General features: G+C 36.4%; 1 protein-coding gene across 1 annotated transcript; it reads left to right on the top strand.

Moving 5' to 3' along the window:
- Positions 1-70,073: 70,073 nt before the first annotated feature.
- Positions 70,074-123,884, top strand: LOC122899136 (GTPase NRas-like). The gene is given in 4 exon segments (XM_044236773.1): positions 70,074-70,111; positions 78,482-78,550; positions 99,544-99,667; positions 123,282-123,884. Coding segments are annotated over 4 exon segments (834 nt in total).
- The last annotated feature ends 20,295 nt before the right edge of the window (positions 123,885-144,179 follow it).

Below are 144,179 nucleotides of genomic sequence, written 5' to 3'. Positions count from 1 at the left end.
GTGGCAAGTGAGGATATTAGAGCAAGACTGTTTTACAGTTGTTGCCTATTACTTACTATTGGTATTTTTCTTGCCTGAGAAAGATTTAAAATAGCACTCAAATTCACAGGTTTTGAGATATCGAACTTCTGAGTTGGTTACTAACCCAGAAGTAACAAAAATACAAATAACCCAGAAGTTGTCTAAAATCATAGGGAGGTTACATAGCCAAGAAATTGTCAAATCTGGCAAACTGAGGCTTATGTTTCTTCAATGCTTATACCATTTTCTGCTTCCAAATCCCAATCAGAAATTGTTCTGCAAAAACAGAAAAGTCTCCAAAGGGAAAATACTCTCCATTTCCCCTTTTTATGTGGCAATAGAGAGGAATAGATAAGGAAAAGCCTCTCATGGAGAAGCCAGGTCAGTTGGTCAAGGGGCTTAATTATTCTGCCAAGGCAGAGAGGTTTTGCAATCCTTGCCCTTCAGGGTATACTATTACTCAAATTTACAGCCATTTACTCAAATACATCACAATCTCTTTTTCCATCTGTGTTGTTGCATACCATATTTCCTCTCTATTTCTCTTTTCCACTTTATTTCTAAGGCAATCCAACACATACTTCAAATCCCAGCATAAGAAATATTTTCCTAAAGCCCAACCCTCCTGATACCAAGCCCCCACTGCAGCTAGTGCATTCCTGTCCTTCTGTTACTCTTTTTTCTATATGGTTCTTCTCTCCATTATAAAACTACGTATTACTTCAGGTCGGAATAAGTTGCATTTCCCTTTATTTTTCCAGGGTTTAGTCCGATATCTGTCTTCAAAATCACAAATTACAAATATTATTAAATGCTCAACAAATGTTCTCTGAATGATAAAGAAATAGATCAGTATAGACTATTCACTCAAGAAGATTGGCTGTGAAAGAAATGAGAGCTCAATAATTAATTAGTCAAGCATTAATTGTGAGCATTAAGTAAGCTCTTACCACACCCAGGTAGTCTTTTATGGGCTTTATATTTTATCAACTCATTGAATTTTCGAAGTAATTCTTCTTCAAAGTATCTGCAGTTATTATCCCCAGTTCCTCACCAGTTTGCTGATGAGGAAACGGAAAAATAGAGATTTTAAATAACTTGCCCTAAATTATACAATTCACAAGTATCATAGCAGAATTCAGTCCCAGGTAGTCTGACTTCTTAACCTACTTCTATTGACCACTACTTTATACTGCCTTTCTTGAATATGAAAAAACTTGGTGCAAAGTTCACTTATTTTTTAAAAATTTCTTTAAATGTTCATGTGCTATACAGAAACAACTCAATCCAGCAGGTTATTTGAATTTTAGACGCCTAGTCTTTTGAAGCTTTCTAGACAGATTATTTGTATTTCAGACAGCTTAAAACCTAACCTGTTGATAATATACTACAAAACTAAAAGTGTCATTTGTACTTTATCTGATATATAAGAAAATGCCAAAATAAAGCAGATTATAAGTCTAGCGAATCCCACCATAAACACTGGTATGAAGTAAATGATTTTTAAATATGTCATATGAATATTTTTAGCAGCAACTACATAGAATTTTATGTGATTTTAATACTGAGAGTTCTTCAGAATTATGTAAACTTGGTTGTGTTAACCAAGTTAACCCTTGGTTGTGTTAATAGGCTACTGGTTCTTCTGACTATACTTTTGATTAAATAATAATGATAATGAATTACTGAATTCTACATATGAGACTAAAGATATTCTGTATGTTGGGTAATTGAATTTAAATTTAAAAAATAATAAAATACCTAAATGTTCATGTTTTTTAAGTAAATCAAACTAATTAGCATAAATTAATTTGAATGTATTGTTTTGGTTAAACTAAAAATTAATTATTGTCATTTACTTTCTGACTTTATAATCCTCCAAAATATCCCCTACTCTCAACATCAATTGAACTAATCATATTTTGTGTGAAAATATTCTTAAAAGATAAAAGAAACATAAATTTTCATTGTCAAAAACTATGATATAAATAAATCAAAACCACAATGAGACACAACTACAACTCACACTGATCAGAAGGGCTGAAATTGACAACTACAGGAAACATTAGATGTTGGCAAGGATGTGGAGAAAGGGAACCCTTTTACACTGTTCATGGGAATGCAAACCCGTGCAGCCACTCTGGAAAACAGTATGAAGGTTCCTTAAAAAGTTAAAAATAGAACTACCCAGCAATTGCACTCCTAGGTATTTAGCCAAAGGATATAAAAATAGTGATTCAAAGGACACATGCACCCCAATGTTTACAGCAGCAATGTCTACAACAGCCAAAATATGGAAAGAGCCCAGATGTCCATCAACTGATGATGAATGGATAAAAAGGTGTAGTGTGTGAATATTAGCCATCATAAAAAGAATGCCTTTTGAAATGGCTTCAGTAGCTGGAACTAGAGTGCATTACGCTAAGTGGAATAAGTTAGTCAGAGAAAGACAAATATCCTAGGATTTCACTCATGTGTAGTATTTAAGAAACAAAACATATGAACATAGGGGAAGGGAAGGAAAAATAAAATAGAATAAAAACAGAGAGGAGGCAAACCATAAAGAGATGCTTATCGGCAACTGAGGGTTGCCGAAGGTCAGGGGAGTGAGGGGATAGGGTAATTGGGTGATGGACATTAAGGAGGACACCTGGTGTAATGAGCACTGGGTGTTATACATAATTGATGAATCACTAAATTCTACCTCTGAAACTAATAATACACGAAAATAATTAACTTGAATTTGAATAAAAGTAAAAACCCCCAAAACTCTGATGTACGTAATAACCAATGTTTTGAGATATTTTCTTCCGATCTTTAATTTTGTAAATTTAGGGTTACAGATACCTTGATAGCTGAATGTATTTAGATAGCCACTGACAAAGATGCAGTAGAAGTATCTATTTTTAGATACCTTCACTTTTCACTTGAATTTTTAAAAATTTCCATAGTATTAACGACTTTTAAAAAACTATTGAACAGAACATTTTATGGGTACATGTTAATTAATTACACTATTCCTCTACTGCTGTACATGCAGGTCATATTCAGATTATATTTTTATAATCAGATAATAAAATCACATAAATCTTTGTTCACATTTCTAATTGGAGATTATTTTTTATATGTAGAATTACTGGGTCAAAGAATGAAAGTTTTTTAGCTTTATTCTTGTGTATTTTAAAATTGTTCTTTTGAAAAATGGTCCAATAGAAGGATATGAGAATGTTATTTCATACTCTTGTTCAATGGGAAAAATGATAAAAAAAAAAAAGTTTGCTAATTTGGAGAGCAACATTTTAATCATATTCAGACTTTAATTTGCATCTTTTTTGTGTGATGAACTTTTTCATATATTTATTGACTATTTGCATATTTTCTGTAACATATCTTTTGTTCATGTAATTTATGGTGTTCTTCATGTTGACTTTTTTTTAAAAATTTTTTTTTTTTATTTGACAGAGATCACAAGTAGGCAGAGAGAGATGGGGAAGCAGGCTCCCCGCTGAGCAGAGAGGCTGATATGGGGGCTCGATTCCAGGACCCCGGGATCATGACCTGAGCCGAAGGCAGAGGCTTTAACTCACTGAGCCACCCAGTTGCCCCTCATGTTGACTTTTGTGGGCTCTTTAGGTAGTATGGCTATTAACACCTTGTTCATTATTTTTGTGACCATTATTTTTATGACATTATTTTAATCTCTTGTAGATATTTTGGGTTTCCTTTAATTTTCCCATGCTAAATGTTTGGATGACTGCAATTATTAATGAGATAAAATACCTGAGATAATGTCACTGAAGTTGTGCCAGTAATAAATAGGTTAGACACTAGCAAATTACTGGACAGCTGACTGAATTTTTCATTTTTCTTATTAGTAATACCAGTGTCTAGGTCTCCACTGTAATATTTATAATATAAGTGTTTAGAATGAGTAAACACTGTTTTAAAATGAAAGGAAATGAGCAAGTGTGCTCTTTACTGATTTTGTATTGCAAACATTCTGCTTAGGAGAGACGAAAATATGGTTTGACCTTCAGTTTTCTGCTCTAATCATTGGCTTTATTCAAAGAAAATTTCAAGCAATTAAAATGCTATCAGTTGCAAGATTCAACATAAGCAAATCCTGTGGTTCTGATCTATTTGCTATTCATTTAACAGTGTGATTCTGCTCTCAGAGAGGTTCATACATTGTAAAAGTCTCAGCTTCAACCTACAAAATGCTTTTCAGATATGCGCCATATAGGTGTTTTTGAATTTTGGAGAGAATTAAGTTCTGTTGAATAAACTATTAAAACCATATTCTAAGCTGGGCGGTAATTTAAGTAGCCTAATAGAGAAAGAATTTAATGAAATAAATGACAAAGCCAAATATATTATAATCCAACTAAATATTACTTAACCTTTCCCAAAATACATATTTGTTGTTCTTAGATGTTCTTATTTACATGCTGTGTATATCATGTGATTGTATAGTTATTTTTTTTAAGATTTTATTTATTTATTTGAAAGATCACAAGTAGGCAGAGAACCAGGTAGAGAGAGAGGAGGAAGCAGGCTCCCCGCTGAGCAGAGAGCCCGATGCGGGGCTCGATCCCAGGACCCTGAGATCATGACCCAAGCTGAAGGCAGAGGCTTAACCCACTGAGCCACCCAGTTGCCCCTGATTGTATAGTTATTAAGAGTTTAATCTGGTCTCATTGAAGTGACAGATATTTTTGACTAACTGCTTGTTTTTAGTGTATACAAAAGATATTTGAACCCAAACATCATAGGGTCCTTATCATCTCATCTTTCGCTTAAACCCATATTACAGTAATCCCATGAGGTTGCTTAGAGGTAAACACTGGGAAAGACTGTGGTAAGCTTATGAATACTACCAAACACTTTTTCACTGGGATATTAATTTGCTGTATCCTAACTAGTGTAATATACTGCAATATATGTGATGTGGGCCACACAAAATAATATTTCATGTGCTAACAATATAAATAATAAAAATTTTAACATGTAGAATTTATAAATTGTTTGTAATTATGCACTTAACATAACACAATAAATTTCCTGCAATTATTTTTAGAATCAAATGAACATAATCTCTAAAGCAGAAGTGCTCCAACAGGTACAATGCTATGCTCAGTGTACAGCTGGTAAACCAATAAAAGATGACACTGTGATGGCATAGGTGTTGTTGGAAAGTTTAGGGCTCTATTTGTTAATACTGGATGTTTCAGATGTGAAGACAATAAGCTTACGACCTAAAGTCAGCTTTCCTTAGCTCCTCTGGCTAGCTGAACAGATACCCCCTCTGTCCTCACACCTTCATAAGTCATATTCCTCAAGCTGCACACCTGAAGGAATCAAATGACCCTTTCTTATTCAGTAGTGTTATTCTTCCTCTATGACGTGTCTTCTCCATTCTAGTCACCACCACTAGTCTAGTTCAAGGTCTTTGTGGCTCTCTCCCAGATTATTGCAGCAGCTTCTTAAATGGTGACTTTCTTCCTAGTGTCATTTCTAATAGCTACCAGATTCATTTATTTAAAGCATAAATCCAGTCATAGCATACCTCTAATTTAAACTTATATGGAAAAAACTGGAGCTCTCATATATTGCTGGTAGGAATGTAAAATAGTGTAGCTATTTTGGGGAAAAAAATGCTTGGCAGTTTCTTAAAAAGTCAAATATACATTTACTATATGACCCAAGAATTCTACCCCTAAGTATCTACCCAAGAGAAATGAAAGCATATGTCTGTGCAAAGACTTGGATGTGAATATTTATAGCAGTATTATTTATAATAACAAATTAAACTCTTGTAGTATTGCTGGAGGTCCCTTCTAGACTATTTCTTGAGTCTATGACTTTGCTCATTCTCCTATACATGAAACACCATTCCCCACTATGCCCTCCCCTGCAACTCCTTTACGAAACATACTTCTTAACTCATCCTTTAAGCTTTAGCTCATGTCACATTTCCATAGAAACTTACCTTGGTCTCCATGTTTATCCCTCCAAACCCAAATGTGTTGTCCCAAATGCTCCCCAAATATCTCCAGATACCAAACAATATACATCTGTACAGTTGTTTATTTATGAGTCTATCTCCCTCCTTAGATTCTGACTTTATCATTATTATTACTTTTGGTACCATTAGAAACTAGCGCAGAGCTTGGCAATAAATAAATACTCAAAATGTTTGTGAAATAGTGAATTAACATATGTACAGCTGCTAGTGATACAGAATTCATGCTTATGGGGCACTCTCATCCAATCTGACATGATCTACTTCTTCAACTTTATTTCTGGCAGCTGAATTCCAGGAGAGATGACATAATGACATCTACATGAGATCCCAGGTTAAAATATTTCATTTATGGACTCACATCAGTTCATGTTTTCCAAAATGTAAAATGGCAATCTTCTGACCAAATCCATCACTTGCACATAGGATAGATCAAGTGTATGCGTGTTGTGACTGGTGACTCGTAGTAATGATAGATCACACTGCCTAACAGGCTGTCGTTTCCTGGCATGATTTACAGTTCACAGTAGAGACCACAAGAGAAGATGAACGGCCACTTGGGGACCACCTGCTACAGGTGAGGAATGCAATATCATTTTCAGCTGTTATGAAATCACCTCATCAGGAGGATTTGGAAGCTAGTCGATAGGCAGTGGGTAAACAAATATGCCAGGCAAACTAAACACCACCAAATGACAGATTTCAGACATGGGAGCTCAGATAAAGCTAGAAGTTTCACACTGCTTCATTTAGTATTACTGGAACTATGTAGGGGATTGTGGCATTACTAAATTCTGCTGTACATCAAAATGAAGCCACAAAAATGAACACTATTTCCTAGGGCAGTAATACCAAGACAATATCATTCTATACAGTATAAGTGATTTGTTTGTTTCAAGGCTCTAAGGATTATGATTGAAAACAAAATGCATAGCAAATGTCCTAATACAAACTGTGAGCAGGAACATGTTATTTATTCATAAGCCTGCAAGAAAAATATAATAAAATCTTCAAAAAAGAGTAGAAAGAACAATGTGTAACCTTCTGAATTTTTGGCGTGGACACCCAGATTTTTGAGTAAAATTCCATGCACCCATGTAAGACTATCTATTTCAGATGATGGAGAGGGAAGTGATGTCTTTCTAAAAGTGCACAGAATTTCCTAAAGATGCAAAGGGAGTCTGGCCACACAAAGAACTTACGCTTCTATTGGTTGCAACATGGAAGTTTAATTGTTCTTCCTCTGGTTTTAATTTTAAAATTTATAAAGAATACAGGAAGTAATTAAAGATGCAGAGAAAAGACATTCTGCCCTGCTCTTTGAAACCAACTTTAAACCAAAATGCAGAACAAAGAAGCAGAAATGAAAACTTGGAGGGCTGCCAAAGTGTTGTGAAATTTATATCCAGGTGAAACGAGGAAAGCAGCAGGAGGTGCGTGTCTCCATGTTGCAGGAAGCAAAAAGAATTATCCAAAGGTAAGTTGCACTTTCTGAAAGGTCAAGTCAGTGACCTCCTCTTTAGACAGCAAGGGCTCAGTGGCTTTGTATGATATTGAGCCATCACTAATTCTGTTGGGCAGAACAGAATGACAGAAAAGGTGAAACTAAGTACAGTGCCTGCATATCATCTTTTCAGGGGAAAAAAAAAGACAACCAGCCTGGGTGGATGGAAGTGGAAACATGGGTGGAATAAAGGTAGCAGGCAATCTTCTGGTTGATTATTTGGTACACAAAAATAACATAAACTCCAAATCATTACTCAAAAGCTGGTCGTGTACCTTTCTATGAGATAGGGAAAGCACATGCCTACTGAAAAATAATTAAAACTAGGATGGCCTTCTGTTGGGACACATTTCAAGACAAGGGATCTGAATTTGAGCTATCTGAATATCCAATTCAGTCCACTGTTGCCTTTTCTAACATCATCCTTTAATGCATAGTTGGCCTGGGGAAAATAGCAACACAGATAAACAGAAAGAAAGCACATGAGAGATGCATAAAACATTATGGAAGAGAAAAAGAAAAAAAGCAAAAACACATTAAAATATTGTGTCATAAAGGACATAGAGATTATGAATTCAAAGACAGAATTCAAAGATAATTCTAAAAATATAGTCTTCCAAAATATGTATAGCCAAGCTAACTGCCAGAAAATCTACAAGCAGAGAAGATTCTTTCCAAATTCAGGACTAAAAAACTAAAAAGACTAAAATGCACACACACACAAGAAACATAAGTATATAGCAAAAATAAATTAAAAAAACAAATAACATTAAACCATCAAAAGTGTAACATGGAATAAAACATCAGAACTACTTGTAGTGCCAGTAAATATAAGTGAAATGACATCACCCATTAAAAGTAAAAGACCTTGGGGGGAGGAGTCAAGATGGCAGAGAAGTAGCAGGCTGAGACTATATCAGGTAGCAGGAGATCAGCTAGATAGCTTATCTAAAGATTGCAAACACCTACAAATCCAACGGGAGATCAAAGAGAAGAAGAACAGCAATTCTAGAAACAGAAAATCAACCACTTTCTGAAAGGTAGGACTGGCAGAGAAGTGAATCCAAAGCGACAGGAAAATAGACCCCAGGGGGAGGGGCCAGTTCCTGGCAAGTGGCGGAGCAACGGAGCACTAAATCAGGACCTTTAAAAGACTGTTCTGCTGAGGGACATAGCTCCAGAGGCTAAACCCGGGTGAAGCCCACACGGGGTCAGTGTGGCCTCAGGTCCCGCAGGGTCACAGAAGGATTGGGGGTGTCTGAGTGTCACAGAGCTTACAGGTATTAGAACGGGGAAGCTGCCTACAGAGACAGAGCAGAGTAGTGAGCTCTCAGCTCGGGGTTACCTTGAACTAGTTGTAGGGTGGGGGAGCTCGGAGAGCTGCTGGAGGCCAGGAAGACAGGAGTGATTGGGCGCTATTCTCTGAGGGTGCACTGAGGAGTGGGGCCCCGAGCTATCGGCTCCTCTGGGCCGGAGACTGGGAAGCCGCCATTTTCATTCCCATCCTCTGAAACTCTATGGAAAGCGTTCAGGGAACAAAAGCTACCGAAAGGGAACCGGAGTGGATTACTCAGCCCAGCCCCTGGTAAGGGCGGTGCAATTCCACCTGGGGCAAAGACAATTGAGAAGCACTACAACAGGCCCCTCCCCACAGAAGATCAACAAGAAATCCAGCCAGGACCAAGTTCACCTACCAAGGAGTGCAGGTTCAATACCAAGGAGAGCAGTGGAAATCCAGAGGAAGAGAAAGCAAAGCATGGAACTCATGGCTTTCTTCCCATGATTCTTAAGTCTTGCAGTTAATTTAATTTTTTTTCAATTTTTTTCTTCTTCTAATTTATTTTAACTTTTACCCTTTTTTTAATGTATTTAAATAGTTTATCTAATATATATATATATTTTTAATTTTTCTTTATTTTTTTTCTTTTTTTAATGGTTTCTTTTTTTTTTTTTTTCTGAACCTCTTTTTATCCCCTTTCTCGCCCCAACGATTTGGGGTCTCTTCCCTTCAGGGTAACTTTTACTTGCTCCTTCATATACTCTTATCTGGACAAAATGACAAGGTGGAAAAATTCACCACAAAAAAAAAAGAACAAGAGGCAATACCAAAGGCTAGGGACCTAATCAATAGAGGCATTGACAATATGTCAGATCTAGAATTCAGAATGATGATTCTCAAGGTTCTAGCTGGGCTTGAAAAAGGCATGGAAGATATTAGAGAAACCCTCTCGGGAGATATAAAAAGCCCTTTCTGGGGAAATAAAAGAACTAAAATCTAACCAAGTTGAAATCAAAAAAGCTATTAATGAGGTGCAATTAAAAATAGAGGCTCTCACCGCTAGGATAAATGAGGCAGAAGAAAGAATTAGCAATATAGAAGACCAAATGACAGAGAATAAAGAAGCTGAGCAAAAGAGGAACAAACCGCTACTGGACCAGGAGGGGAGAATTTGAGAGATAAGTGACACCATAAGCTGAAACAACATTAGCATAATTGGGATTCCAGAAGAAGAAGAAAGAGAGAGGGGAGCAGAAGGTATATTGGAGAAAATTATTGGAGAGAATTTCCCTAATATGGCAAAGGGAACAAGCATCAAAATCCAGGAGGTGCAGAGAACTCCCCTCAAAATCAACAAGAATAGATCCACACCCCATCACCTAATAGTAAAATTTACAAGTCTTATAGACAAAAAGAAAATCCAGAAAGCAGCACGGGAAAAGAAGCCTGTAACATACAATGGTAAAAATATTATATTGGCAGCAGACTTATCCACAGAGACCTGAAAGGCCAGAAAGAGCTGGCATGATATATTCAGAGCACTAAATGAGAAAAACATGCAGCCAAGAATACTATATCCAGCTAGGCTATCATTGAAAATAGGAGAGATTAAAAGCTTCCAGGACAAACAAAAACTGAAAGAATTTGCAAACACCAAACCAGCTCTACAGGAAATAATTGAAAGGAGTCCTCTAAGCAAAGAGAGAGCCTAAAAGTAGTAGATCAGAAAGCAACAGAGACAATATACAGTAACAGTCACCTTACAGGCAATACAATGGCACTAAATTCATATCTCTCAATAGTTATTCTGAATGTTAATGAGCTAAATGCCCCAATCAAAAGATACAGGGTATCAGAATGGATAAAAAAAAAAAAAACAGGTATACGTTGCCTACAAGAAACTCATTTTAGACTGGAAGAGACCTCCAGATTTAAAGTGAGGGGGACAAATTAATAAGAGAAGAGAGAAGAACCACATAGTCCTCTCAATTGATGCAGAAAAAGCATTTGACAAAATCCAGCATCCGTTCCTGATTAAAACGCTTCAAAGTATAGGGATAGACTGAACATTCCTGAACTTCATCAAATTTATCTATGAAAGACCCACAGCAAATATCATCCTCAATGGGAAAAAGCTGTGTCCTTCCCGTTGAGATCAGGAACACAACCAGGATGCCCACTCTCACCACTCTTGTTCAACATAGTTTTAGAAGTCCTAGCAACAGCAATCAGACAACAAAGGGAAATAAAAGGTATCCAAATTGGTAATGAAGAAATCAAACACTCTCTCTTTGCAGATGACGTGATTCTTTATATGGAAAATCCAAAAGACTCCACCCCCAAACTACTACAACTCATACAGCAATTCAGCAACGTGGCAGGATACAAAGTCAATGTACAGAAATCAGTGGCTTTCTTATACACTAACAATGAAAATACAGAAAGGGAAATTAGAGAATCGATTCCATTTACTATAGCACCAAGAACCATAAGATACCTGGGAATAAACCTAACTAAAGAGGTAAAGGATCTATACTCAAGGAACTACAGAACACTCATGAAAGAAATTGAAGAAGACACAAAAAGATGGAAGACCATTCCATGCTCTTGGTTCGGAAGAATAAACATTGTTAAAATGTCTATACTGCCTAGAGCAATCTGTACTTTTAATGCTATTCCGATCAAAATTCCACCGGTATTCTTCAAAGAGCTGGAGCAAATAATCCTAAAATTTGTATGGAATCAGAAGAGACCCTGAATCACTAAGGAAATGTTGAAAAACAAAAATAAAACTGGGGCATCACGTTACCTGATTTCAAGCTTTACTACAAAGCTGTGATCACCAAGACAGCATGGTACTGGCATAAAAACAGACACATAGACCAGTGGAACAGAGTAGAGAGCCCAGATATGGACCCTCAACTCTATGGTCTAATTATCTTCGACAAAACAGGAAAAAATATACAGTGGAAAAAAGACAGTCTCTTCAATAAATGGTGCTGGGAAAACTGGGCAGCTATATGTAGAAGAATGAAACTCGACCATTCTCTTACACCGTACACAAAGATAAACTCAAAATGGACAAAAGACCTCAATGTGAGACAGGAATCCATCAGAATCCTAGAGAAGAACATAGGCAGTAATCTCTTTGATATCAGCCACAGCAACTTCTTTCAAGATATGTCTCCAAAGGCAAAGGAAACAAAAGCAAAGATGAACTTTTGGAACTTCATCAAAATCAAAAGCTTCTGCACAGCCAAGGGAACAGTCAAGAAAACAAAGAGGCAACCCACGGAATGGGAGAAGATATTTGCAAATGACAGTACAGACAAAAGGTTGATATCCAGGATCTATAATGAACTCCTCAAACTCAACACACACAAAACAGATAATCATATCAAAAAATGGTGGGTATTATAGAGGGCACAGATTGCATGGAGCACTGGGTGTGGTGAAAAAATAATGAATACTGTTTTTCTGAAAATAAATAAATTGAAAAAAATTTTAAACAAAGAATAACTTGCAAAAAAAATGGGCAGAAGATATGGACAGACACTTCTCCAATCAAGACATACAAATCGCTATCAGACACATGAAAAAATGTTCATCATCACTAGCCATCAGGGAGATTCAAATTAAAACTACATTGAGATATCACCTTGCACCAGTTAGAATGGCCAAAATTAGCAAGACAGGAAACATGTGTTAGAGAGGATGTGGAGAAAGGGGAAACCTCTTCCACTGTTGGTGGGAATCCAAGTTGGTACAGCCTCTTTGGAGAACAGTGTGGAGATTCCTCAAGAAATTAAAAATAGAACTACTTTGACCCTGCCATTGCACTCCTGGGTATTTACCCCAAAGATACAGATGTAGTGAAAAGAAGGGCCACCTGTACCCCAATGTTTATAGCAGCAATGGCCACGGTCGCCAAACTGTGGAAAGAACCAAGATGCCCTTCAACGGATGAATGGACAAGGAAGATGTGGTCCATATACACTATGGAGTGTCCATATACATTATGCCTCCATCAGAAAGGATGAATACCCAACTTTTGTAGCAACATGGACGGGACTGGAAGAGATTATGCTGAGTGGAATCAGTCAAGCAGAGAGAGTCAATTATCATATGGTTTCACTTATTTGTGGAGCATACCAAAAAGCATGGAGGACATGGGAAGTTAGAGAGAATGGGGTTAGGGTAAATTGGAAGGGGAGGTGAATCATGAGAGACTATGAACTCTGAAAAACAATCTGAGGGGTTTGAAGTGGCGGGGGTGGGGGTGGGAGGTTGGGGTACCAGGTGGTGGGTATTATAGATGGCACGGATTGCATGGAGCACTGGGTGTGGTGAAAAAATAATGATACTGTTATGCTGAAAATAAATAAATAAATAAATAAATAAAAATAAAGTGAGGGGGTGAAAAACAATTTATCATGCTAATGGACATGAGAAGAAAGCACGGGTGGCAATCCTTATATCAGATAAAATAGATTTTAGGCCAAAGACTATAATAAGAGATGAGGAAGGACACTATATCATACTCAAAGGGTCTGTCCAACAAGAAGATCTAACAATTTTCAGTATCTATGCTCCTAACATGGGAGAAGCCAACTATATAAACCAATTAATAACAAAATCAGAGAAACACATCAACAATAATACAATAATAGTAGGGAACTTTAACACTCCCCTCACTGAAATGGACAGATCATCCAAGCAAAAGATAAACAAGGAAATAAAGGCCTTAAATGACACACTGGACCAGATGGACACCACAGATATATTCAGAACATTTCATCCCAAAGCAACAGAATACACATTTTCTAGTGCACATGAAACATTCTCCAGAATAAATCCCATCCTGGGTCCTAAATCAGGTCTCAACCAGTATCAAAAGACTGGGATCATTCCCTGCATATTTTCAGACCACAACGCTCTGAAGCTAAAACTCAATCACAAGAGGAAATTTGGACAGAACTCAAATACATGGAGACTAAACAACATCCTTCTAAAGAATGAATGGGTTAACCAGGAAATGAAAGAAGAACTGAAAAAATTCATGGAAACAAATGATAATGAAAACACAACAGTCAAAATCTGTGGGACACAACAAAAGCAGTCCTGAGAGGAAAATATATAGTGGTACAACCCTTTCTCAAGAAACAAGAAAGGTCTCAAGTACACAACCTAACCCTACACCTAAAGGAGCTATAGAAAGAACAAGAAAGAAACTCTAAACCCAGCAGGAGAAGAGAAATCATAAAGATCAGAGCAGAAATCAATGAAATAGAAATTAAAAAAAAAAAAAAAGAGAAAGGACCCAAATAAATAAAATCATGAATGGTAGAGGAAAGATCACAACTAACACGAAAGAAATACAGACAATTATAAGAACATACTATGAGCAACTCTATGCCAAAAAATTTGACAATCTGGAAGAAATGGATGCATTCCTAGAGACATATAAACTACCACAACTGAACCGGGAAGAAATAGAAAACCTGAACAGACCCATAACCAGTAAGGAGATTGAAACAGTCATCAAAAATTTCCAAACAAACAAAAGCCCAGGGCCAGATGGCTTCCCAGGGGAATTTAACCAAACATTTAAAGAAGTAATTCCTATTCTCCTGAAACTGTTCCAAAAAACAGAAATGGAAGGAAAACTTCTAAACTCATTTTATGATGCCAGCATCACCTTGATCTTAAAACCAGACAAGGATCCCATCAAAAAGAGAACTACAGACCAATATCCTTGATGAACACAGATGCGAAAATTCTCACCAAAATATTAGCCAATAGGATTCAACAGTACATTAAAAGGATTATTCAACACGACCAGTGGGATTTATTCCAGGGCTGCAAGGTTGGTTCAACATCTGCAAATCAATCAATGTAATACAACACATTAATAAAAGAAAGAACAAGAACCATATGATACTCACAATAGATGCTGAAAAAGCATTTGACAAAGTACAGCATCCCTTCCTGATCAAAACTCTTCAAAGTGTAGGGATAGATACCTCAATATTATCAAAGCCAGCTATGAAAAACCCACCACAAATATCATTCTCAATGGAGAAAAACTGAAGGCTTTTCCGTTAAGGTCAGGAACATGGCAGGGATGTCCATTATCACCACTGCTATTCAACATGGTACTAGAAGTCCTAGCCTCAGCAATCAGACAACAAAAGGAAAATAAGGCATCCAAATCAGCAAAGAATAAGTCAAACTATCACTCTTCACAGATGATATGACACTATACATGGAAAACCCAAAAGATTCCACTCCAAAACTGCTAGAACTTGTACAGGAATTCAGTAAAGTGTCAGGATATAAAATCAATACACAGAAATCAGTTGCATTTCTCTACACCAACAACAAGATAGAAGAAAGAGAAATTAAGGAGTCAATCCAGTTACAATTGCACCCAAATATATAAGAGTCCTAGGAATAAACCTAACCAAAGATGCTAAGAATCTATACTCAGAAAACTAAAAAGTGCTCATGAAAGAAACTGAGGAAGACACAAAGAAATGGAAAAATGTTCCATGCTCCTAGATTGGAAGAACAAATATTGTGAAAATGTCTATGCTACCTAAAGCAATCTACACATATAATGAAATTCCTATCAAAATACCATCCATTTTTTTCAAAGAAATGGAACAAATAATTCTAAAATTTATATGGAACCAGAAAAGACCTCGAATAGCCAAAGGGATATTGAAAAAGAAAGCCAAAGTTCGTGGCATCACAATTCTGTACTTGAAGCTCTATTACGAAGCTGTCATCATCAAGATAGCATGGTATAGGCACAAAAACAGACACATAGTTCAATGGAACAGAATAGAGAGCCTGGAAATAGACACTCAACTCTATGGTCAACCAATCTTCGACAAAGCAGGAATGAATGTCCAATGGAAAAAAGACAGCCTCTTCAATAAATGGTATTGGGAAAATTGGACAGCCACATGCAGAAAAATGAAATTGGACCATTTCCTTACACCACACACAAAAATAGACTCAAAATGGATGAAGGACCTCAATGTGAGAAAGGAATCCATCAAAATCCTTGAGGAGAACACAGGCAGCAACCTCTTTGACCTCAGCCGCAGCAACATCTTCCTAGGAATATCGCGGGAAGCAAGGGCAAAAATGAACTATTGGTATTTTATCAAGATCAAAAGCTTCTGCACAGCAAAGGAAACAATTAACAAAACCAAAAGACAACTGAAAGAATGGGAGAAGATATTTGCAAATGACATATCAGATAAAGGGCTAGTGTCCAAAATTTATAAAGAACTTAGCAAACTCAACACCCAAAGAACAAATAATCCAATCAAGAAATGGACAGAAGACATGAACAGACATTTCTGCAAAGAAGACAGCCAGATGGCCAACAGACACATGAAAAAGTGCTCCACATCACTCAGCATCAGGGAAATACAGATCAAAACCACAATGAGATATCCCCTCATGCGGGTCAGAATGGCTAAAATTAACAAGTCAGGAAATGACAGATGCTGGCGAGGATGTGGAGAAAGGGGGACCCTCATGCATTCTTGGTGGGAATGCAAGCTGGTGTAACCACTCTGGAAAACAGCATGGAGGTTCCTCAAAATGTTGAAAATAGAGCTACCCTATGAGCCAGCAATTGCACTACTGGGTATTTACCCTAAAGATAAAAACATAGTGATCCGAAGGGGCATGTGCACTGGAATGTTTATAGCAGCAATGTCTACAATAGCCAAACTATGGAAAAAACCTAGATGTCCATCAACAGATGAATGGATAAAGAAGAGGTGGTATATATACACAATGGAATACTAAGCAGTCATCAAAAGAAATGAAATCTTGCCATTTGTGATGATGTGGATAGAACTAGAGTGTTATCATGCTTAACAAAATAAGTCAATCAGAGAAAGACAACTATCATATGATCTCCCTGATATGAGGAAGTGGAGATGAAACATGGTGGGGGTTAAGGGGGTAGGAAAAGAATAAATGAAACAAGATGGGATTGGGAGGGAGACAAACCATAAGTGACTCTTAAGCTCACAAAATAAACTGAGGGGTGCTGGGGGAGGGGGTTTGGGAGGGGGGTTTATGGACATTGGGGAGGGTGTGTGCTATGGTGAGTGCTCTGAAGTGTATAAACCTTGTGATTCACAGACCTCTACCCCTGGAGATAAAAATACATTATGTGTTTATTAAATAAATAAATAAATAGAAATGTATTCTCTTTCCAAAAAAAAAAAAAATAGTAAAATCCCTTTAGTTAGGATCAAAAAGCAACATAGGTGTGATATATATGATATTCATCTAAAATTAAAATAAGGACTGGATGTAAAAAAGAGGTTAAAAAATGCAAACTAAAAGCAAGTCAGGGTCATTTAATTAAAATTATACAAGGTCTAATGTTAGGAAAAGCACATTAAACTACCAAATGAATGACATTTAATAATGAAAAGCTTGGAGTCCTCAATCATCTGTTGTGAATCTTCATAAACTAAGTAGTACAGCATCAAAATTCAAAATGCTAAAATTTCAGTAAATATAATCAAAAGACAGAAACTCAATAATAGAAGGAGACTTCAATTAACCTCTCTCAGGTCTTGGCAGATACATTAAATAAATATTAAGTAATGTTTAGGGGAAATCAATAATATAGTCAAAATAATTATTCTTGATAAACAACACAATTTATACCTACAAATAGACTTCAGCCTTTTTAAAATTGTATTGAAAATTTATGTATTGATCATGTTTCAAGCCACAAAGAAAACCTCAATAAATTCCACTAGGTAGATAATATACACACCACATTCTTAAATTAATATCAGAAACCAATAAGAAACACAGAAAGCAAACCCTAAACTGCAGATAGAAATTAAATTATATATAAAAACAACACTTAGATAGAGAAATAAAAAATTATAGTGTAGTACAAATGGGAATATTAATTATAAAACTTTACCAAATGTTTTAAGATGGTTATATTTCAAGTGTTCAAAGTAAACTTTATCACACTAAATATTTGTGTTACTAAAGTAGTAAATAAATGAATTAAAGTTTAATATGAGTGAGATAAAGTCCAATAAAAGCATTAAATAAGCAGAAAGAATAAGTAAATGAAGGCATATAAGACAGTAAGTTGGTACTACTGTAAATTGGTATTTATTATGTAAATATAATAAAATAAAAAGAACTAAGAACTAAATAGAACTAAAATAAAAGAACTAAGAACTCAGAAAATGAAAATATAAGTAATAAAAAATAGACTCATCTGTTAGATAAGTTAATTTTGGAAGAAAAGGAAGAAAGCCAGATACTCAAAATACAAACTGAAAATGGGTATATAATCACAGATACAGAAGTATAAAATAACAAGTTTCTAACTCTCTATAGATACTTTAAAAACCTGAATAAAATAAATGATATTCTGGGAAAACATAAATTACCAAATCTGATGCCAGAGGATTTAGAAATTCTAAAAAGGCTGATTATTCCCGGAAGGAGCACCAAACCAGACAGCCTCACAGGCAAATTCTATAAAAGCACTAAAGTGAAGGAAGTGAGGAGAGAGAGGGAAGGGAGAGGAATAAAAGAGAGAGCAAGAGCAGCAAGGACAGGGGGAGAAAGGAAGACAAGTTTCTAAATTCTTTTTGTGAAACCACCACAATCTCGATTCCAGGACCTGGCAAACAGAGCACAAATAAAGACTAACAAATAGCATATATGAATAATGGCTCAAAATTCCTAAAAATTACACTGGCAAATAGAATCCAAAAGTACTTTAGAAACATCATATATCATATCCAAGAAATGGCTTTCCCTAGGAATACAAGAAGGTTCCATAACGGAAAATGTTTACATCTAATTTAGAGTAAAAAAGAAAAAAAAACCTACTTACTTCCATATATTCTTAAAACATATATTATAAAATTAATTTTCTATTAAAAGTTTTTTTCAAAGAATCTATTATAAAATATTAGTTGATACATGGAAATTTCCTTAACATACACACAGGCACAGACACAAGTCAACATCATCATCCTTACTGGTGAAACACTAGAATTTTTTTAAAAAGAGGGAAGGGGGAGGGGTAAAGGAAGAGGGAGAGAGAATTTTAAGCAGTCTCCACACTTAGGATTGAACCCTATGTGGGGTTTGATCTCAAAACCCTGAGATCATGATGTAAGCCAAAATCAAGAGTCAGATACTTAATCAACTGAGCCAACAAGGAGCCCCCCTAATTTCTCATTAAATTCAGGACAAACACAAGACAAACATGTTACAAAATCTTTTAAAAAAGTTAATAAAAATAAGTATTCAAATAATATTTGGTCATATCATCTTATGCAGCAAAAGTATTTGAAAAAAATTCAACATCCATTTATGATCAAAACTCTCAGCAAGTTAAGAATAGAAGTGAACTACCTCAACTTAAAGAACATCTACAAATACCTTACAACTAACATTATATTTAATAGTGAAAGACTGAGTGATTTCTCTCTAAGATTAGAGGAATAAGGTAGGGCTATCCAATCTTACCACTTTTTTAACATAGTGCTAGATATTCTAGCTACTGCACTAAGGCAAGATAAATAAATAAAAGGGATATAGATGGGAAGGAAAAGAATAAAACTGTTCTTATTTGCATGAATGTCTGTGGAAAATCATGAAGAACCTAAAAAAATGAAATACTTCTAGAACTAACATTAGTTCATCAAGGTCTCAAGATACAAGATAAACATATAGCAATCTATTTCATGTTTATATATTAACAATGGTTATGTGAAAATAAAAAATAAAAAAGACTAATATCACTCCAAAGAAAATAAAATACTTATATATAAACTTAAAAATGCATGTACAGGATCTATGCTGAAAAAAACGCTGATGAAAGAAATTAGGTAAGACCGAGAGAGATATACTGTGTCCAAGGAAGGTAGGATCATCATATTCAAATGGATACACAGTTTCAACATTATTCTTATAAAAATTCTAGCAAAGTTTTTATAAATGTAGATAAAATCATCCCAAAATTTCTATGAAAATGCAAAAGAACTAAGATAGCTAAAATCATTTTCAAAAAGAATATCATTGAAGAAATTAGTTTTATTAAATAGCTATAGTAGTAGTGTGATATTGGCAAAGGAATAGATAAAAAGATTAGCAGAACAATTTAGATAGCCGAGAATAAGTACACACAAATACGTCCAACTGATTTTTGGCATAAGTGCAAAAGCGATTCAAGGGAGGAAGGATAAGTTTTCAATGCAGCAATTGGACCTCTATAGGCAAAAATTGAACCTCAACCTAAATATCACAAAATTTAACTTTAAATGGATCAGCCTTAAATGTAGAACATAAAACTAATAAAACTTGTAGAAAAAAAAATCATAGGGGAAAAGTCTTCAACATCCATGGCTTGACAGTCTTCTTAGACGGGACACCAAAAACATGATTAAAAATAGATAAACTGGATTATCAAAGTTAAAAGTGATCTGTGAAAGACCCTGTAAAGGGTATGAAAAGCTATATATTAGAAGAAAATATTTGACAATCACATATTCAACAAAGGATTCAACCTGGAACATAAAATTACTATTAAAATACAGTTGTAAGTACAAGATTAGAAACAATTAGAAAATGGTCTAAAGATATAAAGAGGGTTTCACTGAAGAGGATGTAAAGATGACAAAAGGCACATTCAGACATCCATGCCATGGAATACTACTCAGCGATAGAAAGGAATGGACCATTGACACATACTTGGTTGCATCTCCAGGAAATTACACTGAGTGAAGGAAGCTGGTCTCGAAAGATTTCATACTGCTTCCATTTATAAAACATTTTTTAATGGCAAAATTACAGAAATGGAGAACAAATTTATGGTTATTAGGAGGGAGGGAGGGGCAGAGGGAAGAGGCGGCTGTGAATATTAAAGGGCAAAAGGAGGAGCCTCGTGAGGGAATTGTTCTGTATCTTGGCTGTAATGGTGTTCATACAAATCTACACACGTGATAAAATGCTTAAATTAAACACACACATGCTGGTGAAATCTGAATATGGTTGATGTATTATACCTATGTCAGTTTCCTACCTGTAATATGATTATACTATAGCTATGTGAAATGTCATTAGTAAGTGAAACTCAATGATGAATGTATGGGATGTCTGTAATTATTTCATATAACTGCATATGTACCTACAAAATAAAACGTCTAAAATACGTTCAAAGTACGTTCAAAATAAAACGTCTAAAAAATAAAACCACGGTTAAAAATTCAATTTGACAGGGGCAGCTGGGTGGCTTAGTGGGTTAAAGCCTCTGTCTTCAGCTCAGATCATGATCCCAAGGTCCTGGGATAGAGCCCCATGTCGGGCTCTCTGCTCTGCAAGGACCCTGCTTCCCTTCTCTCTTTCTCTCTAACTGCCTCTCTGCCTGCTTATGATCTCTGTCTGTCAAATAAATAGTCTTTAAAAAAATTCAATTTGACCGAAAAATAACAAACTAAAAAATCTGACAAGATGTATGACAACAGGCTCATGACTTCTAACATACTAATTTTGAGAAGAGTAGAAAGCCCAAGATTATGAACAAAAATTCAGATAAAAAGGGAAACACAAAAAAAACTTTTAAATATGTGAAAATATACTCATGTTTTTTCATAATAAGACCAACAAAATTTAAGCTGTAATAAAATATCTTTTGGAAAGATCAAAAAGTTTGGAAGGCAGCTATGCTCACCACTATACCACCAATGCCGGCTAAGAAAGATCAAAAAGTTTGATGGTAAATGTCATTGGCAAGTGGTCCGAGGACATTTTAGGGTGAGGTAGGTCACAATACAAAGGGATGTAATCACTTTGAAGGATATTTGATAATATCAAAATTAAAAATTTACTTGCTATTTAATGGAAATTTCATTTCCATAAATTTGTATATCAAGTATACTAATCTGTGTATAAAGTGCATTATATATAAGCCCTGTATGTAATAAGGAAGAACTGGAAACTGCATAAATGTACATTAAAGGCCATTGATTCATTACATTATGACACAATCACACAATATGTTAAGAAAAATGAGGTAGCTCTGTATATTCTGACATAGAATCATATTCAAATTATTGTGTTTAGAGAAAATCACAAGGACATGAATAGTATATATAACTTATCCTCAATTGTATAAATTTAAAAGATACATATACATGAATATGTCTATAAATAAATATATATATGTGCATATATGCAGTTGCATATACATGTGTTTCTGGAGAGTTCACAAGATAACAAATAGTGGCTGGCTCTAGGAAGGCAGCAAAAGTCTTCATTTAGAGAGCTGTATCCATTTTCTTTTAAGCCTGTTGTCTGGCTTGGAATAGTTACTATGTCTGTCTTCATTATTGATGTGTCCCCCAGAGTCTAACATTTGCTTAGTACATTGTAGTGGCTAAATAAACACTTGTTGAACTGAACAATATTTCTATGTTATTTACCCTTGAGGAGTAACTCTTAACATTGCAACCATTAATTACTTTTATGTGTAGAAAGCTCTATACTTTCCACAAATCTTTTCTAACACATGATTTTACTTGATCCCCAATGTTTTTTCAGTTTATACAAAGTATTTGTAAGTTTTACCTATGTGTATATTCCAATTATTTCCTGCAATGCAGTCATAGATGCTTATACCATTGCACACCTTATATAAACTCTGTTTTCACATTTTTTTTTTTTTTTGCCTTTTCTATTTGCTTTGTTGTGTTTCACCCTTCTGGCCAGTTCTTCTCTTTACTCTTTCTTGAAGGATTTTTTAAAAAATTTATTTATTTGAGAGAGAGGTGGGGGAGTGCACAAGGAGGGGAAGGGGCAAAGGGAAAGGGAGAAGCAGACTCCCTGCTGAGCAGGGAACCTGACACTGGGCTCAACCTTAGGATCATGACCTGAGCCGAAGGCAGATGCTTAAGGGACTGAGACACCCAGGCACCTCTCTTCTCTTTACTCTTATGCACAAGTGGCCTACCATCTTCTGCATTATCACATTTAAAATACATTACTCTTTTTCTTCCTGCTTTCTTTTTGTTTATAAAACAAGTTGTTTTTCTTTTTCTTTTCTTTCTTTTTTTTTTTTTTAAAGATATTGTAGCTAGTTCTCTCTGTGTCCTTCAGGGATTCCTTTGAAATCTATCTAAAAACTATGTTGCAGTTTCTCTTCTTTACCCCACATCCACCAGCTTCCTATAGAGCGACAATTCCTTCTCCAGCCCAAGAATTATTGGCTCAGGCCAGCAGTTTGTCATAAAATATTCTACATGACATCCATGCTTTGTCCTAGCTCTTCTATTTCCTGCAGCCCCTTAAAGATCTTTTTTAATATCCTTACTCTCAAATCCATCAATTTCCGTGTTAAAAGGAGAAACGGCCTTTGCAATTATTCTATGTAATACTTTCCTAACTTCTTTTTTAAGGACCTCATCCTGTATTCCTCTTTCTGTTTCATTTAAACTATTCTGTTGGAAAGTTAGCCTTTTCTGTTTAGCCCCATTTAATAGTTTTATTTACACTTCTGTTTGCATATTCTGGGCCTTTCACTTTTCTCCTAAAATATTTAAAAACCAGGTACTCCAATCCTCAAAAACATAAACATATTGTGTCCATTTCCAGATTTTTCCCCCCTGATTGTGATCAGTTGTTTATGGTGCATTAACAACTTTGTGCTTTTAGTTGTTTAATTTTTAACTTTGAAATAGTTCCATTAAACACACACACACACACACACACACACACACGGCAAAACCGAAAAGCTCTTTGATCATATGCTCTTTATTTTTACACATAATCTTGATCTGATTGTCCATTTTTATCTTTTACGATCAGTGTTAATCCAGTCTTCCTGACCACTTTAGGAAGTTTCTAGAAAGTTCTCAGTCTTTCGTCGCTTATTTGTGCTTGGGGTGTTCAAGAGTTTGTTTGAGTTTAGAGTTTGTTTGTTTAGAATTTTAGAGTTTGTTTAGAGTTTTCTCAGTTTGATTTCTATTTCTTTATTTAAAGTTTTCTCAGTTTGGTTTCTATTTCTTTAGCAATCATGTCTGTTGATGGGATCTCCAAAAGTTCTATTTTATCTATGTTAAGATAGATCTGGTTGCTTTATTGGCCATGATGCTGCATAACAAAACACCTTGAAATGCAATAGTTTCTTAAAACAAGTGTTTGTTTTTCTCAGCCATGTGCTTATAGGTCAGTGGGGACATTTCTGCTTACGCTGAGTGTTGGCTGACCTTGGGCCCAGCCTTTGGAATTGGCTCTGTGTCTGCTCCACATCTTCTCATTGTTCTTGAACCGAACAGTTCCTGGTCAAGTTCTTCTCATGGTGAGGCACCAAAGGCCCATGCAGGTCTTTAAAATCTCGGCTCATGTCCCCTCCCTCCCACTTCGTATTAGCCAAAGCAAGCAGGGGTAGACTCTGTTTCCTCTGCTACACTGTACAGGGGGGAGTGAGGAACTGAGAACAAGCCTGCAGTCTACCACAGGGGTATATACTCTCCTTTGGATACCCTATGGCTATGTACCCCCTTCTTCCTCTTGAAGCAGAAAACCCTGATGTCTCTACTACAGTCCCTGCATCCTATTCAAGAGTTCAATCTCTCGGGATGGTGTAGAGGCTCTTCTATCAGATTTTGATTTGGTGCCTCATGGTTCCATCAACTAGATATTTTTATTAATGTAAAGACAGGAAAAGCCTCTCTGGGGCATAATAATCATCAAAAATTTTGCTGAACAAAAATGCCATAGGCTCCCTGCTCTGGCTGTGGAGTGAGCTCTTCAGTTTGTCCATCTGGTAGCCCCAGGTTTGATCTTCAGTAAGAATCCTTTGCCCATTTTGCTTGGTGGTCTCTGGCTTTGCCTTCTAAAAGAGTTTTCCTTCTCCATTATCCTGCAGCCACATCTGAGGTGGACATTCAGGAGCACATCTTTCCTAAGGATCACACTTATAGAGCAAACCAGTTCCTGTTAGTATGGTTTCAGAATCCAGTGGATTATTTTTGGACAATTAGTTACCCTCAAAAATGTGGTGGTCTTGCAGTGCAACTGGCTTTTTGGGGATTTCCAAGTGTGAGTGAACACAAAGTTCTTGGATAAATGGAATTTTTAAGCTCAAGGACACAAGTCTTTTTATTTATAGACCTTTGTGCTCTGCCCATCCAAATAATTCTCAGCTTGTTGTCTGCTGCAATGACGACATCTAAAATAATGTACTATCTTTGCCAGCAGCCTAACCATTTTTGAATGGTGGGACACTAGTCATATTTATTGCTAAGATTAGAATTTGCAGATACTTCTTTTAACTGCTTCAATTTAGAATATAAACAGTTGGCCTTTCCTACCCTGAAAGTTTTCAAATTATCAGTCTCTCAGTCGGCTGAGGATGCAGGTTATAGGCAAAGAGTTCCCTTTAATCTTAGAGAAGAGGGAAGTACTTTCTCTTACAACTCTCATACTGGCCAGCTGGTTTCACCATAAATTCATCATTCTTTTAGGATTTTGCTGCCAACCCATGCCAACATTTTACACGTATTTTGCCATTTCCCCTAATACCGTATTAGAGCCTTTATAGCATATGGTTGGCCTTCCAGTATGTGGCAGGTGATGATTTAACTAAATACTTTACTAGTATATAATAATAGTCTTGAGATTTTCAGTTTTCATTATCTGTGTAATGAATTTGCACCTACCTAGTTCTGCCTTCATCTAGTACCACATCTTAGCTTCTGTTATTTGAAGCACCTCACTTTTGTGTACTATATCAATCAGTTGGACTAAGTGTTAAATCCACATAACCAAGAAAAGAAATACTGTTGGAAATGATAGTGGTTTAATTGAAAAAGAAGTTTATTTCTCTCTCATGTAAAAGAGAATTTTGAAGATAAATCATCCAAGGCCACCTTACTGGCATCAGGATATTATCAGAAACCAGTCTATCAACAAAGAGAAATAAAAGGTATCCAAATTGGCAATGAAGAAGTCAAACTCTCTCCCTTCGCAGATGACATGATTCTTTATATGGAAAACCCAAAAGACTCCACCCCCAAACTATTAGAACTCATGCAACAATTCAGAAATGTGGCAGGATACAAAGTCAATGTACAGAAATCAGTTGCTTTCTATACACTAACAATGAAAATACAGAAAGGGAAATTAGAGAATTGATTCCATTTACTATAGCACCAAGACTCATAAGATACCTGGGAATAAACCTAACCAAAGAGTAAAGGATCTGTACTCAAGGAACTATAGAACACTCATGAAAGAAAATGAAGAAAACACAAAAATATGGAAGACCATTCCATGCTCTTGGTTCGGAAGAATAAACATTGTTAAAATGTCTATACTGCCTAGAGCAATCTATACTTTTAATGCTATTCCAATCAAAATTTCACCAGTATTCTTCAAAGAGCTGGAGCAAATAATCCTAAAATTTGTATGGAATCAGAAGAGACCCCAAATTGCTAAGGAAATGTTGAAAAAGAAAAACAAAACTGGGGGCATCACGTTATCTGATTTCAAGCTTTACTACAAAGCTGTGATCACCAAGACACCATGGTACTGGCATAAAAACAGACACATAGACCAGTGGAACAGAGTAGAGAGCCCAGATATGGACCCTTAACTCTATGGTGAAATAATCTTCGACAAAGCAGGAACAAATATACAGTGGAAAAAAGACAGTCTCTTCAACAAATGATGCTGGGAAAAGTGGACAGCTATATGTAGAAGAATGAAACTCGACCATTCTCTTACACCGTACATAAAGATAAACTCGAAATGGATAAAAGACCTCAACGTGAGACAGGAATCCATTAGAATCCTAGAGGAGAACATAGGTAGTAACTTCTTCGATATCAACCACTGCAACTTCTTTCAAGATACATCTCCAAACGCAAAGGAAACAAAAGAGAAAATGATCTTTTGGGACTTCATCAAGATCAAAAGCTTCTGCACAGCAAAGGAAACAGTCAACAAAACAAAGAGGCAACCCACAGAATGGGAGAAGATATTCACAAATGACAGTACAGACAAAAGGTTGATATCCAAGATCTATAAAGAACTCCTCAAACTCAACACACAAAAAACAGATAATAATGTCAAAAAATGGGCAGAAGATATGAACAGACACTTCTCCATGAAGACATACAAATGGCCATCAGACACATGAAAAAATGTTCATCATCACTAGCCACCAGGGAAATTCAAATTAAAACCACATTGAGATATCACCTTACACCAGTTAGAATGGCCAAAATTAGCAAGACAGGAAACAATGTGTTTTGGAGAGAATGTGGAGAAAGGGGAATCCTCTTACACTGTTGGTGGGAATGCAAGTTGGTGCAGCCACTTTGGAAAACAGTGTGGAGATTCCTTAAGAAATTAAAAACAGAGCTTCTCTATGACCCTGCAAATGCACTACTGGGTATTTACACCAAAGATACAGATGTAGTGAAAAGAAGGGCCATCTGTACCCCAATGTTTACAGCAGCAATGGCCACAGTTGCCAAACTGTGGAAAGAACCAAGATGCCCTTCAACGGAAGAATGGATAAGGAAGATGTGGTCCATACACACTATGGAATATTATGCCTCCATCAGAAAGGATGAATACCCAACTTTTGTATCAACATGGATGGGACTGGAAGAGATTATGCTGAGTGAAATAAGTCAAGCAGAGAGAGTCAATTATCATACGGTTTCGCTTATTTGTGGAGCATAACAAATAACATGGAGGACATGGGGAGATGGAGAGGAGAAGAGAGCTGAGGGAAATTGGAAGGGGAGATGAACCATGAGAGACTATGGACTCTGAAAAACAACCTGAGGGTTTTGAAGGCGTGGGAGGTGGGAGGATGGGGGAGCCAGGTGGTGGGTATTAAGGAGGGCACATATTGCATGGAGCACTGGGTGTGGTGCATAAACAATGAATTCTGTTACACTGAAAAGAAATAATTAAAATAATAATAATAATTAAAAAAAAAAAGAAAAGAAACCAGTCTATATTCTTTCTACTACTCCACTTTGAACATAAGGCTTCCTTCTCTGAGGATACCTCATAGTATAAAATGGCTGTTCTATGTCCATTCATCACTTCTGTGACAGCAGGAGAGGTGGGAAGGATAAAAGAGTCTCTCTCTCTCTTGAATAAGTGGGCTCTCTTTCTTTACACAGTGTTCCCAGAAGGCCGCTGCAAAATCATAAGCTTACATCTCATTGTCTACGACTTAGACATATAATTTCATCTTGCTACAAGGGATGATGGGAAATGTAGTAATTTATTTGTTAACTGAATACAAATGAAATTTGGTTATTAAGGAAGAAGAGCAGTATAGGTATCAGGATTCTGCAATTAATAGTCTCTACCAAAGACTCTGCTTTGAGACTTTTAATTTGTTAAACACATGTTCAGTTAAGCTTTGACATCTTGAAAGGACAGAAAATATTTTCTCTTCTTTATCATCCTCATATCATAATTTAAGTCATCCCTATTATAATGGCAATTTACTCGTCCTTCACATACATATGCCACATTTCCAACCTTTATAGAAATTAATTTCTGTCATTACTCTAGCCTTATTTAAAAAGACAGAGTATGTTACTGTATATAGTACAACAATAATTCTTTTATATAGATCTTTTCAACGTGACTAGTTCATTTCTTTTTTTTTAAGTACATTTCAGACTGCTCCTCTGTTTACCTAAATAGTTTTTTTAAATTGAAAATGATCTTAGTGACTATCTACTTAGTTTGCTCATTTTGTAGATGAGGATTCTAAGACCTAGAAGAAGTACCTTAGGCCACTCACGTTACACAGGCAGGAATTAATAGACAATCTTTATGCCTATATCCTTGGATTTGTTTGCAATTAAGTATGTCCATATAGTACTTTTTCTTTTCCCCAATCAAATTTCCTTCTACCTTTTTTAGGTTATTGAGTTTAAGACTACTTCCAACCATTCCTACTATATGAAGGAGATAAGTCATGACCCAGAATAATATTTCCTTTCAAATTTCTCTTATGGATGAGGATGGAACATAGTATATTCATAAATCTGATATTTCCTCTCACTGAGGAAATCACACATATGATCATATATCTTCCACTTCAAAGCTCATCTATCTTTGAACATTTACATTTGTGGGATTGGCAAACTTTCTCCTTTTATGAATTATTTTTCCCCTTTTGGCCAGTGTAAAGAGCCCTGAACCAAGTTCTTATCTACATGAAAGTAAGTTCTCCTTTAGGTCCTTGTTCTAAAATGATTCCATTACCCACCCACCCCATTCATTTTATTTGTAGACTAAGTTAACAATATTTATAGAGTACCTTTACATGCAAAGTTCCAAGAAATCTGACTTAAGCTGGAAGCATGCAACACAAGTAACATGAAAACATCTATTTTGCTTGATCCCAGGAAATTTCCTTTCAACTCCCAGATCTCTTTCCCTATTGCGATGTTCTTCCTACCGCTTCTCTTTATCGCCAGAACACAGCATGTCGTAAGCAGCCATACATGTTTTTTGCATTATGTTGAACCTCAGATTCTGGTTAAAACATCCCTTTCTGCTTTCTTCTTTTTCCTCCAACGTCTCATTTGCAGCAGATAAACAACCTGTAGTGGTTGCTTGGGAGACTGGAAGTTTGGGTGTGGTGCTCCACAGGGCAAATTCAGGATTTAGCAAGTATGTGCACACTTCCGGGCTATGCTTTTCATACTGTTGCTATTGCAGTGTTGTTTTTTTTTTTTTTTTCCATATTAAATTTCACTTGGTCTTGCTCACAACATGCTGTCATCTTTTTATCCATATCTTGGAAGGCAGGCTTGACCTTGAGCCACCCCTTTCATTTTCACTTTCCTAATTCTTTCCCCTTTCCAAACTGCACCCATTTCCCTTTTTCCCCGGGTAGCTTCACTGAATTCCTTTCAACCTATCCTATTGCTTTTTGCAATATTGATAATCATGAATATTGAATCTAATATAGTGGCTGGCACTCAACAAATGAAAATCATTTTTCTTATCTTTATTAAATGATCTTTACCATAATTCCATATGGTGGCTTTGACTGACCTAGGATGAACTAACCACAGCATAAGATATTGACATGGTAGTGAAATACTATCCTGCAAATTATTACTACATTCGCAATAAGACACACCTGAGTTTAAGGCTAGGCTGTATCAGTCACCATCGTGTGAAACCGGCAAGTTATATGAACACCTTGGAGCTCAGTTTCTTCTGGGTGCAAATACCTACTTCACTGGGATGGTGTAACATTAAATTGGAATAATAATATCACACTTGCCTGGTGCACAGCAGAAGTGCCAGAAAAGTCTGTCCTCTTTTATACGGAGCTTACTGGAACCTAAACCAGTGGCATTTATATGATACTCCTCTTAGAGTTCTTATATGTGTCTTCTATTTTCTTTTCCATATCCATTTATAGAAGTCTTACTAATTATCTTTTATTGATATTCTTAAGAATTTATAAATGTAAGAATGTTCAGTCTCATTTATAAGAAAAAAAAAAGGACATCAAGGAAGGAGAAAATTAACAGTTGGAATGCGAAAACAACTTTTAGCCTGCATTCAACCTATTGCTGAGTATACTTGTTTCCCTGAAAGTTGAGATAAATTATGCCACTTCCTGGTGGTAAGGAATTGATTTGATTTTGTTTTGAATAAACTTTGAGAGGGAAAAGCCACATTTCTTCAGCATTTTCTCATCTTATCTATATAAAATGGCAACTGATTTTTTTTTAAAGATTTTATTTATTTATTTGACAGAGAGAGATCACAAGTAGGCAGAGACGCAGGCAGAGAGAGAGAGGAGGAAGCAGGCTCCCTGCTGAGCAGAGAGCCCGATGCGGGACTCGATCCCAGGACCCTGAGATCATGACCTGAGCCGAAGGCAGCGGCTTAACCCACTGAGCCACCCAGGCGCCCCAAAATGGCAACTGATTTAAGTCAAAGCTCTTCTGGAACTGGTCTTGTAAACTTAGCTCTAATAAACTAAATGTCAATGTGATAAAAAAAAAAATCCTTACTAAAGAAAAAAATATCTAACTTCATTCCAATTCTGAAAAAAAATGTGCTCTGCTGCAGCTCTGAGAGGTTCTTTTTGGTATCCTACTGGGGTCCATTCATTTACATTTTGTTCAGCATAAGCTTCCAGGTAGAGTTTGGGCAAAGTAGCCACCCAAGTTCTTTTAGTAGACGGTAGCAATGAAGTGCAAGAAATATCTGTGTTCATGTCATTTCTTGATGAGCCCTTTTCCTCCAGTGACCTCCAGTATACCATGGCATTTAACTGGATAAATGGTCAATCAAGTTAGACTGTGGCCTCTTTTATTCCAGAAACTGAGTTTCCAGTTTTAGATATCAACTTTTTTGATGCTGCTTAATGTTGTTAAATGCAATTAATATTCAGTTTACTAGTTTAAAGTTCTATAGATGAAGGGTTTTTATGTCTCAAGCTTGCACAACTGTGAGGAAGAAGAGCTCCTGCTCATCACACTCACAGGGGATAAGAAACTAGGATCTAAGTTTGGCAAAGGGACAGTGATGTGCTAATTCCAACAAAAGGACATTTTACAGAGAATACTGGAACATCATTTAATTAAAGGTCTAAAATGGACTCTACTGGAACAGGGTAGTAAAGATGTGTCTTAGTAGTAACAACCTCTGGGAAAAAACCAAACCAAACCAAAACAAAACACTTTTTTATTTTGCACTACTTCAGCTCCCTCTCAAGCCTTTCCATTGATTAACAGAGTTGCTGATCCCCTCCCTGACTGTGACTGGCCTTTCTGTCCACCAGTTTGTGCTCACGGTCCCCTTCCATCCTACTCAACTTCTCTTGGTTCTTGGAGTTTGTCTACTCTCTGATGTGACTTGGGCCCTCACATGTTATTTCCTCCCCCTGAAGCCTTCTTCATTCCCTTTTTTTGCATGGATAACTGTTATTTATCATCAAAGTCTCAAATTAAAGGACTGAGATAACTACTAGGTTTCCACACCCACCCTGGGTTAGGGGCTTAGGGAGTATCCCCAACTTCAGCTACTTTATAACCAGGACCTGCTACATCATCGACAGGTCCCATGGCACAATGAAAATGGAGGATCCTACTGGTAGAAGGCGAACTCAATCTCCCCTTCTCATGGGCTGTCATCTCTCTCAACACATGTTGGACAAGTACCCCCCAGACAATGCAGTCTCCACCCTGGGATATGCTTGATGGAGGATGGATGTGAAGAATTCAACAAATCACCAGCTAAACTTGCTACGGCTCTGCCAACCAGGGCAGGGAAGAAAGCTGCTTACCCTTACACATACGCCTTTCCCTCCGCAAAGGTGCCTTGAAGGTGTGCCTCTCTCTGACTTTCTTTGTGCTTACACATGGGTAACCCCTGGCTATAACGGCAGAACACATGTTTTCATTGGCCACTGAGACATGTTACCCCAGTGATCAGCAGTGGTTCGGGTGCCAAAGGGAAGAAGCTGGAAGCCAAGAACGCTCCTGATGAAGGGGGTGATCAGTGAGAGGCCAGGCTTCATGAGCTGACACAAGCTCCACTGTTCCACTGGATTTTATTTATAAAACACAAATTCAAAAATAAAAGTATTAAACATTTTAAGACAGCCACTTCAGAGTTTCAACTTCAAGAGGGTAGCCCTGTTGAGCATACAGCCCAGGGTGACTGTTCCAGCAGTGAGCCTATGAAGCTGGCTCTGTTTATAAGCAGTCACACTTTATTTTTATTGCCATTAAATTGTATCTTCTCATAAGACATTTATAATATGGTCCCAATGTATTTTATAGAATTAATTTCTTTCTACTTCTGCTTTATATGGAAGCATACTTGCCCTTCCAATTCCAGGTTAAATAACCAATGACTTGTCCCTTCTTTGGTGATATCTCTTTGGGCTCTACCCTCAGTTTTGGAGGGCAATGTCTCTGTGTACTCTGCATAGCAAGAGTCCTTTGTTGTACCACAGCATTTAGCTGAATAAATGGTGAATCAAGTTGAACTGTAGCCTCTTTTATTCCAGAAGCTGAGTTTCCAGGATTAGATATCAACATTTTTGATGCTGCTTAACATTGTTAAATTCAATTAATATTCAGTTTACTAATTTAACATGCCATAGATTAAGGGTTTTTATGTATCGAGATCTGTGTATGTTTCCTCAGGGAAACAAACAAAAATGGTTGATTATAAATATTCTTCTCTTCCTCCCTATACACATAGAGAAGTGCATAACCTAATAGGAGAGATAGAAAAGTAAATATAAAGTCAAATTCAATACTTTAAGTACTGTACTAGACACAAGAAAAAAGGTGTTTTTGACAGCATATTCATAGAGTTAGGAAAATAATAATGATGAGGAGACTAGAAACTGAAAACTCTTGAGTTATTTGGAAAGAATTAGTTTCTGGAAAACAGAAAAGTCTATATAGTAACTTGAAAGTCATTCAATTGAAGAAGAATTTTTTTTTTCCTCATTAAACATTTGTTTTAATGGGCCTCAAAATTCTGTCACATATTTTTGGTCAAGTAGTTTCCATTAAAAGGTACTGAAAAATCTTAAAAACTACTAACCTAAAATTGCCACACACACACACACACACACACACACACAGAAAAACAAATGGTCCACAGAACATTCTCCTTTCCTTCTGAAAGTTTTACAATGCTTTGTAATCATTAACCAGTCTTGTCCAATTGACACAAACAGTTCTGAGACCGTTTTCCACAACCAAGTAAGACCGAGGTGGCAAGTATTAGGGATAATACTCATTTAGCTTTCTGAGCTTTCTGGGCAGACTTGGTGACCTTGCAAGCTCCAGCTGCTTTTTTTCCACTGCTTTGATGACACTCACAGCAGTCATCTGTCTCATGTCACAAACAGCAGAACAGCCCAGAGGAGGACAGTCAGAGAGCTCTCAACACATGTAGGCTTGCCAGGAACCAGAGCAAAGATGGCAGCATCACCAGATTTCAAGAACTTGGGACTGTCTTCCAGCTTCTTTCCAGAACACAATCTACTCTTTCAGCTCAGCAAACTTGCAAGCGATATGAGGTATGTGACCATCCAGCACAGGTGCATATCCAGCACTGATGTGGCCTGGATGTTTCAGGATTATCACCTGAGTCACGAAGCCATCTGCTTCCACGGGTAGGTCATTTTGACCATCATCAGTCACACTGCCACAATGAACATCTTTGACAGATATATTCTTGACATTGAAGCCTACATTGTCCCCAGGAAAAGCCTCACTCAAAACTTGATGGTTCATTTCAACAGACTTTATTTCAGTTGTAACGCTGACTAGAGCAAAGGTGACCACTATGCCAGGTTTAAAAACACCAGTCTCCACTCGGCCCACAGGGACAGTACCAATAGCACAAATTCTGCTGACATCCTGGAGAGAAAGACGCGAGTATTTGCCAGTTGGACAAGTTGGTGGCAGAATGCAATCCAGAGCTTCGAGCAATGTTGTTCCACTGGCATTCCCATCTTTATCGGTGACTTTCCATCCCTTGAACCACAGCATGTTAGCACTTGGCTCCAGCATATTGTCACCATTCCAACCAGAAATTGGCACAAATGCTACTGTGTTGTGTTGTAGCTAATTTTCTTAATGTAGGTGCTGACTTCCTTAATGAGTTCCTTGTATCTCTTCTGGCTATAGGATGGCTCAGTGGAATCCATTTTGTTAACACCAACAATGAGTTGTGTTACATCTACTGTGTAAGCCAGAAGGGCTTGCTCACGGGTCTGCCCATTCTTGGAGATATCTGCTTCAAATTCAACAATACCAGCAACAAAATCAGGACAGCACAGTCAGACTGAGAGGCGTGTGTGTTCATGTTTTTGAAAGTCTCTGTGTCCTGGAGCATCAATGATGGTCTCATAATACTTGCTGATTTTAAATTCCCACAGGAAGATATCAATGGTGATACCATATTCATGTTCGGCTTTCAGGTTTATGCAAGACCCTGCCTGAAGGAACTCTTTCCCATCTCAGCAGCCTCCTTCTCAAATTTTTCAGTAGTTCTTTTGTGGATCCCACACATTTGTAGATCAGTTGACCAGTAGTGGTAGACTTGTCCAAATATGGGTGTCCAATGATGACAATGCTGATATGGGTCTTTTCCTTTCCCACTTTGGTTTAGGTTTAGCTATGGTTTTCATGACACTTGTGTTCTGGCAACAAACCCATTGTGAGGTGGGGGGGAAAGCCAGCTGAAGAATTTAACTTATTTTGCACATTTTTAGAGGGTAGAAATAAAGTAATAATAAGTGGAAGTCATGAAGAGGTGGGTTTTGATCAAGGCTAAGACCTTTCTAAAAGTGAGAGTATTGAACAATGGAATGGATTTCCTCAGAAGGTGAGGGTTTCCTCATTGCTAGAGTTACACAAGTACATGTGGAATGGCCAACATCACATCTGTAAAGTAGAATGAAATGGGAAGATTTACAATGAAATGATTTAGTGTAGCAGATAATGGTGCAAAGTATCAGAAAATTAGAACTTTAATCCTGGCACTTCATTATCTTGATCCCATGACATATATGCTGACCTCTTTAACTTCATTTCCTCAACTGAAAAATGGAGACAAAAGAATCTGCTTCAGATGATTGATTGCTGTAAGCACTGAATGGGATCAAGTATTTGAAGGTGCTTTTCAAGTGCTATGAAATAGGAGTTATTATTATTTATGTTGTTAGTAAGAAAAATAAAAAGTCATAGGCATTATTTCAGTCTCTGTGGTCCTAGAAGATAGACAGAATAATTATCTTCTTACACCCAAAAAAAGTTTCAGATTACAAATGACCTTACCATAGAGACATAGCTGGTCAATGAGTGGCAGAACTGGGAGTCAAGACTTCTCCTGTAGAGCTAGGAATTACTTCCCCTGCAGCACACTGCCTTTTTGATGAAGGAATGTGTGACATTTTATAGTTCCCAAAGTACTTCGGACTGAAGTCACTCAAGTAATAATAGACTCTATTTAGACATCATTCTTTCTTTTTTTTTTTTTTTTAAAGATTTTATTTATTTATTTGACAGAGAGAAATCACAAGTAGATGGGGAGGCAGGCAGAGAGAGAGAGAGGGAAGCAGGCTCCCTGCTGAGCAGAGAGCCCGATGCGGGACTTGATCCCAGGACCCTGAGATCATGACCTGAGCCGAAGGCAGCGGCTTAACCCACTGAGCCACCCAGGCGCCCCGAGACATCATTCTTGAAGTGATACGCTTATGTGATTTTTCACACAAGGTGCCAGGATAAAAATACACATGTTGGCTAGATCTACCCTTTCTTTAGTAAACAGCACCTTTTCTTTAATAAACTTTGATAGAACTTTCATCAAATAGGAGCTTTTAAAAGACATGCCAAGGGATTACTCAAGGTGAGCTGAATATCCACTATGGAATATCACACATATATATGAAATTATAAATAATATGTCCAACAACTACTATTACTTTTGATATTGATTTTAATGCTGATTTAATGTTGATTACCATCCTTCATTATTCTGGTGACTGACTGGATCATATTTCTCTTCTTGTCTTTTTCATCCACTATCTTTCTCTGTATGTTCTCTTATTTAAATGTTCTAGTTCTTGATCCCATGGTGGGACATGATGGACCAATCATTTCTTTGTGACAAGGGAGATATAATCTCTACAGAATGTTCTTAGCAATGGTTCGCTGTTCAGTCACATAAATGCAGATAGGTTCTGCCTAAACTATTCACAACTTAGAAACTATTTTGATGTCTATTCCTAATTGCTGCTAAATAAACGTTTCACAGAGGGGAATTTAGGAGATGTGACTATCTTTGTTCTCTGTAAAAACTCAATATTCTTTGTGAAAATTTTCTGGGCTTCAAAGGCAGAAACTTTTATGGTTTTCCTTGCATTTAAGGGTAGAAAATGAATGTCTTTTAGTCTGAGTGCTACTTTGTACCTCCTCTGCTACTACTTAAATTTTCTTTCTTCTGTCTTTTCCCATCAAAGCTCACCCCCCACATGCACACATCCCCACCCATTTATAAAGTTTAGGATTAAAAGCTATTTTGCTACAACAAAGTGTTTTATCAACAGGAGTGTGCTGTTTAACTGTTTGAAGACCACCACACCTCACTGCTCTTCAATACATTTAATCTCATAAATATACACCAGAAAAATTGAAAGAAAGTGGTTAGATACAACCAATCCTTTGAAAAGATGATGCCTTTGATTTTCTTTTCCTGTTAAAAGCTCACAATTCACTAGCTAACTAGTTTGTGAATATTTCTATTTCTTTTTATCTGTCAATATGTATAATTTTAAAGGACTTGTGAATTTTTTAATCACATGGAGTTTTAATGCCAATTCTCTGCACTCGTAATAGCATAAGAGGAGGGTCAGTCATGAAGCTTTAGCCCCACTGATAATTCAAAGTCTCAATAAACTGGAAAAATGCCCCTCCCTAGGAAGTCCCAGCAGGATACTTCATTCCTTCTAAATCAGTTATATATTTTTGATATTAACATAATGGAATTTATAAATCCATTGAAAAGGAAACATACACAGATTTCCTAGCAGTAGACCTAGTCATTGCCTTTGACTTTAGAATGGAGAAGAGGAAAATCCAAAATTTTTCTATTTTAAATAACTTAGAAGGGGAGGAATAACAATGGCACTAACCCCAGGCGGGTTCTCTTTTCTCTGAAAGCATCTGGACTGGCAGCAAAGGGCCCACTTTCCCCTAGGTGGCAGTGCTGTGCACGTGCCATGGTTTTCACTTTCATTCTCAGGGACCATTACAAGTACTATCCACTTATATTCCATTACAATCGATTGAATATTATACATCAAAAAGTAGAGAGAAAATGTTTAAGATTTTATGAATGCAAGCGAAATGATTAGAGCTCACAAAAGCTTTGAATTTTGAAGCTTGGCTTCTATCTTGTCCTTACATAAGCATCTTTGATCTTCTCTTCACCCAGCTTTTTAGATGACTTTTATGTGGTCTTATAATTGTTTTATTATTTTAGGAGAATTAGTCATGTAGACTTCTTTTTAAAATTTTTTTATAGAGGTTATTTTTAAAAGGAAGTTTCCATTCCATTACAAGTCAGGGAGATTTCTTAAACCAGAAGGAATTCGTGTTTACTCTTCTATGTGTTGTAAGGAATAAAAGATGGAAAAGTTAGGTTCTAATCTTAGATCTTCCATAAAATAATGTTGTGACCTTGGGCAAATCATTCATCTGGTCCACTTTAATTTCTCTCTTCCTATGATGGGCTACTTGTCACTTTTTTTTTTCAGGATTAAGAGTCAATTTTTAAGAGATTTGTAAACTATTTTACAAATGTGAGGTGTTGTTTATGAAAAAAAATCCAAGTTTTAAGGTTAGGTTTATAATAAACATTAGAAACTGCACAAAGGACAGTCAGCCTCCCTTTAAATTGTATTGTTTTCCTATTAATAGCTACCCTTGATTGTGCCTTCATGTGCTGTGGCAAGCTGCCAAGGTTTTGCAAACTTTTCCTGTGGGGAACCCCTTAAGCATAATCTCTCAGAATAGAGACAGGATTAGGAAACACCTGGAACTCTTGGTTTCTGCACGTGGGTCAACCATTGGAAAGTTTCCATATAATGGAATTTTCACTATTCTTATGATTCTACCGTTACTAATTTACTATTTGCTCTATTTGATAAATGTTTTGGGGGCACTTTTTCTGTGACAGACACTGTTCTACACGTTAGAGATACAGTGGCCAACAAGACACCATGTCCTTCTACTTTGAAAAGGAAGCAGACTCCAAGGGAAATTTTGGTGAAGCAAGTAGCAAATGTCCAGTAAGCCAGAGGTAGGCCCTATTTGTCATGCAGAAAAATTTACCTTCACCTCCCTTTTTCTTTCTTTCCAGGTGTATACCTGAGCAAGGGTTTTCATTCTGTTCCTGCTTTTATTTTTCCTGAACTGAGTAATGTAGTCAGTCCCTACCCATGGCACTCTCTGTCACAATCATGTTGATCTCTGCTATGTTCTTTCTGTCATTTGTCTCTTTTGGACTTTTGATCAGTGTGTGTAAAGTGATTTTTTCCTAAAGGATTTGCCATGAAAACAAACCCTGTTTGAAGGCTCTGAGAAGTCCTGCAGTAAAGAACTCTCTTTAACATAATTTAACAAAGAGTTTTCCAAACTTCTGTTGACCACAAATTGTGTTTCATCCCAACTCTCCAATGATACTATCCTTTGGTGCTTATTATCTGAGTATCACATTCTAGGAACTGCTGCATTAAGCAATCTTCAAAACCCCTACTACCCTCTTTCCCATAATTCTCTCTCACAGGCAACGTCTTGATAAAAAGGTTGAAACAAGAACATTTTTTCCCTTAGCAATACGTTTCCAAATTACACATATGTGTATGTGTGTATACATATTATACATATATATACACATACAGCTATTAGATGATTTGTTTTAATTACTGAAAGATAAGAAATACAATGCATCTGTTTTAAAGATTAACATATTTATTCCAAATAAGTTGAGAATAGTTATTAAACAGATCAGCAATCACTATGGTATTAGAAAATGTTGATGGTTTGAAAGAAAAAAAAGGTTAACTGTATGAGAAAGGTGCTAAAATGATAACAGCTCTTGAATTATATATCTAGATGAATCTAGTAATATTTATAAAACTTTTGAAGATATTACCTTGACCTAAAACACCACTATTTAACATATAAACTAAGGCTCCTGTGGAACATTAATACATGAGTTGGGGTCTGGAGTTCATGGGTTTATTCCATTATTTCCTTTTTTTTAACTTTGTTGAGAAATAATTGACAAATACAGTTGTATATATTTTATGTGTACAATGTGATGATTTGATATATATGCATGTGGAATGATTACCAAGATCAAGCTAATCAGCATAGCCATCTTCTCACATAGTTCTCTCTCTCTCTCTCTTTTTTGTGTGACAACAGTGCTTTCTCAGCCACTTTTCAAGTCTACAATATCATGCTATTCATCGTGCTGGACATTAGGTCTTCAGAATTTATTCTTATAACCGAAAATCTATACGCTTACACTTACAGCTCCTCATTTGTCCCTCCCCTTAGCCCATGGCAACCACTATGGTATTCTCTGTTTCTATGAATTCAGCATTTTGCTTGTTTGTTTTAAAGATTTTATTTATTTATTTATTTATTTATACACAGCCAGAGAGGGAACACAAGCAGGGGGAGTGGGAGAGGGAGAGGGAGAGGCAGAGGGAGTGGGAGAGGAGAAGCAGGCTTCTTGCTAAGCAGGGAGCCCAAGGCAGGGCTTGATCCCAGAACCCTGAGATCATGACCTGAGCTGAAGGCAGACACTCAACGACTGAGCCACCGAGACCCCCCTGTTTGTTTGTTTTTTATGTTTTTGGTTTTGTTTAGATTCCACCATCATAGAAGTGAAAGTATACAGTATTTGTCTTTCTCTGTCTTATTTCACTTAATATAATGCCCTCCAGCTTCATCAATGTTGTCACAAATTGCCGGATTTCCCTCTTTTTAAGGGCTGAGTAATACTCCTGTGTATATACACCACATTCTCTTTTATTCATCTTTCAAGGGACATTTCTTTCTCACTCATCTGTTTTTTTAATTTTTAATTTATTATTGCTCTATTTAAAAATCTATAAAAATGTCCTGATTAGGATGTGAATTCAGTTTTCTTGACAGTATTGTGAACATATTTTATTCAAGACTTTTCTGGCATGTAGTTACGTTGTATTGCTACTTGCAAGGATCTCAGGAATGATGAAGTCTTATCTCCCAATTATAGGTGAGGATGTCTTTTGCAAGGACATCCTTGTTTACCTATGTCCTTGTTTACCCCTTCTTGTTCCTTAAGTCTGCTGATCCTCCAAGTTCTTTCATATTTTAGATCTTCTCTCCTTTCATTCTAAACATTCTCTCTGGGGTCATCCAGCTTTCATGGCTTCATGTGATATTTGTATGTATTTGACTCCGAAGAGATGTATCTTTAAGCAAAATGTTTCCCCTAAGCTAAAGGTCTAAACACATCCTTCTGTGCATGGCCCTTCCTTGTGCCACAACCCACTCATTTACAACACACTGAAACTGAACTCTTCATCTTTCATTTTAACTCACCCTGATACCAAGCACACAATGTAGACCATGCTTTATCTGCATTTCACTGCTGTCTTTTGCAGACCTCTATCCTAGAATCTACAGTACTTTACTCTTTTCTGTTCAATGGCGGTCTTTCCTTACTATAGTCTAACCTTCTCAAAAGCAGCAATTAAAAATATATTTTTATTCTCTTTTATCCTTATGAAAATATTTTATCCTCAGCATATAGCATAAGGTCTGGCACATAGAAAGTTCTCGATGTCTCTTTACATTGAGTGGATCAGTCCAAGGAAAGAGGCAAAATCATGTGATGGGCTCTAGTGAAAGTGTGGCACTGTGTTTTGGGGACATATATTATCCTGGGAAGATAAATCTCTAACTGTGGGGTGAGTTCCAGCAGGGGAAAAACATAGGATCCCAGTTATACTATAAAAGTGGATGAAGGTGAGATTAACTTCCCATTACTGAAACTAAGAGTCAGGATGCTGTAGTCAAAGAACCAGAAGGCTTTGCCTCTACTGCCTTGGCAACGAGTAGAGTGTATCAATGTTGTGTGTTGCCTTTTGCTTTTCTCTCTTCCAAACTGGAAATTCATGGAGGGCAGAACCCTATACAATCATTTTTGTGTCTGGGGTTCTTAGCTTAATGCCTAGAACACAGTAAACACTCCACAAATACTGTTAGATAAATAAATGGCCTAGTTAGTAAAACTGGTGGAGTCTTACTCTTATGATATATAACTTAGAAAAAGTAATAACTACTTTAGTGGTTATTTTAATAATTAAATGGGAAACTGTAAGTAAAGCAACACTCAGAATGATTGGACAGAGAGTACTATAAAAATATGTCACTCTCCTTTTTTTTTTTCCGATATTCTTTTTTTTTTTCCAATTTATTTATTTTCAGAAAAACAGTATTCATTATTTTTTCACCAAACCCAGTGCTCCATGCAAGCCGTGCCCTCTATAATACCCACCACCTGGTACCCCAACCTCCCACCCCCCCGCCACTTCAAACCCCTCAGACTGTTTTTCAGAGTCCATAGTCTCTCATGGTTCACCTCCCCTTCCAATTTACCCAAATTCCCTACTCCTCTCTAACGCCCCTTGTCCTCCATGCTATTTGTTATGCTCCACAAATAAGTGAAACCATATGATAATTGACTCTCTCTGCTTGACTTATTTCACTCAGCATAATCTCTTCCAGTCCCGTCCATGTTGCTACAAAAGTTGGGTATTCATCCTTTCTGATGGAGGCATAATACTCCATAGTGTATATGGACCACATCTTCCTTATCCATTCATCCGTTGAAGGGCATCTTGGTTCTTTCCATAGTTTGGCGACTGTGGCCATTGCTGCTATAAACATTGTGGTACAGATGGCCCTTCTTTTCACAACATCTGTATCTTTGGGGTAAATACCCAGGAGTGCAATTGCAGGGTCATAGGGAAGCTCTATTTTTAATTTCTTGAGGAATCTCCACACTGTTCTCCAAAGAGGCTGCACCAACTTGCATTCCCACCAACAGTGTAAGAGGGTTCCCCTTTCTCCACATCCTCTCCAACACATGTTGTTTCCTGTTTTGTTAATTTTGGCCATTCTAACTGGTGTAAGGTGATATCTCAATGTGGTTTTAGTTTGAATCACCCTGAGGGCTAATGATGATGAGCATTTTTTCATGTGTCTGATAGCCATTTGTATTTCTTGATTGGAGAAGTGTCTGTTCATATCTTCTGCCCATTTTTTGATGTGTTTGTCTGTTTCGTGTGGGTTGAGTTTGAGGAGTTCATTATAGATCCTGGATATCAACCTTTTGCCTGTACTGTCATTTGCAAATATCTTCTCCCATTCCGTGGGTTGCCTCTTTGTTTTTTTGACTGTTTCCTTTGCTGTGCAGAAGCTTTTGATTTTGATGAAGTCCCAGAAGTTTATTTTCGCTTTTGTTTCCTTTGCCTTTGGAGACGTATCTTGAAAGAAGTTGCTGTGGCTGATATCAAAGAGATTACTGCCTATGTTCTCCTCTAAGATTCTGATAGATTCCTGTCTCACGTTGAGGTCTTTTATCCATTTTGAGTTGATCTTTGTGTACGGTGTAAGAGAATGGTCGAGTTTCATTCTTCTACATATAGCTGCCCAGTTTTCCCAGCACCATTTATTGAAGAGACTGTCTTTTTTCCACTGTATATTTTTTCCTGTTTTGTCAAACATTAATTGACCACAGAGTTGAGGGTCCATATCAGGGCTCTCTACTCTGTTCCACTGGTCTATGTGTCTGTTTTTATGCCAGTACCATGCTGTCTTGGTGATCACAGCTTTGTAATAAAGCTTGAAATCAGATAAGGTGATGCCGCCAGCTTTATTTTTGTTTTTCAACATTTCCTTAGCGATTCGGGGTCTCTTCTGATTCCATACAAATTTTAGGATTATTTGCTCCAGCTCTTTGAAGAATGCCGGTGGAATTTTGATCGGAATGGCATTAAAAGTATAGATTGCTCTAGGCAGTATAGACATTTTAACAATGTTTATTCTTCTGATCCAAGAGCATGGAATGGTCTTCCATCTTTTTGTGTCTTCTTCAATTTCTTTCATGAGTGTTCTATAGTTCCTCAAGTATAGATCCTTTACCTCTTTAGTTAGGTTTATTCCCAGGTATCTTATGGTTCTTGGTGCTATAGTAAATGGAATCGATTCTCTAATTTCCCTTTCTGTATTTTCATTGTTAGTGTATAAGAAAGCCACTGATTTCTGCACATTGACTTTGTATCCTGCCACGCTGCTGAATTGCTGTATGAGTTCTAATAGTTTTGGGGTGGAGTCTTTTGGGTTTTCCATATAAAGAATCATGTCATCTGCGAAGAGAGAGAGTTTGACTTCTTCGTTACCAATTTGGATACCTTTTATTTCTCTCTGTTGTCTGATTGCTGTTGCTAGGACTTCTAATACTATGTTGAACAAGAGTGGTGAAAGTGGGCATCCTTGTCTTGTTCATGATCTCAATGGGAAGGCTGCAAGCTTTTTCCCATTGAGGATGATATTTGCTGTGGGTCTTTCATAGATAGATTTGATGAGGTTCAGGAATGTTCCCTCTATCCCTATATTTTGAAGCGTTTTAATCAGGAACGGATGTTGGATTTTGTCAAATGCTTTTTCTGCATCAATTGAGAGGACCATGTGGTTCTTCTCTCTTCTCATATTAATTTGTTGTATTACATTGATTGATTTGCGAATGTTGAACCATCCTTGTAGCCCAGGGATGAATCCCACCTGATCATGGTGGATAATCTTTTTAATGTGCTGTTGGATCCTGTTGGCTAGGATCTTGTTGAGAATCTTAGCATCCATATTCATCAGTGATATTGGTCTGAAATTCTCCTTTTTGGTAGGGTCCTTGCCTGATTTGGGGATCAGGGTAATGCTGGCTTCATAGAAAGAGTCTGGAAGTTTTCCTTCTGCTTCAATTTTTTGAAACAGCTTCAGGAGAATAGGTGTTATTTCTTCTTTGAAGGTTTGGTAGAATTCCCCAGGGAATCCGTCAGGTCCTGGGCTCTTGTTTTTTGGGAGGTTTTTGATCACTGCTTCAATCTCATTATTAGATATCGGTCTATTCAGGTTGTCGATTTCTTCCTGGTTCAATTTTGGTAGTTTATATTTTTCCAGGAATGCATCCATTTCATCTAGGTTGCTAAGCTTATTGGCATATAATTGTTCGTAATAACTTCTGATGATTGTTTCTACTTCCTTGGCATTAGTTGTGATCTCTCCCTTTTCATTCATAATTTTATGAATTTGGGATTTCTCTCTTTTCTTTCGGATTAGTGTAGCCAGTGGCTTATCGATCTTATTGATTCTTTCAAAAAACCAGCTTCTAGTTTCATTGATACGTTCTACTGTATCTCTGGTTTCTCCCTCATTGATCTCAGCTCTAATCTTGATGATTTCCCTTCTTAAGTGTGGAGTTGGTTTGATTTGTTGTTGATCCTCCAGTTCTTTAAGCTGTAGAGACAGCTGGTGTGTTCTGGATTTTTCAATTTTTTTGAGCAAGGCTTGGATGGCTATATATTTTCCCCTTAGGACCGCCTTTGCTGTATCCCATAGGTTTTGGACCGAAGTGTCTTCATTCTCATTGGTTTCCATGAATTGTTTCAGTTCTTCTTTGATCTCCTGGTTGATCCAAGCATTCTTAAGCAAGGTGGTCTTTAGCTTCCAGGTGTTTGAGTTCCTTCGGAACTTTTCCTTGTGATTGAGCTCCAGTTTCAAAGCATTGTGATCTGAGAATATGCAGGGAATAATCTCAGTCTTTTGGTATCGGCTGAGTCCTGATTTGTGACCCAGTATGTGGTCTATTCTGGAGAAGGTTCCGTGTGCACTTGAGAAGAATGAGTATTCTGCTGTTTTAGGGTGGAATGTTCTGTATATATCTATGAGGTCCATCTGGTCCAATGTGTCATTCAATGCTCTTGTTTCTTTATTGATTTTCTGCTTCGATGATCTAATTCTGAAAGAGGCGTGTTAAGATCTCCTACGATTAGTGTATTCATATCAATATGACTCTTTATCTTGATTAACAGTTTTCTTAAGTAATTGGCTGCTCCCATATTGGGAGCATAGATATTTACAATTGTTAGATCATCTTGGTGGATAGTCCCTTTAAGGATTATGTAGTGTCCTTCTGTATCTCTGACTACAGTCTTTAGTTTGAAGTCTAATTTATCTGATATGAGAATCGCTACCCCAGCCTTCTTTTGAGTCCCATTGGCATGAAAGATGCTTCTCCACCCCTTCACTTTCAGTCTGCGTGTATCTTTAGGTTCAAAATGGGTCTCTTGTAGACAGCATATGGATGGGTCCTGTCATTTTATCCAATCTGCAACACTGTGCCGTTTTATGGGTGCATTTAGGCCATTCACATTGAGAGTGATTATTGATAGATACGTTTTTATTGACATCGAGTTACCTTTGAAGTCTTTCTTTCTGTAGACTGTCTCTATATTTCTGTTCAATGCTATTCTTGGGATTTTTCCTCTTTTATAGAACCCCCCTTAATATTTCCTGCAGTATCGGCTTGGTGGTTGCATAGTCTTTTAAGCCTTGCCGGTCTTGGAAACTCTTTATCTCTCCATCCATTTTGAATGTCAGTCTTGCTGGATAAAGTATTCTTGGCTGCATGTTCTTCTCATTTACTGCCCTGAATATATCTTGCCAGCCTCTTCTGGCTTGCCAGGTCTCTATGGACAGGTCTGACGTTATTCTGATGGGCTTCCCTCTGTAAGTAAGGAGCCTCTTTGCCCTGGCGGCTTTCAAGAGATTATACCTACAATTATAATTTCTCAATTTGACTATCAGGTGTCGTGATGTTTTTTTGGAGTGTATAATCTTGGGTGGAGACCGTTCAGCCTCTAGTACATGAACGCTGGTTTCATTCGCGAGATTCGGAAAATTTTCATGAAGGACTTGTTCCACGATATCTTCTAGACTTCTTTCTTTCTCCTCCCCTTCAGGAATTCCAATAATTCTGACGTTGGAACGCTTCATGGCATCATTTATTTCCCTGATTCTGCTTTCGTGGGATCTAAGCTGTTTGTTCCAGGCTTCCTCCTGATCCTTTCTCTCTATCTGTTTGTCTTCCAGATCACTAATTCTATCTTCTATCTCAGTTACCCTAGCTTTGAGAGAGTTTAGATTGGATTGGAACTCATTGAGAGCATTGTGGACCTCCTCCCTTGTAGCTTTAAGCTCCGCCCTAACATTGTGAACATCCTGTCTGGTCGCTTTCAGTTCGGCCCTAATCAATTCTGTTTGGTCATCCATGGCTTTCTCCAACCTAGCTGTTGCCTGGATAATTGTTAGCCTGAATTCTCTTTCCGACATATTGTCTATGTTGATAGCCGTTAGCTCTGTTGCAGAAGGTCCATCCTCTGTATTTTTCTTCTGTTGGGCATTCCTCCTCCTAGTCATTTTGGTGGGAGAAGACTGAACAGATGTAGCTGGATGTATCAACTCTGGTGCAGTCAAGGTGCACCCTGGAACACTTCCTGATCTCCGTCTCAGAGGAAGCCTCAGTCTGTGTGCAGAAGCTGAATAAATTCCCCCTTGGACGCTGGCAGTGCAGGTTCCAAGTTAAAGACCCTGGGGGCGCAGGATCTTTTGCTCGTCCCCAAAGCCAAGGCAGTGGCGGCTGTCTGGGAGCTCCTGACCGCCAGAGAGGTTCCAAGCAGCGATCGCACACTGAGATTTTGCCGCCAGCCCGGGCTGCGGGTGCCCGGCTTACGCGCACCTCTTTTCAGAGGCGGCTGTGGGTCGGGCGCACGTCTGGGGCACTGAGAACGGGGCGCTGGTCCGTAAGCCGCAGGCTGGGCTTTTGCGCGCCTCTGTCCGGGGAAGAGTTTCGCGCCTGCGCGGCTTAGACTTTGAAACAATGGCGCAGGTCAAGAAGCGCCCCCGGGCCTTAGAAACCCAGGAGATCTGGAGGGACGTGCGCGCGCATCTCAAGCTTTGTGGTAGGGCTAGCGCACGTTCTGCAGACCCGCACAGCTCCCATCCCCTCACAGGAGCCGGAACCCACGCGCGCTCTGGGGCGCCCTGGCGGCTTAGGGACCAGGAGCTGGTTTCTCGGCCGCACTCTCTCTGCCTCCGCGCTGGGGAGGCTGTCTGGGACCGGGGACTTAAGCCCCTGTCCCTAGCCACCCCGATTCCCACAATTTCCCCCCGCAATCCTTTGCTCTTTTGGAGTGCTTTCAACCAGTCTCCAAGTTAATGCTGGTCCCCAGACACAGGGCACTCTCGCTCGTATCGGGGTATTACTTTCGCACCGGTCGCCTCTGGTGGCTCCCTCCCCCTTTTGTTTATCTTCCGATATCAGTCCGCTGTTCCCACTCCATTTTACCTGCCCACTGGCGTCTTCTGCCCCTGTAGAGATCCAGACGTGTATAATTCTGATCTCAGGCTGATTTCATGGGTGATCGGAGTTCTTTGGTAGGTAATCAGCTCACTTTGGGGTACCAGCTGAAAAGACGCCTCTTCCTAGTACCCCGCCATCTTGTCTCCCCCCCCCCCCGTCACTCTCCTTAATGTTTACTACTCTAAGACCAGAATTGTTTCCAAGGTTTGGAAGCAAAAAAGGAAGAAAGAAATGGTAGCATGTTTTGCGGGCCTACCAAATGTCTGTGCTTTCACATATTTCAGAGTCTCTTCTGCGAAAGAAGTAGGCCATTTTCCAAGTAAGGAAATGGATGCTTCATGAAATTAAGTGCTCAGCTCAAATCAAACCGTTAAAAGGAGCAGCGCTGGGATTGAAAACTACAGCTTCTGAGTCTGACTCATGAGCTCTCTTCACTGTAAGGGATAAGATTTAAATTTCCGCAGTAGCAGTTGGTAGGTGGGGTCAGATATGGAGAATCATATAGGAGGTTATTATGTTATTAATAAAATAAACTGATCATGTTAATTGGGCAGGAAGACTGGTACAGCCACAACCAAGACTTTTCAAAGAAACTGATATTAATTAATCCTTAATGTCCTCTTCGCCAATCACAACTTGTCTTTAAATGTCTCTGTATTCCCAAGAACCTCTCTGAGCTTTAAAAATACATTTTCTAATATTAATCACTGGAAGAAAGGGGTGGTATTGTGAAGAAGCAGTGTCAATATGTAAAATCTCTTCTCTTGGGATCTATGCATAATGAGTAGCATTTTTCCCAATTTAAGGAACATTTCCATTCTATTTCCTTGTATGGGAAGACTCCAGTTTTGTGGATGATGATAAATGGATCTTTAATCACTCTCATTCTTACTCCTGTCTTATCTCCTCCATCTCAGACTTGCTCCCAGGTCTTTTAAGTTTTTCTTCTTGACTTCATTTTTCTACATTAACAGATTTGACAGAGCAGCTTGGAAAACCTCTGGGAGCAGAAAACCAACATATTTAAATGTTTACTGCAGCTGGGGAATTATAGTTACATCCACTCTAACAGATGACAGGGATGCCATATTTAAATGTCTGAAGGGAAGCTTGCAGAGGTTTTAATGCATTGTCTTTCTTTACGTAGGTCCAAAAGACTTAAACCTATCTAATGTTCTCAGTTAAATTGCAGAATGGACTAGTCCTGTTATCCTGTGAAATAGAGTCATATTTGTTATTTTACAGTCTATATGCTCATACTGTCACATGTAAGGTTTTCCTGAATGACTTTATGAATAATAATTTAGCCATGCATTATGTAGAACCAGGAAACAATCTCTTCCTTACTGATTCTTAGAGGAGACTTGGGTTCTCATGTGGTAAAAACTGCTTCATAGGTCTTTGGAATAATGAAATACAATGATTTTTTCTCCTGATAATTAAAACCTTAAATGAAACATATATTATCCTCTTATAGGATTAAATTAAGGATGAAAGTATTAAATTCTGTAGAATGCTTATTGTGGTATATGTTCTTCATTATTTTAATGTAGTTTGAAAATAAGAAGTGGTCTTGGTATCGTAAATGTAAAATTATATTAAATATGTAATCAATAAGAAATTACCAAAAGCCATAAAAGTAGTATTGAATGTGTGACATAATATAGACATAGTCTCCACTGTATTTAAAAATGGAAGCAAATATTCTTGTTGCTGGGCTTAAAGAGAACACAACAAACTATAAGCTCCATGAAAACAAAATCAATTTTTCATTATCTCCTTCTGTTTATAGTCCTGCGATAACTTGTAGTTTGGGGTAGTACTTAAAAGCCCCAGCTTCTAGAGCCCAAGTGTCAGATTAAAAACAGGCTCTTCCACTTCAGCGCAAGATGGTCTTCAACAAGTCACTTAAAGCTTCCTGTGCCTTGGTTTCCAAGTCAGCAATAGGAGACTAATACCTACTTCATATGCACATTGAAGGAGATAATATGCTAAGAGAGCTTACTTACAATAGTACTCAACTCATATAAGACCTATATAAATGTTTGCTATTGTTATTGGTGTTTCTATTGTTATTAAAATGATCACTAGTATTATTGATGGAATGTCTTACAGTTAACTGATGATGAGGAATAAATTAGTGAATGTACCCTAAACTACATGTTTTTCCTTTTTTGTCACCAAACAAAACTTCCATTGCAAGTTGAGTGAGTGCATTTTAGCTGTAAGTACAGCCTTAAACAAGAGAGCACACAAACACACACGCATGTTGTGATGAGCTCTAGGAAGGGAAAGAATAGAATAAAATGATAGAGACTAGAAGAGGATGGGTGAGAACCTAATGCAGATGTGATTGTCAAGAACAGCCCCTCTGGGGAACTGGCATTGCAGATGGCATGTGGAGGATGAGAAGAAGCTGAAAGTGAAGAGTTTAGGGGAGAAGCTTCCAGCTGGAGGAAACAGCCCATATGAAGAATGGCAAGTGAGTCTGCTGGGCTGAGGTCAGGGGGGCAGGATCCCTCAGGAACCTGGAGGTGAGTTAAGAACAGTGGATTTTATTGCAAGTGCAGTAGGAGACTTCTGAAGGATTATGAACCAGATAGTGACATCCTCAGGGCTTAAAATGTAAAAGCTCATTATAGCTTTTATAAATATAAATATAAATGTTTATATATATAAATATAAAATATAGATATATATATTATGTATAATATAGAAATATATAAAAATATGATAAATATAAATATAGCTTTTATAAATATAAATATATAAATATTATATAAATAACAAAATGGAAAGGGTAAGAATGGCAGAGACAACGTAGGAAACTGTTGCCATCTTCTAATCCAGAGAAAATAGTGTATCCACTGGAGTGGTAACTGCAAACAATGGGGAGAAAAAGTGATATGTGATGTACCTAGGAGGCAATAGTGACTTACTGCTGAAGTTTTCACATAGGGATTGAAGGAAAATGAATCAAGAAGGACTTTTATGTTTTTGATATTTCCCCCAAAATAAGAAAACTGAGCAAGGAAAGGATGTTGGGGTTGTTTGAGTTTGGTTTTATTCACATTAAAACCACATGGAGCTGTCAAGAAAGCAATCTGATAGAAAAGTCTGGTGCTCAAAAACAGGAATCTTAGCTAGACATGGAATTTGGGGAATTGTAAGCCAATAGATGGTATTTAAAGATGTGGTGCTGGTTGAGCTCAGAGACAGGTGTAACTAGAGAAGATTTCAGTGATGGAGATGCTCTGGGAAATGAAATTGGAGGCAATGACGCTGCTGTGGAAAGAGATGAGAAGGGCTGGTCACAGAGTGGGCTGTGGGGTGGGGGTGGGGGGGGGCAGTAGAATCCAGGAGTGTGAAGTCGTGAGTGCCATGGGATGGATATTTCATGAAAGACTGAATGCTTCTGAATGACTTGAATGCTACTGAGGAATCAAGTAAGATGAGAATTGAAAAATACTCTTTAGAGTTGTCATTTGTGGGATTTAGGCAAGAAGAGTTTTATTAGGGTAGTGGGGGAAGATGCCTGATTGAATTGCTTCACGTTGACAGGTAAGGAAGAATTTAGAGACATTGGTCATAGACAACATTTGTATTTATGGAAATCAGTCTTCCTTGTTTAGGAAGAAAATGTTTAATCGTAATGTGATTAAAATCATGCTGAAGAAAGCAGCACTTATTAAACTATACACTCCTCTGATAAGTGTTCTAAATCTCCCCCCCCTTTTTTTTTCCATTAGGGACTTCTTTTCTCCTGTTGTCTCACATTCCTCCTCCAAGAAGAAAGATATATATCAGAATTGCCATATGGTGAGAAGGAGCAGGCAGATAGAAAGATGTTTATAAAAACAAAATAAAACCCTGGAGAGACAATGTAAGCCAAAAGAAAAGGGGCAGATGGATAAGCTTACCCAGAAGAATTAGCCCTTAGCCTCTGCACAATCAATAAATGTTGACTGGCTATTGACAAGAAAGGGGACAGGAGAGCAAGAGAAGCACATTGGGGGGAAAGGCATTTCTTCGTAACAGCTGCTGTTGCCACCACCAAGCAGCTGTTCAGGTCCACAGCTCACAACTTTTTGCTCTCCTTACAACTCTCCTCCGAGGCCCAAACTCACACCCTGATACTGCAGTCTTAGAAGAGATGTCATGTGTGAATTATAATGTATTGAGCTAGAAATTGTTAAACACCGAGTGGGCCAGGAGAAAACTGTGTCTGTGCAATGAGTAGATGGAGTTTACACTCCGCTTTCTCTACACCCTGAGCTTTGGTGATCCTCAAAGCCAAGTGGGAACATGCAGTCAAAGGGAGGTACAGCCTTCCCGTCACAAGGAGGAAGCCATATTTTAGAGATTTAGAAAGGGAAAATTCTCTCATTTTCTCAGTAGGATTGGGTTTAAAATGGTTAAGATGAGGTTAGTATTAGATGCTCATACCCTAAATTCACCCGTCCCTGTCTATGGGGAATACTGTTGGAATATGCAGAGTCTGAGAAGGTCGTACTAGAGCATTTCAATGTACCAGATGAAAAACTTCTCCATTGTCGTTACATAGTTCATGTGATAAGTTTTCTCCTCACCCACCAGAGCTGAACTATCAAATTCCCTTTATTTTAAAAAGAAAATGATAATTTTTTCATTACTTAGGGAAGTCCTAACCACGGCAAGATATTTCCATCACTATAAAACATATATCTCAATATTTAAAATCCAATCTACTGCAATAGTAACCAGGTATCTGTTTGGTAAGTGGGATATTCGTTTCTGGCTGTAGGAAAGAATGAGAGGCTACTCAGTCCCACTACAGAATACAACTATGTAGCCATAACAACGCCTGTCCCTTGGATAGGGCTGTTGATTTTAATACCAAAGAAAAAATGACACTAAATATTTCCCTATTCTTTTCATGCAGTACTAAAATATCACGAGCAATACTGGTATTTTTGTAACAAACAGGTTCAAGATTGATACATTTAAAAATACGTGAAAGTAACGATGTATTACATTTCCGCACAAACATTTCACCACATCAATCTCCTTTTATTCAGTGCAGGAGGGGCAAAGAGGGATAGCAGGAGGTGCCTGGCTTGTAGAAGGTGACTGGGAAAGAGAGGCTACGAGAGGGTGACTGAGGAGAACAGAGCGGGGAACAGGTCATTAGAAAGCAGAGAAGGACAAGGATGAGAACGTAGAAGAGGGAGTCAACAAAAGCGAACAAAACCACTGATGAATATCTGAGACAGTATTATTACACATACAAAAATACTACCAGTTCGATTTTTAAAAGCTGCACAGAATATAAGGTCACTATTACATTTAATAAAGAAGTCAGGAGAAATTCTAGTGAACATTTGCCTTTTGCTTTCCTTTCTTCAAGATTTATAGAAGACCACCCGGAAAACTCCTTTTATTCACAGTCTATAATTACTAGGTTTCATCTTTACTTATTGCTTCTGACAAATAAAAACATATGTTAACGTGCTCTAGTCTAAATACTAGTGTTCAGCACTAATGATTTAATTACCACGGCATGCAATCTATGTACACATTTATTCTATTCATTTCCTGCATTAAGTAAATCTTCCATGACCCAGACTTATTTGGAAAGTGACAGTAAAATGCAAGAAACTAATCCAAAACATTGACTGTTTCATCTGGGAGAATCGGACCATGCAGAGAACAAAAGCTGAGAAGAGATGGGATTAATTTGCTCCTTGTATATTTACTGAGCACTATACTAAACACAAGGAAAACACACGTAAATTTTGCCATCAAGGAACTTACCAAGTACTAGGAGGTGGGGAGGAGTGACTATAATATACAACTACATCAGGTGTGACTGGTACTAGGAAAAGGGTACGATAAGGTGCTAGGGAAGGGATTTTATGAAGGGATTTTATTCCAGAATAGAGGGTGAGAAGGGAGAAGTGACAGAAATGACAAAAGGAATGAGCCCTAAGCTGAAGTTTGGAAAGGTGGAGGTATATTAATCTTCTAGGCAGAGATCCATGAACAGTGGCCTGAAATTGAAGATAGCAAGACAGGTTCAGGGAGATGAGATTAGTTGTTCATGTGAGAAGGTCAGACACAGAATCTGTGTGAGGGAAACAGTGAGGGATGCATGGGTAGGAAAGCAGGAGAGAGCCCATTAAAGACCTGCTTTTGCTATTTGGACTTGAACTAAAAACCCATGCAGAATACTGGAAAAAAATCAAGACAGGAGGGCCATGCACATTTTTGTACTCTAGAAAGAAGCCTCTGGATGTTATTAAGGAGAATAGCCCAGAGAAAGTGATGTGCTAAAAGATGGTGTGTTCCAGGGTCGTTTACTGAAAAATTAGAGGATGCGTGTGTATTGATTAGATACCTGTGTATTGAGCAGGGTAATGGGCCATGGGAGTTAAGCTAAAAGGGCAAAGAAGAGAATAGAGTGACTGAATGATAAGAAGAGAATCCAATCCTGTATCCAGGAGCTCAAAGAACAAATGTAGAATAAGGGAGGAGATGGGTGCGTGTGTCATGGGGAAAGATGGCCTAGTTATGGGAAGAGTGAAGTAGGATCAAGGTAAGAAGGTGAAGGGGGAAAACCTGTGAATACTGATAATATGAGAGAATTTATCTGCTTTAGAATAAGGATCTCAATAGAACAACATACTGAGAGCTGAGAGAGCTGAGATGGGAGGTTCAAAGAGAGGAAGCTCAGAGCAGTGTGGGTGTATGGGTGTTACGCTCGAGGATGAGCACCAAGGGTCGGAAGAGTATGATTCTCGCTATGACAAAAGATGACAGGGATGGGAAGCATCTTGGGTTCTCTAATAACTCTAATGTGGTCGTGCAGATGGTGAACAAGAGAGCTGGCCGTAAATCTTTGCTTTCTTTATTGCCAATGCTGGTCTATTTACAGTTTTGTCCTTATAAGGTGTATATATATGTGTGTGTGTGTGTGTGTGTGTGTGTGTGTGTACACATATATATAAATTTAATTTCAGGATTTATCATAATAAGGCAAACATGTATCCTTTGGAAAAGATAAATGTGAGACTAGTGAAAAAATTTTACTCTAGTTTTCTAAGTAGACATTTTTTTTTACAAATGTAACTTCCTTTCTCCCAAATCTGAACCCTTTTAAGAGAACTAATTATACATTAAAGAAACTAAAAAGGAAAGAATTTCCTTCACATATGTATATCAAAATAGCTGACAAGCTTCTAAAGGCTTTTATTTTAAAAGTACAATTGGTTTTATTAATTGAGTTGTTTTATAAAAGTGTATGGGAAAATGTTTTGTAAGCTTCCAGGTAAGGGTGGGAGTATGGGCTGAAATTCAATTTATAATGACAAATAGTACTGAAGGAGAGAAAAGCTAGCATCTCTACTGGAAACTAGAGAAGGTTGCCTCCCTCATAGCAGACCCTTTAGGGAACATCTAAGGGTATGCAGGTGGGGACAACTGAATGCTGGAGCATCCCACTGCAAAACAACTCCTTCATCAATAGTTGATCCTGTCTGTATTCCCTGCATATTCATCTTTTGTATTTACTTCACCAGAGGTAATTCCCCATGCTTTTACTTCTTTAAGATTTTATTTATTTACTTGTAAGAAAGAGAGGGAACACAAGCAGGGGGAACAACAGGCAAAGGGAGAAGGAGAAGCAGTCTCCCTGCTGAGCAAGGAGCCTGATGTGGGACTTGATCCTAGGACCCTGAGACCATGACCTTAGCTGAAGGCAGATGCTTAACTGACTGAGCCACCCAAGTAACCCAGTTTCCTATACTTTTAGAATGAATTTAGCAGTTCTAGTTTTGGGTTTTTTGTTTTTGTTTTTGTTTTTGTTTTTTTCCCAGTGAACCACTTATATCCTTTGTTAGTTCATGTGGTTAGAATGGTGCTGACGTATCTGTATTAAAAAGGACTTGGGGCGCCTGGGTGCCTCAGTTGGTTAGGCCGCTGCCTTCGGCTCAGGTCATGATCCCGGGGTGCTAGGATCGAGTCCCGCATCCGGCTCCTTGTCCAGTGGGGAGCCTGCTTCTCTCTCTGCTTCTGCCTGCCACTCTGCCTGCTTGTGCTCTCTCTGTGACAAATAAATAATATCTTTAAAAAAAAAAAAGGACTGGATTTAGCTGCAAATGATGAAAACCCAAGATAACAGTTAAAATAAGGTTGAAATTTATTTTTTCATGCCAAGTAAGACCAACAAAAATAATCAGTACTGGCAATGTGTCCTTTAATGTTATAGCTCTAAGCTCCAACATTTCTGTTGATCTACCATCCTGTCCCATTAAGTTTACTTTTCTGAAAGGGCGTGTACCACTGCTTACCCGCTGTTGATCAGAACACAGCCATAAGCATACATCTAGCTATAACAGAGGCTGGATAATTAAGCCATGAGGGTAACTAAAATCCAAGGGTTTCTTTATAAGGTAAGAAATGGAAAATGTATTTTCAGTGAAACTAGCAATCTGCCACACCACTCTTGGTTCTAGAGTGGGCAATCAGAGTACTGTATCCCCTTGGCTGCTCCGACTGGTTCAGAGATAGGTTCATGTCCAAAACCTATACAAACTGTGCCAGCGATTTTAAGAGAAATGGTAGATAAACCAAGCCAAACAGATATGACTAAATTCTGGGAAAGTCTCTTCTAGACTTAATGGTGGGTCAACATAAGCCTGGAGCTGCTGGACGCCACCATAAGAGGAAAAGCCAAAAAAGAAAACTGATCCAACAGATGGAGAAATGAGGACTGACAACATCTAACCCTGGAATAGAGCCATGCCTACATTTTGACTAACTGAGATATTTCAATTAAGCGAGTCAACCTTTTGTTGGGTTTTTAATACACAGAATGAAAAGTTTATTGATGAAAAGAGAAGTCTGGAGATAAGGGAAATACAAAGGGAACATACAATCTGTATTCTATTTTACCACCATGAATCAGCTCCATTTAAAAACTGAATCTGAAAAAACAAACAAAAAATTGCATCTGGTTCAGGATGGTGCACTTCTATCCACAAAAATAATGGAACGAAAGATCAAACAAGCTCACATCCAGACACATTCTTGTAAAGTCTTAGAATATTAAGAAAAACTAAAGCATTCTAAAATTTTTCAGAAAGAAAAAAGAAATGCCTACAATGCTCTCAACATTAAAGAAATATGTTTTATCCTTGAACTCCAGAGTCACAAAAATCACAACCAAGTATGATAAAACTAAGATATTTAGAGATATTTAAGAGCCTAGAAATCTTACCATGATTTTCAATACATGTTGTATTCAGTAATTAGCAACTGAGATCAGAAATAACAGTTGCTCAAATGGAATATGTTTTTCTGTCCGTCAAATGTATTTGTAGCCAGTATCCATCTTTGTAAGTATAATATATTGTAACATGCCTAGTATAGCAGTTCTATGATGTCAATGAGGACACAGATTCCCTGCTTTTTGTTGTGTTATTCTTGGTGCCTGGCTTCAATTCCCAGTATTGCCTCATGTTTCAGATGACTGCTGGAGCGCCTCCCATCACTTCTGCATTCCAGTTAGAAGTAGGTGCATGTGTGTCTGTGGAGTGCTTACTAGCAATTCCATCCATCTAAGGGGTGTTCCAGGAAGTTGCACTCAATGCCCCCTCAAATTATTAGAATTACCTAGCTGCAAGGTAGAATCTTTCATTTGTGTACTTTGCAGCCTACAAAATAAATTGGGACTTGGCTCTTAAGTAAGAAAAAGAGGATGGATGATGAGGTTCACTAGGTCCCACACAATCTAATGAGCAGCCACACCTCCCAAATCTCATTCTGCAAAGTTAGCTGAGTTTGTATTCTCGATAAATGAGCAAATAGATTAAGAAAGAAAAAAGACCGAAGAACAAGGAAACAGCAATAAAGAAAAAAGCCTCAGGATGACAGGGGTTTATCCAGTCTAACAGTGGCTGTTTTGGAATGCAGAAGGATGATGGGCTCTATGAGAGTGTCTCTGAAGATAAAAACCTTAAAATGAATTCTGTGATTAAGGGCATGGAACAAACTTGAGAACAAGATAAAGCATGTTATTCAAGACAAAAGGAAAAACAATGCAAAATTCCGGGAAAAAATTAAATTGTATATAAACAATTGATTCCAAGCAATTATTGGAATGTAAGAGATTCATCTTTGTCTTGATGTTCCTCATATCCTCTTCTAAGTGGCTCAGGAGTTATGGCATTGTTTACATAGGAAAAGGAATGTAATCTTAGTGCTTATTCATAATAATATGATAATGTCTGAATGTTTCTCAGTTTTAGTCAGCCCATGGATAAATTGTGTAAGACATAGTTGTAAATGCAGAACTTAGAATGTAAATACTAACAAAATTCCAGTATAAATGTAAAATAATAGCACACAGACAAGGAGAAATGGAAGGGCAGAGGATTTATGAAAAGGAATAGAAGAGCACTAATATTTAAAATACTAAATAAGGGGATGCCTGAGTGGCTCAGTTGTTAAACATCTGCTTTCAGCTCCGGTCATGATCTCAGGGTCCTGGGATCAAGCCTTGCCTTGGGCTCCCTGCTCAGCGGGAAGCCTGCTTCTCCTTCTCCCACTCCCTCTGCTTGTGTTCCCTCTCTCACTGTATTCTCTCTGTCAAATAAATAAACAAAATCTTTTAAAAAAATAAATAAAATACTAAATAAAATCCAATAGCCAATAGAAGAATCTCTCTCTCTCTCTTTCTCTCTCTCTCTCTCTCTCTCTCTCACACACACACACACACACACACACACACACGTTACTGATAGTTTTGAGAAGGTAAGGAGGGGAGGTTAAATATTTAACTAAGGAAGACTATTTTTACTTTTATGAAATCAATACTTGTTTGGAATATTTAAATTGAAACAGTGATAGAAGTATATTATTTAGTGTCTTGAAGGTAACAGTAAAACAGCTTGCTCCTGGGGAGTGGGACTAAGAGTTTGAACAGGTATGGGATGAGGAGGTATAGAAATTATGATAGGCTAACCTTATTATTTGATTTTTTCATAGACATCTGTAAAAATATGACAAAAATTAAAGCAGCAACACCCAAAGGTTTCAATTTTGCCTGGGATTCTTACAAAGCAGAAATCTCAGCAGAGAAGTAAGGGCTTATCACTGAGGTAACATGGGCTTCTTTCTTCTGTCGTGGGTGACAGGTAAGAACTGGGTACAGAGTCAGTGTGAACCTACTCCAGCCAAAGAGAAACTGGATACCAAAAATTGACCACTGGTGAAGCAGATTTACTAAACACAGGAAACGGGCAGAGAAAATGTTCCTCTGCTGGAACTGTATTCAACTTGGACTCTCTCTTCTCAGGTTGTTACATAATTATAAATTGAATTTATATCTACCAAGTTTGTTAGCATGTTTGGAAATTCTAAGTAGAACCAGAAATATGGTGAAGGGGGACAAAGATAGTCTCTATTTAGAGATGTCTACCTCTTAGCTAGACATCATGCAGAACCAATGAAGAGATTCACAATATAAGAAAATAGATAATTGCAGTTACTATGAAGAAACAATGACAATTTTAGAATGATTATGACAATAGAATTAAACTATACAAATTACTTGCTGAAATGTTAGGAAAAAGGATGTTTATATAGTATGTTAGTCAGGATAGGCAGGGTTTTGCTGTAGTAACAAACTACCTAAAATCTCAGTGACTTAAAGCAGGATGATTTTACTTTTTTGTTTATTCAACAGATTTAACATGGGTTGTAAATGGGCTCTGTTCCAAGTTGTCATAAACAGCTCAGTGAATTACCCCATGAGAACATAACTGTGTTCCCATGCAGGCTAAGAAATGGAACATTCCCTGTACCCTTAAAGGTATCCCCATGCACTTTCCTCCCCAAAGGTAACCATCATCCTAACTTCTAAACTTATATCAGTTTTGCCTATTTTCAAACTTGATATAAATGGAACCACATAATGGAGGTTTTCTTAGATGACTTTTTTCTCTTATCATTTTGTTGAAGTTCCAACATGTTGTTTTATTATAATTGCAGTAAATTCAGATTCACTGTTGTATATAATTCTACCACATGAATATACTAAAAATTTTCTTTATTCTAGTGTTGATATACTCGATAGAGTTGCTTCAAATTGTTTGCTATTACAAATAATGACTCTATAAACATTCTCATACATATTTTTTGCTGCACACACATATTTCTGTTAGATATGAAATTGTGAAATTTAGTACTACATTGTTATATTTATTGGAAGCCATCTCCAATCCTCGTCAAATAAACTATGTTCTAATCATTTATTTTTCTACTCATTTTTATTGTCTATAGTTTGCTTATTGAAATATAAGTTCCATTAGGGATGAGATTTAAGTTTATTTTGTTAATAGATGTTTCCTGAAAACATAGAAGAGGTGCTCCATAACTTTTGTTGAATGAATTAATCATTTTGTATTATTATGAGTGAGGCTCAATATTGCATCACATATTTATTGCACATTTGTAATTGTTTTTCTGTACACTGACTATTTGTAGCTCTTGATTCTTCTCTAATATTTTATACATACATTTTGAGAATTTGGAAAATTTACTTTGTGTTTGTTATACATGTTGAAAAAACTGTTTACCAGTCTGCTGTTGGTCTTTTGACTTCATATAGGGTCATTTTTTAAATATATGTTTTATTTTTATGTAGCTGATGTTATCTTTTTCCTTTAAATCTTCTAGATTGTATGTCCAATTTAAAAAAGCGAAAGTTATTTCAATAATCTGAATAAATTCACAGTGCTTTCTTTCTAGGTCTTTCTTGCTTAGTTTAAATCTCCGCTCCATCAAAATTTAGTTTGTTTTAAGGAATGAGGTAAGGATCCATCTTTACTTTTATCTCACATGATTTATAGAATTATCCCTGCTTTCCCCACTAATTTGAAATAGCAATCATTACCTTAAAGTTAAGCCAATCACGTTTGAATCTATTTATTTTCCTTTTACTCTGTTTCATTGTTTGGCCTAACGTATCTCTAGTGCCATTATGATCACTCATTCATCTCTAGTGCGCAAGTTTCAAAAATTATTTTATATTTTAATATATTTTCAAATTGTATATCTATCCATCTCTATTATTTAAACTTGCTAATCTCCTTCGTTGTTAAAAGATGTCCTAGCTATCTTCACAACTTTATTTTACAAGATGAACTTAATATATTTTGTTTAGTTTCATGTGGCATGCAAAATCAAACCCCAAACTAAAAACTACAAAGAAAGAAGCAAACAACAACAAAATCCTCCTATTTGTTAATTAGGTTTGTGTTGAACATGTAGATTAGTTTAGTAAGAAGTGACATAACCAGGGTATTATATCTTCCTATCTAAAATCATGTCTTTTCAGTTATTTAAATCCTTTATTTTAAAAAATTTTTTTAAAGATTTTATTTATTTATTTGACAGACAGAGATCACTAGTAGGCAGAGAAGCAGGCAGAGAGAGTGGAGGAAGCAGGCTCCCTGCTGAGCAGAGAGCCTGATGCGGCTTGATCCCAGGACCCTGGGATCATGACCTGAGCCAAAGGCAGAGGATTTAATCCACTGAGCCACCCAGGTGTCCCTAAAATATTTTAAAATTTGGTTTAATGCAGCAGTTATAAATATATATCTAAGTATCTAACCATGTTTCCTTATTTTTTGAAACAATATACTTTTTCTAATATTCTGTTTTCTAACTGGTTATTATGGAAATATAGACAATCTAAGGATTTATATATTAACTTTCCATTCACCTTTTTAAATTCTAATATTTCCTAACAGACTTATATTCAATTCTCAAAACATACAGACGTTGTTTTCTAGAACTATGATAATGAACTGATAAAAGCAGAATTTTATTAACACTAAAGAGCAAATATGTGTAAAGCATTGATTTATAAATCTGAGATTTAAGAATATTGAAAAATCCAATGAACTTAAAGATATTGATTAAGCAGGTACATAGTAGCAAAGCTTTCAAAAGAAAAATATAGAGAGGAAATAAGCACATATACTAAGAGATTAAAAAATCACTAAATTGTTACATATAATCCTTTAATTGATTTTTTGCTTTAATTTTTGAGTCATGATCCATTCTGAGTTAATTTTTGTGTATGGTCTGAGATAAGAGTCAAGGCATATTTTTTTTCTATTGGGATATTCATTCATTCCAACACTATTCAATAAAAATACTATTTGTCCTCAGACCTCCTGAGTGGCTTGGTTGGTTAAGCTCCTGACTTGGGCTCACGCCCTGATCTCATGGTCCTGGGATGAGCCCTGAGTTGGGCTCTGCACTTAACAGGGAGTCTGCTTCTTCTTCTCCCTCTGCCCCTCCCCTGACTTGTGCTTGGGCCTGTAGGCATGTTCACTCGCTCTCTCAAATAAATAAATAAAATCTTTTAAAAAAGTACTATTTGTGAGGCAACTGGGTGACTCAGTGGGTTAAAGCCTCTGCCTTCGGCTCAGGTCATGATCCCAGGGGCCTGGGATTGAGTCCCACATGGGCTCTCTGCTCAGCAGGGAGCCTGCTTCCTCCTCTCTGTCTGCCTCTCTGCCTACTTGTGATCTCTGTCTGTCCAATAAATAAATAAAATCTTTAAAAAAATACTATTTGTTTCCATTTTAATATAATGCATCAATGGATTCTATTCTTCTAATAAAAACATAAATCCTATTGGATTATGTCGCTATGCTTATGACTTCATTTAATCTTAGTTACTCCTTTAAAGGCCCTTTCTCTAACTACTGCCACACTGGAAATTAGGTCTTCATCTTATAAATGGGGGGAGGGGGAGCATAATTGATTCCAGAACAGTGTCCAACCTAAAGGACTTTTGCTTTCTATGTTCTTCACCAGTTTTTTTCTTCCTTTCATCTCTTAAATATAGGACTAATTTAGAGCCAAGTATCAAATCCTCTCTGTTTCTCATTCTGACCTAGCTCATCTCTCACACTCTATTTCACACTCCATCTGCAAACCATTTCCAAATACCTAATTCTAGTCTACTGTGCCTCCTTAACCATGGGAGACATAATAATTTCTCTAAGTGGCAAAATCACATCAGACTGGAGAGTCACACCACACTGAGACAGGGGCAGATGTGGTACTATCTCCAAGGTGACTTTTGGGTTCAGCCTTCAACAACCAAAATTGCTCATCTGGCCTTGTGTTAGTAAGTGCTTCATTTTATATCCCATTACACAACAAGGACAACTGACATTTATTGAGTGTTTACTATCTACCAGGCACTCTTCTATGAGCTTTACACACATTAATTCATTTTTGTAATCCTCAAGAAAATTTTATCCTAACACTATTTTACAATTTTACTATTTATTTACACTATTCCAATTTTAGATTAGGAAATTTAGTCATTGGGAGATTAAATAAATTACTTAAGGTTATAGCTTGTAAGTGACTGCCATTACCTTGTAGTCTCACTCCTGGGCCCATACTACCAACTCCTGTGCAAGAACTATGATTATATACAATACATTTTATGATAAAGGTGGTATTTTAAAATGGGATAAGGAAGTTTTAGTAAAAAAAAGATAGAAAATTATTTGAAGAGAGTTAAAGTATTTTTTTATTCATGGTATATGTCAAATGAACTAAAGACTTGGATATAAAATGCAAATTTTTAAAAAGAAAACATACAGATGTCCTTTAAAATACTTGCTGAGGGAGAGAGACATTCCTATACATGGATTTATAAGCTGAAAACAAAGATGATTCTACCAGATTTGACTATGACCACTTATTTAAGAAAGTCTCATGCTATCAAATGTCACAAATGAAAAGGCACGAAACAGGGAGAAAGTAATTATGGATTAACAAGAAAATTAAATGCTATAATAGAAAAATAGTATATAACATGACAAATATATCTCATGTACATATGAAATCACCATGTAAATAAAAATTAAAACAACGTGTTTTTTCCTTTCAAATGGTAAATCTATTTTTTAATGAAAATTCCCTATGGGTGTGGATGTCAGAAATGTTATAAATCCTACATTGCTGAACTGGTGGGTATGTAACTGGTAAAGCCTTAGTAGAGAACAAATTTGTAATAGGTATTTTGTCTTAAAAATTGTTCATTTGTCTTGAAAACATTACTTCTTTTGTCCTAGCATTTCTACACCATAAAATGGATGAATGGATAAGGAAGATGTGGTCCATATACACTATGGAGTATTATGCCTCCATCAGAAAGGATGAATACCCAACTTTTGTAGCAACATGGACGGGACTGGAAGAGATTATGCTGAGTGAAATAAGTCAAGCAGAGAGAGTCAATTATCATATGGTTTCACTTATTTGTGGAGCATAACCAATAGCATGGAGGACAAGGGGCGGTAGAGAGGAGTAGGGAATTTGGGTAAATTGGAAGGGGAGGTGAACCATGAGAGACTATGGACTCTGAAAAACAGTCTGAGGGGTTTGAAGTGGCGGGGGGGGTGGGAGGTTGGGGTACCAGGTGGTGGGTATTATAGAGGGCACGGCTTGCATGGAGCACTGGGTGTGGTGAAAAAATAATGAATACTGTTTTTCTGAAAATAAATAAATTGGAAAAAAAAAAGAAAGAAAAAAAAAGTTACTCTAACGGATATTTGAAGTTCTACATGTTTATTTTGTAAGGATATTGATGCAAGTTAATTATAGCAGTGAAATATCGGTAACAATTTAAATATACTATATGAGACAATTACCGCAGTAGGTTGGAAAATAAATTTTGTTATTTTATTCTCAAATATATAACATTTCATTTCAGGGTTCAAGGTTGCTTTCAGAAGCAGAATCTCCACATTGCCAAGTCAAGACTTGAACTGAGAACCCAGATGGGGAACATTCCAGACTATGTCTGGAAATCCAATGTCTTTGACATAATGTGATTTTATTATATCACTGAGCATGAACTCTGTCACACTCTAATTTAGTCTACCATATGCTGAGTAAAGTAAAGCTTCTTTATGTCTTCCTGAACTGCTACAAAGGAGTAGCTTCCCTTGAGAAAATACCCGTATCATCCTCATCGTCATCATCATCATCATCAACATCATCATCATCATGGTGGTGGTTTTCAATTTTGTCAGTTTGGTTAAGCCAGGATGTACAGCTCTTCAAACTCGCTTCTCTTATGGTTCCGGGTTACACTTGGCCAATAAAAGATATTTGCCTGAGATGTGGAAAGTGGATATGAATTATCCTTTAAAGGTTGCTTTAGTTGGATGACATGATGAACAAATGCAGAAATGGGCTCTTGTTTTTTCTTACTCTTCTCTATTCCATGTCCAGCTCCCTTTCCTGATTGATGACCATGTTGACCAAGAGCAGCTCCAGGCCTACCACTAAATTCTAGTCTATAGTGGTAAGACCTACACAGAGAAGATAACTTCTCATAGACTTCACAAAGAACTTGCCCTTCATAGTCTAGGGTTGTCATATAAAATAAAGTTCAGATAAACAACAGATACTTTTTTTGTCTAAATATGTCCCCATACTTCAACAGTTGATTATAGCAGTGAAATATTGGTAATAATCTAATATTCCATAATAGATATTTTTTATATAACCCCAAGAAGATATTTAAAGTAATTTCTTGGAATATATTGCTTTATCAGAAGTTATTTCTTTGAGAGCGATTTTGGTGAGAAAAGTTTGGGACACAAAGATAAAAGAAAAATGGGAAATATTCAAAGAAGTAAAATGAACTTAATTGATATAAAGAAAATGAAAGAGTATTATTATCCTTTTAAAAATGATTTTATTTATTTATTTGACAGACAGAGACCACAAGTAGGCAGAGAGGAGGAAGCAGGCTCCCGGCTGAGCAGAGAGCCCTATGCAGGGCTCGATCCCAGAACCTGGGATCAATGACCTGAGCCGAAGGCAGAGGCTTTAATCCCCTGAGCCACCCAGGCACCCCAAGTATGATCCTTAACAAGTCAAACCTCAAACACTCTCATGGAGAAAATGTGATTTCAATATAATTCTAAGGATTGCTATAAACTCTTTAAGCATGATAAAGGTATTTTTCATTTGTTTTATAATTGACCAAATATGGGATTTCCAAGCAAAAAAAGTGTTCACTTTTCCTTTTTTCTGATTTGGGGGATATTTTCATATGCAAGTTTTTTCCTCCTAGAGGTCAATTTCCCACACAACTCTCCATATGGTTCATGTATATTAGAGTATTTGTTTTGTAGAAGAAATACTTACCTAGTAATACCCTACCTAATGTCCAGAGTGGAAGACATAGGAAGAAACCTTGGCACAACCTTGACTGGACTATGAGGACTGATATCAAGGAGTTTGCTTTAGCTTCATGAATTATTGTTTATTTTCATAGTATTCATAAGCACATTTCCTAGCTTAAATTAGGTAGAATAATTTATAAAATCTTAACTTCTGATTTCCATAGCTATCTTACATATTGTCCACAATATTCCGATGAAATAATCAATTACAACTGTATTGTGTGGTGACTTAGAACAGTGTTTCTTGAGCTATCTGTAATGAAAGGCTAGCTGTTATTTCTGATCCACTACAAACCAATATTTCTAAAATACAAAAAACACAAATTTCTATAACAATAATCATGAACTTGGATGTTGAGACAATATCAAATACTTAAAACAAAAGATTTCAAATACTTATGCTCAGTTTCTGTCCTTACTTTGTTATGGACATGCCCCAGAGGATGGGCCATTCTTTGAGTAACATTACTTTAAAATATAACATAGTCTTTGGTACTCAGTGGCTTAGATTCAAATTCCATCTCTACTATATTCCACTCACCTGGTAACTTTGGTCATGTTCCTTAAATGAAAAACGAAAATAACACTGACACCTTCTTCAAAGGTTGCCATGAAGATTTAATGAGATATTATATATGAAACACTGAAAAGAATGTCTAGCACACACTGCTGAGTCAATAAAGGTAAGTCATTATAACTACATGCAGTTTGACAATACAAAAAGTGTTTTCCCATATATTCATTTTTTTCTTAAAATACATAAAATACATACATTCATTTTTTTCTTAAAATAATATTTTTCTTAAAATAAGAAGTTACGATTATTCTCTACTGTACATTCGAGAAAACCAAGGTTTCTCTAAAAGTCTAGTGTTTTAGATGGTTCAAGTGTTCAAGTGGTCGTACAGCTGATAAATGATAAAGTCAGGAGATATATTTGATGCTAACTCTTATTCTATCCTCCACACTTTCCCCTTTCTTCAAGGCATGTCAAAAGCTACACAAAAGAGTTTTCTTCATATAGAATAGTCTTTCCACTGGATTCCCAAACCTCTTGGGTTTATGACATACCTTGACAAAACAACAGGACCATCCTAGCATTGTCCTTGATTGGTCTCATTGAGTAGGCTCGCTCCTCCACAAGAGAGGTTCTTGTTGACCGTGCACTTATGTTTCCTTTTCAGAGCTACTGAAAACTGTATACAGTTTATGCTTTTAGCATAGAGTGCTGTATATCTAGTGTTAATATGATGGGAGCCATATTTTAGATGTTGGAAATATTGCTTGGAATGCAATTTCCAACCCAAAGGTGAAAGATATGACCATTGCGTCAGTGGATGGTTTGGCTTACCTTTTCTACTTGAACATGTTCAGATGATATGAAGGTTTCTTTATTCAAGGTTTGGATGTTTTACTTCTTACAGGTCCAAGGCAATGTTTACTTCTTCCTGTGGTTAAATCATCCATATGAATTCTCAGAGAGTAAGGCATGTAAGAAATTTATATGGGACATTAAACATTCTAGTAATTATGGGGACGCCTGGGTGGTTCAGTGGGGTAAGTGTCTGCTTTTGGCTCAGGTCATCATTCCAGAGTCCTTGGATAGAGTCCTGCTTCTCCCCTCTGCCTCTGCCTATTGCTCCCCTTTCTTGTTCTCACTCAGTCTCTCTCTGACAAAATAAATAAGTAAGCTCTTTTTAAAAATTCTAGTAATTATGATATCTATTTGAATCAGAGACAAAGGAAGGAAACAAACTCAAGATGTGTTAAGAGAATAAAATTTCCCCGTGTTAGTAAATTAAAATGGGAGTTACAAAAAGCAAATACTGCAGATGCATTTTCTCCAATAATGCCTTCAGGGAAACTTACTTTCAGAAAAGAAAACTCCTCAATTATATAGCAGCACAAAATGAGCTTAGTGTAAACAAACCATTGTCCACTATTCTAAATTAAGGTAATGAACATCCCATTGGCTAATTTAAAAAACAAATGAAAAAATGACTTTTAAAATTGTGTAGAATAAAGAAGGATGGGTGAAGTTAAACCCAAAGCATTCAGAGTTATGCCTAAGTGCTACACTTGTGTCTATCAAACCTCTATAGAAATTAGTCCTGAAGAATGAAACATTCTCTCCCTTCTGTCAAAAGTGTCAAGTAAATGAAATAACTCAACCACACTTGTTTGGGGGCAGCCCTATACTCTCAAAATTTTGGGTTGAGGTCAGGAGTGCTATAGCAACCATGATGAAATATGAGATTCCATTGTGCCCTACACTCTTGTTTACTGCACATAAAGGACTACACTAGATTAATATAGAGAGTTCCAGGAATTTCACTGTTAGTGGCCAAAAAGCAAATATCCTTTAGTTGGAAAGTAAAGCTGCCCCAAACCTAATAGACAGGGATTGAGAACTGACTATAGTGAGCAAGGTAGAAACTTTATTTTATTATAAAGGTGAAGAAAATTTACCATGGTGGATACAACATTGCCTGCAATCTGCTTAAATATTCTCTTTGTTGTACATTCTCAATAGGTGATCCAAAATTTCGAAGCCAGAATAAAAGTGTGGACATATATGAGAAATACAAATCCTACTTAGAAATAAAAAATCCATGATTAATTTGAGTTCCCTCAGAAGTAAACCCTGAGGCTAGGGTTTGAGAAGTAGGCTATTTGGCAAGTGATCTCAGAAAATATTGTTAAGAGAGTGGAGAAAAGAGGCAGGAAAGAGAAAGCACAAAGCAAAGGGTAAATTTTCAAACAAGTACCACTGGGGCAAACCAGAACTCTGGAGTCCCTATAGGACAGATTTTCCCACAGTTAGCTTATTCCAGGAGCCTATGTTATTTGTATACTGAGTCTATCATCAGTTGGGGAGGGGAAGAGACTACAGTTTAACACTACTGATTTGTTGTGTTGGTACCTTCAGGCAATTAGGTGTCCAAAAGAGTCTTTAAATGGTGGGGCCTCAGGGTTTATAGATGGGGCATTGGCTAAAACTTGTGAAGCCAGATTTCTTTTGGATTTATAGCAACTGGTGCTATATCCTTAGGAATTTAAACACATATATTCACACAAATTTGACTTAGGAATAATCTTCATTTGCATTTAAATGTAGATGTGTGACTGGCATAAAGGCAGAGAACTGAGACAAGATGATGCACAAGATGGATAAAGTGGAAAGGATAAATACTGTGGAATTAGATGGACCAAGATTCAGATCCTAGCCTTACTTACTAGCCAAGTGAATTTGGACAAGTAATTTATTGTGCTTATCTTCTAAAGCAATTCCATTTTCTTTATTGGCAAAATGAGTAAATAATGTGCATTTTGCAGAGTTGTGACAACATAGTTCAAGCTCCTATCCTAATGCTTGTGCTATAGTAGTATGTCAGTGAAGGTTAGTTATGATCACTAACGTCTGCATGAGGAATACCGCCACCATCATAATTGGTAACAGTATCACCATCATCATCACCATCATCATCACTATCATCATCACTATCATCATCATCATCACCATCATCATCATCATCATCACCATCATCATCATCATCATCACCATCATCACCACCATCATCATCACCATCATCATCACCATCATCATCACTATTATCATCACTATCATCATCATCATCATCACCATCACCATCATCACTATCATCATCATCATCATCATCATCACTATCATATCATTTTTTTTCTTGCTCAAATGCTTGATGGTTTTCCTGCAAAAAAGCAATACACCTCTTGTGATGTAATGGGAAAAAATCAGAACAATCTTCAGTCTTAAAAAATATGTGAGAAGAACTCAAGACTTCTCTGAAATGAAATGTGTCATATTTTTTATTGCATTTAGCAATGGGTGTACAGCTGCTTATGCTGGAACACTTAGACAGGTACTAATTAACAGGCACTAACAGCTTCAAGGGAAAAGAGTTATGTAAATACTTATTTAGACAATATTTAAAGTAGTCATTACAGAGATTCTTCAAATTGCCACATATTTTATGGTAATCTATTTTCTAAAATGAATCAACAGGACTAAGCCATTCTGTTAAAACACCATTTAGTAACACCTCCATACAACTGGCTGCATCATCGTATGGATCCATATAAGGATTTAACACAGTAATTCCTTTTCCTCTCCTTTGAAAATTATAGCATTAAAGAGAAACACTAGTCACTTGCATAAAGTAACTATACTAACTGTGTTATCACTGAGTCTACATACCTGAAGAATATGGATAGTTTAGGTTCCCAAAGGCACCATGACCTAAGCATATCATTAGCTGACTGAAGAAGTCACTCTTTGATCTCTCAGTGATTCAGATGTGGAAAACCCAGGAATTGTTCTATCTTAACTGAAAAACCCAGTGATCCTGATGATGATAACTAAGGATCTTCCCTTTATTGACCATATCTAGCTCCATAATTTTAAACACCATCTTTGTGCTGATAACTCCATATTTTTACCATTAGTTCAAATTTGTTCATCTAAAGGTCTCTCTTCAAACTGCCTCCATCTCAATATCTTTATCATAATGATTAACAGGTATCTCAATATTACATAAATTAAAATAGTGGAATTTATTTCACCTCCTCCTCTATTACCTGTGGTGCTCCTCCTCAAAGCAAATCTTTGGGATTCATCTTTGATTTTTCTCTTTCCCTTCTCTCCTCCTCATTTCTAATACATCAGCAAGTTCTTTTTTTTTTTTAAGATTTTATTTATTTATTTGACAGAAAGAGAGATCACAAGTAGGCAGAGAGGCAGGCACAGGGCTGGGGGGGGGGGATGTAGGCTTCCTGCGGAGCAGAGAGCGTGATATGGGGCTCGATTCCAGGACCCTGAGACCACGACATAAGCTGAAGGCAGAGGTTTAACCCACCAAGCCACCCAGGTGCCCCTACATCAACAAGTTCTAAAGATTTGTCTCCAAACTACTTCCTGACCATGTCTACATATTGTCACTCCACTTCCTCCATCCATTCCAAACCACCGTCTTCCATTGTTTGAACTTCTTCAATGATCTACTCTTTGGACTTCCTGCTCCAAACTATATACTTTATCAGCCAGTGTAGAAAGGTATCTCTTCAAAAACTTGAATCAGATCCTATCACTTTTTAGCTTAAACCCTTCCAGTGGTTTCAGCTCATACTCCAAATAAAGTTTAAAATGCTTACCAAAACATGCACAGACCTACATGGCCCTGTGCCTCTTGGAATTCTTTTTTCCCCTTAGTACTCTCCTGCTTACTTCTCAGGCACAGTAGCTTCCTTTACTGGGGACATACTAAGTTTATTCCTTATTGTAATCTTGCCTTTCAGGCCATCCAAAATATTCTACTCCCAAATCTTTCTTTCTTTCCTTTTTTTTTTTTAATTTTATATATTTGAGAAAGGGAGAGAGACAGAGAGCATGCAGAGAGCATGAGCAGCGGGAGGGAGAGAGGGAGAAGCAGACTCCCAAACTGAGCAGGGAACCTGATGCTGGCCTAGATCCCAGGACCCTGTGACATGACCTGAGCCAAAGGCAGATGCTTAACTGACTGAGCCACTCAGGTGCCCCTCCCAAATCTTTCTAAGACTAGATCTTTATAATTCAGTCCTGAACACAAGTGTTATCTTTTAGGGGAGCTTGTTTCAGCAACCCTATTTAATAGCTCCCCCATATCCTTTTTAGTCACTCTATATACAATTCATTTTTTCTTCATATCATTCACAATTCCTTCAAATGGTCCTGTTTATTTATTAACTCCCTATTGTCTATGTCACCCACTAGAATATAAGATCCATGGGAGCTGGCAGTGACTTGAACTTCATGACTATAAATGGAGTTCTCTGGGTGGGATAATGTGCTCCTATGTAGCTAGATATTTTTACCCCATCTGCTTAAAGAGACTCTGACATGATGCCCAGAACGGATTATCCAGCCATTCTGAGTTTTCCATGAATTGTTTTCTGGTATCAAATAAGCTATCTTCCTGAAGAAGAGTGGTGATAATTGAAGTTATAATACTTCACAACCTCAGAATTTTTATTCCCATGTAGGGATGATTGATCTGACTACAACTGGAATGTATCTGTCATGCCAATCAAATGCCCAGCTGGGTGAGGACTGACACTTGGAGACACTGTTGACAGGCTTAGACTCTGGCCAGAGTTGTTTTATACAATAGAATAAGTTTGAGTGTTGGTTACCCAAGAGGGTACTACATTTTGACCAGCTTCATATTTGATATAGATTATTACCAAGTAGAAAAGTATAATGAGAAGGATGGTTATTTAAGATACCCTAATAAGAATTTTGGGACCTCTTTTCTTGGTCAGGTCAGCATTGCCACAGTTTTATATAGTGGAAGGCTTGCAGGAGTCATTGTTTGAATTTTTTTTCTCTGCTGTATCCATCCTCCAGAGTCTACTATAGCCGTATCTGTGATTAGCACCAAAACGATTTTGGGTTGAAATTGTACAAGCTGCTGATATATTAGTATATGATCTATAATGTCCTACTTTTGCGATCAGAGAGAATATACAAGGTGAGAATCAAAAGTTTGTTTGTCCAAAAATTCTTTGCAAGTTGACCTCTTAAAAAATTCTAAACCTGGCCACAACTGAATGCTTAAGGCAATCATTTTTGGTAGAGAACTGAGGGGGTAAATCAGATCATTCATTTTCCATGCTATAGAAGCTACAGCTACAAGGCTTATTTCAGCTCTCCAGTCACATTAGGTATATTAGCTATTTATTGTTGCATAACAGATTACTTCAGAACTTAGCAATTTCAAAGAACAGATATTTATTATCTCACAGTTACTGTAAGTCAGAAATCCAGGAGTGATTAAGCTGGGTGGTTACATTTCAGTGTCTTATGAGAATGTAATCAAGGAGAGGTACCAGGCTGATAATTTCAAGACTGACTAAAGGAGGATTTACTTCTAAATTTCACTTATGTGGCCTTTGTCAAGATTCAGAAGTTCTGTTTCCAAGGTCACCTGGGCTTCTCCACAGGGCTGTCCCATGACATGGCAGCTGGCTTCCTCTATAGTGAACAATCCAACAGAGAGAGAGAACCAAAGATTGAGGACACAGTGTTCTTACAGTCTAACTGAGGAGGTGACATTCTACTGCATTCTGTTCTTTACAAATGAATCAATATGTCCAGCCTACACTCAAAGGGAAAAAAATTAAACAAAGCTTTGAACACTAGCAAGTATGAATCATTAAAGGCCATCTCAGAAGCTGACCACAACACGTTAAAGGGGTAGGTCATCCCTATTCATAAACAGTGTGCAGAAAGAATAGTGTTGGTTTCCTTACCATCTTACTACTGACTGGATCCTTGCCACTGATAATGCTAGTAAGTGTTGGTGTTTCCTTAATCATGCAATTTAGAAGTCTCTCTCCTAGTTTGATTTCTTTTTTTTTTAATTTTTTTTAAAGATTTTATTTATTTATTTGACAGAGAGAGATCACAAGTAGGCAGAGAGGCAGGCAGAGAGAGAGAGGAGGAAGCAGGCTCTCCGCGGAGCAGACAGCCGAATGCGGGGCTTGATCCCAGGACCCTGGGATCATGACCTGAGCCGAAGGCAGAGGCTTTAACCCACTGAGCCACCCAGGTGCCCCCCTAGTTTGATTTCTGACTGCATTAGATGCCTGTGTGCCATCCAAGAATGCAGTGAGGAATCTGAGCTTCTGCTTCGGCTTCCATCTTCATGATTTTCTCCTTTAACTACTAGCAGCCCTGTCAAAACTGTCTTGTTGCTGTTTAAGCAGATATAGCATGGATTCTTTTCCCACACTTAGTTTTGTTGTTGTTGCCTTAGTATAATATATACTGTCAGTATTTCAAACCCAAATTTTCCCTAAATTGTGCACATTTCCTTTTACTAGATTAAATCCTATTATGTTTTAAAAGGATTTTTAATAGAATTTAGGAGAATTTTAATAGGATTTATTGGACATTTTCTTTCTAAAAAAAAAAAAAATCTCTCCTGGAGATTCCTGACGTGTTACACAGCAGTTGAATTAGATTTTCCATTACCATCACACTGGGGATTACTTTAACTTTCATCCTGCAATGGATTCTCTTTCTTGGATTACTTTTTCCCTTTTTCTTGTATTTTGATGTTGTTGCTTAAATTATTGGGTTCTGTTCTTTATTAGCTTCTTGAAAAATAGTATACAAAAGCAAAATTGTAAGCCACTGGTATGCAATTCTAGGTTAGAAATTGTTTTTTTTTTCTCAGAATTGCGCAGTCTTACTTCACTCCAAGTGAAAATATTACCCTTAAAAAGTCCATATTTTTGTATAAGTCATGTTTTTATTTTTGATTTAGCTCTCTCTCAAAGCTATTTGTCTTCAGTGCTTTGAAGCTCTCTCTCAAAGCTATTTGTCTTCAGTGCTTTGAAATTTCATCATGATGTAGGTTAATTAATCCATGTCTTTTGGTTGTTTGGTAGGCTCTTTAAATCTGGAAGGTCTTATCTTTTACTTCTGTGACATTTTCTTGACTTATTTTATTGATGATTTCCTCCCCTCTATTTTCTCTTTTCCCACTTTATGAAATATACATTTTATTTATTTATTTTTTTTAAAAAAAGATTTTATTTATTTATTTTTCAGAGACAGAGAGAGAGCACAAGCAGGTAGAGGCAGAGAGAGAAGCAGTCTCCTTGTTGAGCAAGGAGCCTGATGTGGGACTCCATCCCAGAAGCCTGGGATCATGACCCGAGCCAAAGGCAGAGGCTTAACCGACTGAGCCACCCTGGCATCCCTGGAATATATATTTCAATGCTGTTGTCACCCTTCATATTCTCTTTGATTGGACGATTAACACCTGAAACACCATTTTGGACAAAAAGGAAAAAGAAAATTTACTCCTGCTTTACTGTGTTTATATATTGTAAGTGATGAGCAGAAATTAAATGTCTGTATTTAATCCATCATCTTTATCTGGGCATACTGAATTGTTTTTTTTTTTACATTGATATATTGGCATCTCTATATAAATTTGAGTTATATTTTACTAAAAACATTTAATGTAATTATTGCGTTTATATCCCTTATCTTGCTGTATTTTTTTTTTTTTTCTATGCCCTTTGATTTTTTGTCCCTGCTTTTCTGGCTTCTATTGAGTGAGTTGGGCATTTTTTTAAGTATTCCTTTTATTGTCTTACTTGATTTTTGGCTTCTTTTCTTTGTACCATTTCATTACTGGATTATTCTAAATGTTACAATGCACAGACTTAACATTCTCTTACGAATTAACATACTATTTCTTATAAAAGTAAGAACTGTAGAGCATTACAGTTATATTAATATGTCCTCTAGTCTATTATGTTACTGTTATAGTAAATTTTACTTTAGATCTAGGATAAGCCCTATAAAAAGGGTCACTATTTTTTGTTTAAACTATGAATTAACTTCTAAAGAATTTAATAAAAGAAAAAAATGTCTTTTAAGAATCTTCTCTTTTTACCCACATACTTACCATTAAATTACTTCTTACAGACTTTTATTTCTATCTGTTATTATTATTGAGGGAGCTCTAGAATTTCTTGTAGTGTAAATCCATAGACAACACATTCTCTAGATTTTTATTTTCTGCAAGTGAATTTATTTGACTTTCATCTCTTAAGGGTGATTTTGCTTCTCTGTTATCTCAGGTTAACATATTTTTTTCTTACAGCACTTAAATGTGATGCTTCCTCATCTCTGGCCTTTACTGTTTGTGATGCGAAGTCGTTCTTAATGTTGTTCTCTTATAAGTAATCAATCCTTGTAAGTATGGACTTAAGTAAATCTTAAAACTTAATTTAAAGTTTAACTTTAAACTTAAAATTAAACTTAAAGTTAAAACTTAAAACTTAAGTAAAATGTAAGGAAGTATGACTGCAAGTAAATCAGACCTTGTAAGTAATGGGTCTCCACCTCCCTCTCAACAAATTATTTTTTTTTCTTTTTTTTGGCATATGTAAGTTGGACTCTAATCTATCTAGTTTTATTTGTTTGTTTTGTTCTGTTTTGATATTTGTCCTTCCTGGGGTTCTCTGAACTTCCTTAATCTGGATAAAAGAAATTATCTTTTCTGCCCTCTTTCCTCTATTTCCTTTCTAAAATTCCAATTACATGTATATTAGATGGCTAAATTTTGTCCCATAAGTCTTTAAGATTTTACTCATTTGTTTTAATCTTTTTTTCCCCTTGAGTATTCAACTCCACCCATTCTTTCTTCTGTTATGCAGTATGCTGTTAATCTAATCTAAGAAATTGCTGATTTCACATATTGTTTCTTTTTTTTCCCTTCAAGTTTAGAGTTTCCATTTGGTTCTTTTGTTGAATTTCCATGTCTTTCTAACTACCCCGTATCTTTGCCCATTATCATTATCTTTTCAATTTTTTAAGTTTTTATAAAGGTTTATAACTTCTGTTCTAGCATGCAGATTAACAACTGGAGGCCTAGTTTGAAGCTTTGTTAGAAGGAGTCTCCTTTGGTTTTCATTTTATCCTTCAGTATAGACTTTTGGTGTAAACTGAAAGCACAAGGTGTTTACTAAGTCCCTCTAAGTTGGCAGGACCTGAACTCTGAACCCCATCTCTTCGGTAACGGGCCACTACCGAAATCTCTCCTCAGTTCTTAAGTATTCCGGGTGTTGTTTTCTCCTAGTGTATCTGAAGTCTTGAGTTACGCGTGTTTAGGGTCATCCCAAAATCGGAGGGGAATTTGCATACTTGTGACTGCTCTTTTTGAAGTTTCATCTTTCTTTGGTGTCGCCGTCTCCATTTCCTACTATTGCGGGAGCTGTGAATTCAAACATATGATTTCCCAGTCAAATAAAATTGCTGCTTTCTGCTTGAGTTCTGTCTCTGCATGAACTACAAAACTCATAGTGTCCTGAGAGAAAACGTCAATATTGAGTGTGGATCTCATCCAGTGTGCTTCCTTTCTTTTCAAAGTATTTTTCAAAATACTTTCTCCAGGTTCTCTTACTTGCATATCAGGAGATTTATCATAAGAATTGGCTAAATGATTATGGAAGCTAAGCAGCTCCAAGATGTGTAGTTGACAAACTGGAGACCCAGAACTGCTGATGATCTAGTTCTAGGCTGAGCCCTAAGCGTCAAGAACCAGGAAAAATGGTAATGTAAGTGCCAGTCTGAAGGCCACCAAGCTCGGGGCCCAAGAAGAGCAGATGTCTCAGTTTAAGTCTAAAAGCAGGAAAAGACTGATGTCCCAGTTCAATACAGTCAGGCAGGAGGAATTCCTTTTTATTCAGCTTTTTGTTCTATTTAGGTCTTCAATTAATTGGACGAGCTATAACTCATATTGGGCAGGGCAATCTACCTTAATCTATGGCTTCAAATGTCAACCTTGATATAGAAACACCTTCAGAGATACACGCAAAAGAATGTTTGATCAAATGTCTGGGCACTCTGTAACCAAGTCAAGTTAACACAGAAAATTAACCCTAAGTAGATTTAAGTTCAGTGAAAGAAGAAAATTCTCCAAGCACTTCTTTCTTACATAGGTTGCTTTCTCTCAGTTATAACTTGTGCCACTCTTTGACGGGCTCAATATATTGTTATGTAGAAAATTATGGGTGGATTTTGGCATGGTAGGTATACACACCTGATAGATGACATTCCTTAAAATAGGATCGAAATTAAGCTAAGGCTTAAAGAGAGTGGGCAAGCATGATGCTATTTATTTATATTTTATTGTTAAGTATCATGAAAATGCAAATAATATTGACTTAAAAAATAGAAATAAAAGGATATATTGGACTTCATTTATACTTTAGTCAAGACTGTGGTATTACATCTCTGTGTTTCCCTTGGTTCTACCCTGCTTAGTGTGTCACCTTTGTTCTCAGGATAGCTTATTTTATAGGACGGCTCTATTTTATAGGATGGCTAAAGAAATTCCAGTCTCCATACCCACTATCAAAAAAAGTATAGTATTAGTGTCTCAGAATTATCTCATAAATCCTTTACAAATGTTCTAATTAAGTCATCCCTTACCTAATTTTTTAAATAAGATAATAAATGTAATGAGATTATTTTAGTGCCTGGTCTATTATCAACAAGTATTATCTGTTGGCAAAATTGTTTCTGTTCCTTCTGAGTGAAAAGGCATTTAGTGTGACTTCAGGTCACACTTCTTTCCCTGTTCCCAAAGCAGGGTAAAAGGGGGTGATCTTGATCTCTCCTATTCTGTAATGACATTTTAGTGTGAATAAAATTTGCCTATTTTCTCTGCCAGGAGTAATTTGTTGGGAATGGGACCAAATTATGATAATGATTATGGCGACGATGATGACAGTGTCAGGTGGTGAGTGAATGATTCCTTACCAAGTGCTTTCTTAGATGTGATCTTATGTAACCCCTATAACAATTATAATAAAATGATCTCTCTGGGACCTGCCTATTTATGGAAATGCAAGGATTGCAATAGTACCTCTCAAATCAGAAGTAGACAATTGCTTATTCTGCATGTCCATAAGAACTGTTCTACTTGGGACTCCAGCAAACATTAGAATCCCAAAAGCTACTACAACTGTCTGTGATCGTCTCAGAATCAGCTCACTCTCTGTTTGGGTGCTCAGGATTCAATTTTGCCCAACAATATGTGGATTTTCCTGCTCTCTATTTGACAATTCATTCCTGAGTTATCTTCCAAATTTAAGATGAATTGCAATAATTTAGTCTGAAGTAGAAGCTAATATGAGCTCATATTTTTGGACACAAAAATAGAAAAAGTAGTGATATCTGTCTTAGTTAAGTAAAGCACATTTATAGACACTGTCTCACTTGATCACCACAATTCTGTCAGATAGGAAGGGCGAGTGGAATAAATATTTGTTAACTGCGCAGTATGTGCTAGGCTTAGACTTTAATAAAAATATGCACAAATATAAACAACTCTAACTCTTGGATAGTCTCAATGCCAAATGCATGACTTATTAATTATTGATCTCAACTTTAGTAATTAGGAATTTAAGGCTCAGAGCGGTTAAGTGACTTGCCCAATAGCACACAGCTAAGAACAAGTGAAGCTGGAACTCAAACTGGGTCTTCTGATTCAAGTCCTGTGAATTTTGCCTTATCACAATTACTGCCTCTGACACTAATGATGCACATTAGAGATATATTTCCTCAGCTTTTTCTGTTGGTTGGCCTTTTAAAATAGACTCAGAGAATAATTTACTGTCTCCTTGTGTGTATGTGTGTGTGTGGAAAGCCTCTCTCCATTTACATACGCTTCTATCTGCAGATTCATAGTCTAGACGGCCACAGCTACAAGTATTCACTGGTGGGCCATTATGATGATGTTTGCTCTTTCTCACTAATATCATAAATGGGTATAAGGTTTGATAGCTCTAAGTGACAGAAAAATATTTTTATAGGTATAGCAGGCACCCATGTCTTTGTAATTAAGCTTGCCTGAAATAAGACCAAATGCATCAACATATTTATGCCTTGGATTGTGCAGTTTCTTTCTGTGTTATTTTATTAACATAAAGGGTGCCTTTAATTATGCAGAGCTACAAACTGCATTATTGATATTCTATAAACAGTAACTATACATGACTCTAATGAAGCAAAAACAACAGGCAGTCTCTTGTTTTTTAAGATTCTTAAGAGTCTATATTATGAAATAAAAGTAGTTGGAGGCATTAGCCTCCTTGAGTTGTTACTATGTATGGATATGGATGTAGTCATTTTCATTATCGGGATTTCCCAACTCCATACCTTTTGTTCAAATTTGCTTGAATTACAGTAACATTTAAAAAATGATATTGGAGTTTTGTCACCTGACTCTACTTGACACACTTTTATTTTTTAACTTATCTTATTCCACATAGTCTACAGAGACGTTTGTGAGACTATCTCAAAGGTGTTGACTTCTACTTGGCATTTTATTTGGGACTATCAGTCAAGCTAAATTCTTAACGGATTTAAAGGAAATAGCTATTTTCTAGGATCAAGTACACTAAATGCCTTTCTACTCAGATTTGTGATGTTTTACCAGTTGATTTAGGTTTTGAGAGATAGAGTGAGAAATATGGATGGCTGGAGGGAGGGAACTGAAGAAGGAGGGAAGGAGGGAGGGAGGGAGGCAAAGAAAGAGAATAACTGCTCACTTGCAGTTGCATGATCTTAACCTTAATGGTCTATTTGTATGTAAGTCATATGGGATTTATTGCTATTAGAAAATATTATGGAAGATCATGAAAAAGGAATCATAAAAATAATGACTATTGTCTTCCAAGCTTAAGGAAATTATAAGAATTGACAAATCAGGAGGTTTTGTGTTTATTCATTCTATTATATCTATGATACTTCCAGCCAGAAACCCTTTTTATACCAGAATAACTGAACTTTAGTAATTAGGAATTATACCAGGATAAACTGAAAAATTAAAAAGTTTGAACAAAATGACTCCCAGTATTTTATCGTTCTGGAGGTGAAATATATATATGCCTTTGGAACCATCTTTATATTTTGTTCTTGGTTCAAAATTTTGCTACAAGTGTATTTATGAGCTTTTTAAAATGGCATTGCTCTCGCAAAACTGTGCTACTAGGTGGTCTGATCTTTTATTCATTCCCTCTCTCAATAAATACATAATAGGTATTTTCTCTCTGGATAAAAAAGAGAATCAACCAGCCATGATTTCTAAAGTTTATGGTCTTGTTGGGTAGAAAGACATTATAGAAAAAGTCACAAAAACAATTGCAGATTTTGGCGTTGGTGGTATAGTGGTGAGCATAGCTGCCTTCCAGTTGCAGATTTTGTGATTAGCAGACAAGAACATTAAAATAACTATTAAAGGGACACCTGGGTGGTTCATTCAGTTAAGCATCTGCCTGTGTCTCAGATCATGATTCTGTGGTCCTGAGATCGAGTCCCACATCAGGCTCCTCGCTTGGCCTGCTGCTCCCACTGCTTGTGCTCTCTCTCTCTCAAATAAATAAATCTTTAAAAAATAAAATAAAATAACTACTAAAAATATTATAAACTATAGGTAAAGATATATATGATGGTTGGATATGGGGAATTCTAGAATGATATGAAAAATAAAAGGAACTAAAGAAAGAAGGAAGGAGAGAAGGAGGGAGGAAGGGAAGAAGGAAGGAAGGAAGGAAGGATGGAAGGAAATCAAATGGAAATTCTGGAAATAAAAAATACAGTGTCTAAAATGAAGATAATCCATTCAAAAAGATTAAAAGCATGTTGGGATACTGCAGAGAATCAATGGACTTAAAGATTCATCAACAGATATTAATAAACTGGTGCCAGAGAGCATGATAAAAAAGAAATAATGAATCAATCTTCAATTACCTGATGAAGTCATTTCAAGCCATTTAAAAAAATATGCAATTGGAGTCCCAGAAAGAGAAGGGAGACATAATGGGGCAGAAAATACTAAATACAGAAAAATAATGCCTGGGAAGGTGGTTCAAGGTGGTAGCATAACAAAATCCTGAACTCACCTCCTTCCATGGATACAAAAAATATATAGCTACAAATTAAACAATCCCCTGTGAAAAAATCTTGAGAACTAACTGAACACCTGCTCCACAGCAAAGGGTAAAAGGACCACACCAAGAAGAGTAAGAGAGGAAGAGACATGCTCTTGCCAAAAAACCTACCCCCAGTGCAGCAACCCACAATCAGGAGAAATTTAAGCAAAACAAAACAAACTATCAATGGAGCTTCTCCCTAAGGAGCAAGAGGTTTGTACCCCATACTAGACACCCCAGCCCTTAGGTCCTGCACTAGACAAACAAGTCCCAAAATATCTGGTTTTGAAAACCAACAGTAATTATGTTCAGGAGAACAGTGGGCTATAGAGAAAAGATTTTGCTCTTAAGGTTCTCCCACATAGATCCACTTGCCACAGGATCCAATACAAAAAGCAGCTATTTGAGAAAAGCCTAGATCATAGGTTAAGTCCATTGCTCCCACCCCCACCCCACCATGCTCCAGTCCTGTTTGCACAACAGGACAGGTGAGCCATTCCAATTCCCAGCCCTATAGGCATAGAACTGCCAGACACAGCAGTCAAGCTGTTGCATCCCCCCAGCACTCATAGCCCCCATACACATAGTGGGTGAGCAGCCCTGCACCTTCTTATATATTATGCATGATTTTATGAATACCAATGAGCATGTACAACTCACACAGTTTGCCCCTGAAGGCCAGGCTCAAGTCACTTGGGGGAATTGTCTTTCTGGACCCCACTGGTCAAAAATAATCAGAGAGACAGCTCAATTAAGAGAAAGGGCAAGGCTAAATGATAAGGCTCATTTCCTATACAGATCAACTCCTTCAAGACAGGGAGAATAGCTGTTTTGCATCATAAACAGAAACAAACACAGGGAGTCAGCAAAACGAGAAAACAGAGGAAAATGTTCCGAATGAAAGAGCAAAATAAAACCCCAGCAAAATAACCTTCATGAAACAGAGATAAGTGAGTTACCTGGTAAAGAGTTCAAAGAAATGGTCATAAGATGCTCACTGAACTCAGGGAAGAAATGGAGGAATCACCAAGAACTTCAACAAAGATAGAAAGTGTAAAAAAGTACCAAACAGAATTCACAGAGCTGAAGAATACAATAACAGAACTGAACAATGCACTGAGGAGAACCAATAGCAGACTAGATGACACGGAAGAATGGATCAGTGACCTGGACGACAGGGTTGTGGAAGCCACCCAAAGAGAACAGCAAAAAGAAAAGAACAATTTTAAATGATGATAGCTTACGGGAACTGTGAAATGAGTACACTAACACTCACAATATAGTCACAATATGGATATCCCAAAAGGAGAAGAGAGAGCAAAAGTGCTGAAAACTTATTTGAAAAAATTAATGGCTGAAAATTTCTCTAACATGGATAAAGAAACAAATATCTAGGTCCAGGAGGCATGGATATTTACAAACAAGATGAACCCAAAGAGATCTAAATGAAGACATATTATAATTAAAAAGTTAGTAAAGAACGAATCTTGAAAGCAGCAAGAGAAAAACAACTGGTTACATACAAAGGGAGCTCCTCTAAGACTATGAGCTGACTTTCAGCGTAAACTTTGCAAACTGGAAAGGAGTGGCATAATATAGCCAAAGTGTTAAAGGGACAGAAAGTTTGAACTAAAGATACTCTACCCGGCAAGGCTGTCATTAAGATGGAAAGATAAAGACTTTCAGAGAATCAAAAAGTGAAAGTGTTCGTTACCACTGAATCAACTTACAAGAATTATTAAAAGGATTTCTTTAATTTAAAAGGAAAAGGTCATAACTAGAAATTTAAATACATATAATATATAAATATCTGATATATATAATTATATATTATATACAAACATAAATGTAAATGAAAGCTATAAATCTCACTGGTAAATGCAGATAAATAGTAAAAATAGGCATCAGCCTCTTAACAAGCTAGTAGGAAGATTAAAAGGCAAAAGTAGTAAAACGAACTATAACTCTAATAATTAGCTAAAGAATACACACACACAAAAATGGAAAATATGATGTCAAAACATAAAACACAGGGAGGAGTAAGAATGTAGTGCTTCTAGAATACGGCTGAACTTAAGTGACCATCAACCTAAAAAGGATACCTATACATATAGAAGTTATTACATACAAACCTCATGGTAACCAGAAACCAGAAGCATATAATAGAACACAAAAATAATGAAGAAGGATTTCAAACACAACACTAAAGAAAGTCATTAAACCATAGGGAAGAGGAAGAGAAGAAAAAAAGGAACAGAGAAGAATACCAAGATGACCAGAAAACAATCAACAAAGTGTCAATAGGTACATGCCTACTAATAACTACTCTAAATGTAAATTGGACTAAATGCTCCAATCAAAAGACACAGAGTGGCTGAACTGATTAAACAACAACAACAACACCAACAACAACAACAAGACCCATCCTTATGCTGCTTAAAGGAGACTCACTTCAGCACTAAAGACACACACAGACCAAAAGTAAAGAGATGGGAAAGGACACTCCGTGTAATAAACAAGTAAATACAAGGGGAAAAAGTTGGGGTGGTAATATAAAACACAAAATAGATGTTAAAACAAAGACTATAACAAAAGATGAAGACAGACATTACATAATGAAATAGAGGTCAGTATAACAAGAGGATATAATAATTGTAAATATTTATTCACCCAATACAGGAGCATCTAAATATATAAAACAAATACAAAGAGTACAGAGGGAGAAACAGGCATCAACACAGTAATAGTAGGGGACTTTAATACTCCACTTACATCAATAGATAGATCTTCAAGACAAAAAGATCAATAAGGAGACATCTTTTTTTTTTTAAGATTTATTTATTTATTTAAGAGAGGGAGAGAGAGAGGGAGAGAGAGCACAGGCACATAGAGGAAGAGGGAGAAGGAGAAGCAGACTCCCTGCTGAGCAGGGAGCCGATGCAAGGCTCCATCCGAGAACCCCAGGATCATGACCTGAGCTGAACGGAGATACTTAACCGACTGAGCCACCCAGGTGCCCCAGGAGACATTAGTCTTAACATACTAGAATACATAGACTTAATAGATACATAGAGAATATTCCATTTCAAAATAACATAACACACATTTTCTCAGGTGGATACAGAACATTCTCCAGGATAGATCACAGGTTAGGCCACACACAAAACAAACAAAAAAACCACCTCTTTAAGACTGAAATTATCAAGCATCATTTCTGACCACAGTGGTATGAAACTAGGAATCAATTACAAAAAGAAAATTGGGGGAAAAACCCACAAATATGTGAAGATTAAACAATACGCTACTAAACAACTAATGGGTCAACAAAGAGATTTAAAAGGAAATAAAAAAACACCTTGAGACAAATGAAAGTAGAAACACAATATTTTAAAATCTATGTGATGTAGCAACAGCAGTTCTAAGAAGGAAGTTCCTAGTGACACAGGCTTATCTTAAGAACCAAGAAAAATCCCAAATAAACAATCTAACTTTACACCTAAAAGAACTAGAAATAAAGAAAAGAAAGAAAAAAAAAGTCTAAAGTTAGTAGAAGGAAAAGGATAATAAAGATCAGAACAGAAATATATGAAATAGACTAAAAAACATTAGAAAAAATCAACGGAACTAAAAGCAAATTCTTTGAAAAGAGAAACAAAATTGGCCAGACACATCAAAAGAAAAAGAGCCCAAATAAATCAGATCAGAAATGAAAGAGAAGTTACAATTGATACCACAGAAATACAAAGAATTACAAGACTAAATTGTATAATAATATACCAACAAATGGGACAACCTGGAAGAAACAGATAATTCCTATAAACACACAATCTTCTGAGACTGAATAATGAAGAAATAGAAAATCTGAATAGACCTTTAGTCAGTAATGAGATTGAATCAGTAAAAGGAAAAACAAAAACAGAAAACAGAACAAACCCACAACTTTCAACAAACAGAAGTCCAGGACCAGATAGCTTCACTGGTGAATTCTATCAAACATTCAACGTTAATACCTATTCTCAAATTATTCCCAAAAAATTGATGAGTAGGGACTACTTCCAAATTCATTTTACAAAGCCATCATTACCCTGATACCAAAACCAAAGACACCACAAAAAAAGCAAATTACAGGCCATTATCCCTGATGAACACAGGTACAAAATTCAACAATATATTAGCAAACCAAATTTAAAAAAAAATTAAAAGGTTCATACACCATGATGAAGTGAAATTTATTCCAGGGACATAAGGATAGTTCAACATTTGCAAGTCAATTGTGATTCATTATATTAACAGAATGAAATATAAAAATCACATGGTCATTTCAACAGATATTAAAAAAAAAAAAAGGCATCTGGAAAAATTTAACACCTATTTATGACCAAAACTGTCAACAAAGTTGGTACAGATACAGAGGAAATGTACCTCAACATAATAAAGGTCATATACAATGAACTCACAGTTAACATTACACTCAGCGATGAAAAGCTGAAAGCTTTTCCTCTAAGATCAGGAACAAGACAAGGATGCTCACTCTCACAACTTATATTCAACATGACATTGGAAGTCCTAGCCACAGCAGTCAGGAAAGAAAAAGAAATAAAAGGCATCCAAATTAGAAAGGAAAAAGTAAAACTATTATTATTTGCAGATGACATAATACCATAAATAAAAAAACCCCTAAAAACTCCACACAAAAACCCTGTTAGAACTAATAAAGGAATTCAGTAAAGTTGCAATATGCAAAATTAATATGCATTGGTTTTTAGTAATAATGAATCCTCAGAAAGAGACAGTAAGAAAACTCCTATTCAGAATTGCATCAAAAAGAACAAAATACTGCATTGGCCCCAGAGATAACTTCTATTCCTGTCTCTATTTTATGCTTATCACTAACTACCTTCTACGTGGGTTGTTTAGTTTTGCTTTGTTTTTTACTGGGGTTTGGGCTTGTTCTGTTTGTTCCCCCCCAGGAATCAGGTCGCATATCTAGGTTTTATCTGCCAACTTCCTACAGGTTGGGAGGCCTGTGAGCCACAGAGCAGTAAATAGATAGATGCAGCCTGATATGCTTGGTTCTATCTGTCCTGTAACAGGAGTTTCTCAGCTGTGAAGTTGGAATTAAGGCTTCTTAAAAAATACTGACCCTATGCTTTTCTGAGAAAGAGTAATGTACATTCTCACAAGGCTGTTGTGTAACTGGAGGACTGTCTGGAGGCCTGTTCTCATTGTGAAGAACCAAGGATTATTGCTAAATTTTGGAAAATTTCTAATATGTATCCTTCCTATCAGGAGAAAGAAAACAAAAATCTTTAAAAAATTATATATATATATATATATATATATTTTTTTTTTTTAAAAAAGCTTAGAAATAAATTTGTCAAGGAAGTGAAAGACCTGTACTCTGAGAACTACAAAGTACTGATAAAAGAAATTGAAGAAAACACAAATAAATGTAAAGATATAGCATGCTCATGGACAGAAAGAATTAATATTATTAAGAAGTCCGTACTACCCAAGGCAATTTACAGATTGAATAAAATCCTTATCAATATAACAATGGTATTTTTCAAATAACTAGAACAAAAAAATCCTGAAATGTGTAGGGAACCATAAAAGACCCTGAATAGCCAAAGCAGTCTTGAGAAGAACAAAAATGGAGGTCTGATTTTAAACTATACTACAAAGCTGTAGGAATCAAAACAGTATGGTACTGGCACAAAAACAGATATGTGACTCAATGGAAAAGAATAGAGAGCCCAGAGATAACCCGTGCATATATGGTCATTTAATCTATGAGGAAGCAGGCAAGAATGTGCATTGGGAAAAAGAAACCTCTTCGATAAACAGTGTAGGGAAAACTAGACAGCTACATACAAAAGAATGAAATTGGACCACTATCTTACACCATATATAAAAAGTAACTCCAAATGAATTAAAGACTTAAATGTAAGACCTAAAGCCATAAAACTCCTAGCAGAAAGCATAGGTATAAGCTCCTTGACATCAGTTTTAGCACTATGTTTTTGAACTTGATCCCACATGCAAGGGCAAGAACTTTAACAATGTAGTACAAAGAGCAGGAGCTATGGTTTCAATATATCTCCACTTTAATCTCAGTTATGTGATTTGTAAGCACAGTAACCTTGGACCCGTTTTGTAACCCAAGCCTCAATTCCCTCAACTGCAAATGGGAAAAATAGTGTCAATCACAAAGCTTGACATGAAAAGTAAATTAGCTTCTTTATTCAAAAATAATAGATGTGGGCATTCAAGAACTCTTAGACTCTTCCCTTGCCCCCAACATCCCCCTAAACACAAAATTACAAATGGTCCCTGACTTACAAAGGTTCAATTTACGATTTTTCAACTACACAATGGTGCAAAAGTGATTATGCATTCAGTAGAAATTGCATTTCAGATTTTGAATTCTGATCTTTTCCCAGGCTAGTGATATGAGGTATGATACCCTCATGCCCGTGCGATGATAGACAGTGGTAGGGAGCCCAAGCTCCTGGCCAACCATGTGATCAAAAGGGTAAAACATAAACACTTAACAACCATTCTCTACCTACACAATCATTCTGTTTTTCACTTTCAGTACAGTATTCAATAAATTACATGCGAGATTCTACACTTTATTTTAAAATATGTGTTAGATGATGTTGCCCAACTATAGGCTATGAAAGTATTCTTTTTTTTTTTTAAGATTTTATTTATTTATTTGACAGAGAGAGATCACAAGTAGTCGGAGAGGCAGGCAGAGAGAGAGATAGAAGGAAGCAGGCTCCCTGCTGAGCAGACAGCCCGATGCGGGACTCGATCCCAGGACCCTGAGATCATGACCTGAGCCGAAGGCAGTGGCTTAACCCACTGAGTCACCCAGGCACCCTCTTCTTTTTTTTTTTTTAAGACTGTATTTATTTATTTGAAAAAGAGTGACAGAAAGCACAGCAGAAGAGAGAGAGGGAGAAGGAGGTTTGCACCGAGCCGAGAGCCCAATGCAAGGCTCAATCTTAGGACCCTGAGATCATGACCAGATCTGAAGGCAGATGCTTGATGACTGAGCCACCCAGGTGCCCCCAGTGAAAATATTCTATACATTTAAGGTAGGGTAGTCTAAAGCTATGGTGTTCAGTAGGTTAGGCATATTAAATCCATTTTCGGCTTACAGTATTTTCAATTTAGGATTTATCAGGTTTACCACAATTTATCAGAACATAATCTGTAAACCAGGGAAGATGTGTATATAATTTAGCCTACTCATCTATTCATGCTGGCCTTTGAGACCACATAGTCTAGTTCTATGTAAACTCTTACAACTCATGTTATAGCATTCCTGTAAATGCATCTTAATATCATTCCACTTACTCCTTTCTATGAAGCCAATGTTCTACCCTCATTCAGTTTCAGATACCTCATCAATTTTTTTGATGATTCTTTGCATACGCTTTTGGTTCTACTAGGAATATTCTTCCTTATCCTTAACTACAAAATAAGCCCTTTAAATCCTTTAAAATCTGATTCAGTCTTAAGGATGTTTTTCTTGTCTCAGATAAACAAGTTTCATCCTTCCTCTATTCTTTCATATCCGGGACACTTCTAGAACACACATTGTGTTGTAATCTATTGATCTAAACACATAAATCATGAGCTACATTCTAAGTTAGAACAGTGACTGAATTTTCATGTCTCTGAATCTCAAATTTTCCTTATGATCTTGACATATAACATGTGCTCAATAAATATTCTCTGAACACATCAATACATGGATAAATAGTGTTAGTGAGACAAAGCACAAATGAAGGGACCAGCTGGAATTTCAGTCTGAAAGACCTAATTTCCAGGCTGAGACTTGCAAATTTCTAGCTGCATGAGGTCTTTGCCAAGTCACCTCATTTCTCTGTTTTAGTTTCCTCAACTGAAGGAAATCATGTCTTCCTGCCTGAATTGTTGGAATTAAATGACACTAAATACATGGAAGTAGTCTGTTAACTTTAAAATAGTCTGTACATTTACATTATATTACTTCTTTTGTTAAGGATTAGTAAAAGAAATTTTTATTTGAATAATTTGTTAAAATGATTTCCCAAAGCAAGCAGTGTCCATTTTGCAATACGCATTGAATGTATAAGAAGTTTTACCCGTGGACTCTGATCATGGGAGAGTGGGTAAGTGGGTTAGGAACAGCCTTGAAGGGAGGATAATTTTTGACCTTTCTGTAAAACACCTTTAATAAAGTGAATAAAGATTTGGGACCATAAAAGGCAAAACAGAAGAAGGGATATTCAAAGATGAGGAAAAGTGTTTTGTTTTGTCTTCCTGGCAAAGATTTCAAGTGAATGCTTCTTTACAAATATATTTTGTTTTTAATTATGTGACACACACACACAATTTTATAGATATTATTTTATTATATTCCTAGGTAGAAAAACTTTTAGTTATATATTCTTTTTTCCATTTCCCTAAGTCTCCAGGCCTCAATTCTCTCACCTCTAAAATGAAAGAAATAATATCAATCTCATATCACTTTGAGATTAAATGAAATAACACATAAATGTGCCTAGCATACGATAAAGACTACAGCAAACATTTTGTTATTTCCGGAAAAAATATTTTTTGATACTCAATCTACTCATTAAGTGGGGGTATTTCTCTGTATCAGAACTAAATGCAATCTTTCATTCTTAGCCATCTTTGTTTTTCTCACTGGGAGTGAAAAATAAAACTTAAGAGAAAACAATTCCAAAGTCTCTCATACGCAAGAAAGCAAGTCTTTGAAGTTACCTCACGGGACTCTAGAGATCTGAAATGAAAGTGGAGATAAACAAAGGAAGCTCAAAAAGAATGAGAGACAGAAAGCTATGGACAATACTGACAGACCATGGAAATTGGGGGGAAAAAGAGACAGAATTTATGATTGAAGCACACTGAATAATTCTGGTTTTGTTTTTGTCCCGAGGCTATAGATAGTTTGTCCTAAAGGAATAATGCATGATTTTCATTGTTCAAATGGTTAAGAATGTTTGGGTGACAGAGGAATGGGTTATTAGTTGAAGTAGAGACTTCATACGGTCCCAAGTGGGTTTTAGGTGTGAAATGGTTTAATTAGAAGTAATCTGGTTACAGAAATAATTCAGTTTGACTTTTTTGCAATAAAATAGCCCATTGGGGGAAAAAAGTCACTTCTTAAAATTGTTTAATTTTTTAAGGCAAAAGCAATTACAAATGACAAAAAACATATAATAAAAGATTTCACCTTACTAGCTATCAAACAATAAATAAATAAGATGGTGTTTAATTCTTTTTCACCTATGAGGGTGACAAAAATTACAATAAGTGGCTATACCTAATATTAGTAAAGAACAGGGAAGGTAAATACTTTTATTAAACACAGCTGTTAAGACTATACATGGAGATCAAGGAAAGAAGCATCAAAATCTGGATGGAGTGAGGCAGAATTCCGCAGTTGCTATCTAGGTATATTCTATTCTTTTTTAAGGAATTTATCTTAAGAAAATAAATTATGTCATAATCACTCAATAGCATAAAAACAATATTGCATAAGAATATCTAGCATAATGAATAGAGAAATGTTTATAATTCCATGTTTTAAAAACAGTTTTTCAATGCATGTAAAACATTTATGTACATGCACTCCTATCAACATTGTCTGGTTATGGATAGAAATGAACCAGTTGATAAGAACCTATTTTTGAGTGATGGGAATACCCATGATTTTTCTCCACTTTGCTTGCTCCCTTTCTCTGCCAACAATTCCTACTATGAAAATGAGTAACTTCTGTAATCATGAAAACACTGTTTTTCATAATGAAAGTATGTTTTCTTTTTCAACCTAGTCTTTACATCCTACTTCAAAATCAGCTTTTATTACTTTTACTTTAACATGATCATGTAGCTTATTTCTGTAGATTTCAGATCCCTATTCTAGATCCGAAAACAGGGTTGGGTTGAGAGCATCCCAAGTAAATTTTTTTCATAAACTAAGAACCAAAGCCCGTTTTTAGTCATTCAAATAAGGAAGGGATTGTACACTGGGGCGGCGGGGGGGGAGGGGAGCTATCAATTTTTGCAGAAGTTGTTGGGTTTTGAAGATTTTAATGGGGACCGTAGAAAGAAGCACAAAAAAAAAAAATAGTAAGAACAAGAGTCTGCAGTGTGTCAATGAAAGGACAAGGGATGCAAAGCGACAACATAATGAAATGTGACGTGTCTCTGCAATGACATGTCAAGCTTGTACAATTCAAAGGCCAGGGTTTGTCTAAACCCTTGGCAAAAGCATGGTTTCAGTTAGTTGCTTGTAAGGGACCTACAACATTAAAAATAATGTTTATTAACAAAATGGTTTCACTATGGGAAAATCTTCCTGTGACATATATTACCAATGGAAAAGAATGGTTTGAATTGCAATTCTATAAATGAAGTAGACCCCCCAAGGACTGCATTCCAATAAGGAAGCTTCAAAGTAAAAGAAGACACCATCATTTCTGTCTTTTCAGCGCCTATATTCAAATGTTCTTTCAGTCTGATAACTACATCTGTTTACTGTCCTATCTGTTTTACTTGGAGGGCAAGAAATCCTGGAAGCTTTGCTTTTCTGATTATTTGCCTTCCATCGCGTTACTCTAAAATCAAACACTATTGTGCCAATTTTAGTATTGGTTCTTCAGGTTTTTGTTTGTTTTTGCTTTAACATTTAAAAAAACTATATGAGAGATGAAGCGATGCTTTCTTTTTTCACTTGTACATTAATGTTACAGCTTTTTTTTATAGTTGCTTTATAAGAAAATGCCAGAACTCCATCAAATGATAAATAGATACACATTTTTCCCATTCTCCTTACCATCGATATTCACAGAAGTTTCATTGTTTCCCAAAATATAACACTTTGTTGAAACCACTAAAGTTAGTGACTTTTTCATTCACTTTTTGTTTTCTACAGATATCTTGTAATACGGGCTCTGGATATTAAAGCAAATACTGCACATTTTCAAAAATCCATATGAGAATTATCCGTGTTTAAGTTCTTGGAAACATCCTTCCCACTTTTTATTTGTTTAATGTGGTCTTAAAAGTATATGTAACAGACCACAAGGAACATGTTTCTTAAGAGTACCTACATTAAATACTCAGAAGTGAGTAGGTAATGCTATGCAGATGTTGTCATGGTAAATACTCATGATAACATACTTGAAAATGGCCAGAACTCAAGTTTCGATCTAGGCCAGTCGGACTTAAATTACTGGCTGTTATTTTTCAAAACATTTTCCTTTATTTTAGTCTTAATGAATAAATGTTTTCAGATCTGATACAATAATGTTTGAATTCTGTTGAAACCACAATTTTCTTCTATTCCACACCCACCACAAATGGTATGAAGGCAGAACGAGGCTGTTGTGCTTCTCTACCGATCTCCCTTCAGTACACTGACATGGTTTAGGTTATTTTTCTCACAGCTTCAAGTTGGTCTGCTAGAGAAATCTCATAAAAGTAGTCTGGAACTGTTTCCTAAAAGAGAAGGTCTTTTCTCTTTAAATGGTTTTGGAACCAGTTATTTATTGGGAAAACAGAATGGAATACTAACTAAATGCAGAGTTGCATTTAATTCATGACAGACTTCCTCTTTCACAGAAAAAAAAAAAAACATATTTTTTTAAAATCACTGGACAATAAAGCCACCAACATTCTACCTTCCTGAATCTTTTATAGCTGAAATGGAATTACTAGACTCACGTTTGTGCTTCTTTAACACTGTCAAGCAAAAGGAGATGGAAAAAAATCTCAAGACGTCTGTTGCTTAAATACTGACATTCTATTATAGCTTGAAACTCATATTTGCAGTTATCAGCTAAAGGGTTCCTTGGGGATCTTAAATGCAGCTAATACTCATCCCCGAAGTATAAAACTAGAAGTTCTTATGGTCAGGCTCTAAGGTATCTGCTGGATGGAAAATCTCAAAGCTCCTGGGTTATTCTCCTAGCCTTTGCTCGGTCTCAAGATAGAGTAAATAGCCTTGCTTAAACTTACTACAGACTTTGTATCCTCGATTAAGCCTCATAATGGGCAAGGACCTCAGCTGTTTTTTTTTGCTTTGTTTTTTTTTTAAAGATTTTATTTATTTGTCAGAGAGAGAGAGGGCGAGAGAGCAAGCACAGGCAGACAGAATGGCGGGCAGAGGCAGGAGGAGAAGCAGGCTCCCCGCCAAACAAGGAGCCCGATGCAGAACTTGATCCCAGAACGCTGGGATCATGACCTGAGCCGAAGGCAGCTGCTTAACCAACTGAGCCACCCAGGCGTCCCAGGACCTCAGCTGTTTTGACTCTTAAATAGGATTCATGTGTCTTTATACATGTCAAGGCATATAGATTATTGATTTACTGCTTTGAATTGCTTGCTGTTTTACATTGCTTATGAAATATAATATGGCATGATACATATTTCTTCTTCTTACCTGATATAGTGCTCAGCACACAGCAAGTACTCAGTAAATGTTTGCTATTGTTGATGGTGTTCTGTACCTTACTCTTACCTTCATTTCAGGGTGTATGTTAGAGTTGACACACATTAACCTGCCTTATCTAAAATGAATGCTTTTCTCTTGCCTTTAGTGATAGCGTGCTGTTAACAGCATGCTCTGTTACCTAATATAATATGTGAAGTTTAATCACCAAAAGTAGCTACTTCAGAATACACCTAGAGGAATGACCTGATTAATGGGACTTATTCCCAAAGCGAAAGTTATACCATCAACAAATTCTAAAATGCAGAATATGAGTTTACGTGAGCAACAAGCTTCAGAATACAAGTCCTCATTCTGTTACTTATTTTGTTCAATCACCTGTGAAGAGAGCCTTAATCTGTGATTGTTTATGACAAAACATATTATAGTATGTTTAGGTCCTTCAACTTTAGCACGTGTAGCAGTCAGTCACTTTGTCCTGGGCAATCAGTGCTTGTGAAAAGCAGCTGAAATATTTCCTTTCACATGAATGCAAAAGTCCTCCCAAAGAATCCCCTCTGGGAATGTGCACAATAATATCAGAACATGGGCTAGCTTGAAGTCACAAATGCTGACAGTTCCTGCCTTTGGGGACAAAGAGACAGTGGAGACTTCCTGACAAATGCTGTACTTGACTTACTTCCCCCTTATCTGTTCACAGAACAAGTGTCACACAAGGGATTAGGAAGTCAATGTCGATTTCCCTATTCAAATACTCTAGGTATTAGGCTGAGTTCCAAGACGGAAAGAACCAATCACCTACTAATGCTTCTTGGCCTGTCAGGCCCAGAGTAGCTCAACCCTGTAGTTAAAAGTGGTATATAACATCAAGGCATTGGTTTCTAGCACAAAATAAAATTGATGTATTCAGAAAACAACCAGTAGGCAAGATTGCTGAATTGACGCAGGAAGAAGAAATTTCTACAGATATGTTACTTAGTGATCATTTTTAGAATGCATCGTAGAAAGTTGCTTTGCTTCGTTTGGTTTTCTATAGAAAAACTAAAACAGACATAATAAAGTAGAATGTAGGACTCCACAGACTCCTCTAAGCAGCCTGGTAGCCCAGACATCCAAGGTAGTCAATTCCATTCTCCTGGCCCATTGCTACTAAAAATGTGCACCAGAAACTGCAGAAACCTACATCAGGACGGGAATTGTTGTTGTTGACGGAATGCCAGCAAATAATACCATGGTTTCTTTCTGATGGCCAGTAATTTCACAGGGTTTTACGTATTGCAGGGATAAAGGCTTTTCTTTTTGATGAAACTCATCCATTCTGTAAGACTTACGTTGTACAAATTTCCCTGAGAAAAATTAGATGGAAGTATGGTAACTTACACTTCTTTCCCAAGTGTATTTGGAAATGCAACAGATTTAGAAACCGAGGAAATACTTACCATATGTTGGGCAGGATGGGGAGGGATGAAATGAAATTGGATGTTTTTCATATGGGAATCTAGTTTTGCTTGAGTTAGTGTAAAAAACATGGAAAAGCCAGTACATTTGTCTATTTCATTTAAAATATCTTTTTATTTTACATAAACCTGCTCTTAAACTTGTACTGAGCAGTCCTATAAATTTTCACATTTTATTATATCAAACCAACACATATAAAAATTCCTCTATGGGAATGAGCATCTGAAAAACAGTGTATATGGGCCTGCCCTTCCAATATGTGTTACTAATTAGAACCAAACAAATAATGGCTTCAGAATTTTTTTAAACACAGGTGTAATGCAAAATCAAAAGCACTCCAGGCAGAAGATTACTCTAATCAGAAGATTACTACATTTCTTTGATTTCTGCCCATGTGAGAACTCCTGCAGTGGTGAAGGTCTTGATAATATGAATGCCCACATAGCTAATTCACAGAACCTTGGTGTGGAACTCCCTAATTCAAGAACCCCAAGGAAATACTGGCTTCCCCGGTGAAAAAGCCATAAAATGACTGTTTATTTAAATGAGTTAATCTCCACCTCTTTAAAAGTATCTATGGGATTCTCATTGTGAAGCCTGTGCTTTCTTCAAGGTATTGGCTCTTTCACAAAACAAAAATCCACTCGTTTTGAGTAGGTGCCTAATAGTTCCAGAGCATTACACTTTTAATTACCTTTATTTAAATAACAAGCAATTTTATTAAATAGTTAAAGGCACAGCTTCTCAAATGCTTTCCCATTTCTAAACCTTTTCTTATTCCAATGAATTGGCTTGAGACATGTAACTTGGATGAAAATATTTCAGTCTGTAAACTCCTTACTAATGGTTAACACACTGCCCATTTGATGCCTCGCCTGACACTCAGATAAGACATTATCTGACTTCATTACCACTACACTCACCTATTTTATCAGATAAGTTGAGCTTCAGTAATTCAGACAATGATTAGATGAAGAGCAAAACAGCCCCCAGCAATTAAGAAGCATATTTAAAAGCACTTTAGACCAAATGTACCTCTTGCAGGACCTTTTTTTTCTTCATTCTCTTTAGAGCATTTTCAAGACTCGGTCTATAATTGAAAGAAAATTTAATCCTGCATTAACCATATAATCATTTTGCAAACTAGGTTCTGGAACTCCTCTTTATTAAAGTGGGTTAGTCCAGAATTTGTGGATTAATGATTTCAGACCCTATTTAAAATCTTGTAGACTTAGCATACTGCACAAAGTCTCTATTTTCCTTATGGTTAAATCACCGGAATACTAATTCTCGGCATTTAGCAGCTTCCTTTTAAAAGCACAAAGTGTTACAAGAACTCTAGCAAAAGAGAGTGAAAACTGTATTGCAAAGCGAAGGAAGTATATTCCTGTTTCCTATTCAGCCATCAGATAATATAGAAACAAACCCATAGCTATTAGGCAGGCTTCTTGACCATGAGGTAAATCAAGCAAGCTCTCCTAAAGCTGCAAGGATAAGGGTGCAAGGAATTAGGTGCTGTATTTAAGATAGTGTTTATTTGAGTAATAATGCCAACATAGTATTTTATTCTTAATTAAAAGAATTGTTCTATATTTTGTTGTTGTAGAAAAACGAGTAAAAAATAATAGTAGCAGTAACATATTTGCATAGTTATTTGTATTTTTAAAAAGCTCCTTTGCATGCTTTCTCTCATTAAAAATTTCTAATAAGTTTCCAAAGTGTTATGTCAGTAGATGTTTTGCATATATACAGTGATAAATATCCAAGGAAAATTGCTGTCTTAAAGAAAAGAAAAAAATATATCGGCTCACGAAACATACTAAAAAAAGAAATTGGCTTCAAGCATTTGAATTCAGGGATTGGAGATGAAGTGTCACCAATGCCCCTTCCTGCCAACTCTTTTCCTCTCAAGGATCTCTTCCTTCTCAAAAGGGATCACTCCAAACAGGGGCAAGATGGCCATGGCAACTGAAATCAAAATGTTCCCCTTGCTCAGAGTCTCAGAAAAAGGGAATTTTCTTGATGGTTAGATTCAGCAAAAGTCCTAGGATGGCATTAATTGGTTTAGCCTGCTACAAATGTCTGTTCTTGTACCAGTTGCTGGTGCCATCCCTGATTGCTCAACCCATGTGTCTACTTTGAGAGAATCCCATCAACTTCTCTCAAACCATCTGAACTAAAACAAATAAACAAAGCAAGCAAACAAACAAGCACCTGAACTGATGAATTTACTGTGGGACAGGTGATGACAGGTGTGGGGCAGAAGTTGGAAGGAAGCAGGTGTGGTTCTCTAAGAAAGGGGGTCCAGGGCAGACAGGCTTATACCCACTGCTGGTATTTTACGCTTCTCTTTTACAGACGAGAGAGCTGAGAGCAAAAGAGATTAGGTATTTTCACTGTGTTTTCAAACTCCTTAAAATAATTTAAAACTGTGAGTTATCTTACTGAAAGAATACTCCGTTGCTTCATTTTATCAGTGAGAAAAGTAAGGCCTTCATGGAGAGGTAGTTTGAAAGTTATAAAATAAAAACATGAGCTCAGGTTTCTTGATGTCTACTTGTGTGCTCTTCCCATCATTCCAGACTATTACTTATATTTCTCTTTTTCAGAATTAATAACCCACAATTGTATAGGTACTGAGCCCATATTTGCCAATACTCTCTACTTTCACTGTGCTATAGTTCTGGGCTTTATAAGAGATTATAGAACTTTCCCAAAGTGTAAGACTGTTTGTCCCTGAGCTGATATTTTGAGTGTGAATATTTTTTTTTTCATGATCAGTAATTAAAGGATAAGATCTTTATGTGCTGAATAACATATGATAGCTTTAACTGTTCTTGTGAGATTTTTCATATCTAGAACAGAAGTGAATTATGTCAAAAGAGAAACTGAAGATTTTCTTTTGCAGCCAAAATCATCTAATAGCAGTATCTATTAACACTGTGAGATTTTTTCAGGTCTTTCTCCTCTGGGCGGAGCACCAACTCTGCTATCCTGCCATCTACCAGGAATCTGTATCAAGAGGGTGCTTAACAACAAGATGATATCCTCTTGTGGGATTTACAGCATAGTTCTTGAAAGGAACCTCTTCCTATATTTCAGATCCAAAGATGCTTCTGATCCTAAAACCATTCATTTCCACCTCTCTTCAATCATGAATCATGGCCTTACTCACATGAAAACATCCCGCTGCCTCAGGAACACTTCGTGCTTGCAGAGGGGCTGGGCTGAACCTAATCTGCATTCTCCATTGACAGCTCTACTGATTCAGAAGGAAGCTCCTGGTCATATTTGGAGATATTATTTTGTTGAAGCATTACCCTAAGAATATATCCTTGATAACTAAACCAAGTTCATGACACACTGGAAAAGAAAAGAACAACTTTTAACTTTTAACTTTCTTGTAGCTAGGAGTCCTTGTAGGAGAGGATCTGACTTTGTTGGGAAAATTCTTTGGTGTGTCTTTGGGAGCAGATGGGTAAAAGGAGATAAGAGAAGAGATGGCGTGGTATGTGCAGCCATTCATGAAGGGGAGAATTCATTCCTTTTTTGAGATTCCCCAAATCACCTAGAAAATCAGCATTACGGAATGCTCTGTGATGTCATGTGTGTATATTTATGTGTGTGTCTGTGTATGCATATATGCACAGTGAGGTGGATGTGCTGTGATGGAAAATAGCATACACAAAATCAAGAGGAAGAATGTAAAGAAAAAATTGTTGAGGATGTAAACTCTTTGAAAACCACAGAAATTCTGAGAAGGCCAGAGGCCCCTCACAAGTGGGAGAGCTGGGACTCTGACCAGGTGTAGCCAGAGAGGATCCTAACCTTCCTACCTCATAATTTTCTGATTGTCTAAAGGGACTATGTATTTGGCCCACACATCTACAGTCTGAACATCTGCAACCCCCTATCCTATAAGGTCCACGCTCTATTAGAAAGAAACTTTTGTAAAGCTCTTGAAACTGTTGGGCTATCTCTCATGGTAAGTAACAAAACCTGAAACAATGATGTTTAAAGAACAGATCATTTTCATGTAAGAGGAAATCAGATTCATGGGGTTAGTGCTGACTGATTCAGCAGCATAGCAATCTTCCCACTGGCTTCATTCTGACTCTCATTTTTTTCAAAGATTTATAATATATGGCAAAAGAAATAGAGGCTGCATGTTTCCTCATTCACAACCATGGGGGAGAGAAAAACCTTTCAAATTCACTCTGAAAAGAAAGAAAGAAAGAACTTTCCCAGGGGCCTTTCATAAACTGTACTACATGGCTTATTGGCCAGAAATGGTCATGTACCCATTACTAAACCAATTTTCTAGACCTACTCACTTCTAGATCGGGGGTCAATTCCCCCAACTACAGTCAAGCTACTTAATGGGGATATTAACACAACCACACCATCTCCAATACTGAGTATTATACTAGATAGCAGAGAAAACAGTCATACCCATAGCTTTCTGCCCAAGAAATTTCCAAATAACTGCAGGACAGGATTTCAACTGCTAAGACAAATAAGGAAACCTAACCACAAACCTGATTATTTTTTCAGTTCCAAATACTCTAAAGAATCCTACTCATAGTGAGTAGGACTGAGAAAGTGATTCTGAAATACTCCTTAAAAAAAAAAATTCATTTATTTATTTGAGAGGAGAAAGAGAGAGAGAGAGCATGAGATGGGGAAGGGCCAAGGGAGAAGCAGACTCCCTGCTGAGCAGGGAGACTGATGTGGGCCTTGATCCTGGGACTCTGGGATCATGACCTGAGTCAAAGGCAGATGCTTCGCTGACTGACCCTGAAATATTATTAGAAATCCTCTATGAATTAGCAATTTTTTGAGTTTTATAAATATATCTTTTAGGTATGCCAAATTGTTCAGTTTCTTTGCACCTTGATAAAACAAAGGGCTTCTCTGAATTGTTCACCTATAAAAATGACAGAGCTTAAACTTGAAACTTTGATATAAACAAGGAAATCAGGAATGTTCTTGTATATACCATCTTTCCTGCAGAAAAATGGTCCACAATGTAAAGGGAAGTCAAGATGAGCATTTTCCCTCTCACACATTTAGACTGCAATGCTTTTACAAGAGACCTCATCAGGAAGGATTATATAAATTTCTCTGAATATTTTCACAGACCAAAGAGGGAGTCTACTCAGTGAAAGTGCTGGGTAATGGTATGATCTCCAACAGAGAACACCTTCTCTGATGACCGTTGGCTGCACCCATGCGTTATGAGTTTGTTTATTTTTTAATTGCTCCACAGTTGTTCCAGAGTGTGAGAAGTCGAGTTCCATTGAGCTGGCACTTCTAGTTTTAATTTATGCATGAGTATGTACATTGTTTTTCTCCTGCAGTTCTCAAAGAATTTTATGGGCCATTACTGAGTGACTAAAATGGGTGCAGATTTTGCAAGCCTCTGCCAGAAGATGTTTATTACTGTCATCATTCTTAGGAAAATCATGTTCCAGCAGGTTCAGGCAGTGTGCAAAACGTGGCACATGTGTGAATTGGCCATTTCACACCGCTCTTACAATATTGTCAGTAATAATAAAACCAAGGGAAAGACCTTGGGGAGGGGGATAAGCTACACATTAATTTGGTCATGAAGCTTTGATATGTGATCTTTGTTAGACCCAGAGATGCAAAGTACAGCTTGTTTTGTAACCTTCTTACCAAGGGCTAAGGCAGTCGCTTTCTTTTAAAGGTTCCCACTTCTGAGGTTCCTATCTCATGAAACCTACATCTAGATTGTGATATCCTTGGAAGCTTCTGGATGATTCTCTCTCTCCATTTGTTTTGTTAATTTTGAAACACAACTTTCATGTGGCATCTAACACTGTAGTGATAAGAAAAGCAAAATTCATTGAAGATATTTCAAGTTATAGCATATCACTAGCTGCTAAATCTTGCCACAAATTCTTTCATGTTCACCTGCTCTCCTGGAATCCCTACCTTTTGAGAGATATGTTTTACCTTCTCTTGGGATGACTGTTTTGGGGGGTTGTGGACAGGGCTCATTTGAGAATTTGGGAAAAAATTCAGCTGAATATCTTCAGAAACAATATTTTTAGGAGATTATACTATATTGCTCCTATTTCTTCTCATGTTTAATCTTTCAGTGTCATTTCCTTTTTGATTTCTCAGAATGGTTCACATGATAAAGCCATTTTTATATATCTTCAGAAACACTTTCCATTTTTATATTCAATTATTTTATATAATGTATTTATTGTAATAATTAAGAATGGGGGGGCGCCTGGGTGGCTCAGTGGGTTGAGCCGCTGCCTTCGGCTCAGGTCATGATCTCGGGGTCCTGGGATCGAGTCCCACATCGGGCTCTCTGCTCGGCAGGGAGCCTGCTTCCTCCTCTCTCTCCCTCTGCCTGCCTCTCTGCCTACTTGTGATCTCTCTCTGTCAAACAAATAAAATCTTTAAAAAAAAAAAAAAAGAATGGGGGATACATGTTTAATATTACCCCACAAAGTTTGAGTCTTATTTCAAAAGGTCTAAATTTAAAACTCTCCTTGAAGTTCATGCCATTCATATAAGCATGAAGCATATACTGTTTTTGTTTTTTTTTATAACTATTTTTTTTCAATTTATTTATTTTCAGAAAAACATTATTCACTATTTTTTCACTACACCCAGTGCTCCATGCAAGCCGTGCCCTCTATAATACCCACCACCTGGTACCCCAACCTCCCACCCCCCCCCGCCACTTCAAACCCCTCAGATTGTTGGAAGGGGAAGTGAACCATGAGAGACTATGGACTCTGAAAAACAATCTGAGGGGTTTGAAGCATATACTGTTAACCTCAGTACCATGATTTGGGTTGAGGTTCCTAAGGAGGCCATATAAACAGTTCTTCTCCCTTCTCAGTTCTACAAATCAAGGTGGAGTGGGGGGAAGAGTGGTAGATGGGGCTTAAATATAACCTTTATTATTAGTAAAAGCTAAGTAAAAGAGAAATCCTTAAAATGAAAGTCAAATGGACTTGCTAAGTTTTTAGTTGAGTTAGAGACTTTATCCATGCAGTCAGACAGCTTGGACCAAGAGACCCCCTGCCTGCCCTTGGAGGTGCAAGAGGCAGCTTCTTCCAAAAAAAACCAAAACAACAACAACAACAACAAAAACCCATCCCCACAAACACACCAAAACCCCCCCCAATAGTATGGAATTGATTAAACTCTTTCCAAATTCAGTAAGAAAATCAGTAAAGAGGCAGAAAGAGACCTGCAAGACTTCAGGATAGGTCTTCCTCTTTAAAACCAGCAGTGTTAAACTGATTTTCCTCCCTAGTACTTTCACATAATCTTGGAGGCATGCATCTGAAAACTACAGCCAGTCTTCGTCTTATCTTTATTTATTTGTTTCCCATAGAAGCTATTGTCTTCATTTTCTGTGTGTGTACATTTTTTAAAAATCAGTCAGGTATTGAAGTTAACACAGGATTTCAAGTACTGTGTTTTAGAGAACATATTATATTGAAAACGACTCGTTATTTATCTGAAATTCAATTTTAACTGGGTGTCATGTATTTTTACTTGGTAAAATTGGCAATTCTAATTTCAAGGGATTTTATTTTGGTTGAAAAATATTAGAATTCATCATTTTTTGCTATCCTCATAAATTTCAACATGTTTTATCCTCAAAATTAATTGTTTTCCCCAGCTGCTTAAAAGCCATGATTATAGGACCTAAAACCATAAACCTCCTAGAAGAAAACATAGGCAGTAAGCTCTTTGACATAGGTCTTAAAAATTTTTTTGGACCAGTCTCCTCAGCCAAAGGCAACAAAAGCTAAAATAAACAAATGGAATTACCTCAAAACTAAAAAGCTTTTGCACAACAAAGGAAAATATCAACAGAACAAAAAGACAGTGGGAAAAGATATTTACAAATCATATATCCAAAAAGAGGTTAAAATACAAAATATATAAAGAACTCACATTACTTAATATCAAAAAAAAATCTGACTGAAATTGGGTAAAGAATCTGAATGGACATTTTTCCAAAGAAGACCTCCAGATGGCCAACATGCACATAACAATATGCTCAGCATCACTAATCATCAGAGAAATGCAAATCAAAACCATAATGAGATGTCACCTCACACCTGTCACACTGGTTATTATAAAAAAGTCAAGGAATAAGAAATATTGGTGAGGATGTGGAGAAAAGGGAATCCTCAAGCACTATTATTGGGAATATAAATTGGTGCAGCCACTAAGGAAAACAGTGTGGTGTTTGCTTAAAAAATTAAAAATAGAACTATCATACAATCTACCAATTCCACTTCTGGCCAGTTATCCAAAGAAAACAAAAACACCAGCTCAAAGAGATACATGCACCCCAATGTTCACTGCAGAATTATTTAATATAGTTAAGATATGGAAGCAACCTAAGTACTTATCAATAGATCAATAGATAAGGATGTGGTATACATATACAATGGAATATTACTTAGCCATAAGAAAGAATGGAATCTTCCCAGTTTAGACGAAGTAGATGTACCTTGAAATTATAATGCTAAGTGAAAAAAGTCACACAGAGAAAGACAAATACCACATGACTTCACTTATATGTGAACTCTAAAACCCAAAACAAATGAATGAAGAAAACAATTCACAGGTCCAGAAAATAAACCATTTGTTACCAGAGCAGGGGAGTTGGGGAGATAGGAAAAATAGGTGAAGGGAATCAATGGGTACAAAATTCCAGTTATAAAACAAATAAGTCATGAAGATATAATGTACAGCATATGGAACACAGTCATTAATATTGTAATAACTTTGTATGGTGGCAAAAGGTAACTAGACTTATGGGTATCATTTCATAAGTTATAAAATATCAAATCACTATGAAGTATACTTGAAACTAATAGGATATTGCATATCAATTATACTTCAGTTCTAAAAGGGCCACAGATTTGGAAGTTAGAGGTCATTACTATACTCTAAGCTCTAGGGGTGATTCCTGACAAGTCTAATTCTGTTGAGGTAACCCCATGTCACTTAAGATAGTGCTTGATTCCCATACCTAAAATTTTGCTCCAATCAGCATATAGCATTTCTTGGTTCACCAGGAATTTTTCTGGATGAACTTATGATCAATTTCAGGGGTCAGATTGATTCAAGATTCAAGAATTATGACATAAACACCTAGGAAAGAAGATTTTTAAATTTTTCAGAGAATTACTTATAGTCAGCTTTTTTGTCTTTTTTAAAAAAAGATTTTATTATTATTTTCAAGAGAGAGAGCAAACACAAGCACAAGCAGGGAGAGGGGCAGGGAAAAAACAGACTTGTCGTTGAAAAGGGAGCCTGATGTGAGACTTGGTCCCAGGACATCAGGATCATGACCTGAGCTGAAGGCAGACACCTAACTGACTGAGCCATCCAAGTGTCCCACTTTCTAAAAGATGTAATATAAAGGTGTGAAGCCTGGAATTGTCAGTCATTTTGACACCTTGGATATATGCATCCCCAGGTTTATTGCAGAATTATTACAACAACCAAGACATGGAAGCAACCTAAGTCCATTGATATATATAAAATGTTATTTAGCCAGGAAAAGAAGAAAATCTTGCCATTTGTAGCAACATGGATGGACCTTGACGGTATTATGCTAAGAGGAATCAGATAAAGAAAGACAAATACTGTATGCTTTCATTTATATGTGGAATCAAAAGAAAAAAAAACAACCCCCAAAAGCTGAACTCACAGATACAGAGTATAGATAATTGGTTGCCAGAGGCAGGGAATGGAGGTTGGGTGAAAGTGGCAAAGGAGGTCAAAAGGTATAAACTTTCACTTGTAAGATAAATAAATCATGGGGATATAGTATACAGCATAGTGACTATAGTTCATAATTATTATGTATTTGAAAATTGCTAAAAGACTTGATCTTAAAATTTCTCATCCAAGAAAAAAATTTTCTCTGTATGGTTATGGGACAGATTTATTGTGGTAATTATTTCATAACACATAAAATATAAAATTACCAAGTTGTACACCTGAAACTAACATAATGTTAATATCAATTATATCTCAGTAAAAATTTGTAAAAATACAAGTCCTGATCAAGTTTAGGAAACAGCAAAATTACTAATAACAGGGATGAAAGAGTGAACCTCACTACAGATCCTGTAGACATTGGAAAGATAACAAGGGATTATAATTAATAAATATCTCCATAAATCTCCATGCTAACTTTGATGAAACACACAAAGTCATTAACAGATACAAATTTTTAAAATTTGAGACAAAAGGAAATAAAGCCCTCAATCAATACGAACAAATGCATACAGTCTTTCCCATAAGCAATGGTATAAGACTCACTGGCTTAAGAATTGATTTCAACCAATGATAATTATATGCAATCTCTTCCTGAAAATAGAAGGGACAATTCCAATTTATTTTATGGAGCAAGTACATGCTGATACTAAAACCAGGCAAAGGCATTATAAGAAAACTGCAGATGAGCATTCCTCATGAACACAGACACAAAAATCCTTAACAAAATATTGAATTTGAATTTGGAAATATATAAGATGATAATTACATTGATGTATGTGTGTGTATGTATGTATGTATGAATGATGTATATATCAGGAATTAAACAGTTGATTTAATATTTTAAAAATAATCAATGCTGGGACACGTGGGTGGCTCTTTGTTGAGCATCAGACTCTTGATTTCAGCCCAGGTCATGATCTCATGGGTCATGAGACCCAGGCCTACATTGGGCTCCGGACTTAGCGGGGAGCCTACTTGAAATTCTCTCCTTCTGCCCCTCCCCCAACTTGTGCATTCATGCTCTTTCACTCAAATGAATAAATCAATCTTTAAAAATATATAAATAAATAATCAATGGTATTTGACCATATTAATAGAATGAAGACAAAATTCAACATTCATTTAAGTTCAAATTTATCAGCACATGAGACTTAGAAAAGACTTTATCCAATTTGGTAAAAGACATGTGTGAAAAACCTGCAGTAAGCATCCCATATAACAGTGAAAATCTGAATGCTTTCCCGAAAGACTGAAAACAAGGCAAGATAACCGTTTTCTTTACTTGTATTCAACATTGTACCGGAGGTTCTACACAGTGTAAGAAGTGAAGAAAAAAGTAATATAAAGATTTGAAAAAAATTAATAAAATTGTCCTCAGATGACATGATTATGTATGTAAGATATTCTAAGGAATCAAGAACAACAAAATTGCTATAAAAAAATAGTGAGTTTAACAAAGTCATAGGATATAAAATCAATATTAAATAATCAAGTGAAGGGGCGCCTGGGTGGTTTAGTGGGTTAAGCCTCTGCCTTCAGCTCAGGTCATGATCTCAGGGTCCTGGGATCGAGCCCCGCATCAGGCTCTCTGTTCAGTGGACAACCTGCTTCTCCCTCTCTCTCTACCTGCCTCTCTGTTTACTTGTGATTTCTCTCTCTGTCAAATAAATAAATAAAATCTTTAAAAAAAAATTCAAGTGTATTTTTATCCTACAAAAGAACACTTAGAAAATAAAATTTCAAATAAAACATACTATTTGTAATGGCATATAAAAATACAAAATATTTAGAGATAAATTTAACAAAATATGTTCAAAATATATAGTGAATAATTTAAACATTACTAGGACAAGTAAAAGGAACCTAGTTATGGAAGACTCATCATGGTTAAAATGTAAATTCTCCCCAAATTAGTTTACAGATTTCAATACACACCCAATAAAATCCATCAGTCTTCTTTTTTCTAAACATTGACAAACTAATTCTAAAATTTGTATGAAAATGCAAAGAACTAATTACAGAACAATTTTCCAAAAGTGGATTATAAGCCCGATTTTGATACTTAAAAGCTGCAGTAATCAAGATGTTATAGTATTAATGGTGTAAAGAGAAATGTATATATCAGTGGAACAGAATGGGGAGAGCAGAAATACACAAACATGCTCATAGTCAGTAGATTTTTTTTCCAATTTATTTATTTTCAGAAAAACAGTATTCATTATTTTTTCACCACACCCAGTGCTCCATGCAAGCCGTGCCCTCTATAATACCCACCACCTGGTACCCCAACCTCCCACCCCCCCCGCCACTTCAAACCCCTCAGACTGTTTTTCAGAGTCCATAGTCTCTCATGGTTCACCTCCCCTTTCAATTTACCCAAATTCCCTACTCCTCTCTACCGCCCCTTGTCCTCCATGCTATTTGTTATGCTCCACAAATAAGTGAAACCATATGATAATTGACTCTCTCTGAAGAGATTATGCTGAGTGAAATAGTCAGTTGATTTTTAAAAAATGTTTGAAAAACTGAAATTGTGAGAAGATAACATTTTCAACAAATAGATATCTCTATGGGAAAAAAAAATGAACCATAAACCTTACCTCATAACATATATGGAAATTTTTTTTTCCCACAATTTTTTTTCCAATTTATTTATTTTCAGAAAAACAGTATTCATTTTTTTTTCACCACACCCAGTGCTCCATGCAAGCCGTGCCGTCCATAATACCCACCACCTGGTACCCCAACCTCCCAACCCCCCGACACTTCAAACCCCTCAGATTGTTTTTCAGAGTCCATAGTCTCTCATGGTTCATCTCCCCTTCCAATTTACCCAAAAGCACATATCCTCCACAATGTCCATAACCCTACCCCCCTTCTCCCAACCCCCCTCCCCCCAGCAACCCACAGTTTGTTTCGTGAGATTAAGAGTCACTTATGGTTTGTCTCCCTCCCTATCCCATCTTGTTTCATGGATTCTTCTCCTACCCACTTAAGCCCCCATGTTGCATCACCACTTCCTCATATCAGGGAGATCATATGATATTTGTCTTTCTCCGCTTGACTTATTTCGCTAAGCATGATACGCTCTAGTTCCATCCATGTTGTCGCAAATGGCAAGATTTCGTTTCTTTTGATGGCTGCATAGTATTCCATTGTGTATATATACCACCTCTTCTTGATCCATTCATCTGTTGATGGACATCTAGGTTCTTTCCATAGTTTGGCTATTGTGGACATTGCTGCTATAAACATTCGGGTGCACGTGCCCCTTTGGATCACTACATTTGTATCTTTAGGGTAAATTCCCAGTAGTGCAATTGCTGGGTCATAGGGCAGTTCTATTTTCAACATTTTGAGGAACCTCCATGCTGTTTTCCAGAGTGGTTGCACCAGCTTGCATTCCCACCAACAGTGTAGGAGGGTTCCCCTTTCTCCACATCCTCGCCAGCATCTGTCATTTCCTGACTTGTTGATTTTAGCCATTCTGACTGGTGTGAGGTGATATCTCATTGTAGTTTTGATTTGTATTTCCCTGATGCCGAGTGATATGGAGCACTTTTTCATGTGTCTGTTGGCCATCTGGATGTCTTCTTTGCAGAAACGTCTGTTCATGTCCTCTGCCCATTTGTTGAGTGGATTATTTGTTCTTTGGGTGTTGAGTTTGCTAAGTTCTTTATAGATTTTGGACACTAGTCCTTTATCTGATATGTCCTTTGCAAAATCTTCTCCCATTCTGTCAGTTGTCTTTTGGTTTTGTTAACTGTTTCCTTTGCTGTGCAAAAGCTTTTGATTTTGATGAAATCCCAAAAGTTCATTTTTGCCTTTGCTTCCCTTGCCTTTGGCGATGTTCCTAGGAAGATGTTGCTGCGGCTGAGGTCGAAGAGGTTGCTGCCTGTGTTCTCCTCAAGGATTTTGATGGATTCCTTTCTCACATTGAGGTCCTTAATCCATTTTGAATCTATTTTTGTGTGTGGTGTAAGGAAATGGTCCAATTTCATTTTTCTGCACGTGGCTGTCCAATTTTCCCAACACCATTTATTGAAGAGGCTGTCTTTTTTCCATTGGACATTCTTTCCTGCTTTGTCGAAGATTAGTTGACCATAGAGTTGAGGGTCTATTTCTGGGCTCTCTATTCTGTTCCATTGGTCTATGTGTCTGTTTTTGTGCCAGTACCATGCTGTCTTGATGATGACAGCTTTGTAATAAAGCTTGAAGTCCGGAATTATGATGCCACCAACTTTGGCTTTGTTTTTCAATATCCCTTTGGCTATTCGAGGTCTTTTCTGGTTCCATATAAATTTTAAAATTATTTGTTCCATTTCTTTGAAAAAGATGGATGGTACTTTGATAGGAATTGCATTAAATGTGTAGATTGCTTTAGGTAGCATAGACATTTTCACAATATTTATTCTTCCAATCCAGGAGCATGGAACATTTTTCCATTTCTTTGTGTCTTCCTCAATTTCTTTCATGAGTACTTTATAGTTTTCTGAGTATAGATTCTGTGCCTCTTTGGTTAGGTTTATTCCTAGGTATCTTATGGTTTGGGATGCAATTGTAAATGGGATTGACTCCTTAATTTCTCTTTCTTCTGTCTTGTTGTTGGTGTAGAGAAATGCAACTGATTTCTGTGCATTGATCTTATATCCTGACACTTTACTGAATTCCTGTATGAGTTCTAGCAGTTTTGGAGTGGAGTCTTTTGGGTTTTCCACATAGAGTATCATATCATCTGCGAAGAGTGATAATTTGACTTCTTCTTTGCTGATTTGGATGCCTTTAATTTCCTTTTGTTGTCTGATTGCTGAGGCTAGGACTTCTAGTACTATGTTGAATAGCAGTGGTGATAATGGACATCCCTGCCGTGTTCCTGACCTTAGTGGAAAAGCTTTCAGTTTTTCTCCATTGAGAATGATATTTGCAGTGGGTTTTTCATAGATGGCTTTGATGATATTGAGGTATGTGCCCTCTATCCCTACACTTTGAAGGGTTTTGATCAGGAAGGGATGCTGTACTTTGTCAAATGCTTTTTCAGCATCTATTGAGAGTATCATATGGTTCTTGTTCTTTCTTTTATTGATGTGTTGTATCACATTGACTGATTTGCGGATGTTGAACCAACCTTGCAGCCCTGGGATAAATCCCACTTGGTCGTGGTGAATAATCCTTTTAATGTACTGTTGAATCCTACTGGCTAGTATTTTGGTGAGAATTTTTGCATCTGTGTTCATCAAGGATATTGGTCTATAGCTCTCTTTTTTGATGGGATCCTTGTCTGGTTTTGGGATCAAGGTGATGCTGGCCTCATAAAATGAGTTTGGAAGTTTTCCTTCCATTTCTATTTTTTGGAACAGTTTCAGGAGAATAGGAATTAGTTCTTCTTTAAATGTTTGGTAGAATTCCCCTGGGAAGCCATCTGGCCCTGGGCTTTTGTTTGTTTGGAGATTTTTAATGACTGTTTCAATCTCCTTACTGGTTATGGGTCTGTTCAGGCTTTCTATTTCTTCCTGGTTCAATTTTGGTAGTTTATATGTTTCTAGGAATGCATCCATTTCTTCCAGATTGTCAAATTTGTTGGCGTAGAGTTGCTCATAGTATGTTCTTATAACAGTTTGTATTTCTTTGGTATTAGTTGTGATCTCTCCTCTTTCATTCATGATTTTATTTATTTGGGTCCTTTCTCTTTTCTTTTTGATAAGTCTGGCCAAGGGTTTATCAATTTTATTAATTCTTTCAAAGAACAAGCTCCTAGTTTCGTTGATTTGTTCTATTGTTTTTTTGGTTTCTATTTCACTGATTTCTGCTCTGATCTTTATGATTTCTCTTCTCCTGCTGGGCTTAGGGTTTCTTTCTTGTTCTTTCTCCAGCTCCTTTAGGTGTAGGGTTAGGTTGTGTACCTGAGACCTTTCTTGTTTCTTGAGAAAAGCTTGTACCGCTATATATTTTCCTCTCAGGACTGCCTTTGTTGTGTCCCACAGATTTTGAACTGTTGTATTTTCATTATCATTTGTTTCCATGATTTTTTTCAATTCTTCTTTAATTTCCCAGTTGACCCATTCATTCTTTAGAAGGATGCTGTTTAGTCTCCATGTATTTGTGTTCTTTCCAAACTTCCTCTTGTGGTTGAGTTCTAGCTTCAGAGCATTGTGGTCTGAAAATATGCAGGGAATGATCCCAATCTTTTGATACTGGTTGAGTCCTGATTTAGGACCGAGGATGTGATCTATTCTGGAGAATGTTCCATGTGCACTAGAGAAGAATGTGTATTCTGTTGCTTTGGGATGAAATGTTCTGAATATATCTGTGATGTCCATCTCATCTAGTGTATCATTTAAGGCTTTTATTTCCCTGTTGATCTTTTGCTTGGATGATCTGTCCATTTCAGTGAGGGGAGTGTTAAGGTCCCCTACTATTATTGTATTATTGTTGATGTGTTTCTTTGATTTTGTTATTAATTGGTTTATATAGTTTGCTGCACCCACATTGGGGGCATAGATATTTAAAATTGTTAGATCTTCTTGTTGGACAGACCTTTTGAGTATGATATAGTGTCCTTCCTCATCTCTTATTATAGTCTTTGGCTTAAAATCTAATTGATCTGATATAAGGATTGCCACTCCTGCTTTCTTCTGATGTCCATTAGCATGGTAAATTCTTTTCCACCCCCTCACTTTAAGTCTGGAGGTGTCTTCAGGTTTAAAATGAGTTTCTTGGAGGCAACATATAGATGGGTTTTGTTTTTTTATCCATTCTGATACCCTGTGTCTTTTGATTGGGGCATTTAGCCCATTAACATTCAGGGTAACTATTGAGAGATATGATTTTAGTGCCATTGTATTGCCTGTAAGGTGACTGTTACTGTATATTGTCTCTGTTCCTTTCTGATCTACCACTTGTAGGCTCTCTCTTTGCTTAGAGGACCCCTTTCAGTATTTCCTGTAGAGCTGGTTTGGTGTTTGCAAATTCTTTCAGTTTTTGTTTGTCCTGGAAGCTTTTAATCTCTCCTTCTATTTTCAATGATAGCCTAGCTGGATATAGTATTCTTGGCTGCATGTTTTTCTCGTTTAGTGCTCTGAAAATATCATGCCAGCTCTTTCTGGCCTGCCAGGTCTCTGTGGATAAGTCAGCTGCCAATCTAATACTTTTACCATTGTATGTTACAGACTTCTTTTCCCGGGCTGCTTTCAGGATTTGCTCTTTGTCACTGAGGCTTGTAAATTTTACTATTAGGTGATGGGGTGTGGGCCTATTCTTATTGATTTTGAGGGGCATTCTCTGAACCTCCTGAATTTTGATGCTCGTTCCCTTTGCCATATTGGGGAAATTCTCCCCAATAATTCTCTCCAGTATACCTTCTGCTCCCCTCTCTCTTTCTTCTTCTTCTGGAATCCCAATTATTCTAATGTTGTTTCGTCTTATGGTGTCACTTATCTCTCGAATTCTCCCCTCATGGTCCAGTAGCTGTTTGTCCCTCTTTTGCTCAGCTTCTTTATTCTCTGTCATTTGGTCTTCTATATCGCTAATTCTTTCTTCTGCCTCATTTATCCTAGCAGTGAGAGCCTCCATTTTTGATTGAACTTCATTAATTGCTTTTTTGATTTCAACTTGGTTAGATTTTAGTTCTTTTATTTCTCCAGAAAGGGCTTTTATATCTCTGGAGAGGGTTTCTCTAATATCTTCCATGCTTTTTTCCAGCCCGGCTATAACCTTGAGAATTGTCATTTTGAACTCTAGATCTGACATATTACCAATGTCTGTATTGATTAGGTCCCTAGCCTTGGGTACTGCCTCTTGTTCTTTTTTTTGTTGTGAATTTTTCCGCCTTGTCATTTTGTCCAGCTAAGAGTATATGAAGGAGCAAGTAAAATACTAAAAGGGTGGCAACAATCCCAGGAAAATATGCTTTAACCAAATCAGAAGAGATCCCAAATCGTGAGGGGGGATTTCTCCCCCCTCACGATTGGGTGAGGGATCTCCTCTGATTGGGATCTCCTTTGATTGGGATCTCCCAATCTCTTCTGATTGGGATCTCTTCTGATTTGGGGATAAAAAGAGGTTCAAAAAGAAAGAAAGAAATAAAAGAAAAAAAAGAATTAAAAAAAAGAGATTGATTTAAAAATTCAATCAAGAATTTAAAAAAGAATTAAGAAAAAAAAAGATTGAAGAGATTAGGATCTCTTCTGATTTGGGGATAAAAAGAGGTTCAAAAATAAAGAAAGAAAAAAAAAGAATTAAAAAAAAAGAAAATGAATAAAGAAAAGTATAAAAAAGAAAAATATATATATATTAGATAATCTAGTTAAAAAACGTTAAAAAAGAAAAGGGTAAAAGTTATAAAAAATTTTAGCAGAAGAAGAGAAAAAAAAATGAAAAAGAAAAAAATTAAATTAACTGCAAGACTAAAAAATCACAGGCAGAAAGCCATGAGTTCCGTGGTTTGTTTTCTCCTCCTCTGGAATTCTGCTGCTCTCTCCTTGGTATTGAAACTGCACTCCTTGGTAGGTGAACTTGGTCTTGCCTGGATTTCTTGTTGATCTTCTGGGGGAGGGGCCTGTTGTAGTGATTCTCAAGTGTCTTTGCCCCAGGCGGAATTACACCGCCCTTACCAGGGGCTGGGCTGAGTGATCTGCTCGGCTTTGCTTTCAGGAGCTTTTGTTCCCTGAGCGCTTTCCGTAGAATCCCGGAGGACGGGAATACAAATGGCGGCCTCCTGGTCTCCGGCCTGGAGGAGCCGAGAGCCCGGGGCCCCGCTCCCCAGTGCGCCCTCAGCGAACAGCTCCTAGTAACGCGCGTCTGCCTAACCTCCGGCCGCGCTCCGAGCTCACCGAGCTTGCGACCGGTTCAAGGCAACTCCGAGCTGCGAGCTTACTGTCGGCTCTGTCTCTGCAGCCGGCTTTCCCGTTCCAATATCCGCAAGCTCTGCGACACTCAGACACCCCGATCCTTCTGTGACCCCGCGGGACCTGATGTCACGCCGACCCCGCGTGGGCTTCGCCCCGGTTTAGCCTCCGGAGCGATGTCCCTCAGCAGAACAGACTTTTAAAGTCCTGATTTTGTGCTCCGTTGCTCCGCCGCTTGCCGGGAGCCGGCCCCTCCCCCCGGGGTCTATCTTCCCGTCGCTTTGGATTCACTTCTCCGCCAGTCCTACCTTTCAGAAAGTGGTTGTTTTTCTGTTTCTAGAATTGCTGTTCTTCTCTTCGATCTGCCGATGGATTTGCAGGTGTTTGCAATCTTTAGATAAGCTCTCTAGCTGATTTCCTGCTAGCTGAGGTAGTCTCAGCCTGCTACTTCTCCGCCATCTTGACTCCTCCCCCCATATACGCAAATTAACTCAAAGCTTAAAATATTACACTTTAAAATTTCCAGAAGATAATATAGAAGAAAAATCATTATAATTTTAAATAAGCAAATGTTTCCAGGTGGAATGCAAAAAAAAAAAAAATTAGGTAGATGATAGACAGACAAGCTATCATTAAAAAAATGAAAAAGTGAACTCACAAACCAGGTGAACATATTCACATTGCATATCTAACAAAGGACTTCTATCCAAAATATAAAAATCATTCTTCCAAATCAAGAAGAAAATTAGAATCCCAAGTTTTTTTTTAAAAACGGGCAAAAGATTCGGATAGATATTTCACCAAAGAAGATACATGAATGACTAACAAACACAAGAAAAGATGCTCAATGCTTCTAACCCTCAGGGAAATGAAAAGTAAAACCATGAGATATTGCAATAGCAACTAGAATGGCTAAAATTTAAAATGTTGAAACTATAGGCATTGACTAGGATACAGAGCAACTAGAAGTTCCATATACTACTAATTAGGAGTATAAAATTGAATAACCATTTTGGCAAATTGACAGTTTCTTACCAAAAGAACTAAGCCATTCTACTTCTAAGTATTTACCTAAGAGGTATGAAATGTCTTGCACATGAATGCTCATAGGTTTTATTCTCAATAGACAAAAACGTGTAAACAATGCAAGCGATTGGATATATACTCGTATCACGGAATATTTTTCTGCAATTAAAAACAGATAGTACGACGATACCACAGCTACATGAATGAAAGAACTAAAGAAACTGTGTGCTGTATTATTTCATATACACAACATTCTAGATCAGGCAAAATTAGTCTATAGGGACATAAAGCATACCAGTGATATGTGGAGTAAGCAGTAGGAAAACTAACTGTAAAGGAGCACAAAGAAAGGTTTGAGTAATGAAAATGTTCTATATCTTGATTGTGGTGATGATTACACTGATGCAGTTAAAGCTTATTTAACTGTTAGTCTAAGTAAATTATACAAAAATTATAACAAAAAAAAGTAAAGAAGAAACATGGTTAGAGGCCTGTATCATTCAAAACCATACAAAAAGAAAAAAAAAAGCAGTATGATTTGGGATTAGTCCCTTTTTCTCTATGTCTTCATTTTTTCTGTGTTAATGAAGAAGAGTTAAACTAGAAAGGCTTTAAGTACTGCATTACACATTTCTAAGGAAAATCTTCATTTCTTCTATTTCTTTTTCCTTCAGAGGAGAAAGCTTAATACAGAAGACAGAGGTTTGTCTTGGATCCAGGAAAACCAGGATAAATATTGGGATCCTCATACATGTTAGTTGTGTGAGCAGGAATCAACATCTCATGGTTACAATTTATTCATCTCCAAAGTTAGGATAAAAATCGATACTTGATACATCGATTGTGAAAAAACAAATGATTCAAAAATGTATGAATGTCTTTGACTCTTACTAGCTGCCTTTCACCAGAGAAAATTTCAAGATTCAAAACTAAGAACAAAGTTAAATAGAATTCCTCCAGAAATCAAATATGTAGTCTTATCAACTGAATCCTCCAAGGAGGACATTTGAGTTTCTATAAGAGATCCTGTCTTCTACTAACTGCCTTTGCAGATGCTCTGAGCACACCACCTGTCATGCTGTTCAGGGTGAGAAGACAAGCATTAAGGAATGGCACAATAGTGGGAATAAGATAGGCCATCCTAGGGGAGACTTCACTCTACACTGGTTTCTCACGCTGAGTACCCTTAGACAGCTGAGCCACATGAATCTTTTCTTACTCTCTGACTCAACTGGTAGACTCCCAAGTGAGCTATAAAAGTTATTTAGTGCACTTTCTTGGGTATCTCAAACGTATAGTTAAGTTCAAGAAATTCACATTAAAAAAAAAAATCCTACTTTGATTTTGCTTTGGTTCATTTTTTTTTTTAAATTAAAAACAACAAACAAAAATTCCCAGTTACTAGCCCTGAAATCACAGGTAGAATACTTTGGTATATTGAGAGCCTACATTACTCAGCCTTATGGGAAGGAAAACATGACATTTTCTTAAAAAACACTATTTTCTTTATGGACAAAGACAAAGTTTTACCAGATCACAATGGGACAAAGAGTTTAAATGAAATGTCAATGACATACCAAACCAGATGAGAAAAATGTAGATAGCTCTAAACTCAACCACCACCTACGGGCATAGAACATTTCACAACCTATGTATCAACCAGCCACTGCCAATGGGGTAGTTTAATCAACTCCTCTAGGGCCAATTTAAAAGGGGTAAACATGAGCGAAGCTTTTATTAATGCTTCCCTTCATCACAAAAGCAATTTCCCACTGTCATTTGAGCTTTTTACGATGGCCCACTACCAGCAGAAGCCATTTCAGTTTACCTCTGACTGTGCACCAAGCAGAAAAGAAAACAAATCAAATAATTAAAATGGTCAAAATATACCATTTGAAAATGGCTCAATCCTTTAAAACATTTATAAAAGTACCCCCCTCTTTTTTTTTCTGAACAGAGCAAATTGTGAAAGAGGAACAGAGCAATGGCTTTCTTCTCTTCTCCAAATGTGTCAGGGAATTCTAAATATTTTCTTTTCTAAGAATGTTAAATGATCTTCTAGCATGGTTACTGAACCAGCTGTTGCCTATCTTCATCTTCCTATTTCTAGGCAATATCTCGAGTCATAATCTTGTGTGCCAATGCTTTTGGGAATAGAATGCTTTCTGTCTGATTAAAAAATTCATACTGGTCTCTCATGCTGAGAAATGAAGATTATTCCTATTCAGGCATAAGAGGGCTCTGGCAGAAATAGGGTTAATTTTCTTTCCCCTAAGCCAGTAGTAGCTCCCACACCTGTCAACCATCAAGGTCAGGCTTGCCAGGAACCTGGGAGTGAATGGGCATGGGCGCAGCTGTAGCAAATTAGTGTATCCTGAGGAGGTCCAGCATAAAAGATGTGAACTCTTGCATATGTCTCTATGGGGTTTTGACTGATCCAAAAACTATGTTGCTATGGGAAATCAAGAGTGGTAGGAGCTTCAGAGATTTCACCACAGCCTAACCTCTAATAATACATGATATGTAAAACAGTATGTGTGCCTTTGTTGGTGTGGTGTGTGTGCATGTGTGTGCATGTGTGTGTGTGTCTATGTATTTTTATAAGGTTGTGATTATAGCAAGTAGCAACACTTATTACAATTTTTTAAACCATAAGAAATTATTTAGAAAAAGATATAATAATGATTAAAATGGTCTTTTGGCTATCTCCATCACTAGGTATGGAAACCACATAATTATTGATGAAACAATATTTAATGATTTTCATCAATGCTCTTTCTCAAAAGTACATAGGTATCACAATGCAGCAATCATATGTGCAGATGTTTTAAAGAATGTGACTAAAAAGGAATAATTTGGGAAAAGAAAGGCACTTGGCCCAACTGTAACATATCTTAGTATCTGTAGATGCCAATTTCCTTGTTATTTGGAAGTCTAAATTCTGACTTGGTTTGTTGTCTTATTTTTCAGTGTGAAAACATCCAAAGAGTTATGTCATAATTGAGTCTCTTGTATTCTTCCATGCTTATAAGATGTTCTAGGACTTTGAGCCCTGCCCATTTTCGGGTTTGTGTATAACATAAAAAGAGTAGAATTGTAGGAAAGATAGAAAGGTTATATGGTGAGAAAAATATAAAGGGTGAAGGGAACATAGAGAGATGCTTAAATAGTACTTTACATTCCTGCACTGATTCAATTTCTCTAGTGGAATGTGAAGTCAATATTTCAAGCAATAATAGAATGAAAACATTACAGAAAGCTGTGTGTTCTCTTTGCACTTAGCAGGAACTAAAAGAAAAGTGGGGGCAGAAGGATACATCTTAGTGATTTCACAAAGCTGGTGCATATTCTCAATAGAGGAGCAAAAAAATCAAATATATCTAATTGCTTGTAAAAGTTAGGCCCATTGACTACAGTTTAATTACAGTCTACTGCCAAATCCTACATTAGCATAAAAAGTACAACCCTAAAGAATAAAATAAAATGAAATTTTGGCTGAGCAAAAGTTCCAGAGTCCTACAGGGTCATGATTTAAGGCTTCACACCCTATAAGGATCATTAATAGCAAAGACACAATGAAATATATTTTGAAAAAAGATGGTCTCCCAGGGCTCTCTATTTAGATATGAAGTTTTTGAGGAGGAAGAGAGCAATTGATGCAATAAGCATCACATTTACCCCAGCACAGCCACTCAAACAGAGTAAACAATAACAACAGCAAAAACCAAAACCAAAAACTATCTAAACTATTATTCAACAATTTAGGAAATTTTTAGAGATAATTGACTTAGAGACCTCTCAATTTATCAAAATACGCCAAGCATCTTAAGAAAAGGAGTTGCTTTAATCACAGTGCCTATTTTTTTTTTAAGATTCTATTTATTTATTTGTCGGAGAGAGAGCACGGACAAGCAGGCATAGAGGCAGGCAGAGTGGCAGAGAGAGAAGCAGGCTCCCTGTCGAGCAAGGAGCCAGATGCGGGACTTGATCCCAGGATCCTGGGATCATGATCCAAGCCGAAGGCAGCGGCTTAACAGACCCAGGCGTCCTCACAGGGTCCAATGTCCCCACAGTGTCCAATAGCCACAGTGGCTATTATTGGACATTGCACAACCAACCTATTTGGTAAGGACCTAAAGAGTCTGCAAAGTCCTGCTGAGCAGATCTCACTCTCCAATGAAAAAGAGAGGCAGAGTCCTAACTGACTCTGCAACACTAAACTGACAAGCAGAATACAAAGTTCAAGCCCTCACTTTCTTCCCTTTCCATTGAAACTGATTCATGATTGCCACCGCCCAACTCTACCTTTGACTTTTCTTGAAGGACGGACGAAGTACTTAAGAAGGATGAGGTAACTTGTTTCTTCCCCAAGATTGCCAACAAATGCACACTGCAGCATTTTGTGTGGTATGTGTATCTTCAGTCACCTCAGGATTTTCACCTGAGGAGCAACTTATTTCCTATGTGCTTGTGGAAAGGCCCTGAGGATTTTATTATTATTATTATTATTACCAGTTGAGTTCCATATAAACTATTGACATAACTATGCTCCACTTAACACTATTTCTTTCCCTTTATGGAATACCCCAATTAAGTAGTATAAACCCATAACTGAATAAAGGAAATGAATCTCCATATTGGAATTTTGATCTCAAAAATCATTTAATTCAATAAACTGTTCAAAGGTAAGAATTTATTTGATTGAATAATAATGGTCTTTAGCCAGTGGCAACCAAAGGATATCTGTAATAATCTCCTACAGAACAAAACAAATGTTGACAATATCAACAATTTAATTATCTAATGATGACTGGTGCTGCCACATAAGGTAAGTGTAGGTGTGGTCACTCTTTCTAGTAGTTATCACAGTTGTGATATTATCCCTTCTGGTGGAGGGATAGAGTCAGCAGTCATGAATGAGGTCCTCATTTATCTGCTCAGTGCTGATATTAGTTTTAGGTAAGAGAAACTAGGAATTACTAGTGTACACTAGTGGTGATTAAAATCCATTCAGGCTAACTTATACATGCAAAAAAAAGTAACTTTTTTTTTACCTACAACTACTTGTATATTTTTCTCAAGCTTAGATTCTTTTTAATGGTGGCAGGAGGAACTAAGATGGATGGGATGTGATTTGATATTTTATTCTATTTTTTTTAAAGATTTTATTTGTTTCTTTTAGAGAGAGAGAGAGAGAGCAAATGGGCAGGGAGGGGCACAGAAAGAGAAAGAGGGGGAGAGAATCTCAAGCAGACTCCCTGCTGAGCATGGCGCCCAACTTGGGGCTTGATCCCAGGACCCTGAGATCATGACCTGAGCTAAAAACCAAGAGTCAGATGCTCAATTGATTGAGTCACCCAACTGCTCCTTGATGGGCTTTAAAAAACTCATTTAATGGTTCCTTATCTTTTCTATTTTAAAATTGTCTTTCTGGTGTTATCTCTACCAAGATGGTATTTGGACATACCATGGGGCAACAAAAAAAAAAGAAAAAATTCCCTCAAATTAGGGAGCAGCCTTCTCTAGGATGTCTCTTGTCCCACTTGGCTGCTGTTCATCTTGCTGTTATCCATTCATGATATTGTGGTGATGAAAGTCATGCTTACATCTCATTTTTTTCCTCTGCACAGTCAGGGCCTAGAGGTCCCTTTGCTTCTACAAACAGATTCCACTACTCTGATGTTTCCATACCCTAGACTTTTCTATTACTGCTGCTCTGCTGAATGTTCCTTTGAGCACTTCCTTAAGAAATACTCTCCCTAATTAATCAGTGACTTCCTGTTCTCAAGTAAGGACACAGTGGCTTTGATACATTTCACTCTTTATGCCCAAAATGCATACAGGTAAGGGTGAGAGTATGGTAGAGTGTAGTCTGTGGACATTTGGCCGTCACCACTCAGCTCTGTGTGTCCCTCTTGGTATGAGACATTCAGCGAAATGGCCTCCTCCTTAGCTCCAAAAAATTGTGGGGCTCCTTTATTTTCAGCATTGCTTACATATACATATATCCTCTGGGGTTCTTCTATCACTACCCAATCTTCATCTTGAGGTTTATCTTCAGGTGAAATAGATTGGGTGTGGAACAAAAAACTAGAGACACAGCATCTGATCTTTTGCTCTTTTCTCCTTCTTTCTCATCCTATCCACTCTATAGACTCACATGTGTCCTCTCTATAATATCCCAAGATTCTTTCTATAAAGTAAAATAAAAATCCAGGTCTCTAATTTATTTTAATGTAAGAAATACTGGAATATATAAATTCTTTTGTCTTTCTTCTAAGCCTAGATTACAAAACTACTGTTTTATTGGGATACCAAATCTCCCATTCACCATACACTTGACATCTTTGTTCCAGGTTTCATGACTCTTCCCTGATCATGGAAGTGCTTTAATGCCTGGGTAGTTAAGTAAGCTATAATTTAAAATAAATACAAAATATACGATCTTATCTTTTAAAAATATTACACTCATTTTCTAGCTCAAAAATAATGTAAAATGAAATATAAAGATTCTGGCATATTTCACAAACCAAAGGAGAACCTTCATCTTAGCCTAGAATTGCCTGGTGCCAGGGTTCAAAACACCATGAGAAACCTCTACCTTACCCTCCATGTCTTTTTATGGCTTTTATATTTTCATCTGTTTTACCAGTTTTTTGGTTTTTTTTTTTTCTGGACCAGCTTTCTCTATATCCTTGTTGAAAAAATGGAAAACACTATTAAGCTTTCCAGTTTTTATATTTCTTTTTCAAGAATCCAGTTTTAATGGGTCTTGGAACACCATTGCCTATTTCTCTTTCCAATTCATTAACCAGAAAACTTTAATTTCTCTAATTTGGATCATCACCCTATCTTTCACTTATCTTTTGGTCAAGGAACAAAATGGTACAGCATAAGTATAGAATCATTCTCCATATGCATCATGGGAGTGAGATTTCTTTTCCAAGCCTATAGATAGATAGACAGATATATAGGTAGAGATAGAGATATTTTTCCTAGTATTTCTATTGATTTATTATTTATATTTACTTATGAAATAAGCATGACACTTTCTTGTTCAGCTCTAGAGTATACATGGTGAATTACTATCTGAGTAAAACTTCTTTTTTTTTAATTTGAGGGCTTAAACCCTTTTATACTCACCCTCCTTCTGAACTTTCCTAGGTAATGTCTCAAGATATTTTAACAAATTACCTGTAATTTAAAAAAAAAGAAAATCTCTTGGGATTATTAATCTGTTCCAGGGTAAGGGTCATAGTTTTCAGGATTTACTTTTTATTCCTGTTTCCCAGGACTTTGAAATTTTTCAAAATCAGTGACCTATCTAGGATATTTTTCCCAATGCATGCTGTTTTAGCTAATAAATCTACCTTGCATTTTGCGATCTTATAGTTTAAGCTATATCTTGACTAATAATATTTATTATGAAAATGAATTTCTGCTTTAGCTTGCTGACATGATGAATGATATTGGGCTCCTAATATTAAGCCATCTTTGCATTCCAGTTATAAGACTTGTATGGGCTATGCTTATTTTTAAAATACTGGTAGATTCTAATTTGTAATTAGAATCTAATTTCATTTTCGATTATTCACTAATATTCAAAAATGACCTTGAGGGCTTTTGGTATTGCTTTTATAAATATTATCTAACTTTGACAGATGTTGATAGCAATATTCTGATTTCAAAAAGATATTGCAAGCATTATACTCTTAGTTCTTTGCAATAACTTAGAGTTTAGATTTAAAATAAAAACTTAAATAGGATTAGCAATACTGATTGGTTTAAGTGTTAAAATAATTTGGACTTAATTCCTAGTGAAGGCTGTTCAAGGCAGTTCTGGGGTCTCAGCATTTTCCCAGTTGTGGTCCAAAATCCATCTGAAGTGGAGGCAGCAAATTTCAAATTTCTTGCTGGTGTGAATAGAAACTGGTGGTGGTTGGAGCAGGTGATGTTGGGGAAGCTGCACTGACAATCCAGCTCATCCAGAACCACTTTGTAGATGAATATGATCCCACCAGGGAGGATTTTTAGTGAACAAAGGTGGTTATAGATGGTGAAACCTGTCTGTTGGACATACTGTATATAACTGGTCAAGAAGAGTACAGTGCCATGAGAGACCAATACAAGAGGACAGGTAAAGACTTCCTCTGTGTATTTGCCATCAATAACAACAAATCATTTGCAGTAATTAATCTCTACAGGGAACAGATTAAGCAAGTAAAAGACTCAGAGGATGTACCTATGGTGTTAGGAGGAAACAAGTGTGATTTGTCAACAAGGATAGTTGAAAGAAAACAAGCTCACGAACTGGCCAAGAGTTATGGGATTCCACTCACTGGAAACTCAACCAAGACCAGAAGGTTGTTGAAGATGCCTTTTTATACACTGGTGAGAGAAATATGTAAGTATCAAATGAAGAAACTCAATAGAAATAATGATGGAACTCAAGGTTGTACGGGGTTACCATGCATGGTGATACAACAAATGCTTTTAAAGTTACAGCTGCAAAAAAGAGCCACTGTCTAGCTGCACGAAGACCCTGGTCTTGAATTCCCTGGAGGAGAAGTATTCCTGTTGCAATCTTCAGTCTCATAAAGAAGCTCCTGCTACTTCTCAAACTTCCAGTATATCAGTACAATATTCTCTATTTGGGAAGCTCCCTGAATAACTACCTCCTCACTTGGGAGGAATGAACACTATTTTCCACCCTGGGTTCTCCCTCAATACACACAAATAAACTTCTGCCATCCCAAGTTTTTCACCTGAAAAGTAATTCATGCTCTGAAACAGAGAACACAACATGAAATTCTGTAGGAAAAAAAATGTCTTGAGCTCTAAAGTAGCAACTGCTGTTGCCTTTTTTTTCTTGTTTAATGTTGAACATGGAACGATGTTGGGTTTTGAAGAAATGTCACAAATTACTGTTTTGCTAAGAATATAGTTAAGTTGCCATTTGGTTTATTTATAGTGTTATTGGCTATGTTCTATAAATTGGCATCTGCTTTGCATTCATAAATAGAAATAATAATAATAATTTGGACTTAAATCTTTACCTTCTTTACCTTCACTTTGGGGACGTTTCCTTTGTCCATTTTCCCAATTTCTTCTACAGTGACATTTGTTTCTTTATTTAGGTTTTGATAGTTTCTTACTTTTTGACAATCAATTTTTTGCTAGAAAATTACATATTCCATTTAAGTTGTCATATTCACTTCTATAGAATTGAATAAACATTCTCATTTAAAAATATCTTCTATGTTTTTCATTTTTGAATTTGGTAAAAATCATAATAAAGAAAGCTTGAATAATATTACTTATTCATTTAAGGGAAGAGATATTAAGGACATTATAAGCAAATGCATTTCAAGAGTTGATGAAAGCATAATCTGTCATAGGATAAACAAATTGGTCCAATGAAGTAACATGGATTTATTGTTGAAGTTCAGTTTTTTTTCACTTACTTGTTGCTGAGTCTTATGTAATTTAACTTCTCCAAGTCCCATATTTTAAAAATCCTTAGGAAAGAATGCCTGCCTTAAAATATCTTGTCAGGATCATTGAAATAATCAATATAATTAGAGCAATAATAGTAGAGTTATACTTTCAAAGAGTTAATGCTCAATAAGTTTTATTTTCACTTAAGATAGAGTTTGGCACTAGATAGAGTTTATTTTAGAAATCTAAGGATGAGTCAATGTTTTGCGATTAAATAAAATTAATTAACAAAAATTAAGTAATCACCGAATGGATAACATCAATACCAATACCTCATCTTAACAACAACAAAAAATTGTATAAATGATACAGAGAACAATACTGAATTTATTTTCTACAATATGTTTCTAAAAGACTAGTGATATAAAAATAAGTCACATATTTTAAATCATTAAATTCTAATTAGATAAGATATTAATTGGGTTAAATATTAATTATATCAACTAGGTGAAATAAGTTAGATTAAATTAATTAATTAAAACAAAACCTTAACTGATTAAATACATTTTTTTCTTTCACAATAATCTGTGTAAAGTGCAACATCCTCTTCTCAGAAGCTGGATCCTGAGTTAAATCAGAACCTCAGATTCCCAGTTCCATGCAAGGAGACTCTTTCTAACTGCTACTTCCAATGGAAGGAAAAACCAAAAGTTCTACTGATCTACATATCTATTTTTGTGTCAGTCTCATACTGTTTTTGTTACTGTAGCTTTGTGGTGTATTTTGATATCTGGGATTGTGATACCTTCAACTTTGTTCTTTTTTTCTTAAGGTTGTTATAGTAATCAAAACAGTATGATACTGGAAGAAAAATAAACATAGAGGAAAGATAGACAGCCTAGAAATAAATGCACACCTGTATGGTCAATTAAGTTACAACAAAGTAGGCAAGAATATAATGGGGGAAAAGACAATCTTTTCAGTAAATGATGTTGGAAAAACTGTACAGCTATATACAAAAGAATGAAAGCTGGAGCACTTTCTTACACCATACACAAAAATAAATTCAAAATGGATGGAAGACTTAAATGTGAAATGTGAAATCATAAAACTCCTAAAAGAAAATATAGGTAGTAATCTCTTGGACATAGACCTCAGCAAGATATTTATGGAAGTGTCTTCATAATAGAAAGAAAATGGGAAGCAAAAATTAACTATTGGGAGACTCGGGTCATGACCCCAGAGTCCTGGGATCAAGCCTACAAGATGCTCCCTGCTTAGTGGGGGGCCTTCTTCTCCCTCTCCCTCTGCCGCTCCCTCTGTTCATACTCTCTCTCCCCAACTCTCTCCATCTGTCAATATGTAAACAAGGAAAAATAAATAAATAAATAGTTTTTCAAAGAAATGAAACCATCAACAAAACAAAAAGGCAAACTAGTGAATGAGAGAAGTTATTCACAAAAGATATATCCAATAAAGGGTTAAATCCAAGATATTTAAAGAACTAATACAACTCAACATCAAAAGAAGATGAAGAAGAAGAAGAACAAGAACAACAACAGCAATAACAACCTGATTAAGTACTGGACAGAAGACAGGAATAGATATTTTTCTAAAGAAGACATAGAGATCGCCAACAGACACACTAGGTATCAGGGAAATGCAAAGCAAAACCACAATGAGATACCACTTACACCAGTCAGAATGGCTATTACCAAAAAGATAAGAAATAACAAGTCTTAATGAGGATGGAGAGAGAAAGGAATCTTCATGCACTGTTGATAGGAATTTAAATTGGTTCAATCATTGTGGAAATAGTACAGAGGTCCTCAAAAATTTTAAAATAGAAAAACTGGGTATTTACCCTGAAGATACAGATGTAGTGAAAAGAAGGGCCATTTGTACCCCAATGTTTATAGCAGCAATGGCCACGGTCGCCAAACTGTGGAAAGAACAAAGATGCCCTTCAACGGACGAATGGATAAGGAAGATGTGGTCCATATACACTATGGAGTATTATGCCTCCAACAGAAAGGATGAATACTTAACTTTTGTAGCAACATGGACGGGACTGGAAGAGATTATGCTGAGTAAAATAAGTCAAGCAGACAGAGTCAATTATCATACGGTTTCACTTATTTGTGGAGCATAACAAATAACATGGAGGACAAGGGGAGTTAGAGAGGAGAAGGGAGTTGGGGGAAATTGGAAGGGGAGGTGAACCATGAGAGACTATGGACTCTGACAAATAATCTGAGGGTTTTGAAGGGGCCGGGGGTGGGAGGTTGGGGGAACCAGGTGGTGGGTATTAGAGAGGGCACGGATTGCATGGAGCACTGCGTGTGGTGCAAAAACAAGGAATACTGTTATGCTGAAAATAAATAAATAAATATATTATATATATATATATATATATATATATATATATATATTTATATATTATAGAAATACTATATGATCTAGCCATTCTACTGCTGGATATTTACCAAGAAAAAAAACAAAAACACTAATTTGAAAAGATAATACACCTCTATGTTTATTGTAACATTATTTACAATAGTCAAATTATGGATGCAACCCATGTCCATTGATAGATGAACGATTAAAGAAGAGGTGAGCTATACATATAATATATACATATTTATATATATTTATATTTATATATATTACTGAACCATAAAAAAAGAATGAAATATTGCCATTTGCAACAACATGGATAGACCTAGAAGGTATTATGTTAGTTAAAATAAGTCAGACTGAGATAGACTAAGGCCATATGATTTCATTAATATGTAGACTCTAAAAAACAAAACAAATGAACCAAAAAAAAAAAAATACTCTTAAATACAAAGAACAAACTAGTAGTTACCAGAGGGGAGGTGGGTGGGGAGATGGGCAAAAAGATGAAGGGGATTAAGAGGTACAAACTTCCAGATATAAAAGAAACAAGGCAGGGGACCAAAAGTATAGCCCAGGGAATACAGTCAGTAATATTTGGAATAACCTTGGATGGTGACAATGGCAACCACACTATGGTAAGCACTGAAAAATGTATAGAATTTTCAAATGAATATATTATACACCTGAAACTAATATAATATCATGTCAATTATACTTCAATAAAAATGTTTGTTCAGAATTGAGAGAGTCCTATTATTCTGTTCTCTTGATTCTCTCTAGCTGCATGTTATGCCCGCTAAAAAAAAAATAGGATATCTGGATTTGCAATGCAACCTCCAGTTTTTAAAAATGCCCCAAGTTAACCAATGTATGACAAAAAAATCACCCAGCTCAAGCAGTACAATTGTGTAATGCAAGATATAGACTGTAGTAGGACATGTGGTGGAAACCAAGGACCAACAGCATTGCTTGTGAAACAACAGTTGATCACGTTTCATGTATGGGAGTTTTGTATTATACTCAACTAAAAAGCTAGCATCAATAAAATCTGTACTGTGTATCTTTTAATTTTGCCATGACATATTTCTCACAAATTTCACATATATGCATGTACATGTACACACATTCATGTGTATTTTACCAAGTGCACACCCATGTTGCTCTAGTAGTAGGGTCAGGTTGCTTGCCAACTTCATATGGCCACTTGGACCCTGGTATTGATGCCTGATCCTTTGCCAATGTTTTCCTCTCCTCCATGGTAAATTTCCCTAGGGAGGGAGTGGGTGGATAATGTTAACCTTGCCTACGAGCTGGCCTCTATTTTATCAGACAAGTTTCAATGTTTATCTCTTGGACTTCAGAAGCTTTGGTTCCAAAAGAACCTGGATTCATTAAATAATTTTACTCACTTTCCTAGAGAATGTTTTGTGCTATGTATCATACATACCAACATATTTATGTGTGAGTAATGGGAAAAGGGGAATCACCAGACACACATAGAAATGCTATTACTGCCTAAGTCAAAATGACTTGTTTGTCATAAATTTCCATTGTGATGACCTAGATAAAACAAGTAAAATATATGTTCCAATGTGACCAGATGCCCCAATGACTAACATTTAAATAAAATTTCCCATCACTAAGGCATATATACATCCACTTACACACACACACACACACACTGATTTGTTGTAAATTACACCTTCTTATTGTACTGTAAACTCCATGAGTACAATGATTTGCACATTGCTATATTCCAATATCTAACACAGTTTCTAGTGCATTTTATATATTCAGTAAATGTTTGTTAAATCAATAAATTAAATATGTATACGATAATACAAAAAATTATTCATAGACATATTTTAAAGCAACACTCACATAAAATTTTGTTGGAACAGGCTTGGCCATTCATTGATACATTATCTATGGTTGCTTTCTCATCAAAACAGCAGATCTGAGCAGTGGCAGCAAAGACAGTATGGCCCACAAAACCTAATAAATCTACTGTTGGGCTCTTTACAGACAATGTTTGCTAGCCCTTTTCCCAGAAGCATAATCTTTAAATGTATATGAATACACATAAATTAAATGAATATTGTTATTGAATACTATTTTATAATATCTGGCAAGTACAATAATACTAGAAACAAATAAAAATAAACAATGGAAAGATGCAGAGTAAGATCAAATTATGAGAAGATATTACATTTATTGGAAAAACAATAATTAATTATAAAATTATTACAATTAGAAAATGGTTTCTTGGGACGCCTAGGTGGCTCAGTTGGTTGGGCAGCTGCCTTCGGCTCAGGTCATGATCCCAGCGTCCTGGGATCGCGTCCCGCATCAGGCTCCTTGCTCCGCGGGGAGCCTGCTTCTCCCTCTGACTCTGCCTGCAACTCTGTCTGCCTGTGCTCGCTCTCACTCTCTCTCTCTCTCTCTCTCTCTCTGACAAATAAATAAATAAAATCTTAAAAAAAAAAAAGAAAATGGTTTCTTGATAGTGACCTAATCAATTAATTAATTTGAAATTTATATTTTTGAGTGCATATGGCTCACCAGACTTTGCATTTGATAGGACATATTTTAAAAGATGCCTATAAAATTTCTTTCTTTTTTTTTATAAAATTCCAAAATTTGTCTTTTTATCTTCTTTCTACTGTCTTCTTTAGCCTAGACTACTAACAACTGCTCTTCAAGGACCTGATGGTATCCTTTTCTGGAGCATATACTTCTCAACTAATCAGGTCATTTCCCTGACATTTGGTGGTTACCCATTTCTCACTTGCATAAATCCCGCCATACTTACTGTGCTTTACAAAGTCCTACACAATGTTGTCTCAGTCCAAGACCCCTTCATAGTATATAGTCCAATGGTAGGGACCATGGGCTTTAAAGTTTGGATTCAAGTCTTGATTCCATCTCTAACTAAGTATATGAATTTGAACAAGTTACTTAATCCCTTCTCTGCCTTCATTTCTTCATCTATAAAATGGGAATAGTAATTTATATCTATGTGATCAATTCCTAAAAATTAAATAATTTACATAAAGTATAGCAAAAAGTCCTTGAAAGCTAATTAGTACTCAGTAACTTAGGCTGTGATTACCTGTGCAATTTCAAGTCTTCCAAATTCATATGCCACACCCCAGGATTACTTTTGCAATACTGAACAAACTAAGTCCATAAACGTGATAGCTCTTTCCTTACAATGTTCCCTTTGATATCCCCAACCTGTCCTGCTGTGGGTTGGCTATGTCCTAGTCTGACTTCAGGACTTTGTCCAGAATTATGAAGATCTGAGATTTAGCTCTGTAAGTCAGCTGGTTAGCCTGCCCCAGTTTCATGGATGCTGGAAGAAGACATGAGATTCCTAGGTCAGGGACAAAGGTATTTATTACTCGCGGTAATAGCACAAACAGTTCCAGTATGTTCTCTGGTTCTCAAAGCTGAATTCTCACAGGATGATGCAAAAAGGGTCTAGCGGCACATGTGGTAGATCATCTTACTGGATAGCAACCTTGAGTTTAGATAAACTGATTTTTATAATGGCCACAAAGCACGTCTGTCTTTGCTGCCAAGAGAGACGCTGTATAGTCCAAGACCAAAAACAAACCCGCCCTTTGCTCTGGAGTGAATCACCGTTATCTCTATCTTCCAAGGCTATTTTCTGTACAACGTTAGTTGGGAACAAAGGCACTGAATGTCTCTGCTAGCAAGAGGTTTAGAAACACAAGAGTGTCATGGGACAATGATATCTTAATAGTCTCCATAGAATTCTTCTCTTTTTCCTCAAGATAGGGTTATTGACCCACGTAAGCTCCTCGAAGACAGATTCTCAATATTTTTTCACCACTTATCCCAATTCCTAGTATAACTCCTCGCACATAGTAGGCATTCAAAAATGTTTTTGAGCAAAATCGAGTCTAGTGTAAATGACATTATTTTTATTCCTACTGTTACTACCATAACCAGTTGGAGAATAACATTTAAAAATATATCTCATTCATATGAGCAACAACTTATAAATACTTCAGCATTGTGCATACTTCATGAAAAATGTGCACTAAGTATATATAGAAATCTACAAAATGACTTCAGTGAAATAAAGAAAGATTCTGGTATATAAAGCTACATGCATAAAGATGGAGCAGCACAGGCTTTGAATTGCAATGAGAAAACATGGATTTTATTTGCATCTTTGCAACTTAAAAAGCTACATGCTCTCAGAGAAAAAGGGGAAGTCTTCATAAGTTTTTATGCACTTATTCAACGACATCTTACTGATGCCTTAAGTAGGTGCCAGGTCCTTTTTCAATACTGATTGTCCGTATTAACAAACCCCCTTTATTAAGAGTGTCTCCTTAGAGCAAACCCGTAATTGATACAACAAAAGCATTTTTTTTTAAATTTCTAAGCTTAGTGACCATATAGGAAAAATGTTTTGTCTTTGTAATAATATACATGTTATTATGTATATATTATATATAATATAAGCAATTATATAATATATATAGCTACATATATATTATGTGGATAGTATCTTATATAATTATCATTCTACTCTTATAAAGAAGGGGCTAGTCAGAATATAAAATTTGATATCTGTTTTCAAAGCTAACCAAGGCAGATAGTTAGAAAACTCAAAAATGGCATAAATTTGAATTATCTCAGCAAAGGCCAGAACTATACACACCATTTTTCCTTCACTGTGGATAGAGCCTCTTGAAAGGAAAAAAGTGACTAATTAACGATTTTACACCACACAACTAAATGATAATGTTCAGTATTGGTGTAATAACCAGACCCCTGGACAAGACAGGCTCATTATCACTCCCAATAAAATAGCACTTCAGTATTCTGCAAGACTGCCATTACTGTCAAGGATCGTTGGGTGGTGTTTACAAATAGTTAACCAGCCTTCCTCACAGCTGTTCAAAATTGAGGGCTCATGAACACTTATGCAAGCAGAGTAAAATCTTATAAGCACAGATGAGCAGGAAGAGCAGTGGTACACCAAATGCATAACAAATAAGAATTTTAATTCATCTCATCATGAAAACAATAAGAGATGAAGAAAGAGAGGACAGAGGCCCTGGATGCCCAGAATTAGAGACTTAACTCAGATCAACAGTGCCTGTCAGACTTAATGAAGATTGTTTATAAACACAAATTTGGCATATTTTAGAGCTGAATGTAAGAAATAACTGCTGAAGAGCTATTCTAGTTGTGTGGCTGATGTTCGGGGATATTTTTAATTTAATCATTGCTTTGACAATGGGGAATCCAGGCCACAAGGCATTCAGATACTTATATAATTAAAGTTTCTCTGGGATACTTCACATGCCATGTTTTAGAAGATGTTTAATACTCTCCTAAGATTTGGTTACTCAATTTATATTTGCTTCTGAAATATGCAGATCAAAAGCCTTAGGTGGAAAAAAAAAAAGCCTTAGGTGGTAGTATTTTTCTATTTAATCCATTGTAAAAAGAACCAAGTAGCAATATCTCAGTAAGTCCAACCTCCTCACTTTAAAGGAAACTGAGACAGGGATCCATTAAGGTCTTTCCCAAAGACCCAAACATGGTAAAGTAGCAGCTCAGGTTTCCTGCTCCTTAGTCTAGAGTTATTTCTACCATTTATTCTTCCAAAGTGAAGTCATTCTGTAAGTGAGAATCTGGGGTGTGACATTCTAGGAAATCAAATTTATCAATCGATATAACAAACAGACTCAATATGCATATGCTGCTTCTGAAAAGCAATGGATTTTGATATTTCATAAGTCCCAGTTTCTCTTCCTACTGTCATTTAATGGCAGTGGCACACGCATTTTGAAGATTTAGCTAGATGAGATGGGACACGAAAATTTCACCTATATCTTTGTTTTCAGACATGTGATTTAAAATTTAGTTTACTCCCTTCCTAATAAGGAAACTTGGATTTTTTCAAAATACAAAATTGCATTTTTATATCCTTTTAGGTAAGTGTACATTAGTTAATGACTTCTAATTTGGAACATAAAATAGTAATTTGGGGAGTTTCAAGCATATATATATTCATTCAAGTATTAGCTTTATTTTACAGATTTTTTTCAGTCACTGTGCTTATTTTCTCTTATTCCACTGATGGTAAAATGCTAAGAATTAATAAGATATTTTATAATTAATTTTATTTATTTTTCATTAGCCAGAAAAAAAATTCAATGAACCTCTCTCTGATCCTCAAGCAAGCCTTAAGGTACATGTAAACTACATAATCATTTTCTAGTTTGCATTCTTCTTTATAGTACATGCTGATACAAAGTTAACTCTCACCCCCCCTTTTTTTTTAAGCTTTTATTTATTTATTTGACAGGCAGAGATCACAAGTAGGCAGAAAGGCAGGCAGAGAGAGTAACTCTCACCCCTTTAATACACTGACTGCTGTAGTACCATCTTTAATACCCTATAATACCCTACCTATGGTCACTGTTTTAATACCTTAAGAGTCTGAGTTCATGAAAATATTACTTGCCTTCACAATGACTACAGAACACATTCTAAATTTATAAGAAATCTTTTAAAAACGTTCATGGTTTTGCCTCACATATTGTAGTTCTTGCTATTCTCCAGCAAAAATCATTCCATTCCACATAGGTAAGTTGCTTTATTAACTCATAAAGTTTAGATCATGCATTTCTTCAACACTTAGTGAAATGACATTGCTATATATAATGTAACAAGTGCAGTAACAACTAAGTTATGTAAAATAACTTTGTAATCAATTAAACAACTATAAAAATATTAGTTATTAATACAGTATGTTAAGTATGGTATATGCAAGTTATTTAATGGACACTGTGGGAAATGCATCAATATGATATAATTGCTGCCTGAAATAATTTCAATGCCCAGTGAAAACATTAACATTTTGAAGTGGAACCATAAATAAATAAATATTTTTAAAATATAATTAAATTAATAACTTAATTTGTATTATTTATTTTTCTAGTGGTATGGCCTTTCTATGCCCTACTCCCATCCCTTATTGCAGAGTTCCCAATCTATATAATGCTAATCCTAATCAAAAGAAAACTGAAGTATCTATATTTTTCCAGACAATGCAGACTTAGAACAAGAATTACTATAGCACTGCATAATGAAAAGGAATCAATTCTCCAGAATGACATAACAATGCTAAATGTATGTGCACCTAAAAACAGAGCATCAAAATATATGAGATAAAAATAGAACTGCAAGAAATTTTAAAAATCCACTAGGATAGCTGGAGATTTCAATGCCTCTCAGTAACTGACAGACAAACCCAAAATTGGTCAACAAAGTAGATGGAAAATCAGAGAGGCACTATTAATCAACTGGATCTAATTGATATTTATAGAATAGTTGATCTAACAACAGCAAAATACATACTCTTCTGAAGCTCACATGAAACATTCACCAACATAGAGTACATTCTGGGTCATAGAATAGATCTTAACAAATTAAAAGGAATAGAAATCACATAAAATTTGTTTTCACACAAAAGAATCAAATTAGAATCAATAACAAAAAGATGGTTGGAAAATCCCCAAATATTAACCCAGTTTTCAATAATATATAAGAAAACGCAAGAGAAGAAAAACTCAATAATGATTTTATTTTTTAAAGATTTTTTTTAATTTATTTGCCATAGAGAGAAAGAACACAAGCAGGGGGGAGCTGCAGGCAGAGGGTGAGAGAGAAGCAGACCCCTGCTGAGAGGGAGCCCAATGCAGGACTTGATCTCAAGACCCTGGGATCATGTCCTGAACTGAAGGCAGATGCTTACCTGACTGAGCCACCTCGGTGCCCTTCAAGAGAAATTTTATAAGAATATTTAGAACTAAGTAAAAATGAAAGTATATAAATTTATATATATAATGTATAATGTAATATATATGATATATAATATATAATAATAAAATAAATATAATATATAGTATATATAATATATATAAATTTATATACATAAAGTATATAAATTATAAAAATTTGTGTGACACAATAAAAACAGTGTTGAGAGGGAAATTTATACATTAGATGCATACATTAGAAAAACTGAGGATCTAAAATCAGTAACTGAAGCTTTCACTTTAGTAAAAAAAGGGAAATAAGTACAATGTGTGTCTAAATCAAATAGAGGAGAACATAATAAAAATCAGAACAGAAATATATGAAATTAACAGGAGGAAAACAATAGGGAAAATGAAGCCAAAAGCTGAATATTTGAAAACATCAATAAAATTGATGAGCTCCTAGTTTGACTAACCAACAAAAAGAATGAGAAATAGAAATTAGATACATACCAAACAAAAGAAAGTCATCATTACTGATCCTGTGGACATTAAAAGTATAATGAGGGAATACTACAAACACCTCTGTGTTCACAAATTTGGTAAGATAGATGAAATAGACAAATTCCTTGAAAGACACAGAATATAAAATTCACACAAGGAAATTAACCCTAAGTCTATTAAAGAAATTTTATCAGTAATTAATAACCTTCCAAAAAAGAAAGCACCAGGGCCAGAAGTTTTCACAGGTAAATTCTACCACAAATTTAAGGAATAAATAATATCCTTTTTTTCACAATTTCTTCCAGAAAATAAAAGCTATAGAAAATCTTTCTGCACTTATTCTTATGAGTTCAGTGTTACTCTAATACCTAAACCAGATAAAAACATTATAAGACAACAAGACTACACAATAATATCTCATGAACACAGACTTAACAATTTTCAACAAAATATTAGTAAATAAATAGAAGCCATAAAGAACTATACACCACAAGAAAAAGGAATCCATTCCAGGTATACAATTCTGGTCCAGCATTCAGAAATAAAACCAAATGACAGGAAAAAAGAAGAAAAACCCTATGTTCTATCAATTATCACAGAAAAAGTTATGAAAATCCAGTACCCACTCATAATAAAAACTCTCAATAAACTAGGAAGATAGAGGATTTCTTCAGTTTGATAAAGAATATCTACAAACCCCCTAAAGCCAATATAATAGTTAATAGTGAAAACTAGACTTCTTCTGGCCGAAGATTGGAAACCTAGCAAGGATATTTTCTCTCATTACTCCAATTCAACATGGTACTAGAAGTCCTAGCTTGTGCAATAAAACAAAAATAGAAAGTGACAGGCAAGGAGATTCAATAAGGAAAAAATACATAAATACTGGTAAGATGTTAATTACTTTCATCCTGAGCTACAGATTCAACGCAATGCCAATCAAAACCCTCACATGCTATTTTGTAGATATTGACAAACTGACACTAAATTTTTTTTAACTTTTTTTAAAAGATTTTATTTATTTATTTCAACAGAGAGAGAAAGACCAAACACAAGTAGGCAGAGCATCAGGCAGAGGGAGAAGCAGGCTCTCGCTGAGCAGAGAGCCCAACATGGGATTCGATCCCAGGACCCTGGATCATGACATGAGCCAAAGGCAGCTGCTTAACCAACTGAGCCACCCGGGTGCTCCGATACTAAAAGTTTACGTGCAAATCAGAAGACACAGAATAGCCAATAAAACACTGAACAAGAATAAAGTTGGGGAATTATCACTACCCAATTTCAAGATTTGCTATTAACCTACAGTGACCAAGACTATGTGGTATTGGTGGGAGAAAAGCCACACAGATTAATGAAACAGAATGCAGGACTCAGATATAGTCCATACAAAGATAACCAACTGAATTTTAACAAAGGTGCAAAGGTAATTCAACGGAGGGAGAATAATCTTTTTAATAAATGGTTCTGGAATAATTAGTCATACAAATACAAAACAAACAAAGAAACACTAGACCCAGATCTTACACATTAAAGGCAAAATGAATCACAGTCCTAAATGTAAATTGCAAATTAAAAACCTTATGGAAGAAACCATAGGAGAAAATCAATGTTTCCTAGTTTGGGTAATGAGTTTTTAGATAGTCATTATCAAAGTATGAACCATGAAAGAAAAAGTTACAAGTTTGACTTTATTATAATTAAAAGCTTCTGCTCTGAAAAAGACACTATTGAGAAAATGCAGAGGTAAGCCACAGAGTGGGAGAAAATATTTGAAAAACATATATTTAATGAAGGACTTGTATCTAAAACTATACAAAGAACTTTTAAAAATCAGCAAAAGGAAAACAAACCACCCAGTTCATCAATGAACTGAAGATACGAACATATCCCTCACCAAGGAAGATATCTGGATAAAACAAACATATAATAGGAGTCTCAACTTATTCCACAGGGTGAAATATGTGAAGCCTAGAGGATTCTTATGGTGGTCAAACTGTTCCATATGATACCATATAATGGTGAATACAGAACATCAGGTATTTGTCAAAACTCACACAACTTTATAGCATAAAATCTACAACTGAATACCTGCAGATTTAAATAAGAAAACTATTTACAAGGTTGAAGAATTCCAAGATGGAATACATACTGTGAAGACCAAAAAAAAAAAAAAAAAAATCTCTAAATGCATTACAAATGTGTGAGATAACCTCAGTGAATGGGGTAGAGGAATAAATTGTTGACTTAAACCATTTTCGAAATGAGTTCAGTAAGACTAAAGTCAAAAGAAAATATAACCTAGTTAATAAAGTTGTTTCATGCAGAGGTTTGAGTTAACAATTCTGAAGCCACTATACATGTACGCGGGAATCTGACAAGCAAATAACTAAATGAAGGATTGACGGGAGCTAGGTTTCTCAGTATTGGAATGAGAGGTTTCAAATAAGCAAAGGGGGAAGGTTAGAGCAATCCTTATGGTGATGGATTAGTTGGAGACATCAGTGTAAACTTATGTTTAGCTTGCTATAAATACAAATGATTACATATGAAAATATTTATAGGTTTGTGTATATACATGAGATAGTATGCACACATACCTCTGGCTCTGCCATCTGAGTCTGGAAGCAACACCATCACACTAATAGCAAGTACACAAGTACACCTAGCACTCAGCTCTTGGGTTCTTTTTTTTTTTTTAAATTTAATTTAATTTTTTTTCAGTGCTCCAAAATTCATTGTTTATGCACCACACCCAGTGCTCCATGCAATATGTGCCCTCCTTAATACCTACCACCAGACTCACCCAAACCCCCAACCCCTCCCCTCCCGAAACTCAGGTTGTTTCTCCGAGTCCACAGTCTCTCATGGTTCGTCTCCCCCTCCAATTTCCCCCAACTCCCTTCTCTCCAGCATCCCATGTCCTCTGTGTTATTCCTTATGCTCCACAAGTAAGTGAAACCGTATGATACTTGACTCTCTTTGTTTGACTTAGCTCTTGGTTTCTAATAGCATTCTTAATGAAAGGGATCAGGGCTTCTTGGAGAACGGGTTTATTCTAAGGACTGGGACAGAAAATTTATGAGTCTGTAGCATTTTATAGTGCCAGAAAACAAGCAAGTGCTAACACACACATATACATTGATAGAGTTATACTAAAGGGACATAAGAGCTAACTAAAAGAGCTCCTAATGATCAAAACTGAAAGTTTTAACCACCAAAATATTGTTAGATTATAATACAAAGCATAAAATAAATACCCATGAGTACTTTTCCCAAAATTCTTATGTTGAAGCCCTGGCGCTCAGTGTTACGATGTTTGGAAATGGGGATGTTAGGAGATACTGGATTAGATGAAGTCATAAAGGTGGGGCCCTGGTAAAATGGGATTAGTGTTTTTATAAGAACAAACACTGGAGAGCTCTATCCTTGCATCCACACAAATAGGAGATCAGGTGGTTACCTAAAGCCAAGAGAAGAGTTCTTAGAATGATAGCCACATTGCCAGCATCTTGCTTAGGTACAAATAGATTCAAATAAATGGCCAAAAAATAATAATAATAAATGGAAAAAACAGATAAATTTCCCACACATAAGAATTATAAACAATGTATGTAAATATGCTCCCTTGAAGAAGTAAAGCATAATTCCCTACTCCTTAAATGTATATTCTGTAAAGTGACTTCCTTATAAAGTATAGGATGGGGGAAAACTGTTCTTTTGTAAGAGAAATCTGACAAACACAACCCCAGCCAGGTGATCAAGATTAACATCGGGAGTGATAAGTCATATTGATAGTGTCTACACTTGACATGAAGTGATGTGAATGAGAATTCACCTCCATGGTCTTCCTCCCCCAAACCCATAATCACAGTATAACCATGAGAAAAACATCAGAGACATCCTAAGTGAAGAACATTCTACAAAATACCTGATTAGTACTTCTCAAAACTGTCAAAATCCTCAAAAATAAGAAAAACATGAGAAACTATCACAGTAAAGTAGTCTAAGGAGACATGACAACTAAATGTAGTATGATACCCTAGGTGGGATCCTAGAACAGTAAAAGGACATCAGGTAAAAACTATGAAAATCTGAATAAAATAGGGACTTTTGTTAATAATAATAATACATTAATATTGATTAATATTGATTCACTAGTTGTGAGAATAAACTATAGTAATGTAAGATATTAATAATGTAAACCTAAAACTATTGTAAGGTAAAAAAATTACTTAAAAAAATAGGTGGGAACACTGTTAATAGTACTGGAATTCCTATTTATCTATGCATTCTTTCTGTAATAAGATTATAGTTCTTGAACCCCTGATGTTATAACTTGCTTTGGCTGATCAAATGTGAGTGAAAGTAGATAGGGACCCTACAGCAAAACACCTATAGGAAGCATCATCTATTGTTAAGTATTTCTCTTGCATGAAAATAGCAATGTCCCAAATAGAAGCTCTTCTTTCAGCCTGGATCCCAGAATGAATATATCTCATGGAACTGAGCTACAATTGACTCAATCTATATTCATCATTCGATGAGAATGAGGGATACACTTTAGTTGTAGTAAGCTACTAAGATTTTGTCATATTACAGTATAACCCAGCAAAGATGACCAATTAATAAATTCGAACACAGAAGGAGTATTCTACTAAAACAAGAAACACCAATATATGTGCAATTGGGTTTGGATTGCGTAGTTGGTGGAGTGGGTATTCACTGATGATTAGACAGATGGCAACCCATTGTGCACATACACAGGTGAACATGCTGTGTAACCATTGCCTCTGATAACTTAGTAATGTTCTGTATGAGCTTTGTGGGTGAATAAGTTGGAAAACAGAAAGCTACTCATGTGCTATTTGCTGAATTTGATAAGGTACTTTAAGAAAGAGAGGCTAACTGAACATAATAAAAAAGATAAGAAAGAGATGAATTCAAAAAAGAACTGGTCAGTTTGCTAGCAGGGATGAACAATGTAATTTTTTTTTAATTTCTCTAAGTAAAATACAATGTTAGGAAATTTTAATGACAGAGGCCAATTAAAACTCAGCCTGATGGCAAAGACTAATTTGGAAGGAGCTAAAACCTGTTGGTAAAATTCAGAAGCCATTGATGTGGCACCCAGTAAATCCCTCCAATTGGATAAAATGTCTCCCAGAAAAAGAAATTCAGAGTGAGACTCTCCCACGGAATCCTGGCAAATTTAAAATATTGGCAGTTAAATCTAGAAAGAAGGGCAATTTACAAGGGAGGGAAAAAAAATAAAACAGCTAATCCATAGACACTGGAAACTGACTGTAATCAAACAGTTAAAAATATCACTGTGTTTTTGGAAGAGTTGTGCCTGCACCCTAAATTAAATCCTTTCTTTGGGACTTAAAATTCCCTTTGTGTATTTGGGTTGCCAGAGTTAGCAAATAAAAGCACAAGATGCCTAGTTAAATTTGAATTTAGAAAAACAACTTTTTTTTTTTTTAGTACAACTATGTCCCCTACAATTCTGTAACATACTTTTACTAAAATACTTGTGGTTTATCAAAATTCAAATTTAACCAAGAGTCCATATTTTGTCTGTTAACCCCACGTGGGGATCAAAACTTCTAAAGGCATAAAATAGACTGAAAACCCTTCTGAGCTCTCAAGGGGGACATATTCTTTAGTATCTTCTTCAGATGTAGCCAAGGAATAAGATGAAAAACTAATGTCCTTGCAGAGATCATATCCAAGAACCATCACAAACTAAAGACTGAGGAGCTATTCCCAGGCAATAACACTCCATCAAGAAATGTCCTATTTCCCTCCATTGCTATGTGATCTGCACTAGAAGTGAGGGGATTGCACCTTCAACCCACTGAGGCAAGTCTGTCCATGTGACTGACTCTGACCAATAGCATGTGATTGGAAGTAACTTGTGCATTGGTAAGCAGCAACTTAAAGCATCATCCCCCGATATGGAATTGTTCTTTTCCCTCTGCCATCCCAGCAAGGAACTTCTTCACTCTGCTTTCCATAATGAAGGAAACAATTGGAACGGCCCAAGACTTACCTGCAGCTAACATGTAAATAAACAAGAAATCAATATTTTGGCAGGTGTGGAAGTCAAAATCAATATTTTGATGGGTGTGGAAGTCATTAGAGGAGGAGGGAGCAAGTTACTAGATTTCAGTCTTTGGGTTGTTTGTTAATCTGACCAATACAGGTGTTAACGGGTTCTGAAAAAGCATTCATTCATCTTTCTTCCTCCCTCCTTCCTACCCTCCTCCCCCCTCCCTCCCTCCCTTCCATCCTTCTTTCCTTCCTTCCTTCCTTCTCTCCCTCCCTTCCTTCCTCCCACCCTCCCTCCCTCTCCCTTCTCCATCTTTCCAGTCACAAAGGAGCAGTAGTTTATTATAGCTATAAGAGACCTTTACCGTTAAATGGCTTATTAAATTCAGATTAAATGGTTTGCCCAAGGTCATAGAGTAAGACAAAACTTGGATTCGGTTGTTTATTTGGCTATTAACATGAGCTTGTTGCTGGTCAAGAGTCGAAGGAAATAAAACAGTCCATGACTTCAAAAAAACTAAGCGCTTTACTAGGACGGTAAGTTTTACACATATGTGTGCATGCACATAGAAACACACAGACACTTTTCATGCTGCTTGAGTAACAGCAACACAGTACTTCCCATTGTTCATGACCATATCCTGCTCCCCCATGCGGCTGTGACTGCCGTCGCCCATGCAGGCATGCCTTGGATGCCTCTCCTTTCACACTTAAACACCATCAGTATATTTTCTTTCTTTTCCAAAAGAAGCTCTGCCACCTGTTTTATGGTAACATATTTGTCATTTCTAATACAAAATAATGTGTTGGGTTATAGTTTTATAAATGTAACTTGGACCTGATACTACTAAGATTTTCGCCAAGATGCATAAATTAATCTAATAAAAAGTAAAACAAAAAAATAGTTTTGTTCTAATCAAATCATTTTAGTTGTAAAAAAAATAAACATCCTTTACAGCATATTCCAACAAGAAGCAGGGGAAGTTTTTTTTTTTTAATGGATTTGGAAGAAGTGGAATGCAGAGTCATGGGAACTAACACATCTTAAAACAGCTACATTAGCCTCACGTCTTTCTGATCCAGAAGGTCTCTTGTTTCTGAGCAACTTCATTTTTTTTTTTTTGTCTGCAGTTAAGGTTTTTCCTTCCCACCCATTCCGTTTATTCATAATTTTGGAGGTGGCTTTAATTCTCTATGATGCTGCTTCTGGCCAAAAATTTGCATAACTTGTTCAATCCAGAGCCCTTAGGCTTTCTGACCAGTTTCTGTGACAGAGGGAGACTGACTGACTACTGACTGGATTCCCTTAAATCGGATGCCCATTCCAATCTAATTATAACCATGGAGGTGGGGTCATCTGGTATGCTGGATATCTCTTCTAGGAGTTTGAAGAAGACAAAGTATATTAGTAGGATATAGGTATGGCAGTCAAATTAAACTGACATGTCCAACACAGAGGCATGGTTACTAAAAGCAACATATGTATCACACACACACACACACACACACACACACACATGCACACACACGCACACCTGCACCCCAAACCCCAAACACATCGGGGTATTAACTATATATATCTATATATCTATAGATATATATAGATATATATATATCTATATATATCTCAGGACTTCATAAATTTTAAAAATTTTCCCAAGAAGACAAATTGACAAGTGTTTTGGCTTTGTTTTGTTTTATATACATTCTAACGATTTTTTTATTAATTTAAATTTCATATGAGACTCAGTTGTTGAAATTTAGGAGGTAGTTGATGCAATTAGAGGCATTTTACTTATTACATTTGTTTTGATCTGTTGGTGATTTGAAAAATCTTTATTTCTGAGTGAATTATGAGATAACTTTATTGCTTGAATTTATCTATTTCTGTATAATTAGGATATAGTAATTTAGTTTATATCTTTTCTGTTTAATTGAGTTAACAGTGTCTGCTGAAAATACAATCCTATTAGCTGATTTGAAGGAATGTCTATAAGTAACTTTCTTATTAGGACTGATTGGATAAGAATGACTTTTATCATAGGACTCTCATCTTCTGAATTTCAGTATGAAATATTACCAATGAATGAAAAATGCATTGAAGAGAGTTTGCATTCGTTGACAAAAACCCAAGGGTTTAGTGAATACATTTAAATTAATGGTGAGCTTAAAAAGATAAAATTTATATGTATAACATTTTAAGAAATATTTTGTGTGTGAATAATGTATATTTAAGAATAAGAATTTAACTATTTTAACCTTTGTGACTATTTTAAAAAGTAAAAAAAAAAGTAGGAGATAGATGTTTTTACATTTTCCTTATCTATTAAAGTCAGTTGAACATATAACCTACACAAAATGAGTAAATGTAGGCAATGTGTTAAACATAGTGCCTGAAAAATAATAAGAACTAAATAAATATTATCTTTTGTTACCATCACTATAGCTATCTTCCTTTTCATCATTAGTCGGCTCTCTGGATATGTAATAGCATAAAACGGTAATTCAAGGTAACATGTTTTTCATTGTTTCAATGATGATCATCAAGATTTTAATTTAAAAAAATCTTAATTTTCAAAATGTCTTATGAATGATCTCACAGATAAATGCAATT

This window comes from Neovison vison, chromosome 2, assembly GCF_020171115.1.
Source record: "Neovison vison isolate M4711 chromosome 2, ASM_NN_V1, whole genome shotgun sequence".
Taxonomy (NCBI): domain Eukaryota; kingdom Metazoa; phylum Chordata; class Mammalia; order Carnivora; family Mustelidae; genus Neogale; species Neogale vison.
The sequence above is the reverse complement of the archived record's forward strand: the minus strand, read 5'-3'. Positions and strand labels throughout refer to the sequence as shown.